At 42.8% G+C, this 143885-nt stretch overlaps 6 protein-coding genes, 1 long non-coding RNA gene and 1 pseudogene across 17 annotated transcripts in view; 5 read left to right on the top strand and 3 right to left on the bottom strand.

Moving 5' to 3' along the window:
* Positions 1 to 19920, top strand: part of LOC123997567 (sodium/potassium-transporting ATPase subunit alpha-3-like) — a 24403-nt gene extending 4483 nt beyond the window's left edge. The window contains exons 3-22 of one of the 2 annotated variants that reach the window (XM_046301945.1): positions 8223 to 8342; positions 8769 to 8828; positions 9304 to 9507; positions 9866 to 9979; positions 10194 to 10328; positions 10441 to 10558; positions 10968 to 11236; positions 11906 to 12104; positions 13605 to 13849; positions 14014 to 14206; positions 14491 to 14803; positions 15112 to 15262; positions 15707 to 15875; positions 16244 to 16398; positions 16619 to 16742; positions 17088 to 17233; positions 17488 to 17618; positions 17803 to 17904; positions 18216 to 18307; positions 18462 to 19920. In XM_046301945.1, coding sequence (XP_046157901.1) covers positions 8223 to 8342; positions 8769 to 8828; positions 9304 to 9507; positions 9866 to 9979; positions 10194 to 10328; positions 10441 to 10558; positions 10968 to 11236; positions 11906 to 12104; positions 13605 to 13849; positions 14014 to 14206; positions 14491 to 14803; positions 15112 to 15262; positions 15707 to 15875; positions 16244 to 16398; positions 16619 to 16742; positions 17088 to 17233; positions 17488 to 17618; positions 17803 to 17904; positions 18216 to 18307; positions 18462 to 18490 — 3069 coding nt within the window. In that variant the 3' untranslated portion in view covers positions 18491 to 19920. The remainder of the gene's footprint in view (positions 1 to 8222; positions 8343 to 8768; positions 8829 to 9303; positions 9508 to 9865; positions 9980 to 10193; positions 10329 to 10440; positions 10559 to 10967; positions 11237 to 11905; positions 12105 to 13604; positions 13850 to 14013; positions 14207 to 14490; positions 14804 to 15111; positions 15263 to 15706; positions 15876 to 16243; positions 16399 to 16618; positions 16743 to 17087; positions 17234 to 17487; positions 17619 to 17802; positions 17905 to 18215; positions 18308 to 18461) is intronic. The other variant, XM_046301946.1, reaches the window with a different exon arrangement.
* Positions 19921 to 21839: 1919 nt separating this feature from the next.
* rabac1 (Rab acceptor 1 (prenylated)) lies at positions 21840 to 31959 on the bottom strand. 4 transcript variants are annotated; one of them, XM_046299859.1, is made up of 7 exons: positions 31831 to 31959; positions 31171 to 31321; positions 30857 to 30880; positions 30489 to 30701; positions 30158 to 30255; positions 24368 to 24469; positions 21840 to 22967 (listed from the first exon to the last, which is right to left on the bottom strand). In XM_046299859.1, exons 2-7 carry the CDS (start codon positions 31284 to 31286, stop codon positions 22876 to 22878), a joined length of 645 nt encoding a protein of 214 aa, XP_046155815.1. In that variant the 5' UTR covers positions 31287 to 31321; positions 31831 to 31959; the 3' UTR covers positions 21840 to 22875. The 4 variants fall into 4 exon arrangements, with proteins under 4 accessions (XP_046155815.1, XP_046155818.1, XP_046155817.1 ...); XM_046299862.1 differs by having other exon boundaries at positions 31171 to 31265; positions 31831 to 31880; XM_046299861.1 differs by lacking the exon at positions 30857 to 30880.
* Positions 31960 to 39011: 7052 nt separating this feature from the next.
* On the bottom strand, positions 39012 to 41072 carry LOC123997165. Its single transcript, XR_006832096.1, has 2 exons — positions 40843 to 41072; positions 39012 to 40395 (listed from the first exon to the last, which is right to left on the bottom strand). It is a non-coding gene; the product is annotated as an uncharacterized LOC123997165 (long non-coding RNA).
* Positions 41073 to 47157: 6085 nt separating this feature from the next.
* On the bottom strand, positions 47158 to 51987 carry LOC123997565 (triosephosphate isomerase B-like). The gene is made up of 7 exons (XM_046301943.1): positions 51788 to 51987; positions 49646 to 49769; positions 49393 to 49477; positions 48963 to 49095; positions 48396 to 48481; positions 48048 to 48135; positions 47158 to 47834 (listed from the first exon to the last, which is right to left on the bottom strand). Exons 1-7 carry the CDS (start codon positions 51894 to 51896, stop codon positions 47716 to 47718), a joined length of 744 nt encoding a protein of 247 aa, XP_046157899.1. The 5' UTR covers positions 51897 to 51987; the 3' UTR covers positions 47158 to 47715.
* A 636-nt stretch (positions 51988 to 52623) lies between these two features.
* On the top strand, positions 52624 to 52679 carry LOC123998386 (annotated as a pseudogene).
* A 2643-nt stretch (positions 52680 to 55322) lies between these two features.
* On the top strand, positions 55323 to 71994 carry LOC123997564 (lysophospholipid acyltransferase 5-like). Of its 2 annotated transcripts, none has more exons than XM_046301942.1 (13): positions 55323 to 55480; positions 58672 to 58779; positions 65721 to 65827; positions 66155 to 66248; positions 66596 to 66633; positions 67626 to 67804; positions 67902 to 68010; positions 68145 to 68231; positions 68485 to 68651; positions 68992 to 69139; positions 69773 to 69928; positions 70193 to 70321; positions 71593 to 71994. In XM_046301942.1, exons 1-12 carry the CDS (start codon positions 55396 to 55398, stop codon positions 70310 to 70312), a joined length of 1398 nt encoding a protein of 465 aa, XP_046157898.1. In that variant the 5' UTR covers positions 55323 to 55395; the 3' UTR covers positions 70313 to 70321; positions 71593 to 71994. The 2 variants fall into 2 exon arrangements, with proteins under 2 accessions (XP_046157898.1, XP_046157897.1); XM_046301941.1 differs by having other exon boundaries at positions 65718 to 65827.
* A 2066-nt stretch (positions 71995 to 74060) lies between these two features.
* On the top strand, positions 74061 to 113164 carry LOC123998216 (calsyntenin-3-like). Its single transcript, XM_046303247.1, is given in 20 exon segments — positions 74061 to 74474; positions 75521 to 75587; positions 78662 to 78784; positions 79679 to 79889; positions 80127 to 80335; positions 81636 to 81785; positions 84409 to 84594; positions 89058 to 89357; positions 94221 to 94333; positions 95235 to 95394; positions 100157 to 100216; positions 100486 to 100634; positions 101061 to 101209; positions 107387 to 107522; positions 107524 to 107614; positions 109216 to 109377; positions 109932 to 110077; positions 110306 to 110441; positions 110765 to 110949; positions 111092 to 113164. Coding segments are annotated over 19 exon segments (2883 nt in total). The 5' UTR covers positions 74061 to 74474; the 3' UTR covers positions 111242 to 113164.
* Positions 113165 to 114027: 863 nt separating this feature from the next.
* On the top strand, positions 114028 to 136118 carry LOC123997563 (peroxisomal targeting signal 1 receptor-like). 6 transcript variants are annotated; one of them, XM_046301937.1, is made up of 18 exons: positions 114236 to 114431; positions 115410 to 115527; positions 116694 to 116850; positions 117900 to 117938; positions 118099 to 118219; positions 118489 to 118638; positions 118775 to 118859; positions 119359 to 119449; positions 119876 to 119998; positions 120747 to 120860; positions 121371 to 121454; positions 124672 to 124791; positions 125815 to 125958; positions 126125 to 126195; positions 129586 to 129798; positions 131222 to 131387; positions 133945 to 134102; positions 134377 to 136118. In XM_046301937.1, the coding sequence occupies exons 3-18, from the start codon at positions 116737 to 116739 to the stop codon at positions 134615 to 134617; spliced, it is 2034 nt and encodes a 677-aa protein (XP_046157893.1). In that variant the 5' UTR covers positions 114236 to 114431; positions 115410 to 115527; positions 116694 to 116736; the 3' UTR covers positions 134618 to 136118. The 6 variants fall into 6 exon arrangements, with proteins under 6 accessions (XP_046157892.1, XP_046157893.1, XP_046157891.1 ...); XM_046301934.1 differs by having other exon boundaries at positions 114270 to 114307; XM_046301936.1 differs by lacking the exon at positions 115410 to 115527 and having other exon boundaries at positions 114028 to 114307.
* Positions 136119 to 143885: the final 7767 nt, after the last annotated feature.

The following is a 143885-nucleotide window of genomic DNA, read 5'->3' as shown; positions in this document are numbered from 1 at the left end:
CTGCATTCACACAGAATGTCCTCAGGGAACCCCTCATAGGAGAAAGACAGAGATAATTTACCATACCAATCTAGACAACACCATTCTCACTGAGGAGCACACACACACACACACACACACACACACACACACACACACACACACACACACACACACACACACACACACACACACACACACACACACACACACACACACACACACACACACACACACACACACACACACACACACACACACACACACACACACACACACACACACACACACACACACACACACACACACACATATACCAGGGTTTCCGTTAGCCGGTAATAGCCAACTTTTGGCCGATAATGCTTTTTAGCCTATTCATCAATACCCGTCATGCTTATTGGTCTATAGGTTCATTTGCATATTTTAGTGGAATTAAATTGGTGTATTTTCGTTAGTCGTTTATCTGTCAGACAGTGCGAGAGCTGCTGCTACAGATTCTCAAACAGCTCATTCGTTGCTGCTGGAGTGAAATGTGCTTTTATGAGCCCAATCATTGCATAACAATTCTAAATGCAATTGCGTGTTAAAAACAGTTTTGATGGCCACGATTAAAAATAACTACTATTTTTACTTCTAAACTGGTAATTGAAGCGCTCTTCCCATTCGTCATTCAAGTGCATATAGGCAACAGTCTATGTCCTGCGTCACATTTTCCTAAAGAAAACTCTGACATACACCCACAATGGGCGAGACAAGAGACAAGGACACATGCAGACTCTAAACTGGAGCACAGCTGCCTGTCAGGATGAACAGATCAGGGGCTGGACAGATGGCCATGGGGGAAGGATGAAGGAATGAGGGTAGGGGAGGACAGGAGGGGTAATGCCATAAGATGGGATTTTGTTTTGGTTTTGTTTGTTTTTTTGGAAGGGAACACAAATGATTTGTCCACGAGAGCTAAATTAGGATACAGAATGTTTGGTGTGTGTGTGTGTTCACATGCAAATAGATACACAGTGTATCATTTCTGCTATAAGAGGTCATGACCTCAGGGTCTGGCTGGAATTCCATACCTCTGAACATCAAAAAAATTTAATAGAATTTAATATAACTTTATTTATTTACAGTGGTGTAAAGTACTTAAGAAAAAATACTTTAAAGTACTACTTAAGTCGTTTTTTGGGGGTATCTGTACTTTACTATACCGAACAAAAATATAAACGCAACATGCAACAATTTCAACGATTTCAACGATTTTAATGAGTTACAGTTCATATAAGGAAATCAGTCAAGTTAAATAAATAAATTATTGGGTGGGCCAGGCCCAGCCAATCAGAAGGAGTTTTTACTTACAAAAGGGCTTTATTATAGACAGATACTCTTCAGTTTCATCAGCTGTCCGGGCGGTAGGTCTCAGATGATCCCGCAGGTGAAGAAGCCGGATGTAAAGGTCCTAGGCTGGCGTGGTTACACATTGTCTGCGGTCGTGAGGCCGGTTGGAGGTACTGCCAAATGTTCTAAAACAACATTTGAGACGGTTTATGATAGAGAAATAAACATTACATTCTCTAGCAACAGGTGGACATTCCTGCAGTCAGCATGCCAATTGCACACTCCCTCAAAACTTGAGACATCTGTGGCATTGTGTTGTGTGACAAAACTGCACATTTTAGAGTGCTCACAAGGTGCACCTGTGTAATGATCATGCCATTTAATCAGCTTCTTGATATGTCACAGCTGTCAGGTGGATGGAATATCTTGGCAAAGGAGAAATGCTCACTAACAGGGATGTAAACAAATTTGTGCACAAAAGTTGACAGAAATAAGCTTTTTGTGTGTATGGAACATTTCTGGGATCTTTTATTTCAGCTCATGAAACATGGGACCAACACTTTACATGTTGCATTTATATATTTTTTCAGTATATTTATATTTTTGACAACTTTACATTTACTTCACTACATTCCAATTGGGTTGTAATTCCACCACTGTTTATATATTTATTAAATTAAGAAAATCGCCATTTGAGAAGAAGTTGAGAATCCAGAAATGAATGTAATTGTCATTGTGACAAAAAGCAACACCAAATATTTTACAACCAAGACGTGTCTTTATATGAAACTATTGTTAGATCTGCACCTTAGAGGCTGCTGCCCTATATGTATAGACTTGGAATCACTGGCCACTTTAATCATGGAACACTAGGCACTTAGGCACTAATCATGTTTAAATCATGTTTACATACTGCTTTACTCATCTCATATGTATATACTGTATTCTATTCTACTGTATTCTAGTCAATTTCACTCCAACATTGCTCCATCTAATATTTATATATTTCTTTCACTTTTAGATGTGTGTGTACTGTTGTGAATTGTTAGATACTGCTGCACTGTTGGAGCTAGGAACTAAACCATTTCTCTACACCCGCAATAACATATGCTGAATACGTGTATGTGGCTAATAACATTTGATTTGATTTTCCTGAAGGTCTTTTGCAGTGATTCCCCATTTCATTATCACTCTTTAATATGGAGAATAAACTCTCTACTGGAAGTTAGCTAGGTAGAGTTACTGTATTTGGTGTACAATATAGTAGGCTAATCAAGACAAGAGCAATCAGTCTAGCTAATCCTATTAGCATGAGCCTCCAGGCCCAGCCACCTACCCAGTCCAGCCCCCCTACCCCTAGGCCATGCCCACTGTGGCTACCTAGCCCTATACCCAAGGGCTGTTGGAACCAAATGTCCCTATCCAATCAAATCAAATCCAATTGTATTTGTCACGTGAGCCGAATACAACAGGTGTAGACCTTACAGTGAAATGCTTACTTTACAAGCCCTTAACCAACAATGCAGTTTATCCCCACCAATGTTGTGCACACATAATAGTATGCAGTTCACACTAAGGCCTAGAGCAGTCATATTCAAACTCTTTCAGCAGGGATCACATTTATGACCCCACCCCATCCCAACTCTAATAACACAACCTTAAAATCTGTCAATTTCGATTTTTACATCAACAAATCCCATTTAATACAGTGCATTTTCATCTCTTATCAAAACCAATACATTTAACATAGATACACTCAATTCAATCGTATTTCTCAAGAACATTTGTATATAGTCCCATGTAATAAACTGTACTCTTAATTGTTTGTTCCAATTGTTTAAAAAAAAAAATAATAATAATAATTTTGCCGATCCCACTACAGTTTCCCCACGACAGCACTAAGGGTCGCGACCCCAACATTGAAGAAAACTGGCATAGACCAAGATGCAAATAAGCACAGGCACGCACACAAACAGGCAAGCACACACGTACGCGCATGCGAACAACACACGCACAGACACACTGGTGGTAGGAGCTATAGGAGGACAGACTTATTGTAATGGATTGAATGGAACGGTGTCAAACAAATCAAACGTAATGAAAAACACGTTTGACTCCGTTCCATTCATTCCAATCCAGCCATTACAATGAGCCCGTCCTCCTGAAGCTCCCCCCACCAGCCTCCTCTGACGCACCCCCAACCCCCACATGCAAGCTTGCCACAGGGCACAGCAGGACGGAATCGACATTTAACTGTCATCATCACTATCCTCCGCCCCCAAACCTTCCCCAATGGCTAGGATCCCTTCACAGCAGCCTATCAACAAGTAGTGTCACAGGCTGGCCTGATAGGCTTACAAGAGATAATCAAACTATATAGGGAATAGGGTGTCATTTGGGAACCAGTCAAGGTAATGATGTTTATGTCACTTCTTTCAGGATGTGTGTAGTATGGAGCCATCTAACTAACATCTTCGTCAATGCAAACCTTTCACACAGTCAAACTGTTTTCCTGCAATAGTTACTATTTCCTCTTTTTTGATTCCCTAAAATGGAAACCCAAACGCTGCAACTTCTTCCTGCCTCTTGTGAAACCCCTCACCTCTCGTGCGTACCAGTAGGAGAGGCTGGGTTGCCACACCTTATGCCCACGCAGGTCCATCACCATTAGGAGGCATGCCCAAGCCTGTGTGCCCTAGACAGACACACTGACATGCTCCTGAGGGATGGTATTGGCTACTGGAGTTCACTGAAAGGGTGGAAGTGTTCAACATATGAAACATGCCCCGTGTTCACTTCAGAACGAATGAGTCTGATTAATAACGGAGAAACCATTACATATAGGCCATTGTCTGTTCTAATATCTCTACTAGTCTCTCACCCTCTTCTCATACCCTTTCCCTTCTCTGTTCCTGTTATTTTCTGCTCCCCCCCCCCCCGCCGCCCCCCTCACTCGCCCTCTCTGTCTGCCGCAGTGCGTGTTCTCGCTGCGCAGACAGTCTGTAGCCACCTCGACAATGACTCACCTCTGCCTAGCTGTTGGCAGGCTTATAGCTTGCGCATATAAGGAAGTATCTCTTTCTTTCTTATAAAGATACACACACACATACAGTACTTGTTGGCTATTTCCGACAATGTCCAGTTACCTAGACATCAATTATTACTGAGCGATCCGATCAGGGGATCCTACAGAACTAGAACTAGGCCACCGCCCACCACTAAGCCTCGGTCACCATGCCAACCTCCCTGGTAATGTGACCAGAACAGAACATTAGAACCAGACAAACCACAGCAGCATGACATCAGTAGAACCCGATGAACTCTGGCTCGTTTTTTTCTTTTTCTTCTTCCAAACACAGTGTACACACACCCAAGGATGTTCGACTTTCCTCTGCTAGATTAGCACGCTAGTAGCCTTAGCTTTCGGCTCCAAAGTGAATGTGTCTGTCTTCCTTGTTCCAGACAGTCTGTCTTCTACTTGAAAAGATGACAATGTGCGGAGGAGATGCGGAACTCTATACTGTGGTGTCTATCTGTTTGTAAGTCACCGACACCAGTTCCTCCAGTCTGTGTCAGTCAGTAGGTCCGTCTGTCTTTCCTTTGTCTGACTGTGTGAGAGCTAGTGGTTGTAATTTCAGCCTGCGGTCTCTGCTTTACATTTCACCTCCACAACAAATGCTTAGAAACAGACAGGCAAGCAGACCGACCGATAGATAGAGGGACAGATAGATGACATATACCATGTTGCATTGAACAATGAGGAACAAAACCACGCTCTCGAAATGTTTTGCCTTGTAACCTCGGCGATAGTCATGACCTCGTCACCACAACGAAGACATCGTGTGGGTAAAAGGAGCTGCTTGGGTTGTCCCATGCGTGTCAGGAAAGATTGAGTGGCATTAGCCCACACACACGTGCCTGCATGCACGTTAACACCCCTACCACACATACACACGCACGGTAAGGGGCCAACACCCACTCTCTGGGTCCGCAGGTCGTACGGTCGCGACCCTGCCGGTGGGGTTGTTTGTTTTACAGTGTTATAGAACAATCTGTTCGAGTGGGATCCCAGTCACGCTGTCACTCACTGATATACACAGCCTGAGTCGACAGACAAAGAATAGTGGTCAATATCTAATTAGTGGTGTGAGAGAAGAGCTCTTTCTCTCTCTCTCTCTCTCTCTCTCTCTCTCTCTCTCTCTCTCTCTCTCTCTCTCTCTCTCTCTCTCTCTCTCTCTCCCTCTCTCACTCTCCTCCCCCCCTCTCTCTCTCCCCCTCTCTCTCACCTCCCACTGCTGTCTCTCTTTCCATCTGCCCCCATCAAGGCCTTTCTCTTTTTTCATGAATCTCTCTCTGTCCATCCCTCTCCTGTAATGCCTGTTTCACCCATCTGCGCTCTTCCAGTGTTTGTATTAGCACTAAATTGTGTAAGTGTGTGTGTGATGAGCAGGTGTGCTGTCGGACCTAACAATGTACTTTAAATGCATTTCTATGGCCCACTCAGTGTTAGCCAGCGAAAAAGCCCGCCTAGCTAGAAACTCCACACCTGTGTGTGCCTAACGCAGACCTGTTAGCTTATCTATAACATCTACCCCTACACTGTTTCTCAGAAGATGCTTATATCGATGCCAACCAGAGTATTTAATTTGCATGTTGTATTGAAGTACACACGCACACACACTCACACACACACACACACGGTCAGGCCAATCTCAAAGGGTATGAGTAGCAGTAGTTTTCTATTGGTCTCTCCTTTGTTCTGCATTCGGCTCGCTAGGCCTGTCTGGTCTTGTTGCAGCAAGAGTTCACTCACATTCTCGGATAATGACATCCACATGCGCACGTGGGAAGGCTGATTTTGTACATTTTGTAGTCACGTTGTGTGTTTTTGTGTTTGGTCGAATGTTTGAACCAATCTTTTCAGGGTTAGTTTGTGTTCAAGGGAGACTCTAGTGTCTTCCAGTATTACTTCTGTAAATCAGGGGCAGAGTGGAGAGCTGCAGTGCTCACTATAAATCCTCCTCAAACCTTTCGGACCACAATGAACCGCTTAAGACTGGTCTCTTTTACAAGTGGAAGAAGATTCAAGACCGAAATTTCTCAACTCAACTCGCATTAAGCACTGGGACTTTCAGTGGCAAGTTTCCTCACCCATTCATGGCGTTGTACTTAGTCAGTCAAGTGTGTTTATCAGGGTGTGGGAGCCGAGGTAATGTGTGTTTAGCTTGGAATATAGGCCATTTATTTGGTTTGTGATGGACCGGGGCAAAATAACTAGACTTGAATGTGTATTTACCCTTTATTATTCCGAATAAATTAACAGGGTGGGGGCCATCATATCCAAAGGGGGCCAGTGTAGGTGCAGGCTTTTGTTCCAACCAAGCAGTAACACAGTTGAAACCCAGTCAAACCATAGCAGAGTGTGGCGAGTGGCAAGTGTCGCAGTGGTCTAAGGCACTTGACACTGCGGTCCCTGGTTTGAATCCGGGCTGTGTCACATCCGGCTGGGATTGGGAGTCCCATAGGGTAGTGCACAATTGGCCCAGTGTCGTCCATAGGCTGTCATTGTAAATAAGAATTTGTTCTGAGTTTCCTAGTTTCCTGGAAACTGAGTTTCCTAGTTAAAGAACAAATGAGCTGTAGACTGAGCATGTTATCTTGACATTAGCCACCAGGGGGCTTCCCTGTGTCTCTTTGTACAGTCACTTGATGATGATGCTAAAACCAACAAAAGTCACCATATCATCAGAATTGATAATGAAGTGTGAGTTACATGTTCTTGGTGTGGTAAGATACAGACCGGTAACCGTTTGGACTCTGTGGTCCTTTAACCCTTCTGGTCCTTTATTACATCACTGATTGTATTGATCCTGCAGCAAGGTCAGTTTCCTTGATGAGTTGGCTGTGTCAATGAGCGGCTTTTCCACTAGGACCCATAGAACCCTCCTGGAAGCCATTTTGTCTCTCTCTCATTCTGTCAACCGAGGCACTCTGGTCAGGGGCTTCTGTATAGATTTGATTTGAGCATCAGTTAGTGTAAATCGGAAATTGAGCTAATGCAACACTTTGAGCTCCCTAGAAGAGAGATGTGTGTGTGTGTCTGCAAAACTGTTTCATATTCAACACATCACAGTCACATTGATGTATCCAATCTAACTGAATTGATATGAATCTAATCTAGGGGCTCCCGAGTGACGCAGCGGTCTAAGGCACTGCATTTCAGTGCTAGAGGCGTCACCACAGACACTCTGGTTCGATTCCAGGCTGTATCACAACCGGCTGTGATTGGGAGTCCCATAGAGCGGCGTACAATTGGCCCAGCGTCACCCGGGTTTGGCCGGTGTAGACCGTCATTGTAAATAATAATTTGCCTAGTTAAATCAAATAAATAATTAGAGGGGTTTTGAGGAATGAGATAATGCACTGTGTCTGCACTCTGTTTCTCTTTCAGGGCCTCTGTGCCCCACCAGCTAGTGTGTGCTTGCGTGTGTGTGTGTGTGTGTGTGTGTGTGTGTGTGTGTGTGTGTGTGTGTGTGTGTGTGTGTGTGTGTGTGTGTGTGTGTGTGTGTGTGTGTGTGTGTGTGTGTGTGTGTGTGTGTGTGTGTGTGTGTGGAGAACATACAGTAGTCTGGTGACAGTTCACATAAATGACAAATGAAGCAGGTGGCCAGTGGATACAAACTGTGAGAGCGGGTTCCGAGAGGAGACAGACACTGCAGTAAAGCCAGACGGTTGTTTGATCCTTCTGTCTGTGATCTCTGTGAAGATCAAATGGGTATCAGAGAAAAAATAATGAAGTCCCTCTCCCCGTCTGTTGTGTCTGGTGCTTTAACCATGTTTCTATTTAAATAATAATGAAAGTATCCCCCCTAATCCCTTCCCCCCTCTCTTACTGTCCCCCCCCCGCCCAGTATGGGCGGTCGGACAGTTACCGCGTTGCTACCACGCAGGATAAAGATGGCAAATCTTCTCCCAGCAAGAAGAACAAGAAGGGGAAGGACATGGATGAACTCAAGAAAGAAGTACCGATTGTAAGTGACTGGCACACAGTGGAGCACACTCTGCCCTGCTCAAGGGGTGTGCTGGGCACCCCCATAACTATTATTGAAATACTAACATATGCCTCTCCATAAGTTAGAGTATGAATATCTAACCATTTCAGGGTACCCCCCAAGAGTCAATGTGTAACTGGAAGGCACAAACTCTAAATAGTTTGGAGAAAAACTTTAAACCAAATTCTCCTAGTTTGTTTTAAATTCATTGTTGTGATATTTGTGGCATATTCTCAATTTTTCTCTGTGTCTCTCTCCCACACAAATACACCTACACACACACTCTCTCTCGCTCTCTCTCTCTTCTCCCCTCTCTCTCTCTCTCTCTCTTCCTCCCTATGCTCTCTCTCTCTCCCTCTTTATCTGTCTCTCTCTCTCTTTCCCCCCTCCCTCTCTACCTTTCAGACGGAACACAAGATGTCCATAGAGGAGTGCTGCAGGAAGTTCAACACCGACATTGTCCAGGTGAGTCCTCCTCCTGCACTGTACCATAGAGGTCTATCTATGTGTACCACAGAGATACTAGAGTCATCACTGAGTCCTGCTGCATCACTAACAGAGCTGCTACTAGGCCACTAGATGGTGGTATTTTACATTCGCTCATGCCACACGGTCGGTGTATTTGAGGGGATCAGTTTGAGCAACGTTTTAATGCACTGAGACATCTCAAGCCCCCTTATAAAGTCTCAATTCTAATCTTATAATGTCCCTTACTAAGTTACAGCCTTTTTTGAGTCAGTTGAAAACGTTCTACGTAAAATACACAACACGTTTTAAGCCTCATTATAATATTGTAAAGACGTGCTTATACGTAGTCACAAAACATTCAACCTGCAGGCTTATAATGACATATTAGATTTAATAGGATTTTTATGGCATCACCCCTAATTTCAACACATTGAGTTCTAGGTTTAACCCACCCCACTCTCTCCCCACCCAGGGTCTGACCAACGCCAAGGCGGCAGAGTTTCTGATCAGGGACGGTCCCAATTGCCTCACCCCTCCCCCGACCACCCCCGAGTGGATCAAGTTCTGTCGCCAGCTATTCGGTGGCTTCTCCATCCTGCTGTGGACCGGCGCCATCCTTTGTTTCCTGGCCTACGCCATCCAGGCCGCCACCGAGGACGAGCCGGCAGGAGACAATGTGAGTCACACACAAGCACACCTATGCACACACGCATGCACCCAAACACTAAACGTAAACACAGCCACAGAATAAGGTACAGTTTGAGCCACACACAGCTGAATCACACATACCTAAGTTGACCAAACCTCACACACACTGCCAGCAGCGCCAGTCCCTAGCCTTAATTCTAACATACACCTAAATGGCTAATGTACTTTGTCATTGCACTTTTTTCTATTTTTGCATGATCATCTAGTCTGGTAACTATTACCGCGGTGGTCTGTGTTCAGTTTGAAGCTAAATACTCCTGTTATGCGTTGACCTGCAGTGTACACAGTGTGACAATGGGATTTCCTGTCTCTCTCTCTCTCCTCAGTTGTACCTGGGTATCGTGCTCTCTGTTGTCGTCGTGGTCACCGGATGCTTCTCCTACTTCCAGGAGGCCAAGAGCTCCAAAATCATGGAGTCCTTCAAGAACATGGTGCCCCAGGTAAACACGTGTGTGTGTGTGTGTGTGTGTGTGTGTGTGTGTGTGTGTGTGTGTGTGTGTGTGTGTGTGTGTGTGTGTGTGTGTGTGTGTGTGTGTGTGTGTGTGTGTGTGTGTGTGTGTGTGTGTGTGTGTGTGTGTGTGTGTGTGTGTGTGTGTGTGAATAAATGAATGCGTGTATGGACTATCTAACCCTCCTTCTGTGTTCTCCCTGTAGCAAGCGCTGGTGATCCGTGAGGGCGAGAAGATGACGATCAACGCTGAGGAGGTGGTGGCAGGAGACCTGGTGGAGGTGAAGGGAGGAGACAGGATCCCTGCCGACCTCAGAGTCGTCTCTGCTCATGGCTGCAAGGTACCATACACTCACACACACACACATACATAGTTCATATATTACACACTCACACAGCTACATATTTTACATAACATGTTTTGTCCTTCTGTGTTTTGTCCTTCTCCTATAGGTGGATAACTCCTCCTTGACTGGCGAATCAGAACCCCAGAGCAGGTCACCTGACTGTACCCATGACAACCCCCTGGAGACCCGCAATGTCGCTTTCTTCTCTACCAACTGCGTTGAAGGTAACCATAGAAATGGCTAACTCACAGACAAACAGACAGACACATCAGCTGTTCTGTCCCTGACAATTCTCCTATCCTCTTCTCTCTATTCCTGCGTGTCAGACTCGGGTCCTACTGCAGTATTGGATGCTGCACCCCAGCAGCACTAAGGCTTACTAAGCTTTTGACTGGTTCAGCTAAGCTGATTCAAACGTAATATTATACCATAGAGCTGCTGTTGACACAGAAGTTACCCACATAAGCATATAAAAGTTCCCGCCTTAGTTCTCTTCTCTCATTTCAACCTCTATTTTCCTGAATTAATATTCTCTATCTCTCTCGCTCTCGCTCTCGCTCTCGCTCTCTCCTCTCTCCCTCTCCCTCTCCCTCTCTCTCTCCCTCTCCCTCTCCCTCTCCCTCTCCCTCTCAGGTACGGCGCGTGGCATCGTGGTGTGTACCGGCGACCGTACCGTCATGGGCCGTATTGCCACTCTCACCTCCGGTCTGGAGTCGGGCAAGACCCCCATCGCCAAGGAGATCGAGCACTTCATCCACCTGATCACAGGCGTGGCTGTGTTCCTGGGCATCACCTTCTTCATCCTGGCCGTCTGCCTGGGATACACCTGGCTGGAGGCTGTCATCTTCCTCATCGGCATCATTGTGGCCAATGTCCCAGAGGGCTTACTGGCTACTGTCACTGTGAGTGACCATGGTCCCCTCTCCATCTGACCCTTCCCCTCTATGGCTGTTTCTCTCTGAAACTCGACTGAACCTCATACCTGACCTCTAGACTTCAGATTCTAGTGGTCCTCCTCAGTTTAGTTGGTAGAGCACGGCGCTTGCAACACAAAGATAGTGGGTTTGACTCCCGGGTACAGACGTACGTACAGACGTACGTAACAAGTCGCTTTGGATAAAAGCATCTGCTATATATCATGTATTATACAGGGTGCATTCAGAAAGTATTCAGACCCCTTTACCTTTTCCCCTCATCAATCTACACACAATACCCCACAATGACAAAGCAAAAACAGGTTTTTCGAATTTTTTGCAAATAAATAAAAAATAAAGGACTGAAATGTCACATTTGCATACTGTAAATGAGATTCATTCTAGATCAACTAGACTGTAGATTTAGACCAACTAGACAGCTAACTACACAATATAATAAGACATTGATTGAGACTAGATCCAGACCAATGATAGCTCTACAGAAATACATTATAGATCTCTAGACCAACTAGACAGCTGAAGCAAGCACACTCATTTTCTCCAGAATAGGTACCCTTTCTAGTTTGTTCGTACCGGCATGCTCCTTCATTCTGGCTCCTGGATAACCCCTGTCTTTCCCCTGTCTCTGTGCTCTAGGTGTGTCTGACTCTGACTGCCAAGCGTATGGCTAAGAAGAACTGCCTGGTCAAGAATCTGGAAGCTGTGGAGACCCTAGGCTCCACCTCCACCATCTGCTCCGACAAGACTGGCACACTGACCCAGAACAGGATGACTGTGGCCCACATGTGGTTCGACAACCAGATCCACGAGGCTGACACCACAGAGGACCAGTCTGGTAAGAGGAGATCAGGAGGGTTAGGGTTGGAGTTAGTGTTAGATATAATGTTAGGGCTCAGACACACCAAGAGTGTTTTCTGGCCAAGAGTACTTAGCACCTCTGAATGTAATTTGCTAAATGATTTTAAAAGTAGAACCGAGGGTGAAAAATGTTGGCGCACTGAAAGATTGGCTGGCGAATGCTAGATCCACATTCAGTGTGATGTGCGCTTGCATTTAGAGTTTGGGTTGGAGTTAGTGATAGAGTTAATGTAAGAATTAGTTTTAGAGTTAATGTTAGTTAGTGTTAGAGTTAATGTTAGAGTTAATGTTAGAGTTAGTGTTAGAGTTAATGTTAGAGTTAATGTTAGAGTTAATGTTAGAGTTAATGTTAGAGTTAGTGTTAGAGTTAGTGTTAGAGTTAATGTTAGAGTTAATGTTAGAGTTAATGTTAGAGTTAATGTTAGAGTTAATGTTAGAGTTAATGTTAGAGTTAATGTTAGAGTTAATGTTAGAGTTAATGTTAGTGTTAATGTTTGAGTTAGAGTTAGATTTAGTGTTAGAGTCAATGTTAGAGTTAATATTAGAGTTAGTGTTAGAGTTAGTGTTAGAGTTAATGTTAGAGTTCATGTTAGAATTCATGTTAGAGTTAATGTTAGAGTTAGAGTGAATGTTAATATATATAGTTAATATTGGTTGGAGTTAGTTTTAAAGTTAATGTTAGAGTTAGTGTCAGAGTTAATGTCAGAGTTAGTGTTAGAGTTCATGTTAGAGTTCATGTTAGAGTTAGTGTTAGAGTGAATGTTAATATATATAGTTAATATTGGTTGGAGTTAGTTTTAAAGTTAATGTTAGAGTTAGTATTAGAGTTAGCATTAGAGTTTGCTTTTTGGCTGGAGTTAGTTTTAAAGTTAATGTTAGAGTTAGTGTTTATTTATTTTATTTTACCTTTATTTAACCAGGCAAGTCAGTTAAGAACACATTCTTATTTTCAAAGATGGCCTGGGAACAGTGGGTTAACTGCCTGTTCAGGGGCAGAACGACAGATTTGTACCTTGTCAGCTCGGGGGTTTGAACTCACAACCTTCCGGTTACTAGTCCAACGCTCTAACCACTAGGCTACGCTGCCGTGTTAGAGTTAATGTTAGAGTTAATGTTAGAGTTAATGTTAGAGTTAATGTTAGAGTTAATGTTAGAGTTAATGTTAGAGTTAATGTTAGAGTTAATGTTAGAGTTAATGTTAGAGTTAATGTTAGAGTTAATGTTAGAGTTAGTGTTAGAGTTTGTGTTTTGGTTGGAGTTATTGTTATAGCTGAAGTTTGGGCTGGATGTTGGTGTTAGGGTTAAAGTTTGGGTCGCAGTCACATTTAGAGACCATTTTAAGTATAGGAATCCCTCTTGATTTTAAGTAGTTCATTAATATGTATTCACATGGTAGTTACACAGACAAGTACAGTTTAATTACAGGTTAGAAATTGATATTGTTTTATCATCTCTAATCGGCCACCTCTCTCTCCAGGTGCCTCCTTTGACAAGACCTCAGCCTCATGGGCTGCCTTGGCTCGCGTCGCAGCTCTCTGCAACCGCGCCGTGTTCAAAGCCGGCCAGGACCAACTGCCCATCCTGAAGAGGGACACCGCTGGTGATGCCTCCGAGTCTGCCCTGCTCAAGTGTATCGAGCTGTCCTGTGGCTCTGTCAAACAAATAAGGGAGAAGAACAAGAAGGTGGCCGAGATCCCGTTCAACTCCACCAACAAGTACCAGGTACGTAACACACACGTGTACATGTGCATATGCACACGCACAAACACAACACAACACTCAAATGGATTGGTGTCTAACACCGTGACCGTGTCCGATCTCACCTCTCCCCCTTCTTCCCACCTATTTCTCTCTCTCTCCCCTACCATGTTCAACCAACCCCACAGCTCTCAGTTCACGAGACAGAGGATCCCAATGACAACCGCTACCTGCTGGTGATGAAGGGAGCCCCAGAGAGGATCCTGGACCGCTGCACCACCATCATCATCCAGGGCAAGGAGCAGCCCATGGACGAGGAGATGAAGGAATCCTTCCAGAACGCCTACATGGAGCTTGGAGGACTGGGAGAGAGAGTACTCGGTGAGACAGGGAGAGTGAGAGAGAGGTGGTGTGGGGGGATGTGAAGAAGGAAGAGAAAGAAATGGGCCTTCCAAAATGCATAAGAGGAGTGGGGAGGGTTGTTAGAGGGAGGGGGAGAGCGAGAGGAAGAGGGAAGGGGGGAAGGTCAGGATGTTGGTTCATGGAGAATTGGTCAAATGTACCGTATCCAATGATGAATAGAAGTGAGAGCTGAAGGATTGACTGATTTAGTAGAGAATGAGTAGAACAGGTAAATAAAGCTAGCACCTCCTGTCATTCCCCAGGTTTCTGCCACCTGCTAATGCCAGAGGACCAGTACCCCAAGGGCTTTGCCTTCGACTGTGATGACGTTAACTTCACCACAGAGGGCCTGTGCTTCGTGGGCCTCATGTCCATGATTGACCCTCCCCGTGCCGCTGTGCCCGACGCTGTGGGCAAATGCCGTTCGGCTGGCATCAAAGTCATCATGGTGACAGGTGATCATCCAATCACTGCCAAGGCCATCGCTAAGGGCGTGGGCATCATCTCCGAGGGAAACGAGACAGTGGAGGACATCGCCTCTCGCCTCAATATCCCTGTCAGCCAGGTCAACCCAAGGTGAGAAACATGAGACACACACACACACACACCCACACACCCACACACACACACACACACACACACACACACACACACACACACACACACACACACACACACACACACACACACACACACACACACACACACACACACACACACACACACACACACACACACACAGTACATCATTTCACAATGACGGTGAGGCCACACAGGATCCTGTTCTGCTAATTCAATGCCCTTCGTTCATTTTCAACCTCATGTCACTTTCGCCCTGCCTCTGTGGATCCAAGCTAGCTATTCTAATGTGTGTGTGTCTCCAGGGATGCCAAGGCTTGTGTGATCCATGGTACAGACCTGAAGGAATTGTCTCAGGATCAGATGGACGACATCCTTAGAAACCACACTGAGATTGTGTTTGCCAGGACCTCCCCCCAGCAGAAACTCATCATCGTAGAGGGCTGCCAGCGACTGGTGAGACGCACGGCACACACGGCACGCACGCACACGCACGCACGCGCACGCACACGCACACACACACACACACACACACACACACACACACACACACACACACACACACACACACAAACAGAAAGACATACACCACCTGAATCCATCACCTGATCAATAAAAGTGAACGTGCTTTCCACAACTACACTAATACTACACTAATATAAGTCTGGAAACAGGGTTGGGGTTCATTCCATTTTCAGTTCAGGGAGATTGTTGACATTCTTATTCATGCATTTGAAAATGAATTGATTGAATTGAACAGGGAATTGACCCCATCACTTCCCCCAAGTTTTGGTACAATAGTGACTTTCTATGGGCCATGGTCAAAAGCACTACTAAAGTGCACTATAAAGGGAATAGGGTGCTATTTGGGACACAAGCTAACTCTTCTGTCCCTCCCAGGGTGCCATTGTGGCTGTGACAGGTGACGGTGTAAATGACTCTCCTGCCCTGAAGAAGGCTGACATCGGCGTTGCCATGGGAATCTCCGGCTCTGACGTATCCAAGCAGGCCGCTGACATGATCCTGCTGGACGACAACTTTGCCTCCATCGTCACCGGAGTGGAAGAGGGTGAGAAATAGGGAGAGAGAGGCGAACTTATGGAAAGAGTAGAAGAGCATGTGAGAGGGAGAAGTGGACAAAAGGTCAAAGAGGCCAGAAAAGGAGAAGAGAGGAGGGACGGGTAACATGAGCCTGTATTTTTAAAGCATCTCAGAGTAGGTGCTGATCGCAAATCAGTTTGGACTTTTTAGATTAGAGTGAATAAGATCACATGGACAAGAGGGGCCTGATCCTCAATCAGCCCTCCTACTCTGAGACACTTTATGAATAAGGGCAGAACCTGATCCAACCTTGAGTGACCTTCGCTCAATTCTACATAGGTTAGAGGTCAGAGTTCAGTGTGTGACCTCTGTGTGTGTCCTCCTATCTCCCTGCAGGTCGTCTGATCTTTGATAACCTGAAGAAGTCCATTGCCTACACCCTGACCAGTAACATCCCTGAGATCACACCCTTCCTCCTCTTCATCATCGTCAACATCCCCCTACCACTGGGAACCATCACCATCCTCTGTATCGACCTGGGAACTGACATGGTACGGCACACACACACACACATAACACACACATGCGGCACCCACACACACACATGGCACACAGACACACGGCAGAAAGCTCCGAAAATTTTAAAATGTGCATCGTTGACAAAAATATCACACGTAAACTTGATATGCCCTATCTCACAGTGGAACAATCAATCAAAATATTTGTTTCTCATACAAACTCACGTGTGACCTGTGACCCCCCCTCCCCCAGGTGCCCGCCATCTCCCTGGCCTATGAGGCAGCCGAGAGTGACATCATGAAGCGTCAGCCCAGGAACCCCACTAGAGACAAGCTGGTGAACGAGAGGCTCATCAGCATCGCCTACGGACAAATCGGTGGGTCCCCATTAGCTCCTCTACCTGGTTGGGGCCATAAAGACAGTGCATATGTAGCTGGACATGTTATCATAACCCACAGCCAGATCGATGGTCAATACTTCCCCATGAAGTCCTTGAGTAAATACTCTATGGACAGTATGATTGATTAGTCTTCGACAACCCTGTGGTAGAATCTGACAGACTGATGAGTGCTTCGATGCTTATAGATCCTAAATCTATGGCCAGTGGATTATAGTTCACGAGTCTATATGACAAGTCAATGGCTTCTCCTTGTGGGATCCGGTAACATCATTTCCAGAGTGATCATGTGTTAAGGCTTTGTGTCTACGTCTGTGTGTAAAGGTATGATCCAGGCTCTGGGAGGTTTCTTCTCCTACTTTGTGATCTTGGCTGAGAATGGCTTCCTACCCTCAATTCTTGTGGGTATCAGGCTCAACTGGGACGACCGCGCTTGCAACGACCTGGAAGACAGCTATGGCCAGCAATGGGTAGGTACACGCTACAATTCCGGGGCAAAATAAGTATTCAAAACATAGCAATACAGTATATTACAAGTATATCTGCAAATTCATTGTTTACACTATTTCACCATATTTGATCAGATTCTATAAATAAATATTCCCTGACCAAGATGGCTGTCCTTTTAGTCACATCGCCGGGAAGCCAATGTCCATTCTATTGTTCTATTTCATTCTGTGATTCAAATACGGTGTCTCACTCCCTTTCTCCTCTCTGTGTGTAGACATATGAACAGAGGAAGATCGTGGAGTTCACGTGTCACACGGCCTTCTTCGTCAGTATCGTGGTGGTACAGTGGGCTGATGTCATTGTCTGCAAGACCAGGCGTAACTCTGTCTTCCAGCAGGGCATGAAGTAAGCCTGTCTGCCTGTCTGCCTGTCTGTTTCTGTCTCTCTTTCCCTGTCTGTCTGTCTGTCTTGTTTCTGTGTCTGTCCGTTTGTTAATATACAGTATGCTTGGTCTCTATGTCTATTAGTCTCTCTCACCCTCTTATATTTATTCTCATTCTCATGTCTCTCTGCACTACTCTCCTCTTAGGAACAAGATCCTGATCTTTGGCCTGTTTGAGGAGACAGCTCTGGCTGCCTTCCTATCCTACACCCCAGGCATGGACGTGGCACTCAGGATGTTCCCCCTAAAGTGAGTAGAGTAAACTCTAGAAATATACAGAAATACATCTACACATACAAATAGACATACTGTAGACATACATCTACACAAACAGATAGGCATACATCTACACAAACAGGTAGACATACATCTACACAAACAGGTAGACATAGACGTATACCTACCTCAAACCAAACAGATACATATACACACATACTGTACACACACCTCCACTGACAACTTGTGGGGTCCTTTTATTGATCTCCTATCTGCCATGTTGTGTGTTTCTTAACCTCTGCTCTCTCTCTCTCTCTCTCTCTCTCCTCCCTTCCTTCCTCCAGGCCCAGCTGGTGGTTCTGTGCGGTCCCCTACAGTGTCCTCATTTTTGTGTATGATGAGATCCGAAAACTGCTCATCCGTAGGAACCCAGGAGGTAAATGGCTGTCTCTTTCTCTACGTATAACATTTAGGCCCAAATCCTAACATGAGATTTGCATTTGTAACTTCACGCCAATCTTTAATTGACACAAAAACAGGAAAATAATCTGACGCCTGTCTTTCTTTTCCCCTCCCCTCTCCTCCTACAGGTTGGGTGGAAAGGGAGACATACTATTGAGCGATGGAAACCGTCTTTACTCATACCCCTACATTTTCCATTTGTTTCTCCCCCCCTTCATTCCATCTCTGGCAAGACACGTCTTCAGATGCCCCACCCCGTAAAAGACAACGACCGCTTCAAAGCAATTTTCATCACAACTGCCCCAAAGATTAAAAACAGCAAAGCACCTTTACGACTTTCTACATCAACCCCCCCCCCCTCCTCCTCCTCTCCATCTCCTATGATACTCTTTGCATGTGTTCTCTCACTGCTGTGTACATAAACCAATATATCTACCAAACGGCAGCTGCATATTGTGTATGTAGATTTGAATGAGCTATGATCGTAAAGGGAGTGTCGACGCTCGGCAAAAAAAGGGCCATACCACTCCCCCCCCCCCCTAAACCTCTGTTCCTCCCTCTCTTCCTCCTCCTGCGACCCTTTGCTTTGTCCTCCGGTCACACACAGACATACAGATCACGAGCGAGATCCCACAGCTGACACCAATCGAGCCGTCCCCTCTCCTTTCTCCAGGAGGAAGAGCGGATGTCTTTCTCACTCCGACGATTTCCTTTTTCTTCAACAGTGTTGTTGTTGTTTTTTTATAATATGGGGTGGGGGTTCAATGGTTTTACTTGTTTTTTTATTTATATAAAGGGAGGGGAGTGTGTGAGAGCTGCTTTCCCTCATTTAGGCATAACAAAGCACACCCCGCCATGGCGTCCCCGGTCCCCCTTTCTGTCTCTCACACCCTCCTCTCCCCTCTACTCCCTGTTTGTCTACGTTTGTGTGCACTGTGTGAACCATTGTCCTTGTTAAATACTACAGTACACAACCCAGTTGGAAAATACAACTCAATCTTTCTGTGTGTTCTAGGAAAACTATATAATTCTATACCGATTTAAAGAAATAAAAAATGATATGTTGAAAATAAAACACCTCAAGATATACATTCAATGAAAAAGAACATCGGCGACATTGTAGAGCGTGTTATATGGGAAAAGGAGGAAAGATCACTCTGTTTCCTGTCTTTGTTTGGTTTCCAATCTTTTTTCCCGCCGGGTTTTCAGAAAGCCGATGCAAAAATGTAACAGCGACAAGGTTGTGTTTTATTATGAAAACGTGCGAGACAGATACTATGGCGTCCATATTCCTGCCACCACTTCTGACGTGCCGGTGCAATGTGGCGTGATTATTTGGTGTGAGATGATGAGCCCATGTTCCTGGAGTCCGGTCCAGTCGAGGTGACACAGTCCAGGTATTGAGTTCCGTGTGAAGGTCTGCATTGGAGACCAGCAGAGGAACAGCCATTTCAGGCTGGGTCTTACTCAGAGGGCTGTAGGGGGTTGAGACCACAGAGGAAGTTAAAAAAAACAGTCGTAGAACATGTGTGTGAAAGGAAACGAAACCAACACCAATAAAACATCTAGAACATTTAATACAACCAAGCACTGTCTGTGTGTCTTTATCTCTCCCTGCCTTCGACTCGCTACACTGACTTTCAGCTTCCTTTCCCCCTCTTTTCTCATTGTCAGTCTGATACCTCATGGCTTAAATGCTAGATGTAGGCCTGAATCGATGACATGTTGTAGGACGATCACTAATTGATCTTTTTGTCTTCACCTGGACAACATCTGGGGTTGTGTATACACAATGAAATAGCTGTAAGAGAATAAGTGATTGCTGCTGTACCTAGTGTTTTACTGTGTTCCCGTGTTGTATCTATAGTGTTGAGGTACATATTGGCAGAGCGCTAGGATGCCATCTAATCATGAGAATCTCATCGGGTTACACTACAACGTGTACAGCTGATAGAAGACTGTGAGTTGGTAAGAGCCCAGGGTAATGCACCAAACGACCAAATGAAGTAAATATTTTGGCGTTGATGTTTAAAACCCCCCAAAAGAACTACAAACAGAAGAAAGGCAGTAGTCCTTCCCAGACAACTGATATTCCGCATTAGTAAAACAGATTTATACAATTGTCTGCGAGTAAAGAATATCAAGTCATCTTCATTTTACATTTCTGAAGCTTTGTTAGTCTTGCCTTGTGTTTGGTACCTACTGGTAACAGGAGTACAGATACAATATGGGCCAGTTTCCCAGACTGAGATTAAGCCTAATCCTGGACTAAAAAAGCACTTTCGTTCTCCCCAAAACATGTTTAATCCTGGAGTAAAATTAATCTGGGCTAAATAGATGTGTTCAGTGGCTACAATCTGCTATAGTTATTACTGTAGGTCAAATAAACCTGTCATGGGGGTATGACAGTGCCTGTACCTGCACCTATGGTTTTAAACACACTCCCTCTGTTCCTCACACATATAGTGTTTGTCCGTAATGGCACCCTATTCCCTATATAGTGCACTACAGGGAATACAGTAGTTGCCATTTGTGATGCAGATTTCCACAACAGGGATTGTAGTAGGGTAGGAGAAATGTGAGTAAACGCTTGGCATTGATTGAGATGACGAGGTAAGCGTAATGGGTGGGTAAATGCTATTCACAAAAGGTGTATAATAAACTGCGTTGACACTACATCACTGACACTCGCTCTCTCTCACACAGCCCTCCTCCTAAATTCCCACATGTCCATGCAGTGAGCTCACTGCAGTGTGGCTCCTCCATCTCCCCCTCCACATAATGGAATATCGATCGCCCGGCTTTGCCGCAGTGTGCAGTATGCCAGTGAGGGAAGTGTGTGGATGGGTGAACCTCCAAGGTCATCTCCATGGCAACCTGTTCATGGTGTTGTCTTGATGAGCAGTGGACAGGGGTCATGTATAAAGGGGGGAAAAGGGGAGGTGGTGAGCACTGCGGTCTCTGAAGTGTCACACAAAGGGAGGGAAGGACAGGGAGGACATGGAGAGAAAGGGAAAAGTAGGGAAAACTACATCCTATTGTGGGGCGGCACATCCAGGACACAAAAGGGCCTACAAAGTCTTGCAATTTTGGCACATACAGTGGGGCAAAAAAAGTATTTACTCAGCCACCAATTGTGTTAAATACTTATTTTCCACCATAATTTGCAAATAAATTCATTAAAAATCCTACAATGTGATATTCTAGATTTTCTTTCTCTCATTTTGTCTGTCATAGTTGAAGTGTACCTATGCTGAAAATTACAGGCCTCTCTCTCATCTTTTTAAGTGGGAGAACTTGCACAATTGGTGGCTGACTAAATACTTCCCCCCCACCCACTTTTTACTGTATATACAGAATATACACACAACCTATAATACCCTTTAATGTAATGTTTTAAATCACCACAAATAAATATGTGGAAAAGGGACCCAAATATTTTAGAATTCATGCTTGGACTTGAGTCCTCACACAAACACACTCACAATCGGACCCAACACAATATCTTACAGGTAGGATAGTTTATTGCACTTCCCAATTGTCATTAAAAAAATGTTTTAAAAAATAGCATGACAAGTATGAAATATGTTAAAAAATAATAATATTGACATTTAAATTCTCAAAGTAATAAAGCAGAGCTAATCAATTATGAAAAATGACCCAACAACACTGCACCACATGCCTGCATACAACTAACAGTAGGATTTAAACATGATGCTTTATCACCATTAGGTATCTGGGATATCCACTAAGCATTGCTTTAAAATAAATGCAATTTGTCTAAAAGAACCATTTCTCCTAGTTGGATAAATACATTGTAAAGCTGCAAATGGCACTTCTTCCCCAGTCAGAGAAGCGTTGGCGATTTGATGCCATTTGCCTCATCCAGTTGCTCATGTGCTCACTGTGGACTAATTCAACATCAGCTAAATAGGATTTTTTTTTTTGAATGCGATGTTAAAGCTCTTTTTAACATTTCAGGTCTTGAGTTGACATGATTTATTATTAGATATCCACAAGGTAACATTAAACAGAAGGTACAGAGGCATTAAACAAAGGGCTGACTGATACTTCACGGGAAGAAATGTGTATTAAACACAAATCGAGAGGTATCAGTCACATTTGGAAAAGACTTACAGAATGAAGTATGAGCTGAGGTATATGAACATCTGAGTCACTCTGTGTGTATGACAGTCAATCCATATATATGTCTAAATTGAGTATTATATTGAGTATTATTGTGGTTTTAAAAGAGTTGTAGAGGGTCAGTAACAGCAAATCACTTCAGAGGCAAGAGAAGGAGCATTCTGTGTTATATTATGAAAGGTCAAAGGTGAGTGTTGAGGGTTCACACAGAGAAAGATAGTGGCCAAAAGGCTGCTTTAGCATGGGCAGCACCATTGAGGGCTTCCACCATGCTTCTGCCATTTTAAAGTAGTCACCCGTGTGGGGATTCCCTATGGGTTGTAGCCTCAATGGCACTGCCAATGCTCCCAGATGCTATAATGGCACAGATATAAAGATTCCTCTATCGCTATGCCTTCACACAGGCTCCATGAAGAGCTCCTCCATTTCCGATCCTCCCTCCAGCTCTCGGAAGGCAGCGTGAGAGCCAATCACAAACATCGTCGCTCCTGAGTGAGATGAGAGACAGTCAATCAAATGGAAGAGATAGGAGAGGCTGAGGGAAAAGGAGAGTAAAAGCCTAGGTCATACATTTAGGGCTCCATTTTGAGAAACCAAACACAACGGTTAATCTTAGCACTATATCGCTATCATTTTACAATTTTCCATGGCGGGAATTTAAGGACGCAAATTCGTAAAAAGTAATATCCATGCCTCAATTGTCGCAAGGCTCAAAAATCCTTCTTTAACCCATCTACACTGATAACAAATTAGATCAATAAGGGATCATAGCCTTCACCTGGATTCCCCTGATCAGTCTAATTCATGGAAAGAGCAGCTGTTCTTAATGTTTTGTATACTCAGTGTATACGCAAAACTTTGGATATCACCCCCATCTCAAAGTCGACTGGTTTTGACCGTTTGGAAGGCATTCATTCTTCTTTTCTCCGCAGTGTGCCTCGCAAAAGTGATTCCTCGTTATGAAATGATCAACTTCACCCTATACATGTAAAAAAAATATGACCATATACACTGACTGTTTAAAGCAAAACTACCAAAACTATTGCTGATGGTGAACGTGAACAATCAAAGTCAAATCTATGGTAAAGCTCCGTTCAGCAGGTAAAGACAGACGAGAGTTGTGTCTCCGGTAGCTTACTTTTATTCCGGTAAAAAAACACAATATCAAAAGCGCAAAGATAACAATCTAGCAAATTACAGAGGCTGTCACTCAACTGATATAAAGCCTAATATCACGAAAGCCATTGTAGTATTTGAATACTGAAGATGCCCGCAGATGAGCAAGATCAGGTACCTCCCGTTGGTCAGCAAACAAAGCTGGGCACAGTGCGCAGTTTGACTAGGCTACTGAGAATTCTTGGTGTTGTTTGCATACAAAATTACTTGTAAATCAATGACTGTCAACCACAGGAGGTTGGTGGCACCTTAATTGGGGAGGACGGGTTCGTGGTAATGGCTGGAGCGGAATGGTATCAAATACACCAAACACATGGTTTCAATGAATTTGAAGCCATTCCACTTGCTCCGTTCCAGACATTATATGAGCCGTCCTCCCCTCAGCAGCCTCCACTGCTGTCAAAACATTTACATGCTTAGTCCGACAATGAAGGAGAGGATGTGTCATTTGTCACAAAATATGAGGTACCTTCGGAAGGTAGAAAGTATGTAATATGAGCAAAACATGTTAGTGACTCTTTTTGACTGATGTAAGCTACATTAGGATCGGTTTGGCTGCCATGCAAATCCGTGAATGTTACATCCCTAATAATTTTTTTTCTCCTTCAAAGATTCATTTGAAATACATTCCATAATGCATATCTAGAACTATGCCTACATTTATCCCAGGTCTGATGTGCAAAGTAAAGAGCGAGATGGGGTTGTAACTTACCCAGGACCCAAAACACTGCAGCTCCTGCACCAGCCAACCAGAACACAGGTAAAGAGACCGCCCCAGCCAGACCCAATTGGTGAGGTCCGGTCACCTCTTTTCCTGTGGGCAAAATAAAACCACTCAGATTTCAAATACAAGTCACCCTACACCCAATTGATGGATTGATTTCAGTGCCAACAGAAATTACATTTAAATTCCATAAATGTTGAATTTGTATTAGGATACTGAATTTGAATTTTTGATTTTTCAATTTATAATTTGTTTAAAATAAACTGAATTGAATAAACATTGCATTCGGTTTTAAAATTACATTTCAAATTAATTGAATATTGAAATTCAATATTTAAATATTAAGTTTCAATATGGTAGATATTGCATTATATCTCTGTGGTAAACCGAAGCCATTGTGACATGTTGAATTTATTTCCTTCCTATGAATTTGGCACTAGCATTTGAACCATTTTGGCTATAAGCTATTATAAAAGGTTTAACAGCAGGTTGAAACTGAGTGTAAAAGATGGTCATTGTGGATGATGTTTCAAAGACTAACACAACAAAATGGACAGCACTTCTAAAGCAATGATTAATTCAAAACACCCATATGCATATTAGAGCTTATGCATAGGAAGTTTACATACACTTAGGTTGGATTCATTAAAACTCGTTTTACAGCCACTGAACAAATGTATTTTTAACAAACTATAGTTTTGGCAAGTCAGTGAGCACATCTACTTTATGCATGACACAAGTAATTTTTCCAACAATTGTTTACAAACAGATTATTTCACTTGTAACTCACTGTATCACAATTCCAGTGGGTCAGAAGTTTACATACACTAAGTTGACTGTGACTTTAAACAGCTTGGAAAATTCCAGAAAACGATGTCATGGCTTTAGAAACTTCTGATAGGCTAATAGACATTTGAGTCAATTGGAGGTGTACCTGTGGATGTATTTCAAGGCTTGCCTTCAAACTCAGTGCCTCTTTGCTTGACATCATGGGAAAATAAAAAGAAATCAGCCAAGACCTCAGGAAAAAAAAACTCCAAAAGTCTGGTTCATCCTTGGGAGCAATTTCCAAATGCCTACAGGTACCACGCTCATCTGTACAAACAATAGTATGCAAGTATAAACACCATGGGACCACGCAGCCGTCATACCACTCAGGAAGGAGACGCGTTCTGTCTCCTATAGATGAATGTACTTTGGTGCGAAAAGTGCAAATCAATCCCAGAACAACAGCGAAGGACCTTGTGAAGATGCTGGAGGAATCGGGTTTAAAAAAAAGTTTTTGGAATGTAAGTATCTATATCCACAGTAAAACGAGACCTATATCGACATAACCTGAAAGGCCGCTCAGCAAGGAAGAAGCCACTGCTCCAAAACCACCATAAAAAAGCCAGACTACGGTTTACAACTGCATATGGGGACAAAGATCATACATTTTGGAGAAATGTACTCTGGTCTGATGAAACAAAAATAGAACTGTTTGGCCATAATGACCATTGTTATGTTTGGAGGAAAAAGGGGGATGCTTGCAAGCCGAAGAACACCATCCCAACCGTGAAGCACAAGGGTGGCATGTTGTGGGGGTGCTTTGCTGCAGGAGGGACTGGTGCACTTCACAAAATAGATGGCATCATGAGGTAGTAAAATTATGTGGACATAATGAAGCAACATCTCAAGACATCAGTCAAGAAGTTAAAGCTTGGTCGCAAATGGGTCTTCCAAATAGACAATGACCCCAAGCATACTTCCAAAGTTGTGGCAAAATAGCTTAAGGACAACAAAGTAAAGGTATTGGAGTGACCATCATAAAACCCTAACCTCAACCCTATAGAAAGTTTGTGGGCAGAACTGAAAAAGCATGTGTGGGCAAGGAGGCCAACAAACCTGACTCAGTTACACCAGCTCTGTCAGGAGGAATAGGCCAAAATTCAGCCAACTTATTGTGGGAAGCATGTGGAAGGCAACCCGAAATGTTTGACCCAAGTTAAAAACAATTGAAAAGGCAATGTTACCAAATACTAATTGAGTGCATGTAAACGTCTGACCCACTGGGAATGTGATGAAAGAAATAAAAGCTGAAATGAATATCTCTACTATTATTCTGATATTTCACATTCTTAAAATAAAGTGGTGATACTAACTGACTTAAAACAGGGCTTTTTTACTAGGATTAAATGTCAGGAATTGTGAGATACTGAGTTTAAATGTATTTGGCTAAGGTGTATGTAAACTTCTGACTTCAACTGTAATTGTTCAAGCCTTTGAGTGCTACGCTCCAAAATGTCTATCCATGAGTCTGGGAGAGAATGTATAGCCCTAGGAGATTATGTTGGTTCATTGACTGTACAGGAGGCATACAGGTAGACTGCAATTATAGTGAATTTGTATTGGATTTTGAATAGCCTAGTAATAGGGATGTATTTGATATTTTCATAAATAATTGGGTCGGGACATTACCTTAAACCACCATGCGTTTCCATCTACTCTCTCCTTTATTTCGAGGGTGCAGAGGGGCTGTCAACAGTTTAGTGAAATACATGTTCCATTGCGAAAACATGTTATTATCGATGTTCCCAAACAGATTCCACTTGGGTTTCCCAAATTAAGCACTGGGTAGCTGCAGTAACAAGGTTGGAGAGCCCATGACATACAGAGTTCGGGAGGAATAGCATCTGTCGCGCAACGAGAGCATGCTTCTCAAACAGTGGTTGATGCGTAAAAGGTGTTCCTCTATGTATTTATCAGCAGTTCATATTAAGCACAGCTCCGCTATAAAACCGAAGTAGCCTGCCAGGCATCACTGAAAAACGGACCGGCGGGAAAGCGCGCAGCATCCATTCGCTATTCGAGTGCATACAGATTACATGGTTTTCTCCCCCTGCCCCTGCCCATTTGATAACGTGCCATTCTAAATATACATTTTAAATATTAGTAAACACAAGATTAAATTGCGAATAGTCTGATGGGTGAAAATATGATTACTTGATGAGAGAACAGCTGTGGCAGCCTGAGGCAAGGAACAGAGCACAGGCTTTCTTTGCGACTTTCTCGAAACATCAATAGCCTATAGTCGCATCATGGAGCCAATATGTGTTTTGATTTCTAAGACATTCCAAGGTTTGTATCGGTCACAACTAAAGTTGCCAAATAACTCTAAACATAGACCTAAACCCTTTTTCAAAGGTTCACTTTTATGCTAAACATAGTCACTTCTCACGCGCACTCGCTCTGGAATGGGAAACATACCCTGTCTATTTTATTCAGCTGAGTTCAACTATATTCTCATTATATTCCTCTTACTATGGCATGAGGCATGGCCAGATGACATAGTAGGCCAACTCACATTATGTTCTTCTTCAGAAGAAACGTGTTGTAATGTTTCTTAAGACCTGACTGAAATAAATAATGGATTTATTGTGATGGTGTATATTAAAATGTATTTATTTGACTTTAAAAATGTAGATGTTCCAAAGGCGCACCTCAGCGGCTTGTATGCATGGAGGCCTGGAGATGCTCAGCGTGTTTCTGTTCATTAACGGTCAGTTACCTTGAGACCGGAAGTCATTTGCATGACAACAGGCTGACAATACATGTCATTTATTTTTTACTGAAAGGGAATTATCATATATTTGACCTAATAGTGGCACTCTAAAATGCGCAAATTTAACGTTATGATGGATATGGCTCTGTATAACCAAAACATGCAACAGCTCAACAAACTAATGTGCGGGTCCTGTGTGACTGAAATGAACGAAAACAAGTCGAGAGTTGTCTGAGAGTTGCATAGTCTGGCACACAAGGAGACCTGGGTTGGAACCCCATCAGTCAAACAAGCACGTCTTCGGGTCTCAGACAAGGTTGCGCATCACATGCATGGATCTCCAAACAAACTCTGTTGCACTCTCATTAAATAGGCTGCACAGATCCATCTGCTTCTGTTTGCTACTGAAAGTGTTGTTGTTGTGCAGTAGGCCTGATTTCAAACCCAGTTACAATGCATTCAGAAAATATTCAGACCCCTTGACTTTATCCACATTTTGTTATGTTATAGCCTTATTCTGAAATAATTGTTTATGTTCCTGATCAATCTACACACAATACCCCGAAATGACAAAGCAAAAACAATTTCCATTAAAAATAAAAACTGAAATAAGTATTCAGACCCTTTACTCAGTACTTTGTTGAAGCACCTTTGGCAATGATTACAGTCTCGAGTCTTCTTGCTACAAGCTTGGAGTTTCTCCCATTCTTATCTACAGATGTCTGATCGGGTTCAAGTCCAGGCTCTGGCTGGGTCACTCAAGGACATTCAGGGACTTGTCCCGAAGCCATTCCTGCGTTGTTTTGGCTGTGCTTAGGGTCATTGAACTCTGGAGCTCTGTCAGCGTGACAATCGGGTTCTTGGTCACCTCCCTGGTCAAGGCCCATCTCTCCCGATAGCTCCGTTTGGCTGGGCAGCCAGCTCTAGGAAGAGTATTGGTGGTTCCAAACTTCTTCCATTTAAGAATTGATAAAGGCCACTGTGTTTTTGGGGACCTTCAATGCTGTAGATGTAATATGGTACCCTTCCCCAGATCTGTGCCTTCGACCTCATGGCTTGTTTTTCTCCTCTGACATGCACTGTCAACTGTGGGACTTTATATAGACAGGTGTGTGCCTTTCCAAATCATGTCCAATTGATCAATTGAATTCACCACAGGTGGACTCCCATTTATAATCCTTCATGTTTTTAAAATGGATTGAAACAGGGTGCACCTGTAAAGATGTAATGTAACAAAATGTGGAAAAGGTCAAGGGGTCTGAATACTTTCCGAATGCACTGTTTATTGGTGCTGTGATCTCAGTATGAGGTCAAAGTGGTGTTAAATGTAACCTGGGTGGTTCGATGAACCAGGCTCTTTTGAGTAACCTTGCTGGAGACTTGAAAACATGATAGCTTCCTAAACACACCCCTATGGGCTTTAGCTAAGTGGGCTAACAGTCTTGTTACATGCAGGAGGCCTGGTTCGAACCCAGTCAGTCACAACAGCAAGATTAAATAGGGAGTGGAAAAGCTTTCCTTGGAAGGGCTTTAACCAGGCTATTCAACAGGGCTATTCAACTATATTCTTATGGGGGTCAGATTTTTGTGACATTCCCTTCTAACGTGTCCTGCGTGCGGCATCATAGATGGGAACAGAAGGCACGTCCATGTTTCAGAGAGCCTAACCTATCAGGAATGGGGTCATAATAGGTTACAGCTAAAACGTTTCAGATGCTAGAGCCAAATTCAGAGGAAGAAAATAAATTCAACATGCCACATTTGCTTCAGAAACCGGCAGAAGTTTCTGTTTACCACAGAGAGCATTTGATTCTTTCCTCTACTTTTCCTGGCTGGCAAAGTACCAGGATGTTAGTCTCTGTTTTTGAATCTGAATTTACTGAACTGAATCTGAATGCATCTGAGAAGTTGAATATATGAAACTTTGATCAACTTGATAGTTTGAACTAGATGCATAGACAATGAATGCAAAATCTGCCATATTGAAACTGAATATATAAATATTGAATTTGAAGGTTGAATTAAATAAAACAACGCAACATTCATTCAATTCAGTGTCAAATCATGAAATACAAGAATACAATTATTACATTTGTGCATTACATATTCCAAAATATATTACATTCAAACTCAATATTCTAATACAAATTCAAAATTATGGAATTCAACTACAATCTCTGTTGGCACTGAAATTGCTCCATATCAATCATCTCACAGATCATGACTGCTTTACTCACCAAAGACGACCAGTTTAGACTCCAGGGACTTGAGGTGGATGATGTAGAAGGCACCAACAAACACTGCCAAAGCAATCAACAGCATGGGAGAGCTGATACTGAGGTAGAGAGGGGGAGATTGGAAGAGGGAAAGAGTTATTCTTTGATAATCCCAGATTCTAAATCAACTCAATCCAGCATAGATCTCAGCCCATTCGAACCACTGAGATTTTGAATTTGAAAATAAAACAGGCTGCTGACAGCAGTCTGTCTAGATGCAATATGTAAGTACCGTGTTTTAATATTCACTGAATACCACAGTGTCTTTAAACTCCTGTCCCGCAGCTCTTACATGCAGTAGAGGATGAGGCCGAGGAAGATGAAGGTGTAGTTGCTGTTGTAGGTGTCAAAATTGCGCACCACCCTCTGGCACAGTTCACCAAAGTTGCGGGGCTTGGTGAACTTCCTATGATCCACGAAACCAGCCCAGGGACGGATTGACTCACGGCGACGATCAAACCACTCCTTGGCCACACTGGCCGAGAGGCCTTTGGGCAGCCACAGCCTGTGAGGCAAGGCAGAAAGCCAGGGTGGTAAAACTAAACAGGAGGTATGGGGAGATGGAATCATTTTATAGCATCAATTCAAGAGACTGATGGTGGACAGAATGAACAACAACACATCATAGCCAGGCATAATACAAGGAAAGGACAAACTGACCCATCTAGTTCCTTTAGTGGTAGGCTAGATTAAGAAAGAATATGAGACAAAATCAGATCAAAATTGTCCTACAGACACAATAATAGCCACAGAAGAATGACAGTAAATCAAATGAATTTGGACCGGAACCCGTCACCAACCATGATCCCAGAGGGATCCATAGTGCTTACAACTCATCAAGTTGATTCAGGATGTGGTAGTGCTGGGCTGGAACAAAAGCCTGCACACCCTGTAGCTCTCCAGGAAGAGGATTGGCAAGCCATGTACTAGACAGATGAACTAACAGATAGAGCTAGAAAAACAGCAGCACACACTTTCCCACGACACCTCCGGATCCAGCAGCGTCGGCTGGCTCAGCACTGAAGAGATCCCCTGCCTTGGAGTCCATGTCTACAAGGCAGTTCTCACCCTTTGGGACACCAGATGTCATTAGAGTAACTGATGCCGATGTAGGAAAGACGTAGGCTAAAATACAACACTGCAGTGACAGAAAATAGACAGAAAGGGTTAATGGCACTGTTTCACAAGTGATAACAAATCCTCTCACACAATGCAAAACAACACTTTCAATTGTTGTAACCAATGAATAATGCACAGTGATAAACCTAGAGACTGTAGGGAAAGTCTGGGGTTACGGAATGGAAAATGTTTGTCATCGTTGATGGGCTTGCCCACAGTCAATTCAATTGCCACATCGTTTAGTTAGCTAACGTTAGAATATAAATAACTGAAACACAGAAAGTAGCTAACACACGTTGTTCACTGTCATTACTCGAAACCTTGAATATCTCGCTTTTTTACATTTTTTAAATAGTAAATAACGATTCCTGCCGAAGCAGCCTTAACAACAGCCACATCACCATTCCTTCATATCAATTATTGCTACGTTTAGCCACTATTCTATCATTGCATATGAAAACGAATAGCTACAAACAAAATAGTTACATAAATCACATTTTTGAAGGCATACTCACAGTTGATTAAAATGTTTACTGCTGTGCTCAGAAATACAAAAAAAGACTAAAAATGTACTTCTGCTGTGCTGTTGCTCAGCGGATGTGCGGTGGAACGAAATTGGATGCTGGGTCTAACTTCCGGTAAAGAAATAAATAATGGATTTCAAATTAAAAGTCAAAAACAGGATAGAATACTTTTTCATGTGAACTTGATCAAGACCATGTCTTTTTAATCATTTATTACTGGAAAAATATGATCCATTTAACTGGAGTAGCTATTTATGAAGAGTTATCAATGAACATTATGTAACAGGAATGTCCAGGTGAACAAAAAGGAGAGCAGTCGTTGTTGAAGTCCAATCCAAATCAATCCGGTTTAATACGGTACTACAGGAAACACCTACAGAACAGAAGCATATGCCATGTCTAACGGTCCTTATATATTAATGACACGGCACTGAATGTTCTGTAAACACCAGCCAGTGGCTTGTAGGAAGTCACATCAGCTGCTACATAATCACACAGTGTCACAGATACATTATCAATGTGTCCTCAAATCCAAATCCAGTCTTGCGTCAAACTTTAACCATAACAATCAACACTGGCAGACAATTGATACTGGCAGTTAAACAGGTTTAAAAAAGATATAATCAATAGTTAGTTACAATAGATCAATTTATACTAACAGACACAAAGCGACTTAATTAAATATAGATAGGTTACCCAAGGAAATGCATCCGTCTGTGTCTCCCCACACAATTATGTTTATTACATATCAACAGTAAATCAAATACAGGGAAAGAATTACCCAAATAATTTCCCATTACTGCATAGCTGTTATTTATTCTGTGCCACTTTCTGGATGTCTGGAAAATGTATGAAGTAAAAATGATCATACATTTTCATATTTTATCATATTTAAGCTTCTGGTTGAAATAAGAAGCACACATTTCAAATGGTAGCCCATGCACATTTAATAGTTCACCTGGAACATAGTATGCTAATTATTTATACCTGTCAATACATATACATTGAAATAGACAAGTATTTATTTTCTTTGCGAGCAAATTGACATCAAACTCAGAGGTATGACAATAGTTTTGGTATGAAAGGCATGAAGTAACAAATACTTTGAAAAGTAAGACAACATCACAACAGTGTTAAAAACAGACATTATGTATTACTGGAGAAGGCATTTTACAGATACAGGACAGCAGCTCAAATGTGTGTCCCGTGTCATACTAATGAGCAGGGACACAGCAATCTGATGAGCAATATTCATGTGGACTTCTAACAATGTTCTGTAAGTTCAAGCTAGTTCAGTCATATGTTGTTGATCCAAGAGCCGGGATCTTGTGTGTATGTACTATACCTCTTCTCCTTGTCACGAATCCCGCTTCCTGAGTCTGTGTTTGCCTGTGTTTCTGTCCTGGTGTGTGTTTTCGGTGTCCTGGAACGCACCCTGTCTGGTTGCCGGGCGAATTAGCTTGTTGGGAGATCGATGTTCACCCGCACCTGTATCCCATCAGTAATCTGCACACCTGTCCTGATCATCACCTCTCCCCTTCAAAAGCTCTGACCTGACATCCATTCCCTGCCGGATCGTTAGCCATGAACAGTATGTTGTGCCATAGTATCAGCCTCAAGTTGGATAGAATTTGTTTTGTTGTTTTTTACGTATTGCTTTCCTTGAACTTATCTCCGTTTGTCCTGTCTTCAGTTACTCACCCGGATCATTTACCCCATTCCCGCCTGGTCGTCGGAGGATTCCGCTACCCCATTGGATCCACCTATTTACTCCCATCAACTCACCACCGCTGCCCGCTACGCCACCTGGATATATCTACCCATTCACATTCACTTGTAAATAAATACTCACCTTCTTCCTACTCTCCTTGTCCTGGTCTGCTTCTGGGTTCGATTTTGAAAGAACGTGACACTCCTCTTACTGGTGGAAGTGAGAATATGCCTCTCATTCCACTGTCTGATGCCCTTTCCCCGAAGGCCCTGCCATGTTTTCTCCCTGTTGTGAATGTGCCTTCCTAGTGAGTCTATTTGAAGCACTTGCAGCAGGGATTGCATGTAGGCCTAAAATTTTTCCTCAATGTGACTTGGAAGCCTAGTTAATGCACTTGTGATAAAGCATTTTCTTTTGGACACTTGTATAGTCTCTCACAACTGTGTGAAAACTCATAAGCATCTTCAGATGAGCCAGATCACAATTCTCTCCAGTGTAAACAAACTGTTGAAATATTGTTGTGCATGCTGAATTCTGATATTTTGTGCATTCTCATTATGCCTTGCCAAATTTCCACTGTGCAAAGGCTTTGCCACAGTCACGAAAGAGATGTATTTCTCTCCTGTTTGGATTCTCAAGTTTGGTAGGGGTCAGTGCTGAGATTTCTCACAAACACAGCAATTAGCCTATATTTATTTCCCTGTTGTCTTCATGTGCATTTTAAGATTTCCATTCTGAGCAAATCCTTTGCCACAATCTCAACAATATGATTTCTCCCATGTATGAATCCTCCTGTGCGCTCTCAGATTAACAGCATTGCTGAAACATTTGCTACAATCATGGCAGCTGTGCGATTTCTCCCCTGTGTGAATTCTCATGTGTCCTGTATAATTTGATCTGGTGCTGAAACTTTTGCCACAAACAGAACAAATATGGCTTCTCCCCAGTATGTCTCCTCCTGTGCAAAACCAGATGTCCACTTAGAGTGAATCCTTTGCCACATTCCTAGCAGCAATATGGTTTCTCGCCGGTGTGAGTCCTTTTGTGTCCGATCAAATTGGCGGCATCACTGAAACACCTGCCACAATCATCCCAGCGATATTTCTCTCCTGTGTGAACCCTCGTGTGCTTTTTCAGCCTGAACTTCGTGGAGAACATTTTACCACAAACATGACAAAACTCAGGCTCAGCTATGACGTGCTTTCCACACACACCACAGAGATGTTCTTTATCCTCTATGTGCATGACTTCGCACATGATTAAAAAAGGGACGCTTGTACCAAAAAGACCTCCCACAAACCTTACAAGAACATGGAGTACATTTCATGCCATTTGCACTGCTATACACTCTCAACATCTGTATTTTAGACATTTTTACAGAATGCTAGTGCTAGCTAGCTAACAATCAGTGACAACGCTCTTCGTTGACAACTCCGTTCATCAATGATATATATGTATCTGCTGTGCCAAAAGCCTGCGTAGTGGTGTGCAGCACGGCTTAACGCATTGTGCAATGTCGCTACCTACAGGAGTGGAGTGGACGCCCTGGCTAGTCTGGCTACTCTTCTTCTATGGATTAACCCAATGTAAACATCTAGTGTACAGAAAGTGAATAGATTAATCAATTCATAGTGACTTTAGGTTATTTCCCAAGCAGTCTCCTAGTCTATAGGTTTTATCTGAGCCTCAATGTCAAAGAAACTAAACAATGATATCGCACGTGCATCGGAGTCATGTCTTTCCAGGGTATTTTACAGCTTGTTTCTAGCGTCACTTTAAATAATCTGATCTGTTTTATTTTCTTATCTTAAACTAACAATGGGTAGGCCTGCACTTTTTGGCATTTTCTTTAATAAAATGTACTTTGTAAAACTTTTCCCTGTAAAATTACAGCATTAGACTGGCACCACAGCGGCCAGTTTAATACTGTAATTTGCTTAAAAGCAGTGGTGCTGTAATATAGTTTACAGTATGATTTTCCTTAATACAGCATCCTTGCTGTACATTTACAGCAAGTTTCCTACAACAATCAGTCTTCCAGATAGATGATACAGACACAGGAACCTTGGTATAAAACTATTTAGTAATAAAATGCAATTGCAGACAAGAGATTCACATACAGAATACCTCAGTAGTCTATAGTAAAGATCTGTGTGGCGAAACATGAGACAACACTATTTATACTTAGTTGGTGTGAACAACCTACCGTCAATCATACCTTAACATTGTTGCATTTGATTAGATACAAAGTATCTAAGATGAGAAAAACATGTCGAGACACTGGTTTCTCACTCTAATATCTCAGCCTTGAGGCTGTGTGACTATCAGCATGTGCAGGCAGTTCTCAGCCTGGGAACTAAAGCAGTACTTTTCTATCATTGCACATTGCAAGCATACAAAGGTTACCACATATTTACAGTAATCATGGCATTTGCGTTTATTGCTTTCACATTCCCAGTGGGTCAGAAGTTTACATACACTCAATTAGTATTTGGTAACATTGCCTATAAATTGTTTAACTTGGGTCAAACGTTTTGGGTAGCCTTCCACAAGCTTCCCACAATAAGTTGGGTGAATTTCGTCCCATTCCTCCTGACAGAGCTGGTGTAACTGAGGTTTGTAGGCCTCCTTGCTCGCACACGCTTTTTCAGTTCTGCCCACAAACCTTCTATAGGATTGAGGTCAGGGCTTTGTGATGGCCACTCCAATACCTTGACTTTGTTGTCCTTAAGCAATTATGCCATAACTTTGGAAGTATGCTTGGGGTCATTGTCCATTTGGAAGACCCATTTGCAACCAAGTTTTAACTTCCTGACTGATGTCTTGAGATGCTGCTTCAATATATCCATAATTTTACTACCTCATGATGACAAGTATTTTGTGAAGTGCACCAGTCCCTCCTGCAGCAAAGCACCCCCAAAACATGATGCTGTCACCCTGTGCTTCACAGTTGGGATAGTGTTCTTCATCTTGCAAGCCTCCCCCAAACCTAACGATGGGGATTATGGCCAAACAGTTCTATTTTTGTTTCATCAGACCAGAGGACATTTCTCCATAAAGTATGATCTTTGTCCCCATGTGCAGTTGCAAACCGTAGTCTGGCTTTTTTATGACAGTTTTGGAGCAGTGGCTTCTTCCTTGCTGAGCGGCTTTTCAGGTTATGTTGATATATAGGACTTGTTTTAGCGTGGATATAGATACTTTTGTACCTGTTTCCTCCAGCATCTTCACAGGGTTCTTTGCTGTTGTTCTGGAATTGATTTGCACTTTTCGCACCAAAGTATGTTCATCTCTAGGAGACAGAAGTGCCTCCTTCCTGAACGGTATGATGGCTGCATGGTCCCATGGTGTTTATACTTGCGTACTATTGTTTGTACAGATTAACTTGGTACCTTCAGGCATTTGGAAATTGCTCCCAAGGATGAACCAGATTTGTGGAAGTCTACAATTTTTTTCCTGAGGCTTTGGTTGATTTCTTTAGATTTTCCCATGATGTCAAGCAAAGAGGCACTGAGTTTGAAGGTAGGCCTTGAAATACATCCACAGGTACACCTCCAATTGACTCAGATTATGTCAATTAGCCTATCAGAAGCTTCTAAAGCCATGACATCATTTTCTGGAATTTTCCAAGCTGTTTAAAGGCACAGTCAACTTAGTGTATGTAAACTTCTGATCCACTGGAATTGTGATACAGTGAATTATAAGTGAAATAATCTGTCTGTAAACAATTGTTGGAAAAATTACTTGTGTCATGTATGAAGTAGATGTCCTAACCGACTTGCAAAAATATATAGTTTGTTAACAAGAAACTTGTGGAGGGGTTGAAAAACGAGTTTTAATGACTCCAACCTATGTGTACAGTGAGGAGAACAAGTATTTGATACACTGCCGATTTAACATGTTTTCCTACTTACAAATCATGTAAAGGTCTGTAATTTTTTATCATAGGTACACTTCAACTGTGAGAGACGGAATCTAAAACAAAACTCCAGAAAATCACATTGTATGATTTTTAAGTAATCAATTTGCATTGTACTACATGACATAAGTATTTGATGCATTAGAAAAGCAGAACTTAATATTTGGTACAGAAACCTTTGTTTGCAATTACAGAGATCATACGTTTCCTGTAGTTCTTGACCAGGTTTGCACACACTGCAGCAGGGATTTTGTCCCACTCCTCCATATAGACCTTCTCCAGATCCTTCAGGTTTCGGGGTGTTGCTGGGCAATACGGACTTTCAGTCCCTCCAAAGATTTGGAGGGAGCCACTCCTTAGTTGCCCTGGCTGTGTGTTTTGGGTCGTTGTCATGCTGGAAGACCCAGCCACGACCCATCTTCAATGCTCTTACTGAGGGAAGGAGGTTGTTGGCCAAGATCTCGCGATACATGGCCCCATCCATCCTCCCCTCAATACGGTGCAGTCGTCCTGTCCCCTTTGCAGAAAAGCATCCCCAAAGAATGATGTTTCCACCTCCATGCTTCACGGTTGGGATGGTCTTCTTGGGGCTGTACTCATCCTTCTTCTTCCTCTAAACACGGCGAGTGGAGTTTAGACCAAAAAGCTCTATTTTTGTCTCATCAGACCACATTACCTTCTCCAATTCCTCCTCTGGATCATCCAGATGGTCATTAGCAAACTTCAGATGGGCCTGGACATGCGCTGGCTTGAGCAGGGGGACCTTGCCCAAATTGCAGGATGAGGTGCATGAGTAATGAATGGGAAACAGAAATTAGTGTAACAAGCTACCAGCCAGTGATGCTTTGGTGCAAGCAGGCACTCAAGAAAAAAATACACTACCTAAATAAAATATCAGTCCGTGCCTGAAGATATCACTAAAACTGCCTAATTAGTTTAATGCTAGCAAACTAACCACACAATCTGAAGAAAATGAAAATAAAACATAACATTATTAATATACTGCAGGGAAAAAGATCAGCCTGTGCCTGCTGTTGATGAATTAATTTAATGGACTAATAAGGATAACAAAAGCTGGGGGGATATCCACTACACTTTTGATAAATCACACACACCCCCAGACTGAATAGAGCTAACGTTAACCAGATATATTTAGAGAAAGGTGTCCAATGTAGTTCGGCAAAAATCGTAATTAATTCGTCAGAATATGTTCCAACTTCACCCCATACGTATTTGTAGATCCATGTTGATTGACAGTTTTCTGGTCCAACCAGAGGGTCAAGTATGCGTATCACTAGCCAATCTGTTTTTTGGAAGTGCGATACTGTCTCTGGGTGCGTGGAGAGTAGCCTAATCCATGGAGACAGTGCCACAAAATGAGTAGGCAGTGACAAAACGTTACAAAACCTGGCCAGATCATTTCAAATCATCAGTCTCAAATCTCCTTAGTTCTCGGACTGAATTATTTACATGCTTTAATTATTGAACATGTTTTTTCAATGGCATCAAATAGCTAAGTAGGGATAAGACTATGGCAACAGATTTGGTGTGTTGATTATTTATTTTTTGCCATCAGGTGTGCACATTAGAAAGATCACTGAGGTATAAAAAAGGACAGTAATGTAGGCATATGGAAAATGTTTTGGATCTTGTGAGCACTGGAGGAAATGGTCAAAACAGATGTGACATGACATTACACCATATGAACATGACAAAAACAATCTTTATGCACAGACAGGTGTAAGATACGCCTCTAAATCTTGACCTTATTTGATTTTTATGACAAAGACAACGCACATTGATCAAGACATATTTCCATCTGCAGTCCCTGGGAAAGTGTAAATGTAATGTAAATGGAAAGTGGTTACAAACATGTAAAAGACAACACACACAAAATAGCCATAGATATCCTATTTATTTTACCTTTATTTAACTAGGCAAGTCAGTTAAGAACAAATTCTTATTTTCAATGACGGCCTAGGAACAGTGGGTTAACTGCCTGTTCAGGGGCAGAATGACAGATTTGTACCTTGTCAGCTCGGGGATTTGAACTTGCAAAATTCCGGTTACTAGTCCAATGCTCTAACCACTAGGCTACCCTGCCGCCCCTATAATTAACCATAACATAGTGTTCTATTTTGTTATAGTGTAATTATATGGCAATAGCATATGGCATATTATAATATTATATGGAAATAGAATAAAACGCATCAGGATGTAACTTTTTCATAACAACTGTTGCCCTTTCCCCACACAAGGTGCTGTCATATATTCTCCCTCTCATGGGTAATCCTTATGTGCCTTCCAAGGGAGTTCATCCATTTGAAGGATTTGCCACAATAATTACACCTAAACGGCTTTCCATCAGTGTGAATTGTCTGATGCCTATTCAATGCGCTTGTTGTCATAAAGCATTTTCTACATATAGGACACTTATATGGTCTCTCCCCTGTGTGACTCCTCACGTGCGCTTTCAGATGATGAATATTGCTGAAACATTTGTCACAAACACGGCATTGCCATGGCTTCTCTCGGTTTTCCTGACTTTGTATTTGGTAAAGATATGAGGACTGAGCTGCCGGGTTCTCTCCGTCTTCCTCGCTTTCTATTTGGTGAAGGTATGAGGACTGACTTGGGTTCTCACTGTTTGTCTCACTTTGTATTTGGTCAAGATGTGATGAATGAGTTGGGTTCTGAATCGGATCATAGTTACTTTTCAAACAGGCAGGACTGAATGTGAAGTCTTTGGTACCAGACTCTAGCCATTGGAGTTGCTCTTCCCTCCGACTGGTCCGGAGTTCCTCCTGCTCCTTTTTAATCTGTGTGGCCTCCGGACCATCCGGTTCCAGACTAGGGCTCCACTGCTGCTCACAGTGCTGCTGCTCAGGGGGAAGATCCTCGTCAGAGACAGTCAGCGGCTGGGGGTCTGGGGGAGAATGGATGAAAAAATATCAAATGACATGATGAAAGCATATAAGCAGTAATAAGTAGAAAACGAAGACACGCCAAATCTGGATTCAAACCACAGCCGGGATTCGAACACCTGCCACTCATGGCTTATGCGTCCTCCCACCCCATGCACAAGATTGTCTTTTGATTCTTACTTTTGTAAAAACCTACAGCATAGTGAGCATGCAGAGTTGAAGCAGGCCGGGCAAACCTGCATCTTTTGGGGGTCTGACAAAACATGTAGAATGCAGGTAGCTATCTGAATTAGTTCTTGAGAATCCAAGGGGCAATGCTGGCAATGCAATTTGAGTCAGAAGGGCAGATATGAGCTTCACATCAATCTGTAGTAGCTAGATGCAGTAATATCAAAGCTGTTTAAAACTAAGTTGCTGGTGCCCATAAGCGTTGTAAAAAGGTCACAAACCTGTTTTGTGTAACCTTAGCATCCCCCGTAGACGGCTGTTCTCCTCTTTCGTGCGGGAAACTTCTTCCTGGTACTCTATAATTGTCTTTTCAATTGTTCCAAATATCTCATCAGCAGCAGCTGTCAATCTTTCGTTGAGAAACAATCTCAGAAACTCTATTTTTGACATCTTGAGGAATGCTAGTCGAGTAGCTACCCCAAGTAACATAAACAAAACAGTGAGGTTCTTACTTCCGGTCACGTGTTTCTCTCTCACGAGTTTCTAAATCAAAGTCCCGTCGTGCACTCTGAAATGGGATAAACTGAAATAAGATATGAAAATTGTATTATTAAATTGAAATTGGATTGAGTAATAATTCATGCTCCCAGAAAAAAATTAAGAGAAAGACAAAACTATTTAATAACTATATAACTATACATGTTTATAACTATATAGACTATGCTATTTAACATATTTTCAGAAAATCTATAATCTATTGATTGATTGGCGCAGCGGTCTAAGGCACAGCATCCCAGTGGTAGAGTCGTCACGACAGACCCTGGTTTGATTACAGGCTGTATCACAACTGGTCGTGATTGGGAGTCCCATAGGATAATTTGTTCTTAACTGACCTGCCGAGTTAAATAAAAAAGAATACATTACAGAAGATTAATGTAAGAGTGTAGATTGGTTAAATTTGTTTGGTGGGCTACTAATGATCATCAGCAGCATCAGAACTTTGAGAATCCTAATTATCATGACTAAATGGTCACATGGAATTTGACTGCCTTCATGACTCGTGACCGCCAATGTGGCGGTAATATGATCACCGCAACAGCCCTAGCCATACAGCATATTTTAGTGGTTCACAATAACGGCCATATGGATGTGGAATGCGAGTTGAGGAAGACAGCCGTGCCCAACCAGGTGCAGTCAGTGGAAGATCTGTAACCCGGTTGAAGACAACAACCCTCTGTCGCGAGAGCTCACCGGAGGATCTTCAGTGGCCAAGGAACCGTCTCCGGGGCAGGTTCAGTGGGACTACATGTCTCCTGGAACCTGAGCCAGAACAACAGCTTCCCTCCCTGTCACCCTGTCTGTACCGGTGATTGTTAAAAAACAAGGGCACCTGGGGCATGCAGGCACCCTTGCTGGCATGGCGCTGTCAGCGTGTCACGTTCTGACCTTAGTTCTTTTGTTATGTCTTTGTTTTAGTATGGTCAGGGCGTGAGTTGGGTGGGTTGTCTATGTTAGTTTTTCTATCATTTGCTATTTCTGTGTTTGGCCTGGTATGGTTCTCAATCAGAGGCAGCTGTCAATCGTTGTCCCTGATTGAGAACCATATTTAGGTAGCCTGTTTTCTATTGTGTTTCGTGGGTGATTATTTTCTGTTTTCTGTTGTGTGTCTGCACCAACCAGAACTGTTTTCGGTTGTCGGTTTATTGTTTTTTGTTCTGTGTTCAAGTTCTTGATTAAAAGATATGGACAAATACCACGCTGCACCTTGGTCCTCTTCTTCTTCCACCAATGACAGCCGTTACACAGCGGAGCAGTAGGAGGCTATACGGCAGGCAACAGTTGGACAGCGCACCAACCCCAACTGGCACACTATGAGGAGAGGGAGGTTGACGGCCAGCAATTATGGAGCAGTGGTTAGAGCCAAGCGCTTAACTCCGTTGCTGCTAAAAAAAGTCCTCAGATCAGTCGTTGGATGGGCTGTTGTCTGTAAGGTGGGCCACAGATAATGAAGAGGAGGGCATCAAGGCATTCAAATGACTACAGGGATGGATATGCAGGAGTCAGGGCTTTAGGTCACAGGGTCTGGGATCCTGGGATCCTGGGTGCCACACCGGGGGGTCACAGTAGTGGTGGAGGTCAAGTGTCCCTATGGTGCAAGGGACCTTACCATTGAAGAGGCCGTGAAGTCAAAGGATTTCTATATCAGGGAGGGAGGGTCTTGCGCAATCACTGTTCATGACCCAAACTATTCACACCCCTCTTGTTGGTGGAGAGACCATTTAGCAGGTTTAAAGTTTATTTGCTGCAATTCTACACAACCGGCTGGTCCTTGTTCTTCAGCTGCAACACCGCCGCTCCGGCTACGTCCACCGTCTACACCGGGCTCCTGCTGCCTATACGCGACCCAGTGTTGGCGGCTATCCAGTCCCTCCTTGGCACCTTGGGCTCTGTTGATGCACGGCTCGTTATGAGGGGTGATCCATATTATCTAACTGCCTGCAGACCAAGATCCTTCAAGGGAAAGACGTCAGCATCTTGCTGCCCTCCCACGAGTGTGACTGGAGGGTCATGGCTTGTGAAGATATATAAAAAAACGTCTTTAAAACCTGTTCCCAGGAAACAGCATATCTTTTCCATCGCAAAGTTTGTGGTAACATTTATCGTTTTCCGGAATTTTCATGTTCCCCGCTCCATGTTTCCCCTCTGGAGAAGAGCGCTTCATAATTACAGCTCTAAGATTTGCGCCATCCCACATTGATTATAATCAGTAACGATTTTAGCATGTACAGTTGAAGTCGGAAGTTTACATTCACTTAGGTTGGAGTCATTAAAACTCGTTTTTCAACCACTCCACAAATGTCTTGTTAACAAACTAACTTGTAGACCTGCACACGTCTGATTCATCGTTGGGAGCAATTTCCAAATGCCTGAATTTCCAAATACCACGTTCATCTGTACAAACAATAGAACGCAAATATAAACACCAATGGACCATGCAGCCATCACACCACTCAGGAGGAGATGCGTTCTTTGGTGCGAAAAGTGCAAATCAATCCCAGTACAACATCAAAGGACCTTGTGAAGATGCTGGAGGAAACAGGTACAAAAGTATCTATATCCACAGTAAAACGAGTCCTATATCGACATCACCTGAAAGACCGCTCAGCAAGGAAGAAGCCACTGCTCCAAAACCGCCATAAAAAAGCCAGACTACGGTTTGCAACTGCACATGAGGACAAAGATCATACTTTTTGGAGAAATGTCCTCTGGTCTGATGAAACCAAAATAGAACTGTTTGGCCATAATGACCATCGCTATGTTTGGAGTAAAAAGGGGACATTTGTGGGCAGAACTGAAAAAGTGTGTGCGAGCAAGGAGGCCGACAAACCTGACTCTGTTACACCAGCTCTGTCAGGAGGAATGGGCCAAAATTCACCCAAATTATTGTGGGAAGCTTGTGGAAAGCTACCCGAAAAGTTTGACCCAGGTTAAACATTTTAAAGGCAATGCTACCAAATACTAATTGAGTGTGGGTAAACTTCTGACCCACTGGGAATGTGATGAAAGAAATACACGCTGAAATAAATAATTCTCTCTACTATTATTCTGACATTTCACATTCTTAAAATAAAGTGGTGATCCTAACTGACCCAAGACAGGGACTTTTAACTAGGATTAAATGTCAGGAATTGTGAAAAACTGAGTTTAAATGTATTTGGCTAAGGTGTATGTAAACTTCCGACTTCAACTGGAAATCTTGATGGAGCAAACTCAAAAAAATTGTTTAGATTCATGCCAGCAAAGCCACTACACAACACTAAACAATACATTAATTGGACTATAACGGTGACAAACGGTGCCCACAAACTGTTAGGGCCTACATAAAGTGATCCCAATACCTTCCACTGCGAAACAGTTCATTCAGCCTCATTTACCGCCTTTAAGAAAACATAGCTGATATGGCTGACTTGCTTAAACAAATGTGGTTTCTACTGACAATTGAGATGTAACTATGGCATAAGGGGACGACAGTGGATAAGAGGCAATGCGTAATTTAGATTAAGACATTCATGAGCGAGCTAGGACTGACACAATCAATATAACTATTTGTTCAGCACTTTTGAAATGTACAGCGACAGAATTCAGAACATGGGTCATTCTTACAGTATTCTCCCTGTACACCAAGTCAGAACCGTATGATAAATAAAGGGGGCATATAAACAGACAATGAAAGCTCTTACAATATTCAATGATGACATTTCTCTAAAACAGGCTATAGGCTACATGTGCACCACCAAGTCAGAACAGTATGCTAAATTATGGGGGTAAAAGGGACCAAATTATTACGGTGAGGCACATGGGCTACTAACAGCTTACTACACAACATACACTTATGTATACTGTAGCTATGAAAGTAATACTATCTCCCTGGCATATTGCATCATTTATGCAGCAGCATACAGGACATTTATGGACTCTCCTTATTGTGTTGTGCTCACTTGAACAGGAAGGTGGCGTGGCTGTGTCCTAAATGGGATTTTGTCATCAAAGTCTGGCATTCTCTGGATTTATGGTGCTTTCAAGACAACGGGGAACTCTGAAAAAAACAAAGCTGCATCACGATGTTAGTGATCTTCAGGTCGGAGCTCTAGAAAGAGGCCTGAGTTCCCGACACGGAATTACGAGTTGAATCACCGTTCAAAATGTATTTTCCCAATCGGATCTCGCTTTTTTCCGAATTCCCAGTTCTCTTGAACTTCCAAACCACTCATTGTTGAATTTGTGATTTACAACTTGTTGTGTAATGTCTATGTCCAATGGCCAATGAGCACCGATATGTTTTATCTATCATTTGTCTTCATATGAAAAGGATTTGCCATTAGATAGTTGACTTGATTCATGATGATAACTGCTAGTTTGCTAGCAAAAATGTTGAATGTATGAAGTTGACATGATCAGTCCAATCAAAGCTACTGTAGATATAACGTGATTTGACGTCATTTTATCTGTGGCCAATGACCTAATGTAACTCTATGGCATCACCCAATGGACTTGAATTTTTTAGCTCTCCTGTAGATTTTGCAGTGATGTAGTGTCCCCATGAGTGACAGAACACTGAGCCAATTACGGTTCAACTAGAGAACATTACCAACTCCTACATTTCCCACCGCAGAAAGCTCTGCTCCTCATCATTTTTTCCTCACTGGACAGATGTGCTGCTCAGACTGAATTAATAAAATGTGAGTTCTGTGTTGGTATAATACCATAATATTTGATTAAAAAACATTTTTTAGATACAGAGATGCTTTTAAGGGTTGGTTTTGGATTTTGATTTCCTCCTGTGTGTGCATGTTGTTTTAAACTTTTGTTAAAAAAAAATACTATAATTTGGACCAACCCTTTTCCAAATTCTGTTTCACTTCTCTTTTCTCAAGTAATATGAACTAGAGCTGCAACCACAGCAGCCACACTAGGAATAATTCCACACTCACACTGCAGCAACTAAATCGTTGGTCATGCTTTGCCTACACCTCATATGTTATGTGGCAATCAATTGGCCATCATCTCAGCAAAATGGTCCTTTTACCATAGCTATCAATAGCTACATTAGTTGGTGAGTTTCCAATTACACGCATTGCATATAGTGGCAAAATATCCATTATATATTTTTATGTGTAACAATGCGAGGCACTCATCAGGCAGGCATTGAATCAGATACGTGTCCATCACTTTGTATTACCGCATGCATGGCTGGGTTCAACGCCCGAGCAAACGTCTCATTTTATCATACAAATTGCATTACAGCATGCGTCAATCCAGGCAACATTTACGGTAATACAGCCTCTGCAGAAGTCAGGACATTCATACTTCATGGAGCAGCGCAGAACTGTTGAGCATATCTGTTGTGAAGGACAGGAGGTTGGTGGCACCTTAATTTGGGAGAAGGGGCTCTTGGTAATGACTGGGGTGGAATGGTATCAAATACATCAAACGTGGTTTGTAAGTGTTTGACGCCATTCCAGTTGCTCTATTGCAGCCATTATTATGAGCCTCCCCTCAGCAGCCTCCTATGCTGTTCTGTCTGCGAACCTTACTTCCCACTAATCAAATCAATATTTATTAAGTAGATTCATTCATGCCTCTGTTGCCAGATTTGTACGTGGTGGGATTGTCATAAGGAGTTCAGCATTGTGTAGGGAATGCCGAAGACGGCTGTGTTCCTATTCTTTGCTTTTTTCCCCTTACCCTGTGACTTTACTTCAGTTCAAGGTAAGGAGAGAAGAAGCCACATAGGAAAAGAGGATAGCGCTTGACCTTTTGAAACATCTCCACTGTCAAAGAATGCTGCAGAAGAGAAATAATCCATTTAGTTTGAGGATGTTGGTGATTGGGCATGGCCTAGTGGACATGATATGAATTGCACCATTATCTACATGAATTCTCAGGAATTTGCCATCACATTACCAAAGTACCACCCCCAGAGACTGTAGTCTGACTGGCTTTACACAAAGGTAGGAAAGAAGCCTGCTAGTATTCAAGATCATGCTGTGAAAGATTATGTGCCATGTGTCAATAACACAAAAACAGGACACAACTAGTCTCTAAACCTTTTATTACAACAGTCAGCCCCCCCTAACAAAACATGGTGGACATGTAACGGACGCCTCCCTCTTGACAGAGTAGCCAATGAGAGAGCGGATCATGTGTTCTATGGGAAGGGATAATACCCAAAACATAAATTACACAAAGAGTCATCTATAGTACAAAGACAAGTGAATCTGATTGCTAGTTTTGACACTGTATACATAAAAGTTTGTAAACTTTCAAAGGCATGGGTTGTTGTTCCATCCAGGATGGTGTGGTCAAGCACAGTCCCTTTAAAAAAAAACAGTTGTGGAGGCTAGTACAAACAAAAAAACTCAGTGGAACTAACACCTTTCACTGCTGTATTGTATGCGTGTCAAACGGTTCCTTTTCTTTGAAACATTAAACCAAAAAAAAAGAAAGAGGTAAAGACATCACAAATATATAGAATTTTTAAAAAAGGCTAAGGGGGGTTCTAATTGCCGAGTTTTGAGGATAATGGCTCAGGTTTCGTCTGAATGGAGTTGTCCTCAAATATGGACAAATATGGTCTGACCACTTCAGGGTTTTTATTGCTTGGCGTTGATGATGTCAACGAACTCTGGCTTGAGTGCAGCGCCGCCAACCAGGAAGCCATCCACATCCTTCATGCCTCCCAGCTCCTTGCAGGTGCCACCTGTCACGGAACCTTGAGGAGAGAGAACAGACAGATATGAGTGAGGAATGGAGTGATGAGGGACAGAGTGGGGGTGAAGAGACCACTGTATGCTCCTACCACTGCATGCCCCTGATTTGAATTAGATTAGCTATGCAATGACAAAACCTATTAATCCCAGTTTGTGGTTGTGGCATTAAACAGCGTAAGTGTGTTTAAATGTGAAGCATAGGAGTTTGGTCTCACCTCCATAGATTATCCTGACAGAGTTGGCTACTGCCTCAGACACATGGGCCTTGACCCACTGCCTCAGTTTGTCATGAACGTCCTGGGCCTGAGAGACAAAGATAAAAGATAAGGGGAAAAAAAGAGATTGAAATAAAACCATGAATATGGGTTCCAAACACAGTAAGCTCTGACTTTAGCCTTCGATTTAGTGATGAATCTCAAAATGGACAACACATTCTGCTCTAGTCCAGACTGAATATATGCAGTATAAAGAGATTCAGGCTTGTAGTCACGTCCCCATCCGTCCCAGGTTCTTCCCATTGCGGTCATACAATAGTAATGGATGACAATAGAAGAAACGCTTACCTGGGCGGGGGATGCGGTCTTGCCGGTGCCGATGGCCCACACGGGCTCATAGGCCAGAACAACCTTGGACCAGTCCTTAATGTTGTCTGCAAACAGAATTGACATAATGAATACAGTACTGCATTCACATGAATCAAAAAGGAGAACTCAAAATGGACACGGTGGCATCATGGACACGCTGGATGTAACAAAGTTGTTAACGAAAAAGAAAACTAATTAATCACACTGAAAGTACCAATACAATAGGATGTATTCACGCAGCAGTAGTATTACTACATTCAACAATGTTAGAATCGCTACAAAGTAATACAGGGTATATACAGTACTTGGAATTTATTGCCTACTATAAAGAGGCCTTTGCAGGTTATACGACTGTTATATATTATTGTCATGGTTCTTGACATGTTTAACTCTGTGCATCGTAAAGTTCAGGGCCCATTTTCAAATATGTAAAATGCAGAACTGATGCTAGATCAGCACTCTAACACGCGGATTACAGGCTCTGATTATATATCTGTGGTTTTGTGTAACACACTCATTATGAAGCAGTGATTTCAGTGACAATACCTGCGAAGTGCTTAGTCTGTGCGTTGATGACCTTCTCTGTGATGCCAGCTTCCCTCTCGTCCAGCTTCTCACCGATGCAGGCAATGACACCCAGGCCATTCTCCAGGGCGTGGGCGCACTTCTGACCAATAAGCTGTCAGGACACAAACATTTCTCCGATCAGACAGGTTGTTCATTTATTGTCATATTTTTCACATTTCCTCTACTTGAAGAACACCTTGAGTGTAAAATGGAGATTAAAATGATGACGCATAGATTTGTCACTGCTCCTCAAATTCTGTCATTTTCAAGGTCAATTCACTGTTGAAAGAGACTTAATCCAATACTGTGTCACGGCCCTGTTCTTGTGATAGTCTACTGCCTCCTCCAGAGACTCCTCCCGAGACTACACATTCATAAACACCAGCACTCGACCAAATAAGCTATTTACCTCATCAGTCTCTCCAAAGACCCAGCGCCTCTCAGAGTGGCCCAGGATCACCCAGTGCACGCCAACGTCCTTGATCATCGCAGGGCTGAGAAGGAGAGAGAGGGGCCATAAAGGAAGTGAGAGAACGGAAAAAGAAAGAGCGTGTGAGTAAAGAGATTAGCACACAAAGTACAGTCCGCCTGCAGGGTTGGTTCAGTAAAGCAATAGTGTCCTGAAGACACTAGCATCCGCAGTTACAGGGCATGTCCATTACCTGATCTCCCCAGTGAAGGCACCCCCCTTGACCTTGTAGCAGTTCTGAGCGGCCACTCCGATCTTAGGGTCCAGCTTGGCCCTGGCGAAATCAAGGTAGATTGACGGGGCGCCGCAGACCACCTCTGCAAGCAGAGAGAGAGAGAACCAACACAAGTCATGCACTGACCACTATTTTCTCTGGGTTGGAATAACAGACCGATCAGTTAATATTCTTAGAGGTGAAATCCTAAATCCTAAATTCCACTTCAGTTTAATTTTTTCACTTAGTCATGCAATGATGTCAATGTGTGAGACTAAGTGAAAATTCTAAGCGGAAGTTAAGATTTGTTCCTTGATGCTCACATCGACGCCCATGAAACAGTAATATTTTTTAGAAACTGAAATAGGAAGTGCACACAGCGATTGTCAGTGACATCTAGTATCCGTTCCTTCGAGTGGTGACAACTCCATGTTGTGGCTCACTCTACTATTCACTTAAGTGAACAAAACAAGGCCTATCGATCAGAATGATTAGGCCTATTTGAGCCCGTGTTGGTTATACAGTCCAATACCAGAGTCTGCCGCATTAGTACACACTGTACAAGTGGGATATCCCCAGTGTTGTGGGGTACAGTAGGCCAGACACTGACATTAGCACTGTAACTATATCTTGGGGTTAAGTGTGTCTATATTAAACCCACACAGTCACTATTCCCTCTGCAAAGGTCATTTATCCCTGCCAAGAGTCAGTCCCCCACTGCAAAAAGGTCCTAGTTCAACCTCCAAAAGGTCACTAGAACTCAGCTCACAAAGGTCGCTCATGTGGTAAAATTCTGCTGGGGTCGAACTGGACCTTAAATTTAAAGGTCAACCACAGGATACTTTTTTTTTAATACTCTGCAGGTTCATAAAAATAGCCTAGGGAAGAAGTGACTTACCATTGACTTTACATTTCTAGAAAGAGAGGTGGGAAAAGCAGTACGCGAGCTTCAGTCGTCTGCTGGCCCATGCAGCGTCCGGTTTCACGCGTCAGTAAATTTGTACCGTGTAGATTAGCTAGAGTTATGTGGGGTGGCTCTTTCTGTGGGGTAAAGTCCGAGGCTGTAGACAGATGTAGGTTACTACACGGATATAACTTGTCCTTCGCGCGCACTCCGAGGCGCAGGAGATAACGCCCATGTATCCTACAAAAACGACACAAAACCTGACTAAGTACTTGTAGCTTGTTCTTGAACCTATGTGTTCAAATGCAAACATGGGATCAGGGCATACGCCTCTGTGGCAGTTTGGAAATGCGCGATGTTGGTGTTTTCCGCCATTCTCTCTGGCGGAGTGGGGAACTCTCCCTTATTGGTTAACACAATTAGTATGTTGCGCATAAATGAATTCGGGTCTAACGGTAGAATATGCATTTCTAAATTACAGTATTGTGATGGTGCAATGATATCCACCCTTGGTCCTCCTGGTAGTTATATTAAAACAGGGCTCGCGATCGGATGGATCATTATAATGCATCAAAGAACAAAACAGACATTCCGCCCCTCGCTTGCGCCAGACAGACTGTTGTGGCTACGTGCTGTTCGTTCCGTACGCCCACTGTCAACGAAAATCCATTTAGCAAGTCATGTTCTTCTATCCTAGTTCAGTTTAAAATACTGGTTAAAAATCCCTTGACACAATGGAGTTCTCCGGTTACAAATGATTATAGGGGGCTTCAGTACCAAAATAGGCATATGCCATTGTATTCTGCATTGTATTCTGTATTCTCCACAAATTGTCACCATCGCATAGATCGCATCATAATTATGTAAACATTAGTGTCAGGGTATCCTATAATTTAAAACCATTGTAAAAATGGCAATGAAATGGGACCTACCGGAGTATAGCTTGGCTTGCCACCCATTGATTCGTGCACTGATACAAAAAAATGACCTTCTCTAACCTTTGTTTCACGCTTTTTCCCCCCCTTCTCTTGATGGAGAGCTAAAACACCTTACAAAAGTCTAATTTCACAATGCAAGTGTGCGGTGCGACTGGCATTGCAACTGGATAGGCTACACCAGGAACCCAATGCGACAAGTTACACCGTTTCAAAGATCAACTCTAAGCCTACTACACGAGTCAGACATTAAAAGCACAGAAGCCACACAGAACCACGCACCGGTGTTGGGGTCGAGCTTGGCAGAGTTCAGGGTTTTGATGAGTTCGCCAAGGCTTGCCTTGTCGCCATTCATCTTCCAGTTACCACCAACGAAGAATTTTCTGGACATAATTGCAGTATAAGGTTGTTTCTCGGCCTTAGAACTGAGCTGGATTCTTATCAGGTGGACCTACTTCGGGGAGAAGAGCAACAACCCCGGCGCAAATCACTGTATTTATCGTCATGGGCCACGTAACCCAACCTCTCAGTTTGTTCTATTGGTTTACAGAGACACGCCCAGAATAGCGTCTCCTTATGTACAATGTTAGCCTTTTATTTCAGTAGAATAAAGAGTACAGGCAACATTTTCAAAAAAAATGGATGTTCTTCAAATTAGGCTATCTTTATTTTAAGCGTGAAAATAATATTCATGTTTCAGTACATGGGGATGAAATACATTGAAAACATGTCGAACATTCCCACAGAGCACCCACTGAAAAAATGTCCGGCTATCTCAAATAAAATGGCCATTCCGATCAGACGGCGAGCGGGGCCTACTAAATTGAACGAATCCATTCTCATGCAAGAAAGCTGAGAGAATTCAGCGCTTTGATTGGCTAGCATTCTTTTACTTTGCATACCCAAAATGCATTTCGCCTTATATTTCCCGCAATCTGACTTAAAATAACTTTTTTTTAAACAACAAAGCAAGCCATCTTGAGTAACATTACAACATATTTGTCACATGATATGTTAATAACTGAAACATATTTTTTTGTACGCCTGATAGGAGCTAACTCTGACACAAACAATCACTGTAAATTTACAAGAGAGCTTGTGACCTTCAAGACATTATGGAAAATTTGCTCTTTTAGTATTTGTCAAGTAGGCGTCTTCAATTGAAGAAGCCCCTGAACTCTGTCGAAAGTAAAATGAAACATTTGTCTCTTCTGTTACAGATTGAAGGAGAGTGTAGATTTACGCAATAAGACCAGAGGGGTTGTGGGAAAGTGGCCATATACAACAAACCTCAGAGGTGCCTTATTGCTATTAGAAACTGGCTACCAACGTAATTAGAGTAGTACAGCTAAATGTTGTCATACCCCTGGTATTAGTCTGATATACCGTGCCAAGGCTGTCAGCCAATCAGCATTCAGGGCTCGATCCACCAGGTTTATCATTTGGAATCAATCATTCACTGTATGTTATGAAATCCTGGGTGGTGCAGCTGTCTAAGACACTTAATCGCCATGCTAGATGCGTCACTACAGACCCGGTTTCGATCCAGGGTTGTAATCACAACTGGCAGTGATCAGAAGTCCCATAGGGCGGGCACAATTTCTCCGGCGTCGTTAGGGGTGGGGTTTGGATGGTTAGGCCATTGTAAATAATAATTTGTTCTTATTAACTGGCTTGCCTAGTTAAATGAAGTTTAAATACAATTTTTAAAATCATGGGGTAGTAATCCTGATGTAGGTTTGAACACTCAGTGATGTCAATCCAATACTTTAGCTATTAGTTAGGCCAAGAGATCAGAACCCCTTGACGAGATTGCTATTATTGGGTTAAATTCGCTCCGTTTCTTCAGAGTGCGCGTCCTTGCTCATTGCTCCTGTAAATTGATCACACCGGCATCCTTGGGATTTGCTCTCGATGACCACAACTGGGGGGCATCCCACTTCTGACACCAGTGTAGCAAAGTAAGATTGTAGTCCAGACCGGGGTTTAAACCAACTGTCAACCCAACACCTGCCCTCTTGAGGAAGTGGCTAGGTATCGGGTTAAGGTCGTCACTGTATGATAGATACAACAATTACAATAGGCCTACTTTCATTTTGTAAATTTACTGATGCTGAAAAATTGAGTGTAGGTACAATAATAGTCTGAATCGGCTTCTCTACCGGTCTTCCCCGCTCATCTTCTGCACTGAGGATCTGAAATGACAGGACAGGTGAAAGCAACATGGTAGGTGCATATTGTCTACAGTGGGATTTATTCACATGTACAAAAAAGGAAAGGGATGATAAAGATGATCTACTTGTTTAGTCAGCAGCAGTTTTCAGTTTTCCATGTCAATGTTTATTTAACTGCGTCACTCTTTACATTACCGATCTTGATCAGTTTACCTTCCCCAAATTCTAGGCCCATTTTGTAACATTTACAGCCTTTTCTGATCATTTAATTAATAATGTTGTAGTGTTTCTGAGGGCAGAGCTAGGTTCCGAGTCGAAGCACGAACAGGCTTCCAAAGGTTACGGTTTACATTTACATTTACATTTAAGTCATTTAGCAGACGCTCTTATCCAGAGCGACTTACAAATTGGTGCATTCACCTTATGACATCCAGTGGAACAACCACTTTACAATAGTGCATCTAAATATTTTAAGGGGGGGGTGAGAAGGATTACTTTATCCTATCCTAGGTATTCCTTAAAGAGGTGGGGTTTCAGGTGTCTCCGGAAGGTGGTGATTGACTCCGCTGTCCTGGCGTCGTGAGGGAGTTTGTTCCACCATTGGGGAGCCAGAGCAGCGAACAGTTTTGACTGGGCTGAGCGGGAACTGTACTTCCTCAGTGGTAGGGAGGCGAGCAGGCCAGAGGTGGATGAACGCAGTGCCCTTATTTGGGTGTAGGGCCTGATCAGAGCCTGGAGGTACTGAGCGTTTGGGGAGCGTTAATCGTTTTTTTAGAAAGGTCAGATTGGTTACCTACCTCAACTGAACGGGAAGCAAGTCCTTGTGCTTCGCCATCTTTCAGGGCCCAAGCACGCCCGTCCGTGCTTTCGATGGCCCTTACAGGTCATCCCTACCCCACTTATGACACAGCTGTGGTGTTAATCTGTAATTATAATGGCTACTAATTCTTGAAGAATATCAATTATAAATGTCTCAAACTACAGCTTCAAATTCAAGTTAAAACTGCCATGTTGTTGACCTCATGTCATGGGGCTGTCAGTACCATACATTGCTCAATCTATGAATTTATGTGTCCAGCCTTATCCCTCAGTTTAGGCCTATATATAAAATCATGTGGCGGGATAACGTTTTGTTGTTTTTCGAATTAAAGAGTGGGCCTTTAACCATTGGGGAAAACAAACCTAAAGAGTAGGCCTTTAACCATTGGGGAAAACAAACCTGGTGGTGCATGCACTTACCTCGGCAAACACGTAGTTCCCAACTAATGCCACACGGGGGTGATTTTACACCACTGTTGATCAGCACTGACAACAGAATGTAATATGATATTAGGCAGTGGATGGAGGAAAACCTTGTCTACTGTATTGATGGAGGTGTGTAGATACAACCTAATGCATTTTTGCCCACTAAAAAAAGTTGTTTTATTTTCGTAACAATTTGAGATCAACATGCACTATATTACAACACCAGTAGGCTGTATATTATTTTACTTAAGTGAGAGAGGTTGCAGTAGATTGAACAGATGTTGCGAAATTTGGGGGCAAAAGAGATTGAAAGTCGATGTGGTGAGAAAGGCGAAGAATGAACATTAAAGAAAGAGGAGGGGAAAGGGGTGGAGAGTGCTAAATCGACAAGGGCATATAAAGGAGAGAGTGGAACGCTCGCCAAGGTACACATCTACGGAATTACCAGAGCCACTTCCGCCCACACGAAAGATGGCGGCTCCCTTGATGGAGAAATTGTCGGAATCTTTAGGTTCTCCAGAACCTGCGGTTCGCCTGATTCTGTCCGTTTTAGTCGGTGAGTTCAATTCAGTCATCTCTTGACATCTTTCAGTAGATTCTCTGACATAACCATGTGCCAATGTAATATTGATTTACACCTTTAAAACAGTGCAGCAACACACACATTGCTAAACCAGGTAACGTTGATGTCTCTTGCTCAGCTGCAGTGACTAGCCAGACTAACGTTAGCTCGCCAGCGAGTAGACCCGCTGGCAAGCCGAACGATAATACAATAGCTAAATGCACTTAGCTAGCCTTGTTTTGACAAGCTGACCAGACGGGCTGCAAGGTTGAGCGGGCACAAGACTAAGCAGAGCGCATTCTCTGCTCTGCTGATTCCCAGAAAACACATTATTTCATATTTTAGCTAACGTTAGCTAGCGATTATGGTAGAAGAGGTCACTACAAGCGGTTGTAACATACAGTACGGACAGGTTTACTTTACATGGTCGGTGTAGACCAGGTTGCTGGGTGTCTTTGTCATCTCTGAACATTATTTTCTTCTGAAGTCACATTTGCAGGGATTGACTAACAAAAGTGCAGTGTTTCACTATCATTGTCTTAAATGAATTGCTGTTGCTTTTCAGCTTCTGATACCCTGATATTGTTTATTCTTGCTGTAGCCTATAATTGTAGATATCTTGCCTTTGGCTCATGTTGTATCACAGTAGGCCCCATGTTTACAATCTTGTAAATGTTTAGAATTTATATAAACTACTATACCTACCTTTACCAGTCATTGTGATTGTGACACACTGAAGGTATCAGATTGCAAGACCTCCCCACCTCTATACTTTATGGAAGTAAATTAAATGTGATTACCAGCAGTTAATTCTACTGCCAATGTCTACCGTTGTCAGTTACTCACACATAAACACACACACCAGAAAACTGTGTGTGCAGAGTGGTTCAATTGGGAGTGTTTTTTCTCCTATTTTTTTCTATAATGCACTAACCTAAACAATATGCACCAAAAGCACATATGACTGCAAAACTACAGGCTCTTAGTTAGCAAACTGCTGTCATTGGCAGTTGTTAACCCCATTTCTTCACAGCCAAATAGCATGTGATTTCTGTGTAATGCTCAGATAATGACATTCCAGTGGCATGACTTGTCATATTCAAACATGAAAAGTCACTCTGCTTTAGGCATACAAATTGAGCTGAAGCTCTCAATTAATTTGAAGTGTCCAGAGGGATCCAAAACAACAATGATTGGTCAGTGTTTCCAGATTGCCACCACAGCTTAAAAAAGAAATAACAAAGGTAACAGATTGCAAACATTTTTCTAAAAATGATCTTGTTGACTTTTTAGCATCATATTGATAAAATGATGAATGTCCATCTAAAATAAATGCACTCCAGCCCAAAACATATTGGTCCATATCATGATCGTAAATTTCTAAAAATAATGTTATGTTTAGCAGTATTCCATTACAGTACATTTTACAGAAATGTATTGTTAAACCTGTTTATTTAGAATTTAACTTGAATGTCCCAAAATTTACAGTTACAAATTCAAAATAATGTTATGTTTAGCAGTATTCCATTACATACATTTTAGGTTTGAGTCATTAAAACCCGTTTTTCAAACACTCCACAAATATCTTGTTTTTCAAACACTCCACAAATATCTTGTTAACAAACTATAGTTTTGGCAAGTCAGTTAGGAGATTTCTTTGTGCATGACAAGTCATTTTTCCAACAATTGTTTTCAGACAGATTATTTCACTTAATCACAATTCCAATGGGTCAGAAGTCTACATACACTAAGTTGACTATGCCTTTAAAACGGCTTGGAAAATTCCAGAATATGATGTCATGGCTTTAGAAGCTTCCGATAAGCTAATTGGCATAATTTGCGTCAATTGTATGTGTACCTGTGGATGTATTTCAAGGCCTACCTTCAAACTCAGTGCCTGGTTCATCCTTGGGAGCAATTTCCAAATGCCTAAAAAGGTACCACGTTCATCTGTACAAACAATAGTACGCAAGTATAAACACCATGGGACCACGCAGCCGTCATACCACTCAGGAAGGAGACGAGTTCTGTCTCCTAGAGATGAACGTAATTTGGTGCGAAAAGTGCAAATCAATCCCAGAACAACAGCGAAGGACCTTGTGAAGATGCTGGAGGAAACGGGTACAAAGGTATCTCTATCCACAGTAAAACGAGTCCTATATCCACATAACCTGAAAGGCCGCTCAGCAAGGATGAAGCCACTGATCCAAAAGTCGCCATTAAAAAAAAGCCAGACTACGGTTTGCAACTGCACATGGGGACATTGTACTTTTTGGAGAAATGTCCTCTGGTCTGAAGAAACAAAAATAGAACTGTTTGGCCATAATGACCATCGTTATGTTTGGAGGAAAAAGGGGGAAGCTTGCAAGCCAAAGAACACCGTCCCAACCGTGAAGCACGGGGATGGCAGCATGTTGTGGGGGTGCTTTGCTGCAGGAGAGACTGGTGCACTTCACAAAATAAATGGCATCAATGAGGGAGGAAAATTGTGGCAGCATCTTTAGACATCAGTCAGGAAGCAAATGGATCTTCCAAATGGACAATGACCCCAAGCATACTTTCAAAGTTGTGGCAAAATGGCTTAAGGACAACAAAGTAAAGGTATTGGAGTGGCCATCGCAAAGCCATGACCTCAATCCTATAGAAAATTTGTGGGCAGAACTTAAAAAGCGTGCCATATTCAACTATGGGGTTGTCTGATTTTGGTGTTCGGCTACTCGTGGTGTTGGCTGAGAAAGTACATGTGGACAGCAGCATCTTCAGAGTGCGCCTCGGCAGAGGCATTTTTCCGCGTTAAACATTTTTTGGGGTTGTGTGGGCAACAATTTTCTATAGTTGCGCAGCCTGTGCGAGCAGTCAAAAGTGCGTGCAGAGTCTCGTATGCATTGACTACGTTGGGTGGGAGACACGGTACAAAACCATTTATAAAAAATAAAATAAAAAGTTCATTAGACCTTGTGGTATGAATTGTGTATAGGGTACAGAACCTCTGCCCCGGCGGGCCCCAGACCAATTGCATCCCTGGGTGTGCCCTGATAAACGTCTCCGTTTTATCTTGAGTTTGTAGCACTGAACTACAAGGTCATCATTTTGCTGTCAGCACTAAGGGCTCTTGTCTAGAATGATTCACTCGTGTTGATTCACATGTTAACTGTCTCCTTTCTCTCTTTCTGTCGTTCCTTCAGGGTACCCCTGTGCCCTGCTGTACCGGCAATTCTTCTTCAACCAGCCACCTACTGTCATTCACTTATACCACGCCATCTCCGGACTGTCTCTGGCAGCTTTCAACTTTGGTGAGACGCAAAGGGACAGAGGGAGGGGACTGTGGGAGGCAAATAGAGGGAGGCAAAGAAAGGAGGTGGGGAAGTGTTTTGGGGGATGGAGAGAGGAAATGAATGAAGGTGGAAGTTGGTAGGTATTTCAGCTCATGCTTATACATTTGTAATACGTTAAAATGATTAAGAGGTTTGCTATGACCAGGAGCTTATTTTTGAGCAGTGCTACATGAAATAGCTAAATAGTGTCATCAATAACTTTTAACAATATTGGAACATCAGAACTTCAGGTGACTGGGAGGTGGGAGAGCAGGTGGGTTGTTGAGAAAACAATCAAATTGTATTTGTCATATGCGCCGAATACAACAGGCCTTACAGTGACATGCTTCCTTACAAGCCCTTAACCAACAATGGAGTTTAAGACAATCCCTAAAAAATTAAGAGATAAGATTAACAAATAATTAAAGAGCAGCAGTAAATAACAATAGCAGGGATATATACAGGGGGTACCGGCACAGTGTGTGTGTGTGTGGGGGGGAGGGGGCACCGGTATCGAGGTAATTATGTACATGTAGGTAGAGTTATTAAAGTGGCAATGCATAGATAATAGAGTAGCAGCAGTGTGGGGAGCCATTTGATTAGCTGTTCAGGAGTCTTATGTAAGTTCAGCCAGGTGGCTGGTGAATGAGTAGTGGGGTGTGGGGAATGGGTAATGATTTCCTTATGGTGGTGATGTTGGCAGGGAAACTGTTGTGGAGTTGGGATGTGGACCTATTTTCTTGGTGTTAACTCCAGAGTGGGGGAGGATATTGACAGGGTAAAGTGGCTCATTTCTGAAAACAGTTTGCCTCACCATTACTTTGCAGCAGTGGGAGTAGGATTGGAAAAAATCTGGAAACTTTCAATAAATTCCCTGCACTTCCAGAAATCCGGGTTCCTTCCTGATTCTGGCTACTCTCTAACTGGGATTTCTGGGGAAAACCAGGGAATTTATTGAAATATTTCTGCGACCCTATGTAGAAGCATCCCCCCCCCCACCCCAAAGAAATGTGGTCTCTATTTGTTTCAAATTAAATATGTTGGTGTTTTGTAGCTCTGATTATTGCTTCAGGGCCTTCCATGCCATACTAAGAAAAACCCCTAGTGTGTAACGCTCTTATCCAGGGAACAGGGCCTGATTCAGTCTTCACTGAGGTCCGGCGGGCTGCACACACAGTTTGTTATATTTCCTCACTGTCAAAATGACCAAAATACAGTCCTATATCCATAGTTTTTAGAGTATTCCATGCTCCTTGACTTTCTAGCTTTCGTTTCACTGATTGTTAGAAAGCTGGATAAAGTGAAGAGACTATAAATGTAAGTCCTTTATCATTTCTACAGTTTTGATTTGGTTGAGCTTTGGGTTGCATATTTTGGGGAATATTCAGAGGTGGACTTTCCATGGGAATGAACAGAAATGTATGCAAATGAATATTAATACGATTTTAAATGTAGATGTTTTTTGCATTGGATATATTTACAATGTATGGAGACAAACAACTTTTTACCTTATCATAAGTATACATAATTGTAAATGATTAAATCCATCCTATAGAAATGTTTTAAAAAACAATTTAGTTACGAATTTAACTTTTAAATGTGTTGGCTCTTCACGTGGGATAATTTCACTTAACAACACAAGGGAATATTGAATGATCCCCAATGATCCATCGCAGCTCCCAAAAACATTTTCAACATACATCTGTAAAGTGATAGTTAGAAACTAAAGCTTTGGTTGTCTTCCTCTCAGGCTTCCATGTCTTCTCCCCGGACCTCCTCAATGTCCACCTCTTGAACATCAGTCTTTGAGGCCTCATCTTCACTGTTACTTTCCAACCTTGTTGAGGATGGCTCATTGTCAGGCTAAAAAAGCCTTACATTTGCCCGGATGGCCAACAATTTGTCAACCCTTGTATTGGTAAGCCTGTTGTGTGCTTTGTGTGTGTTCACAAACAAGGACCGGTTGCGCTCTGAGGTGGCTGATGTTGGTGGGATTTGGAGGATGGAGGCAACAGGGGAAAGCGCCTCAGATCCACAAAGTCCCCTCCACCAGGTGGCTGATGAGAGATGTTGGCACAGCTGCCATATTGCATCTCCATCCCAAAGCCCTTGCTTGGAAGTGTACAGTCATGGCCAAAAGTTGAGAATGACATATTAATTTCCACAAAGTTTGCTGCTTCAGTGTCTAGATATTTTTGTCATATGTTACTATGGAATACTGAATTATAATTACAAGCGTCAAAGGCTTTTATTGACAATTACATGAAGTTGATGCAAAGAGTCAATATTTGCAGTGCTAACCCTTCTTTTTCAAGACCTCTGCAATCTGCCCTGGCATGCTGTCAATTAACTTCTGGGCCACATCCTGACTGATGGCAGCCCATTCTTGCATGATCAATGCTTGGAGTTTGTCAGAATTTGTGGGTTTTGTTTGTCCACCCGTCTCTTGAGGATTGACCACAAGTTCTCAATGGGATTAATGTCTGGGAGTTTCCTGGCCATGGACACGACATCGATGTTTTGTTCCCAGAGCCACTTAGTTATCACTTTTGCCTTATGGCAAGGAGCTCCATCATGCTGGAAAAGGCATTGTTCGCCACCAAACTGTTCTTGGATGGTTGGGAGAAGTTGCTCTCGGCGGATGTGTTGGTATCATTCTTTATTCATGGCTGTGTTTTTAGGCAAAATTGTGAGTGAGCCCACTCCCTTGGCTGAGAAGCAACCTCACACATGAATGGTCTCAGGATGCTTTACTGTTGGAATGACACAGGACTGATGGTAGAGCTCACCTCGTCTTCTCCGGACAAGCTTTTTTCCGGATGCCCCAAACAATCGGAAAAGAGATTCATCAGAGAAAATGACTTTACCCCCAGTCCTCAGCAGTCCAATCCCTGTACCGTTTGCAGAATATCAGTCTGTCCCTGATGTTTTTCCTGGAGAGAAGTGGCTTCTTTGCTGTCCTGCTTCACACCAGGCCATCCTCCGAAAGTCTTCGCCTCACTGTGCGTGCAGATGCACTCACACCTGCCTGCTGCCATTCCTGAGCAAGCCCTGTATTGGTGTTGTCCCGATCCTGCAGCTGAATCAACTTTAGGAGATGGTCCTGTGGCCCTGAAGCCTTCACAAAAGTTGAACCGCTTTCCTTGAAGTTCCTGATGATCCAATAAATGGTTGATTTAGGTGCAATCTTACTGGCAGCAATATCCTTGCCTGTGAGCAATGATGACGGCACGTGTTTCCTTGCAGGTAAGCATGGTTGACAGAGGAAGAACAATGATTCCAAGCACCACCCTCCTTTTGAAGCTTCCAGTCTGTTATTTGAATCCAATCAGCATGACTGAGTGATCTCCAGCCTTGTCCTTGTCAACACTCACACCCGTGTTAACGAGAGAATCACTGACATGTCAGCTGTTCCTTTTGTGGCAGGGTTGAAATGCAGTGGAAATATTTTTGGGGAATTCAGTTCATTTGCATGGCAAAGAGGGACTTTGCAATTCATCTGATCACTCTTCATAACATTCTGGAGTATATGCAAATTGCCGTCATACAAACTGAGGCGGCAGACTTAGTGAAAATTAATATTTGTCATTCTCAACTTTTGGCCACGGCTGTACATCGCCAGACTGCCAAGAACCTTGCCCTCATCCAGGCCAAGATGGCGAGACACGGTAGTGATGAAACCATAGGCCTTGTTGAACTCTGCACCAGACAGGATGCTCTTGCCAGCATACTTGGGGTCCTAGATGTACACTGCGGTGTGTATGGGCTTCAGGTAGAAGTCTTCACGCTTTTTTTTATGTATTTCAGAACTGCGTTTCCCTCTGCTTGGAGCAACAGTGAAGTGGACAGGGCAGTACGGATTTCTTCTCTTAAATCTGCAAGCAGAGTCTGAACATCAGACAGGATGGCATTGTCTCCCTCAATCTATGCAATGGCTACTACAATAGGTTTCAGGCTGCTTATCACTCTCTCCCAAAATACATAATCCAGGAGGATCCTCTTGATGGGGCTGTCCATATCAGCATACTGTGATAGGGCCATTTTTTGGAGAGACTTATTCCCCTCCAGGAGACTGCCAAACATGATGACAACACCACCCCAATGGGTGTTGCTGGGCAGCTTTAATGTGGTGTTCTTATTCTTCTCACTGCTTGGTGAGGTAGATTGTGGCTATAACTTAATGACTGCCTTCAGCGCTTCTGCAATGTAGAGACCGGTGTGTCTGTGCTCTTGTAGAATACTGGTTGAGGGGTGGTGGTGATGTAGTTAATTATTCCTTGCCCATGAACATTCAACCACCCATCAGAGATGATTGCAATAGTCTGCTTTCTCTGATTTGCTTGACCTTCACTTGAACTCTGCATCCAGTCAATGAGTAGATAAAGCACGTCTGGTTGGGGGGGGGGGGTTTATGCTGGGCGAAGAACATTCAGAAATCTCTTCCAATACCTGTGAGCATCAGAGGTGAAACAGGTGCATACACAGCTGGAGCAAGATATTCATCAGCATTTCTTTGACTGTTCCTCCACTGAGTAAAAAAAACACTTTTGATTCCAGGAAGACCATGAGCTGTTGCTATCGATAAGTTGTCTGGCTCATAATTTTCACCTCGAATAGAAGTAGAGGGACTTTTGTCAGGGGTTGCTGAACTTTATGCACTTGGCCAGATTCTGGATTTTTTTTCTTTCTTTCATCACATTCCCAGTGGGTCAGAAGTTTACATGCTATCAAATACTAATTGAGTGTATTGCCTTTTTAAATGATTTAACTTGGGTCAAATGTTTTGGGTAGTCTTCCGCAAGCTTTCCACAATAAGTTGGGTGCATTTTGTCCCATTCCTCCTGGCAGAGCTGGTGTAACTGAGTTAGGTTTTAGGCCTCCTTGCTCACACACGCTTTTTCAGTTCTGCCCACAAATTTTCTATAGGCTTGAGGTCAGGGCTTTGTGATGGCCACTCCAATACCTTGACTTTGTTGTCCTTAAGCCATTTTGCCACAACTTTGGAAGTATACTTGGGGTTATTGTCCATTTGGAAGACCCATTTGCAACCAAGCTTTAACTTCCTGATTGATGTTTTGATGTTGCTTCAATATGTCCACATAATTTTCCTCATGATGCCATCTATTTTGTGAAGTGCACCAGTCCCTCCTGCAGCAAAGCCCCCCCACAACATGATGCTGCCACCCCCGTGCTTCACCGTTGGGATGGTGTTCATTGGCTTGCAAGCCTCCCTCTTTTTCCTCCAAACATAACGATGGTCATTACGGCCAAGCAGTTCTATTTTTGTTTCATTAGACCAGAGGACATTTCTCTAAAGTATGATCTTTGTCCCCATGTGCAGTTGCAAACCGTAGTCTGGATTTTTATGGAGATTTTTGGAGCAGTGGCCTTTTCTTTGCTGAGCGGCCTCAGGTTGTCGATTTTATAGGACTCGTTTTACTGTGGATATAGATACCTTTGTACCCGTTTCCTCCAGCATCTTCACAAGGTCCTTTGCTGTTGTTCTGGGATTGATTTGCATGTTTCGCACCAAATTATGTTAATCTCTAAGGGAACTCGTCTTATTCCTGAGTGGTATGCCGGCTGCGTGGTCCCATGGTATTTATACTTGCGTACTATTGTTTGTACAGATGAACGTGGTACCTTTTTTAGCCGTTTGGAAATTGCTCCTAAGGATGAACCAGACTTGTGGAGGTCTCTATTTTTTATTTTCTCATGATGTCAAGCAAAGAGGCACTGAGTTTGAAGGTAGGCCTTGAAATACATCCACAGGTACACTTCCAATTGACTGAAATGATGTCAATTAGCCTATCACAAGCTTCTAAAGCCATGACATCATATTCTGGAATTTTCCAAGCAGTTTTAAAGCCATAGTCAACTTAGTGTATGTAGACTTCTGACCTATTGGAATTGTGATTAAGTGAAATCTGTCTGTAAACAATTGTTACAAAAATGAAGTAGATGTCTTAACCGACTTGCCAAAACTATAGTTTGTTAACAAGAAATTTGTGGAGTGGTTGAAACACTTCGGTTGGAGTCATTAAAACTAGTTTATGTAAACTTCGGACTTAAACTGTATGTCAAAATATATTCACCCCTCCCGGTATTGTAATCAAAACTTACCAGAAAGCATGTAGTAGTGTAGACAGTATAGTAGTGTGGGCTCAATAGCATGTCATTAGTTTGAGAGATCTTGAGAATCAGCTGTACATGTGATGGAAGAATGCACTGTGCATGCAGAGGGTTGCAATTCCATTGAATTGAGTATAGTTTAACCAAAATATGTCTAGAATTGTGTGTCCCACAAAAAAGCTTCACTGTTAATAAGCTAACTTTTTTTTGATGAGTTTAAGCAAAATGCACAGATTTCCCGGGCTTAACTTCCCATGTAAAATGTCTGGAAAAGTTTCTGACCCTTTGCAACCTTGAGCTAATTCCCCCAGAAATATGTGTATTTTGCTCAACTCCCCAGGGGCCGTATGTTTGACACGCCTGGATTAGCTCAAGGTCTATTGTTCAATTTGTACGCTATAGCTAACCTAACCAGTTTCTACCAAGTCATGAGTAATTGTGAAGAAGTAAAGAGTTTGACTGACTGAGGGAGTCTAGAGAGGGATGGGTGGCTTGAAGTTTACATAATGGTAGGGGATTAATAACACAACCTTTTTCCCCCTTGTTCTCTGCTGCACTTTCCCTGGATTTTACAGCAGGTCTGTTGCACTTTCCCTGTCTTCGTGGAATCTATCATTTAAATAAATTAATAAAAAATCCTCTTCACATAACCTGTGACTAGCTCATCTTCAACTTGCAAGAATGCACTATTTCTTCCTCTTTTACTCTCTCTCTGTGCTAAAATCCATGTCTCTGCCCCTTTCCCTTCCTCTCTCTGTCCCATCATTCTACCTTTCTGTCTCTTTCAGGCACACAGCTCTATCACTCTGCATTGTGCGTCCTTGTCCAGTTCCTGATGATGAGGCTTATGGGAAGGACGATAACAACTGTCCTGTCCAGCTTTATTTTTCAAATGGTGAGATTTCTCTCAATCGTTCTCTTTATTTGTTCTCCTTTTCTCTCAATCTCTTCCTGTGTTCTGTTGTGATGCAGGGTCAGGTGGTAGAGGCAGCTTCTCTCGCTCTCTCTTTCTTGTTGCTACAGTAGTTGAAGAGCTGCACTGTCTGTGTGTAACTTCTGCTGTTCATGTTAGGATATCCTCTTCCTCTGTCCGTTTTGCTTTCACTGGAGTACTGAAGCACGGTCGAGCACTGCCACTTTATGACGTAATGCTCTCTCCCTCCCTCCCTCCTTTTTAAGTGTGAGACTTGAAACAAAACAATTGTCCCTTCTCTCTCTGTAGGCATACCTGCTGTCAGGCTACTACTACACAGCTACAGAAGAATACGATATCAAATGGACCATGCCCCAATGTGTCCTTGCACTCAAACTTATCGGTATGGTCACCTCACCACGAACACCCTCTCTCCGTTGCTCTGTACAACCTCTCTTTTTGTTTCCCACTTATTTTGTGTAACACTCGTTGCTGATTTGATTATTCGTCCCATATCCTCTTTCTTTTCTTCTTGACAACTTGCGTTGTAGTAGTTGTTCATTAGCCTCAGAGATAACATGGCTCATATTTTGCGTTGTGTACTAACAATCCTACTAAACTCTGTCATGGCTTTACGTCTCTGCAGCTGAGGAACATCTACAGTCAAAGTATTAACTCCAATGATCGTGGCAATCCTAGCAGCTTTCGTAACATAGTGACTGATGCCAATTGCATTCTCTTTGATTTCAGGTTTGTCATTTGATTACTATGACGGTGGCCAGGAACCAGTGAGTTGATTGATCTCTCTATTGCCATTTGATTACTTGTCAAATCTGTTTTTTTTTCTTCTCTTCTATTTGTTATTTTGCTCTCTGTGTACTTGTCTGTTTGTGCTTCAACCTTTTTCAAGTTCTCGTGTGTGTGACTTCGTCCACACATCCAGTCAGAGATGAGTTAAGGTAGCGTGTGTTTGCATTGAGGAAGTTGTCTATTTACAAACAGGCAAATGTCTAGTGGTCATCATTCATTACTCTGTTACACTACTCTGTTAGTTGCTGCTCACCTGTTCTGTTTGTTTATGTAGGGGGCCTCCTAAATGGCACAACTTCCGACCACCGCCTATAGGGCTCTGGAAGACAGTAGAGCACTATGTAGGGAATAGCGTGCGATTTGGGGACGCCCCCGTAGTCTGGTTACTGTACTGTGTGTCTTGTTTTGCCTCGCCCAAAAGCCCCACAAAAGACAGGCATGAGGTCCTGTTGTATGTCTACAAATATCATCACCCTCGTCTCTGTCATTTGTTGAACAATGTTTCTGTATATTTAGTCCAAATACCTTGGGTGGTTGTTGTTGCTGACTGTTGACTGTTGGACTATTGTCTTTTGTAGTGTTTTGGAAACATGCCACGGGTTTGCACTTGGAAACCCAGCAGTTTTATGCCCCCTAGTTAAATGCCTGTTAAGTAGTCCTATTTGGTTAAATTAAGTTTGCGGTCCAACCGTTAGCAGCTTTCAATAAGAACCCTGGGTAACTGGATATGCAGGGAGCTTGTTCTTTCTCAGCCAGTGACTTTGTGTTAAAATGCTTCTCTATTTCCTGATCTTTCTTTCACATTCCTTCTACCCTTTTCCCCTCTTTGCTTTCCCTTTCTCTGTTCTCCCTTGTCTTTTACCCAACCTTTCCCCTTTTACTCTAAATCCTCCTAAACCTCCCCTTTCTCCCTCTCCCTGGCTCCCAACCATTATTTTCACTCTCCTCCCTCTCGCTCCACCCCCACCAGTCCAAGTTGAATGAGGAGCAGAAGAGGTCAGCCTTGGCCAATGTTCCCTCCCTGCTGGAGGTTATCGGCTTCTCCTACTTCTACGGAGGCTTTCTGGTGGGACCCCAGTTCACACTGCGCAGCTACCAGAGGCTAGTCAAAGGGGAGCTCACCGACTGCCCCGGACAGCCACCTAACAGGTAGAGGAATGGATGGAGGGAAGGGCGGGGGGCGTGCGCAGAGAGAGGAAGGGGATGGATACATGGGTTTATTTAACAATCTTTTTATTTCTCTCAGTGTTATACCTGCTATGAAGCGGTTCTCCCTCGGCCTCCTCTGCCTGGTGATCTACGCAATATTTAGTCCGCACTACCCAGATAGCTATTACCTAACAGATGAGTACGACGTAAGAAAGCCTTGCTTTTGCACCAGCATTCCTGACGCTTTTACCATCACTGATTTGAAGCCAAAGCCACATTTCCATCCGTTGTTCTGTTTGACAAATGTCACCATCCTTAGTCAAAATGCGTGTCTCTCCAGGCGCAGCCGTTCTGGTACCGCTGTGTCTTCATCCTCCTTTGGGCCAAAGTCATCCTGTACAAATATGTGAGCTGCTGGGTCATAGCGGTGAGTAGCAGCACTTGGTATGTAAAACGTCTCATTTGGAAGCGGGTGCAGCCTGGAAATGAAACCTTTACAGACACGCCTGTCATTGTCACTCAGAATAGTTCCACTGGGGCACACCTACGTCAGATCAGGTGAGAAGAAACTGGTCTGGGAGCCCAGTATATCAGTGGTACCCTATATTTAGGTTTTTCAGGAAGAAGTTAAGTGTTTGTAAAAGGCTTTTTTTAATTAATTTTTTTTTTTTTTGACTCAGGAGGGTGTCTGTATACTCTCTGGGCTCGGCTATAATGGGCTGGGTCAGAATGGCGAGCACCAATGGGACGCCTGTGCAAATATGAAGGTGTGGACGTTTGAGACCACACCCCTTTTCACAGGCACCATCGCCTCCTTCAACATAAACACCAACGCCTGGGTGGCCAGGTTAGTGCCTGACTAAAACTCAAACTATTTATGGCCAGGTTAGTTCTTTCTGGGATCCGTACTGTAACCATTTTAAATTCCACCTTAATTGGGTAAGAATGTCCCAGGGATCTTGAATAGCAAGGACCTTAGTGCCTGATTAAAACTATGCATGGCTAGGTTAGTACCTGACTAAAATCATGCATGGCCAGGTTAGTGCCTGACTGAAACTAAAGTTGCTAAAGGTCCCTTTCAAAATAGATTGTATCTTACTGAGACTAAGCTGTATAAATAAAGGTTTGATAAAAAAAATTGTACTGGTATATCTAATAATATTTGGTGGTTTGTAACATTCCTCCAGGCACGTGTTTAAACGGTTGAAGTTCCTGGGCAATAAGCTCCTGTCTCAGGTGACCGCGCTCGCGTTCCTGGCCATCTGGCATGGCACGCACTCTGGATACCTCCTCTGCTTCTCCATGGAGTTCATCATCGTAAATGTGGAGAGACAGGTATGAGTAAATATTGGAATGATTAGAATTCAGCACTACTTGAAAACTGAACTTCCTGCTTTACTCCTATGGGTACACTCAATATGTCCACCTATCACAGAACAGTGACTTGATTAGGAATGGCTGTTCTAGTAATTATATTTCTATGGAAACGAGCACCAGAGATTGAGAGAGAATCCTGAGGAGCCAGGAAAATGCCGCCTCACTTATTTTGGATGCTTTCAAAGTTGTGCACGGCAATGTCTTGACCACGGTGGGAATGTACCGTATTTATTTAACCTTTTTTACATTTAAGCAGGTAAGGTTAAGAAACCTATTTTGCGAGGGCGACCTGACCCTCAGTAGTCAACATAGTTGCGTCAAACATTGGGAGCATGTAAACCGTGTGTTTGGCATTTAATCTTTCTCTTTGTGATGTTTTCCAAACTCTGGACCTGTGAATTTTAAGCCTCAAGAGGAGAACCTGTCGGTGCTAATCTATTTTCAAGCGGGTCTACAAAGGGTCAAGATCTCCATTTAAGCTATTGGAGGATTCTCAAACTCTCTGCCCTGTATGCGTTACTGGATTACTGTGTGTGCGTCCGTGTCCATAACTATATCTTTATGCTGTATGCGGATCCCTATTTGTCTCAGGCCCAAGCGCTGGTGAGGGACAGTCCCCTGCTGACCCGCCTGGCCAACAGTCCTCTCTACCCCCTCATCTACCTGGTCCAGCAGTTCATCCACTGGCTCTTCATGGGCTATCCTTTGGTGCCCTTCTGCCTCTTCACCTACGACAAGTGGCTCAGGGTAATAAAAAGCTTAGAACGCGTAATAAGCCTTCGGAATGTTGTCATAAGCACATCGCAACACATTATAAATGTTCCGACTCTTTATTTACTTTAAAGTGGCTAAAGGTAGCTGGCAGTTTGTAATGCCACAAACATGTTAGAACTCAGATTATTGTGTGCTAAATGCAGTTGTCTGGCATATGTTTAAACTCTTGACTTGTGTTGGGGAAATGGATGTCTTGATGAGGATTTAATGTGCTCGGTTTGTCTTTCTGTTTTGCAGGTGTATTCATCCATTTATTTCTGTGGCCACATATTCTTCTTCACATTGTATCTAGTCATCCCATATCTCCGCAAGGTTCTGGTACCTAGAAAAGAACGGAGCGAGAAAAAGGAGGACTAGAACTGTTAGGTAATGCAAGCTTCTGTATACTTCTCCCAGACTTTTCTGTGTTTACAGGAAGGCTGTGGCGATTTTATGGAATTTTGGATAATGATTAAAGGGATGGTACAACATTACATTGGTTTCCTTACCCTGTAAGCTGTCTATGGACAAGGTATGACATAAATCCATGCTTTGGTTTTGTTTACCTGGCCTCTTATTTCAAATGATAATGTTTTATAATTTGTGGCACACATTCAATGGTAGCTGTATTAGCGTTTTTTGCACTTAATGTCCAAATCAACATAACATATTAAAAAAATAAATGTAAGTTACTTCTAGATGAAAAGCATTTGAAACCGTGGCCAGGTAAACAAAACGAAAGCATTGGTTGCTTTCATACCTTGTCCAAAGACTGCTTACAGGATAAGGAAACCAATATGCCATTTTGTAACTTGGGTGAATTAGCCCTAAAACTGACAATTATATTTTTTTTATCTGAGAGAAAAAAAACTGAGCTTGTAATGTTTCATAATGCGACATATCTAATGTAGGTGTCACCAAAGCTGTGTGGTATACATCTCAGAAATGTATGATTTTTGACTACTTGGAACTTTAGGAAATGAAGCGTCCCCTCCCAACAGTGCTGTACTGCCCGTACAATGATTTCTGCCTTCGTTGAGACATTACCAACTTTACCCTCTTCATGTAAAAATGAAAAAATGCTATTGGGTAAACGATCTACTTAAAATGAAGTTGAAAGTCCTAAAAGAAATGTATTTAAACTATTATTCATAATTCTCGATTTTATACGATTTTCGTCCCAGCCCTAGTTTACTTACATCCTTGTCAAAACATTCCCTAAGTTCCGGTTATTCATTACGGTCTCCATATTGGCAAAAGGTAGTTTCCAGATAATTAATTCAACTTAAAGGCATAGTTCACCCCAAAATTGACTTGACAGATGTTTTCATAATTCATAAATGGTATGAATTCAAAATATGCAGATCTAAAATGAATGGGAAAGATTCTGATCCAAAGCAAATGCTGCCAATTTGTTAGAGGTTTAGGCTTACAAAGTTCTCCTAATGCATATAGAGGGATCTTCACAACATATTTATGAATAGACAGAAACAGAGGTAGAAATGTCATTGTAGCTTATGTTACTTGTGGATATAGGATAATATTTAGGATGACTGATTGGATTTCTATTAGTCTTTTCCACCACATGCTCAAAGTGCTTTTTGTAAGGTGGGAAAGTCACCTTAATTAATCTCTCACCTCTCTTCTCTCTCTCTCAGGTCTCTGGCTGAATCTCCACCCAGGATGTGACTGAAGGGAACTGTGACTTTTAACTAGGAGCAGATCAGAAAATATTTTAAAGCCTTTAATATTATTTGTGTGTACACTTTTTTTTCTATTTATTTTTGTGATTTGGAAAGGATGCACGTTTTTTGAGACCAGGGAGATGAGGGTACAGGAAAACCTTTGTGCCACAATTGTGAGCCAATCGCGGGGTGTATTCTTGATTTTAGAGAACTTGAGAGACTGACGTCTTGTATACTCAGAATATTGCACTCGCCACTCACGGGCTCTGGGTCCGTAGACTGCTCTGTTTTTATGATCTCTCTTCCTGTTTCAACCCTCCCCTCAAGTCCATATAGACGGAGTATACAAAACATCCTAATATTGAGTTGCGCGCCCCCCCCCCCCCCCCCCCAGCCTCAATTCGCGTCGGGCATGGACTCTACAAGGTGTTGAAAGCGTTCCACAGGGATGCTGGCCCATGTTGACTCCAGTGCTTCCCACAGTTGTGTCAAGTTGACTGGATGTCCTTTGGGTGGTGGACCATTCTTGATACACACGCGAAACTGTTGCGTGTGGAAAAACCCAGCAGCGTTGCAGTTCTTCACAAGCCGGTGCGCCTAGCACCTACTACCATAATCCCGTTCAAAGGCACTTGAATATTTTGTCTTGTCCATTCAATGTCTGAATGGCACACATACACAATCCATGTCTCAATTGTCTCAAGGCTTAAAAATCATTCTTTGTTCTGTCTCCTCTCCTTTATCTACACTGATTTTGAAGTGAATTTAACAAGTGACATAAATAAGGGATCTGAGCTTTGCCTGATCCACCTTGTCAGTCTGTCATGGAAAGAGCAGGTATTCTCTACTTGGTGTAGAGAACCTGCACAGATATGGCTATGGTTCAGGCACAACCGAAATGTATTTGGCACTTTCAGATTTTATTTTAACATGCATTTTGTTGAGAGAACAAAAAAACCAAGGATTGCTGCTCTGACTGGAATTATATATTTTTGAGGAGTGTTTTCATTGATCTGTTGGCCAACACTCACAGGAAGCACTGTAAAACACTGTACACACTAACATGTGACTCAAGAATGGCCTTGTATTATCAACGAATGTTTTTACGTTTTATTCTGGTTTCAATTCAGATTTTGTTTCTGTTATTTCGTGATGAGACTGGATTTTATAGCTATTTTAGGAGGGTTTTATGATAGACCATTTTGTAGCTTTGGATAAGATTCCATGAAGGGATTCAATGCTTTCCTCCTCCCCCATCCCCCTCTCCTCGTGGCTTTGTCTGCCATTCACCATCCTCCTATCACTCCATTTCCACCACACACTCTTCCTGGCTGTCTCTGAACAAACTGGGAAACAAACTCGCAACTAAAACAACAGGTAACCAAAACCACCACTTTTACATTGAGTGACATTACCATACCAATGTCAACAGCATCACCCGTGGTCTCCAGTGAGATCTAGCACCGTCCTCTATCTTTCTTAAGACTTGGTCAAAACAATCTCCCTAACCACTGGCGCAAGGTCAGATCTAGAATGTTTGACCTGTCAGATACTCTGTTCCTACATCTGTGTTAAGAGGCAACTTCTACCACAATCCTTTTCCAATGCAGAGACATATTGGGAGAGCAGTGACTCACTGTAGCAACAACCCAGATTTTAATAATATTTATACTTGTGGTAATAATTAATTGATGTGAATTAATTGTTATTCCAGAGACTACTTTTTTGCCTTATTGCTACCAAATGTACAAAGGAAAAGAGAAATGGAAAAAAAATAATTTTAAATAAACTTTTTGTAATGTTCATTAAAATGCTGGATTTTAAAAACCAAAGAGGTCTGTGTGTGTCAGTGGTGTGTAGTACTTTAAAGTATTTTTACTTAAGTTTTTGGGGGTGTATGTACTTTACTATTTATATTTGACTACTTTTACTTCACTACATTCCTAAAGAAAATAATGTACTTTTTACTCCATACATTTTCCCTGACACCCAAAAGTACTCATTACATGTTGAGTGCTTAGTAGCACAGGAAAACGGTCCAATTTACACACTTATCAAGAGAACACACATGGGAATCCCTATTGCCTCTGATTTGAGGAGTGTTAGTGTACCCCTGGCTGTCTACATGCTTTATATTAGGGAATTTTAAATTATTTGTACTTTTGATACTTAAGTATATTTTAGCAGTGCATTTACTTTTGTTACTTATATTTAGAACCAAATACTTTTCGACTTACTCCAGTATTTTACTGGGTGACTAACTTGAGTGACTTTCTATTAAGGTATCTACTTTTACTCTATAACAATTGGGTACTTTTTCCACCACTTGTGTACACGCTGTCTGGTAGACGGGGTGCTATGACGTCATTTTGCAGTCAGGGCGGGGAAAGGTAGTGACTGTTAAGAAAGCGTGCCCCCAGCTTTGTCAGACAAAATAATAATTATGTTGCGCCAAAATGAGTAATATCACGCGTTGTCCCAGACACACTCATAGAGAATTCAATAAACTGAGAACAACGCGATTTGGCAGGGAGAATTGGAGCTGAGAGAGAGAACGCAGTGTGGGCGGGTTAAGAAACACGGAGAGGGAGGGGACGTCAGCGTTACATTCCCATCGTTTTTGCCCCTTCATGCGACGTCTGCCGAAAACAAGGACATCGGTATTGAGATACTATCCGTTCGTATCAGTCTTGCATTAAACTGAAGCGTGCACATTTGAGCATATTCAATAGATCTGTATATGAAATTCCGTTACCTGCGCTTTAGATATTTTTGAGTCGGAGGATAGCTGAGCTGCAGAGGCGCGGATGCTACGAGGGTAGCGTTGGGTACCACAACACCTCACACTCAGCACGGTAATGTGAAATTGACAGCGGCTTTCTTCTGTTTTTGATTGTAACCAGCATCTATGTCTAAAACAATATTTTTAAGGGTCCAAATATAGATCTGCTGGTGTATGTTGCCAATTGATGCACCTATCCATCAATATGGGCAATACAATCGATTAGTTATTGTCGCATGTCTGCATCACCTCTGTGTAGCCTTGGAACAACCTGTGCTACCTATTAATTTTGAGCAGAATATATATTGTACGGACCTCTACACAGTCTCATTCAAGTTTTTTGTTTTGATTGAATATATAGGCATAGGCCTAGATAGGCGTCGATTTTACGCATGGCAGTGAATGGTAGACTGTGTGGTATCGTGATGCCAATAACGGCTCAAATACCCCATGGAATCATTTTGAATACTGTTGTCAATTAACTGGCACGGACACCAAACCCTTAACCCACCCACACAGGCAAGTGAGTAGGTGTGTGTGCATAGGCAGCATATTGGCCTGTATAACCTATAACATCACTGTGTAATTTACCATCTCAAAATGAATGCAGCATAACTGGACACTACTAGGCTATTTATTACAGTTCACTTCAACTCTACCATGACCTGGGCCCATGTCGTTTTACTGTGCTTTTGCTATTATGCATTATTCCTCTGTATTCTGTATGACGTGAAAGTATAGCGCCGGAAGATTCCGTTGGCTTAATGTATTAGGATATTTACCGATGTGTGTTTGTCTGTCCCGTCCTGTCCTGTCTATGTTCTCTACACCTCAGTCCATCTTCCAGTGCTGATCGGTTGAATGTGTCAAGCTCATTCTGAGGCTGGCCGAGTGTCTGCAGGTTTTCACTCCTCCCTTGTACTTAGTTGATTAATTAAGGTCACCGATTAGTTAGGAACTCGCATCACCTGGTGGTCTAGGTCTTAATTGGACACAAATTGAAAGGAGAAACCAAAAACCAGCACACTCGGCCCTCCATGGAATGAGTTTGACACCCCTGGTTTAATGCATGTACTGTATTCCTCTTCCCTCCCTTCTACCTTTCCTTTCCTCCCTCAGATGGACAGAATGAGTTTTCTCTCCTTTCTCCTCCTTTGCTTGACTTCGGTTGCCAATGGCAACAAAGGTCAGTTTCCTTTCCTTTTGACTGTTTAATTGTACCGCTGAAATATTTTTTCTTTCTTTCTATTGCCATGGGAGCACACATACCTGTAGTCACGCTCAAGGCCAGGGCCCTTTTGTCACTGTCCCCTGAACTCTAGAGGGAATTCAATCATATACCCACTCACTGTGCTCCAAGTCATAATATATTAAATGATGTCTGTAATTTATGATTGCATACACATCACCATTATAGAGTGTTGTCCTTCATGGAGCCTGCATTTTGATCAATGTGGTGATGATGCTATATGTGTATGTGATTCCTTGTGTAATTGATAGCATGACTTTCAAAGGAGGATCAATCTTCATCTCTCAGATAAATCACCGCCGATAGCCATGGCTCTTGATTTACCAACGTTGTTCCAATGATTATCATGCTGGAGACTTGAAGTGAAACTGGAATGGTCCGAGTGGGGCGAGGAACGTCAGAGAGGGCGAGGGAGGAGAGGAGGAAGGGTGTGACGTTGAAAGACAGGAAGACACAAGTGGAGAGAAGGGAGTGACGCTGAAAGACAGGAGGACACAAGTGGAGAGGAGGGAGTGACGCTGAAAGACAGGAAGCCACAAGTGGAGAGGAGAGAAGGGGAGCAAAAAGGAGTCGCTCCAAGGGAAGGGACACAGAGACACCGCATGTGTGAGAGAGGAACCGACAGATAGTTAGGAAGGGTGGGTGGGGTGAGGAAGAGAGAGAAATGGCATGTGGAATCAAGTGACGGCGTGAAATAAAGAGTGAGAGCGGTAGAAGTGTGTGAGAGAAGGGCAGAGAACGAGGGGATGTTGTGTGGAGAGAGAGAGAAAGTGGCAGAGAGAGGAAGAGTGCCAGAGATGGAAAGAGATGTCTCTCAATCTGTAATCCTGGGTGTAATCCATGGCCCTGATGTTCAGATTTAATGCTGTATTGCAGAGAGAGAGAAATAGGGAAGGAGGGGATGGGAAAGAGAGACAGGCAGGGAGAGAGGGTTAGAGATAAATGACAAAAAGAGGGACAGAGCAAAAGCTTGAGGACAGGTGGTGTTCGTATCAGATTAACCATTGAGGATGGTGAATACTAGCCTGGGCATCACTCACTAGCCTGGGCATGACTCACCAGTCTGGTCACACGACCAAAGGGGTATACTACAATGCAAGATGAAGGTGTTAACTTGGCTGAATATTCAGAAAAAACTTTTTCATTTTTAGAAAGATAAGCTTGAAATGGGCATGGTCTAATTGACTCAACAAACAAACATACATCCCACTGGGAAAAAAAACTGGATGAATCAACGTTGTTTCCATGTCATTTCAACAACAAAAAAGGTGGCAAAACTGATTGGATTAGGGAAAAAGTAATCAACGTAAGGGAATTTCCCATTTTTTTAATCAAATTTTTAACCTAAATCCAATGATATGGTGAAATATTTGGTTTATTTCACATTGAATTAATGTTAGTTGACAACTTAACCAAATGTACATAAAAACTAGACTGTGAGCTGATGTCTTTGCCAAGTAGGATATCTACAGTTCATTCGGAAATTAATCAGACCCCTTGACTTTTTCCACATTTTGATACGTTACGGCCTTATTCAAAAATGTATTTAATATTTTTTTCTCATCAATCTACTCACGATACCTCATAATGACAAAGCGAAAACAGGTTTTTAGACATTTTTGCTAATTTATTAAAAACAAAAAACAGAAATACCTGTTTCAGACCCTTTGCTATGAGACTCGAAATTGAGCTCAGGTGCATTCTGTTTCCATTGATCATCCTTGAGATGTTTTTACAACTTGAGTGGAGTCAACTTGTGGTTAATTCAATTGATTAGACATGATTTGGAAAGACACACACCTGTCTATACAAGGTCACACAGTTGACTCTGCATGTCAGAGCAAAAACCAAGCCATGAGGTTGAAGGAATTGTCCGTAGAGCTCAGAGACAGGATTGTGTCAAGCATTGAAGGTCCCCAAGAACACAGTGGCCTCCATCATTCTTAAATAGAAGAAGTTTGGAAACACCAAGACTCTTCCTAGAGCTGGCTGCCCGGCCAAACTGAGCAATCGGGGGAGAAGGGCCTTGGTCAGGGAGGTGATCAAGAACCCGGTGGTCACTCTGGCAGAGCTCCAGAGTTGCTCTGTGGAGATGGGAGAACCTTCCAGAACGACAACCGTCCCTGCAGCCCTCCACCAATCAGGCCTTAACGGTAGAGTGGCCAGACAGAAGCCACTCCTCTGTAGAACTCTTATCTCACGTTGATTCTGACCAGACTGCCATTTTAATTGTTATAATTTGCCAGAGTGTTTTTAATGTTGAAACGGCAGAGCAGTTGCTACACAACATGTCCCGTGGCTCTGTCATTGCTGTCTGAGTCTAACATCATAATTTCAGGGTCTAGTGAGGGAGACATGTCTAAAATAAAAGCCCCCAGGCTTTTGTTTTGGTCTTTGATTATTTGAGTGTAAAATCGTCACCGTTCCAGCTTGTTAGCTCAGCCTTTGATTGATATGAGTGAACATTCTGGAGAGAAATGAAATATTAATTGGCAATTAGAGGGTGGATTCACAGCAAACTTTCCCTCTTTAATTTGGATGTCCATGTTTGCCAGTGAGTGAAGTGTGCCTGTGGGCAGGCTGCTTGGGCTTCTGATTGATATGTGCAATATACTTCTCCCTGTGTGATAAGGTGAAATCGGCCTAGGTGTAATTATGTTGCCAACTGACGCAAGGTGTGGAGTGACACTTGACGGGTCTGTTAGGGGGCAGGGGTGGGGTTTGAGTGTGCATTTCTATGTGTCCGTGTCTTTATTTGTCTGTATGTGTATCTGCGGACACACACACACACACACACACACACACACACACACACACACACACACACACACACACACACACACACACACACACGCACACACACACACACACACACACACACGCACACACGCACACACACACACACACACGTCCTCCCATGTAAAGGGGTGTTACAAATACCCATGTTTTTCCCCCCTTCTGATTGCTCCATTTAACCCAAGCCTCCTTTTGTCTCCTGTGTTGCCGTTCAGCCAATAAGCACAAGCCATGGATCGAGACGGAGTACCAGGGTATCGTCATGGAGAATGACAACACCGTTCTTCTCAACCCACCACTGTTCGCCCTGGATAAAGATGCTCCACTGCACTATGCGGGTACAGTACAGGCATGGTTAGAATGATCGGGGGCACTTGGCAGTCCTCTAACAAATCAGGACTCCCCCATATAACAATAAGCATTATAAAATATTAGCATTGAAAGTATGGTAGCAATGTATTTTACGGGACACATATTACCGGGGTGTTTACTAATTAACACCGAGTTTGGAACATATTTGCTATTGATTACAATGGCCACGGTTAGTTCACTATCTCACTGGGCTATTGAAAACCGAGTCCCACAATACCCCTACAGTGAGTAAGCATTTTGCAGAGGGGAAATTGTTAGAGATGTTTCTTATGGTATGCCGCCCTACAATTAGAATGGACAGAGTCAAATGGTAATTACACAATAATAACCAATGAAGCGCCATTATTTGTGCCAGAAAGTTCAGTAAATTCCAGGTAAATAAAGCGCTACCCAAAGGATTTTGCTGGGCACTCCCATAAGCATGACAAATATTAACATGGAAAATAATCATGTCTGTCCAGTCCTCTATTTTTAGGGCCGCCCCAATAGTCTGTGTAAATCTATTCCTGGGTGCTACACTGGTCCTCCACAGCCAAGTGAAATTCAATTATTTGTATTCATTGGGAACATTATATGCCCTGTGCTCACAGAAATCATTATGGTACACATTTCCCAACTGGGACAATAAAGTGATTGATTGGATCATGTAACATCACATGGGGTTCATTGAAATAGATCACTGAATTTCATTTGTTATTTTCTTAGCCATTGAAGACTCTCTTTGAGTAAATCCGTCAATGTAAATCATCAAAATGTAAGCCTACTCGGTCCTTGAGATGCACAGAGAGTCACTAGAAGTTAAATTGTCACTAAAAGGAGTTGTCCCTTTTTATCTCCTTCCCCCTCTCTCTCTCCTCCAGGTGAGATCTGTGGCTTCCGGGTGCACAATGGGCCCACGGGATCCAGTTCAGTACAGTTTGAGGCGGTGGTTCTGGACCGCTCGACAGGGGAGGGCCTGGTCCGCTCTAAAGAGCCCCTGGACTGTGAGAGCCAGCGGGAGCACAGCTTCACCATCCAGGCCTATGACTGTGGAGAGGGCCCCGATGGAGCCAACAGCAAGAAGTCCCACAAGTGAGATACACTACATTACCCTGAAGGACAAATAGGTTTAATGGACAGGGTTGTTGTCAGAGGTATGCATGCTGGTTTTGGTAGTTTGGAGAATGATTAACCCTTGGGTATTTGTCAATGCTGTGCTTGATCAATACATTACTATATTACAATGCAGTTATGTATGTATTGACCTCTCTTCCTTCATCTTTATCATGCTCTTTACTTTTCTCATATTTCTCTTTCTCTCTCTTTCAGGGCTACGGTGCATGTACGTGTGAATGACGTAAACGAGTTCTCCCCAGTGTTCGTGGAGCGTCGCTATGAGGCCTCCGTCCCAGAAGGCCGTCTGTTCGACCGCATCGTGCGCGTCGAGGCCCTCGACGCAGACTGCTCCCCGCAGTACAGCCAGATCTGCTTCTACGACATCATCACCCCCAGTGTTCCCTTTGTCATCGATAACGATGGTGAGAACTACAGCTATGACAATTGAGCTGGGCTTTACATTAGTTTTCCACAAATAAATGAGGGTCTGCCTCGTCTTTACCAGAGCCATTTAGAAAATGTTTATCTAAATATATGGCTCTGATCTTTAAAATGTCTTTATTTGATTCGTATACTATAAAAGTGAATATAATGTGTGAGTTGACATCTTGTCCCCAATGAAAACAGCAGTTAGCATGGTGATGACTACCAATCTGTAAAAATACGAGTTCATTTCCATGTTCTGTTTCGGCTGTCTCCAGCTGGTCTTGTTGCTATGTACATTGCTAGAGAATGATCTAAGCCATGTCCAAGTATCTTGCTCACCCACATTGCAGTTTATATGCTATAGTATTCCTTTTGTACTGCAATGAATAGATTTGCAGCGTGTTTTTGCTGTAAGAAACCCCGGTTGACTCCCGCCTTCACAGGTAGATAGTCCTAGCTTTCAGAAGAACATTCATGTGCGTAGGTAGTAGTTGTGTAAGCAAAGCTACCGCATCAACACTGCTAGGGTAGGTTTCTTTGAACAGAGCCCAGAGGACAATCGGTTCCGGGGGTTAGGCCTTAGTCTAGTGTTTCTGTTGATCTTGTAGGCATGCTTCCTCTGAGGAGAAGGCTTTGATTTCAGTCTGCAAGACTCCCATTGACGGGCTACTGGTGGGAGATCGATAGCGGGCATTTTGTAATATGACAACGGCATAGGGGGAGGCAGATTTTTCTCAGGAGTCAGGTTTTTACCGTGACTTTGCACAATTGGCAGTGACTGGGGAGGAGGTTCCAGGGGATGAGAAGTTCCTTTAATATATGGGTCAGGCTGCTGGGCCCAGATGAAGCACAGAGACTTTTTGTTTCAGCCCTGGCGGTTTATATGCCCTAGTATTGTCACGGTCTCTCTCACTCTCTCCCCCCTTCTCTCTCGCTCTCTCTTTCTCTTTCATCCCTCCCTTTTGCCCCGTCTTTCTTTCTCCCCTGTCTCTCATTGTCTGGCGCCTGTCGTGCAGGTTCTGCCAACCATATCTTTGTGACATTCTCTCTTCGACTCTAGATATACTGTGAGAAGAAAGTGTCTTTATTCATTCATATCGTTTTCTCTTCTCTCTCCCTCCCCTGTCGTTGCCTTTTTCCATTTGAATATACTCCACTGAACAGTTTTGGTGTGTCTGAGAGTGTGTGTACGAGAGTGCGTATTTTTCATGCTGTGCTTTTGAGTAAGTGAGTGAATGACTGTTTGTATTGTACTGTACATAACTCTCTCCCCTTCCCTCTCCTCCCATCTCCTAGGTAACATTAAGAACACCGAGCCATTGGATTCGAAGCGCCAGCGTGTCCACACCTTCTGGGTGACAGCGTTTGACTGTGGCAAGAACCGTGCTCAGGCCGACGCCCAGGTCGTCGTCACGGTCAAACCGTCCTGCAAACCCGGCTGGATCGGTAATCAATACACTAAACCCATCACTCCCCTCATTATTCATGACTTCTTCATCTACCTCCTCAGTGGTAGTGTGGAATGGAGATATTCCCTATATAGTGCACTACTTTTGGACAGAACCGTTTGGCCCGTGGTCAAAAGTAATGCACTACAGTATATAGAGAATAGGGTGTAATTTGGGACTACATTAGTGTCTGAAATGATACTGTAGCATATAGAATGGACGTTGATGGTTTGTATTTTGCAGACTTCAATTGAGAAAATGGTGATTACGAAAGATGATAATGCTACGTGATATCTCAATTGGTGTGAATGGTCGAGGGACACAACTTACCTTTGCCTTTAGAGCATAATTATCATAACATGAATGACTTAACACATCATTTTTGTACAGTGCTTTCGGAAAGAATTCAGACCCCTTAACTTTTCCCACATTGTTACGTTACACCCTTATTCTAAAATGGATTAAATTGTTTTTTTTCCCCTCACCAATCTACACACAATACCCCATAATGACATAGCAAAAATAGTTTTACAAAAAAATGCTAAACTGAAATATCACAGTTACGTTTAAGTATTCAGACTCTTTACTCAGTACTTTATTGAAGCACCTTTGGAAGCAATTACAGCCTGGAGTCTTCTTAGCAGTGGCGATTTTAGCATGTAAATCTTGGTGTGGCAAACTCCCCCAAAATTGTTTAAATGAATGGGGCATACACTACCGTTCAAAAGTTTGGTGTCACTTAGAAATGTTTTTGAAAGAAAAGCACATTTCTGTCCATTAAAATAACATCAAATTGATCAGAAATACAGTGTAGACATTGTTAATGTTGTAAATGACTATTGTAGCTGGAAACTGATGATTTTTAATGGAATATCTACATAGGCGTACAGAGGCCCATTATCAGCAACCATCACTCATGTGTTCCAAAGGCACGTTGTGTTAGCTAATCCAAGTTTATCATTTTATAAAGCTAATTTATCATTAGAAAACCCTTTTGCAATTATGTTAGCACAGCTGAAAACTGTTATTCTGATTAAAGAAGCAATAAAACTGGCCTTTAGACTAGTTGAGTATCTGGAGCATCAGCATTTGCGAGTTCGATTACAGGCTCAAAATGGCCAGAAACAAAGACCTTTCTTCTGAAACCTGTCAGTCTATTCTTGTTCTGAGAAATGAAGTCTATTCCATGCGAGAAATTGCCAAGAAACTGAAGATCTCGTACAACACTGTGTACTACTCCCTTCACAGAACAGCGCAAACTGGCTCTAACCAGAATAGAAAGAGGACTCCGGTGCACAAATGAGCAAGAGGACAAGTACATTAGAGTGTCTAGTTTGAGAAACAGATGACTCACAAGTCCTCAACTGGCAGCTTCAATAAATAGTACCCGCAAAACCCCAGTCTCAACATCAATATTGAAAAGGTAACTCCAGGATGCTGGCCTTCTGTGCTCACTTGAACAGGAAGGTGGGGCAGCAGTCCTTCTGGTTGGCAAATTCTGTCATCAAACTTTATCATCAAAGTCTTGCATTCTCTGGTGCTTTCTACACCTGCATTGCTTGCTGTTTGGGGTTTTAGGCTGGGTTTCTGTACAGCACTTTGAGATATCAGCTGATGTACGAAGGGCTATATAAATACATTTGATTTGATTTCAAGACAACTGGAAACTCTGGGAGAAAAAGAAGGTCGAATCATGACGTCAGTGATTTTTAGGTCCGAGCTCTAGAAAAAGGCCCGAATTCCCGACTTGCAAATTCTGAATTGATTGACCGTTCAAAATGTATTTTCCCAGTCAGAGCTATTTTTTTCAAGAGATCCCAGTTGTCTTGAACTCACTGAAGATGTTTTGATTGACAGCATGGCCAATGTATTCAACCTTTTCTGTCTCATGGTGTTGCATGTGAATGTTCATCCTTTTAAGCTTGGAAAAGAGACCATTAAACCCAGACTTGGACCACACACCCACTCCACTGAATAGCAGGCTAGTGATTGCTTTGTAATGCTTGCAGTTAACCACTGATTCCTTCCAAACCACTCATTGTTGAATTTGCAATTTCCAAGTTATGTTTACTTCCAATGACAGATGAGCACCGATACGTTTTACCTATAATTTCTCTTCATATGACAAGGATTGAAAAGAATTTGCCTGTAGATTGTCGACTTGATTCAGGAAGATGACTGCTTGTCTAACTTGCTAGCTAAGATTATTGAAAGTATGATGTTAACATGATCAGTCCAATCAAAGCTACGGTAGATATAACATGATTTGACATCTGTGGCCAATGACCTTGTGCCTTCTTGGATGGACACTTCTAATGTAAATCTATTAGCAGCACCCAGAGGGCTTGAATGGTCAAGCTCTGCCATAGATTTTGTGGTAACGTAGTGTCCCCATGAGTGACAGAACACTGAGCCAATCACGGCGCAACTAGAAAACATTACCAACCCCTACGCTCTGTACTTTTCCGCTAGCTGCACCACCACCAGAGAAAGCACTGAGCTCGTCTGAAACACCTGCATTTTGGAGCTGCCTTACTCAAAATGTGGAAAAGCTCAAGGGGCCTGAATACTTTCTGAATGCACTGTATTTTGGTGGGTTTATTTTCTTTGTTGGTTTTCAGGTTGGTCGAAGCGGGTGGAGTATACCCCCGGGTCAGGCAGCATTCCCCTGTTCCCCAGTTTGCACCTGGAGACCTGTGAAGAGACTGTGTGGAACATCCAGGCCACCGTAGAGCTGCAGACTGGCCATATTGGGAAGGGCTGTGACAGGGACAGCTACTCAGACCGATCAGTGCGCAGACTCTGTGGTGAGTGCTGCTTGAGTCTGGGCTATTCATGATGGATTCAATCTTTGGGAGAATAATTTGTGACTATCCGAAGATTGAAATGGAGCATGCTCAAGCCACATAGGTTTTAGCCCTATTTGCCACATAAGCATAAAAATACCTTGCATTTATGGTGTGTGCATAAATTAAATGAAGTAATGCAGTCATGCATTTCGGGAGAGTACAGGCCCTGATATTCATTGAGCTCACAATATCCGCTTTTTATTTTATATATTTTTTTATTTTACCTTCATTTATACAGGTTTTTCCCATTGAGAACATCTTAGAGAAACTTAGTCCAATAGCAGCAGGGGGAACAACGTTTCAGACAAAACAACTTACATACACTAACACAATATTAAACAAAACTATAAACACACATACAGTACAACATTTACATTTTACGTTAAAAACTCGGAAGTCTTAACTAAAAACAGCTGTCCTAAAGACAATTACACTCTTCTATGATATATACATCGATCAAGTGTTTAAACTCCACCAACGAACCTAGATCATCAAATGTTTTAATGTTTAGGAGGGAATTCCAGGACCACGGAGCTGAGTAACGAAAACTATTTCTACCATGACCTGTTCTAATTTTTGGTTCTGTTAGAAGCAAATGAGAATGAGACCGGATTGATATTTATTTACCGACCTGCTAAAAAAAACAGAGATAAAATGGCATTTTACCCAATATGGCCTTAGAAATCAGTGTATACCAGTGTTTAAGCTTACGCAAGGTAAATGACTACCAGCCAACAGCTCTAGAGATCGCAATGATGTATTAGATGTTTTTGATTTGTAATGAACCTGAGGGCTCTATGATACACTGAATCAAGTTCTCTCAGGGTTGTGGTTGAGGCCTGCATATATACAGTCTAAGTCGGAAGTTTACATACACCTTAGCCAAATACATTTAAACTCAGTTTTTCACAATTCCTGGCATTTAAGCCTAGTAAAAATGCCCTGTCTTAGGTCAGTTAGGATCACCACTTTATTTTAAGAATGTGAAATGTTAGAATAGTAGAGAGAATGATTTATTTAAGCTTTTATTTATTTCATCACATTCCCAGTGGGTCAGAAGTTTACATAAACTCAATTAGTATTTGGTAGCATTGCCTTTAAATTGTTTAACCTGGGTCAAATGTTTTGGGTAGTCTTCCACAAGCTTCCCACAATAAATTGGGTGAATTTTCAACTCCTGACAGAGCTGGGCCTCCTTGCTCGCACACGCTTTTTCAGCTCTGCCCACAAATTTTCTATAGGCTTGAGGTCAGGGCTTTGTGATGGCCACTCCAATACCTTGACTTTGTTGTCCTTAAGCCATTTTGCCACAACTTTGGAAGTATGCATGGGGTCATTGTCCATTTGGAAGACCCACTTGTGACCAAGCTTTAACTTCCTGACTGATGTTTTGAGATGTTGCTTCAATATATCCACATAATTTTCCTTCCTCGTGATGCCATCCATTTTGTGAAGTGCACGGTCCCTCCTGCAGCAAAGCACCTCCACAACATGATGCTGCCACCCCCGTGCTTCACGGGATGGTATGGTTTGGCTTGCAAGCCTCCCCCTTTTTCCTCCAAACATAACGATGGTCATTACGGCCAAACAGTTCTATTTTTGCTTCCTTGCTGAGCGGCCTTTCAGGTTATGTCGATATAGGACTTGTTTTTTACTGTGGATATAGATACTTTTGCACCTGTTTCCTCCAGCATCTTCACAAGGTCCTTTGCGGTTGTTCTGGGATTGATTTACACTTTTTTCACCAAAGTAAAAAGGAGACAGGTGTTTGCAAATTTCTCCCAAGGATGAACCAGACTTGTGGAGGTCTACAATTATTTTATGAGGTCTTGGCTGATTTCTTTAGATTTTCCCATGATGTCAAGCAAAGAGGTTCTGAGTTTGAAAGTAGGCCTTGAAATACATCCACAGGTACACCTCCAATTGACTCAAATTATGTCAATTAGCCTATCAGAAGCTTCTAAAGCCATGACATCATTTTCTGGAATTTTCCAAGCTGTTTAAAGGCACTCTAAACTTCTGAACCACTGGAATTGTTGTTAAGTGAATTATAAGTGAAATAATCTGTCTGTAAACAATTGTTGGAAAAATTACTTGTCACAAAATAGACATACTGACAAACTTGCCAAAACTATCGTTTGTTAACATGAAATTTGTTCAGTGGTTCTAAAACAAGTTTTAATGACTCCAACCTAATTGTATGTAAACTTCTGACTTCAACTGTATATCATCACTAAAATCTAAAACCGCCAGTAATGTACATCGTACCAGCTCCATCCTGCCCTCCAAAGAAAAACAAGCCTTATGTCGGTAATAAAAACCTTCTCAAGTTCTTTACATGCACTGTGAAGCTCAGCTTATCATCAACCCACACACCCAAATGTCTGTACACTTTAACTTGCTCTATAGTATGTCCAGCCAATGTAGAAATGACATGATTAGTAACATGCCTGGCATTTAAAAATAGCATGCATTTTGTTTTACCCGAATTTAGAACCAGCTTTAAATCATATAGATTCTATTGTATGATGTTAAATCATCTTTGGGCATTTTCAAAAGCTAAAAATTAACTACTACCTTTTGAATAAAGAATATTATCATCTGCATAAAAATTAACATCCACTGTTTCCTATAAGATCCCCAATGTTGTTGATATACAAAATGAACAACAGTGGGCCCAAAATAGAACCTTGTGGAACACCTGAGCACACCTCTATGGACTCAGATTTACAACTATCCACCATTACACATTGTGTACGATTTGATAGGTAATTTATAAACCAATCTAGAACATTTTAACCTTTGCACTAACACAGCATGGTCCACAGTTTCAAAAGCCTTCGACAAATCAATAAAGACAGACACACAATGTTACTTCTTATCAAGAGCACAGTGGATGTCATTTAAAACCTTCAAAGTTGCCGAAACAGTGCTGTGGCCAGACCTAAAACCTGATTGCATTCCATGTATGATGTTGTTTTCTTGGAAGTAGGCCTTTAGCTGCCTACTAAGGACTCCAGTACCTTTGATGGTACAGACAATTTTGATATGGGTCAATAGTTGTCAAGTAGCGAAGGATCTCCACCTTTCAGGAGAGGCAGTACAAAAGCAGATTTCCATAACTTGGGGATTTCCTTAACATCAAGCGTGATGTTAAAAATACAAGTTAAGGGGGAACAATGATGTCTGTAGCTCGGTGAAGGAAGGGGGGGGGTCTAGTTCATCAGGGCCAGGGGATTTTTTTCCATCAATTTCTTTCAGGGCTTTACACACCTCTTAAAAGAGAAGGATGAAAAGGAGAACCCAGTGAAGGAGTACACAGGGGTGTCAGGTACATTTTTAGGGGGCTCAATTATACCTTTGACCTTTTCAAATAAACTGCCTGCATCTGAAGAAAAAAAATGCTGATTCAAGGCTTTCAGAATGGAGGTTCTCGTTACAATCTACCAACAATTGTTTGGGAAGCTGTGTATCTTTTTTGCACTCCAAAGCTTACTTGCCAAAATTTGGATGGATCATTTAAAATATGTGAAGTAGATTTCAGGTAGTGGTCTGCTTTCAATTTACGGATCATAGCCACACCCATATCTCTAAGACGTTTAAAAGCCATCCAATCATCTGCCAAACCAGTCCCTCTTGCTTTAGCCCACATAGCATTTCATTCTCTTATGATTTAGTAAATTCCTTAGCAAACCAAGGGTTCTCTCTGCCCTTAGTCCTGATTTTGTTAAAGGGGCCTATTGCATACATCCTGGAATGCATTGTGGAAGTAAGAAAAGGCTAGTTCAACATCAGGGATTAATTCCATTCTATTCCATTCAATGCTACATCATGTAAAAAACCTTGAATATCAAACCGCTTCCAGTTTCTTTTCATGATGACACGCAGAGATTTCTTAGGGATTTTACCATCTCTCACACAGGCAATAGCACAGTGATTACTTATGTCATTTGCAAATATACCAGAAGCATTAAAACGATGAGGAGTATTGGTTACGGTCAAATTTCAGAGGATATTTTATATTCAACCTAGTTACACTGTTGAAAATCTGAGTGAGATTATAAATATTGCATATAATTTTGAGTTGATCAGAGCTAGATGTTAACCAGTCCTGATTCAGATCACCCATCAGGACAAACTCAGAATTGACATTCTGTGATAACAATTCAAAAATACAATCCAGAGAGCCAAGCTTACATTTAATGAGTCCAAAAGTCAGCTCTTTAAGGCATTAACGTGTTTAGAGTAAGTAAGCAGAGTAATGCAGCAACATTGGAGTGATTCAAAAGCGGTTTTGAACTCCCAACCTGAAACAAGCACATTAACCACAGACAGTCCCAAAAGAGTGAATGCTTCTAAGGCCGTTACCAAGTCTAGGGTTGTACAGTATGTCATTCGTGATTTCACTCCTGTCTCACCAGGTGCTGTGAGAGGTGAAGTGGATTTACTCCCGCCCCCATCCCCAGCAGCCAATTGGACCTCAGCCTTGCCCACCCTCCCTTCTTCTGATTCGTCCCTGGTGTTCTCCTTCAATGGCTCCACCCATGTTGCTGTGGTACCCGACTCCGTTGCCGCGGCCGTATCCGGAGACCATTTCACCCTCCAGCTGTGGATGCGAAGGGGTGGGATCAACACCCAGCCTCCGACTAATCAGGCCAGAGGAAACCGCAGGGAGGAGGAGACTATCGTCTGCAGTACCGTCAAGAATGGTCAGTCAAATGGTCAGTCACAACTGTCAGTTAAAGTAAAAATACTTGAAAGCACTACTTAAGTAGTTTTTTGCTTTTTGTTTTCATTTATATTTTTTACTACTTGTACTTTTACTTCACTTACATTCCTAAAGAAAATAATGTATTTTTACTCCATACATTTTTCCTGACACCCAAAAGTATTCATTACATTTTTAATGCTTAGCAGGGCAGGAAAATGGCCCAATTCACACACTTATCAAGAGAACATCTCTACTCATTCCTACTGCCGCTGATCTGGCGGACTGACTAAACACATGCTTCGTTTGCAAATTATGTCTGAGTGTTGGCATGCGCCCCTGGCTATCCGTAAAAAAAACAAAAACACAAAAAATTGTGCCGTTTGGTTAATATAAGCAATTTGAAATTATTTGTACTTTTACTTTTGATACTTAAGTATATATTTGCAATTATATTTCCTTTTGATACTTAAGTATATTTAAAAGCAAATACTTTAAGACATTTACTCAAGTAGTAGTTTACTGGGTGACTCACTTTTACTTTAGTCATTTTCTATGAAGGTATCTTTACTTTTACTCAAGTATGACTATTGGGTACTTTTTCCAACGCTATGTACCAGTCAGAAGTTTGGACACACCTACTCATTCAAGGGGTTTTCTTTATTTTTTTACTATTTTCTACATTGTAGAATAGTAGTGAAGACATCAAAACTATGAAATAACACATATGGAATCATGTAGTAGCCCCCCAAAATTGTTAAACAAATCAACATATATTTGAGATTCTTCAAAGTAGCCACCCTTTGCCTTGAGGACAGCTTTGCACACTCTTGGCATTCTCTCAACCAGCTTCATGAGGAATGCTTTTCCAACCGCCTTGAAGTAGTCCCCACCAATGCTGAGCACTTGTTGGCTGCTTTTTTTATATGTATATTTTTTTCACTTTTATTTAACCAGGTAGCCTAGTTGAGAACAAGTTCTCATTTGCAACTGCGACCTGGCCAAGATAAAGCGTAGCAATTCGAGACATACAACAACACAGAGTTACACATGGAATAAACAAAATATACAGTCAATAATACAGTAGAACAAAAGAAAACAAAAAGTATATATACAGTGAGTGCAAATGATGTATGTTAAGGAAATAAATAGGCCATGGTGGTGAAGTAATGGGCGCTGCCATGGTGACCAGTGAGCCGATACAAGGCGGGGCTTTACCTAACAGAGACTTGTAGATAACCTGTAGCCAGTGGGCTTGGCGACGAGTATGAAGCGAGGGCCAACCAACGAGAGCGCACAGGTCGCAATGGTGGGTAGTGCATGGGGCCCCGGTGACAAAACGGATGGCACTGTGATAGACCGCATCCAGTCTGTTGAGCAGAGTGCTGGAGGACATTTTACAGATGACATCACCAAAGTCGAGGATCGGTAGGATGGTCAGTCCCACGAGGGCATGCTTGGCAGCATGGGTGAAGGACACCCCGTTGCGATATAGGAAGTCGACTCCAGATTCAATTTTGGATTGGAGATGCTTAATGTGAGTCTGGAAGGAGAGCCCACAGTCCAACCAGACACAGTCCAACCAGACACTACATTCGTAGTTGTCCACGTATTCTAAGTCAGAGCCGTCCAGAGTAGCGATGCTAGACGGGCGAGCAGGTGCGGGCAGTGATCGATTGAATAGCATGCATCCTGTTTCACCTGCGTTCAAGAGCAGTTGGAGGCCACGGAAGGAGATCTGCATGGCATCGAACCTCGTCCGGAGGTTAGTTAACACAGTGTCCAAGGAGGGGCCAGAAGCATACAGAATGGCGTCGTCTGCGCAGAGGTGGACCAGAGAATCACCAGCAGCAAGAGCAACACCACTGATGCACACAGAAAAGAGAGTCGGCCTGAGAATTGAACCCTGTGGCACACCCACAGAGACTGCCAGAGGTCCGGACAATAGGCCCCCCGATCTGACACACCGAACCCCACCAGAGAAGTGGCCTGTAAACCAGGCGAGGCAATCATTTGAGAAACCAAGGCTGTCGAGTCTGCCAATAAGAATGTTGTGATTGACATAGTCGAAAGCCTTGGCCAGGTCGATGAATACGGCTGCACAGTAATGTCTCCCACCGATGGTGGCCACGATGCCGTTCAGAACCTTGAGCGTGGCTGAAGTGCACCCACGACCAGCTCCGAAACCAGACCGCACAGCGGAGAAGGCATGGTGGGACCCGAAATGGTCAACAATCTGCTCGTTAACTTGGCCCTCGAAGACCCTAGAAAGACAGGGTAGGACAGACACAGGTCTGCAGCAGCTTGGGTCCAGATTGTTCTGGGTTCAGAAGAGGGGGATGACCGCGGCAGCTTTCCAATCTTTGGGAATCTCAGACGACACGAAAGAGAGGCCGAACAGGCCAGTAATAGGGGTTGCAACGATTTCGGCAGATCATTTTAGAAAGAGAGGGTCCAGATTGCCTAGCCCGGCTGATTTGTAGGGATCCAGATTCTGTAGCTCTTTCAGAACATCAGCTATCTGGATTTGGGTAAAGGAGAAATGGTGGGTGCTTTGGCGGGTTGCTGTGGAGGGTGCCGGGCAGTTGACCGGGGTAGGGGCAGCCATGTGGAAAGCATGGCCAGCCGTAGAGAAATGCCCATTGAAATTCTCAATTAACACTGTTATCGGTGGTGACAGTGTTTCCTAGCCTCAGAGCAGTGGGCAGCTGGGAGGAGGTGCTCTTATTCTCCATGGACTTTACAGTGTCCCAGAACTTTTTTGAGTTCGTACTACAGGATGAAAATTTCTGTTTGAAAAAGCTTGCCTTTCGCTTTTCTAACTGCCTCTGTATATTTGTTCCTAATTTCCCTGAAAAGTTGTATTTCACGGGGGCTATTCAATGCCAATGCAGAACGCCACAGGATGTTTTTGTGCTGGTCAAGGGCAGACTGGTCTGGAGTGAACCAAGGACTATATCTATTCCTAGTTCTACATTTTTGAGAGGGGCATGCTTATTTAAGATGGCGAGGAAGGCACTTTTAAAGAATAGCCAGGCATCATCTACTGACGGGATGAGGTCAATATCATTCCAGGATACCCCGGCCAGGTCGATAAGAAAGGCCTGCTCGCAGAAGTGTTTCAGTGATGAGGGGCGGTCGTTTGGTCGCAGACCCATTACGGATGCAGGCAATGAGGCAGTGATCGCCGAGATCTTGATTGAAAAAAGCAGAGGTGCATTTGGAGGGCGAATTAGTTAGGATGACATCTATGAGGGTTGTACCTGGTAGGCTCATCAACAATCCGTGTGGGATTGAGGGCATCAAGCCCAGTCTGCAGGATGGCCGGGGTGTTAAGCATGTCCCAGTCTAGGCCACCCAGCAGCACGAGCTCAGAAGATAGATGGGGGGCAATCAACCCACACATGGTATCGAGGGCACAGCTGGGGGCAGAGGGACGTCCACAACAAGCGGCAACAGTGAGAGACCTGAAAGGTGAATTTCCAGAAGTTCCTTCAATTTCCTTCACTCTGCGGTCCAACTCATCCCAAACCATCTCAATTGGGTTACGGTCAGGTGATTGTGGAGGCCAGGTCATCTGATGCAGCACTCCATCACTCTCCTTGGTCAATTAGCCCTTTCACAGCCTGAAAGTGTGTTTTGGATCATTGTCCTGTTGAAAAACGAATGATAATCCCACTAAGCCCATACCAGATGGGATGGGTTATCGCTGCATTATGCTGTGGTAGTCATGCTGGTTAAGCATGCCTTGAATTCTAAATACATCACAGACAGTATCACCAGCATAGCACCATCACACCTCCTCCTCCATGCTTCACGGTGGGAACCACACATGCAGAGATCATTCGTTCACCTACTCTGCCTCTCACAAAGACACGGCAGTTGGAACCAAAAATCTAAAATTTGGACTCATCAGAACAAAGGACAGATTTACACCAGTCTAATGTCCATTGCTCGTGTTTCTTGGCCCAAGCAGATTTCCACCGGTCTAATTCATATTCCTCTTCTTCTTATTGGTGTCCTTTAATAGTGGTTTCTTTGCAGCAATGCAACCATTAAAGCCTGATTCACGCAGTCTCCTATGAGATGTGTCTGTTGCTTGAACTCTGAAGTATTTATTTGGGCTGCAGTTTCTGAGGCTGGTAACTGTAATGAACTTATCCTCTGCAGCAGAGGTAACTCTGGATCTTCCTTTCCTGTGGCGGTCCTCACGAGAGCCAGTTTCATCATAGCGCTTGATGGTTTTTTGCGACTGCACTTGAAGAAACTTGAAATCTGACACCTTCATGTCTTAAAGTAATAATGGCCTGTCGTTTCTCTTTCCTTATTTGAGCTGTTCTTGCCATAATATGGACTAGGTCTTTTACCAAATAGGGCGATCTTCTGTATACCACCCCTACCTTGTCACAACACAACTGATTGGCTCAAACGCATTAAGAAGGAAATGAACTTTTAACAAGCCACTCCTGTTAATTGAAATGCATTCCAGGTATCTACTTCATGAAGCTGGTTGAGAGAATGCAAAGCTGTCATCAAGGCAAAGGGTGGCATCTTTGAATAATCACTTTTTTGGTTACTACATGATTCCATATGTGTTATTTCATAGTTTTGATGTCTTCACTATTATTCTACAATGTAGAAAAGAGTAAAAATAAAGAAAACCCCTGGAATGAGTAGGTGTGTCCTACTTCCCACGGCTATGTATACTGTATCTATATGGCTCTGCTTCAGTCTAATTCTATGAAGTCTATGGCGAGGAACTATGAAAATCCTTTTGTTGTGAGATGCACTGCTTGTGTCTCCTATTCCTTCTGCAAGTTTGGTCTCAAATGCTGTTTTCTGTCTACTGACTGCCAGTCTCCTCTCTGTTCCTCAGACGACTCCTTCTCCCACTACTCTCTCTCCGTTCACGGCTGCCGTCTCTCTCTTTTCTACTGGCCCGACGTCTCCGCTGCGCGGCCCGTGAAATTCCTCTGGAAACTGGAGCAGGTACTATGGGAATGCTGCTGGATGAGGGTGGACCAGTTGCTAGTTGGAGCACTATGAGTGAAAGAGCCATTCAAAAAGGCCAATGCTCACTTACTGCCAGTTGCAATTGTATTGATTTATTTTTAAGACGACTGCATTAAGTAGGGTTACAGCCTGATCCCAAGGCAGACTCGCTAGCTACAAGGGAAAGGGAAGACCTAGTCAGTTGCGCAACTGAATGCATTCAACCAAAAATGTGTCTTCCGCGTTTAACCCTACACCTCTGAATCAGAGCGGTGCGGGGCGCTACCTTCATCGACATCGACACCCGGGGAGCAGTTGTTGTGGGGGTTAACCACTTTGCTCAAGGGCAGAACGGCATATTTTTCCACCTTGCCGGCTTGGGGATTCAAACAAGCAACCTTTTGGTTACTGTCGCAATGCTCTAACCGCTAGGCTAGGATATGTTCCTTGGGGGAGTTTGTAGATATGGACAAGAAGCAGGGGGATTGGGAAGAATAGGATTTGGATGAGAGGCAGGGGCAGAGGGGATAAGGGGATGCTGTGATTGTGCGGTTTTGGGAGGAGGTTGGAGGGGGGACTAAGTGTTTTTTGCTCGGGTTACTGGTCGCAGACCACTTAAAATGGGTAGGATTTTAGGGGCCAAGCTGATACAGATAACATTTGGCAAATCCCTCTGTCTCTCTTTAATTCTTTATCTGTCTCTCTTCTGCGACAAGAACTGTTACAGTGCTCAGTCTGGTGTCATGGGTAGTGTTCAGTAGAAACAAAAGGGATAAAACATTTAGAAACATTCTGATATTATATGGGATAAGTTCATGTTCTCCTGTTGTATCTGCTGTGTTCAGCTGTTTCTTGACCTCTGACCCATCGTGTCTCCATGTCCTTCTTTCCTCTCTAGGTGTGTGACAGCGAGTGGCATCACCTGTCCCTCAGTGTCCAGTTCCCCTCTGTGACACTGTATGTGGATGGAGTCACCTTCGACCCCGCCCTCATCCACGACAACGGAGTCATACCCAACCCTGCCCCACGACAGCGACTGGTCATTGGCGCCTGCTGGGGTAACGATTGGTTAAACCAAAGACAGGCTAAAACTGCTTCTCCAATAGAAATCCCCAATCACACTTATAGGCGATGTCATGGCGACATTGGCTAGCTAAGCTCATGCGGAGAAACACGATATGGTGTCTAACAGTCGTCTGGCGCCGAACTGCGCAAATGAAAGGCACTCCTTCGATATGAAATTGTTTTTCACAAAAATTCTAAAGTTTCAGTTTGTCACTTTAACAAGGTTGGAGTAATAAGATGTTCAGCTACTTAAGATATTGGCTTGAATCTAGGTTGTGCCTTTAGATTCCGAGAAAATAAACAACTAAGGAATCAGTTTTGACTTCCCCAACCCCGGCCTGGTCTGTTTCGCAAGAGTTACCAGAAGTGTCGCGGTGTTAAGCCTCTGGGTTTAGAAACTCTGTGATTAAACTTTACACCACATAGAGCGGATCAACTTTACTGCATAGAACCCCTGTCAGCAAATGAAGGATGCCTAAGTGGGTCACACTTTACATTGCAGAGGTCCTATACTAGTGTAACTACCAGTTGAATAACTAATAACATATTTCTCTATAACAAACTAGTTAACAAGAATGAATTAGAAATGTGACTTTTAATTACATACACATATAGATACCCTGGAATGATGGCTATGTAAAGTGTTGCTTATGAGTGGTAGTTGATGAGAACATGGCAAGGAAAATATGACAATAATATACATTTATCTGGCAATACATTTCTAGAATAGGTTACATGATTACAAAAGAGCAATGCCTGCCCCAAAAATATATTTTTGAGAGTTGTCACAGTTCACATTCTTCTGCTCATGAAACAGTTCATAGAACCAAATGTTCCAGCACACCAATGAAAGCAACACACACACACACACACACACACACACACACACACACACACACACACACACACACACACACACACACACACACACACACACACACACACACACACACACACACACACACACACACACACACACACACACACACACACACACACACATACACATACAGCGCCTTGCAGAAAAGTATTCAGACCCCTTGGATTTCTTCAAATTGTATTGTGCTACAAAGTGGAATTCAAATGTTTGTAATTATCATGTCAACAGTCTACACAACATATTGTAATGTTAAAGAGGAAGAAAAATTCTAAAATATTTTAAATATATAGTTGTTGCATAAGTATTCAGCTCCCTGAGTTCCTAATGTTTGGTATAATCAGTGTATAAACCATAGCATAATTATTAACTTGACCATGCTTAAAGAGATATTCAATGTTTGATACCAATCACTGCCATTCTTTGAGGCTTTTGAAAGCTCCCTGGTCTTTGTAGTTGAATCTGTGTTTGAAAGTCAATACTTGGCTGAGGGACCATACAGATGTACAGTTGAAGTCGGACGTTTACATACACTTAGGTTGGAGTCATTAAAACTCATTTTTCAACAACTCCACAAATTTCTTGTTAACAAACCATAGTTTTGGCAAGTCGGTTAGGACATCTACTTTGTGCATGACACAAGTCATTTTTCCACAATTATTTACAGACAGATTATTTCACTTATAATTCACTGTATCACAATTCCAGTTGGTCAGAAGTTTACATACACAAAGTTGACTGTGCCTTTAAACAGCTTGGACAATTCCAGAAAATGTCGTCATAGCTTTAGAATATTCTGATAGGCTAATTGACATCATTTGAGTCAATTGGAGGTGTACCTGTGGATGTATTTCAAGGCCTACCTTCAAACTCAGTGCCTCTTTGCTTGACATCATGGGAAAATCAAAAGAAATCAACCTAGACCTCTGGCTCATCCTTGGGAGCAATTTCAAAACACCTGTCTCCTAGAGATGAACGTAGTTTGGTGCAAAAAGTGCAAATCAATCCCAGAACAACAGCAAAGGACCTTGTGAAGATGCTAGAGGAAATGGTTACAAAAGTATCTATATCTACAGTAAAACGAGTCCTATATCGACAGAACCTGAAAGACCGCTCAGCAAGAAAGAAGCCACTGCTCCAAAACCGCCATAAAAAAGCCAGACTACGGTTTGGAACTGCACATGGGGACAAAGATTGTGCTTTTGGAGTAATGTCCTCTGGACATTCACCCAACTATTGTGGGAAGCTTGTGGAAGGCTACCCAAAACGTTTGACCCAAGTTAAACAATTTAAAGGCAATGCTACCAAATACTAATTGAGTGTATGTAAACTTCTGACCCACAGGGAATGAGATGTGAGAATTAAAAGATGAAATAAATAATTATCTCTACTATTATTCTGACATTTCACATTCTTAAAATGAAGTGGTGATCCTAACTGACCTAAAACAGGGAATTTGTACCTGGATTAAATGTCAGGAATTGTGAAAAAACTGAGTTTAAATGTATTTGGCTGAGGTGGATGTAAACTTCCAACTTCAACTGTATGTATGTATGTATGTATGTATGTATGTAGGTAGGTAGGTAGGTAGGTAGGTAGGTAGGTAGGTAGGTAGGTAGGTAGGTAGGTAGGACAGAGGAAGGGTTAGTCATTCAGAAATCATGTCAAACCCTATTATTTCACAGTCCATGTAGCGCATTATGTGATTTGTTAAGCCACGTTTTCCTCCTTTAACTAATTCAGCTAAGGGTCTGAATACTTATGCAACAACTCTATTTTAGTTCAATAAAAAAAATGCATATCTAAAAAAATATAAATACATTTATTCCTCTTTCACATATTATTATTATTTATTATTTTGTGTAGATTGTAGATGAAAAATTACAATTCATTTTAAATCTCACTTTGTAGCACAATTAAATGTGACAAAATCCAAGGGGTCTGAATACTTCTGCAAGGCATTGTACATACACATACGTCATCTGACACAGAAAAGCATGGCGTTTCCCTCCTCATTCACGTAATTATATTTGTGTGAGATGCTCTGACTGCCTCTCCATACTCTATTAATATCACTGACTTATCAATTATTTAGGCTAACAGAACAACAAGCAGGCCAGACGGTTAGCCTGCCAGTTACACCAGCGCTAATCGCTAAAATGGGACACACTGTCTGCCAATTAGCACTGGAAATACAGTCACACACACTGGGAGATAATGAAGGGTTTGACACACCTTTGTCAGATTTGCACGTTTATTTTCTATCTTATTCTGTATCTTTTCACTCTTCTCTCTCATTTTCTTTTTCCATTCCTCTCTTGCTTTTACTATCCTTTTATTTATCCTCTTACACCTCTGTCTTTCTCACTTCTTTCTGTCATCCTCTACCCCTTCTCTGCCAGTGCAGTCAAAATTCTGTTTTCCTGTGCTTTATTTAAGTGATAATACCCTGGAAGACGGTGTTTGGAGGATATATTGGCACGGGTGTTATATATCCTCCAAACACCGGCTTCGGGGGCATTATCACTTTTATACAACGGGTGTACCAACATATTCAAATAATTATTGACATATTTTTATTAAATATTCATACTATTTCATCCTTCCACAATATATAGTCCCGACACAAATCTAGGATTGCTACCTAAGCCAGCTGGTCGTTCGTTCTATCGGTTCGGTTGCTAGGAACGCGACCCAGTCATTGTCTTTTTGTTCTGTATCGATGGACGTTTGTTCTAAATGTTCTATTGCCATACTGGCTGGCAACGTTCTTATCCCTTGCTTGCTAGCTTGCTAGCTAGCCAACTACGGCTAACTTAGTCACGTCAAAAAGTGCAGCCAGAATAAAAGCAAAGTAGCTGCATTTGCATTTGTTTAAGCTTTTTTCTAGTGGCATTTATTTACATACATCCATAGAAATTAGCTAATGAGGCGCTCTTTCACCTGGTATAGAAAATGTGCTCACTCGTCAGGACACTTGTTCAGAGGAGCTAGCCAACAACACAGCGAACACGATCACTTCAAACTGAAGCTGGAAAGACGGCAAACCAGCTGCACTTCACTTCGTACTTTTTTTCAATTGACATTTCTTTGTATATATCCATAAAAATGGTGCCAGCTGATTCATGATTTCGACTGGCTAAGAAAAGCTGCCTGCCTGTATGTCTCATCCAGACTCCCGACACGTTCATTACTAGGGGACGGCTTGAGAACGAATTTGAATGTTGAAACAATGTTGCAAATGTCGGAGAGACAGGTAGCAAGGTTTATACAAATCTCCTCTGTTGAAAACTAAATGTTATCTTAAAATAAATGTTAGATCATGTCTAGATGCTTTTTATAGTGGAGATCAAGTTTATAAATTGCATGGCTGGGCTGATGAGACAGTGGATTGCGTAGTCAGATGGAACAGAGTAAATAGGCATTTTAACATCGTAGATTTAGCTGGTGGTAAGTTTTGGAATAGACACCGGCTGGAATGCGGTTTTAACCAATCAGCATTCAGGATTGGACCCACCTGTTGTATAAATAATATTTTACAACAGCTGATGAAACTAACACTGTAAACATGTTTTTTTTTTATCAGTGTTTATTTCCTGATAGTTGCTGGTTGAAAATACAATCTACACAGGACCTTATAATCAGAAGGTTTGCATGGGGTAAATTGGTTAATAGACCAATAATAAAGAGTTCCAAACCTATCTGCCAACAGCTGGTTTTCAGTTTTCCCCTCCCCACTCAGACCACTCCCAGACAGTCCTACCAAAATTCTTGAGAAAAACATTTTTTCCTCATTTGAATGGAAATCTATATCTAAATGTTACCCATAAATGATTTTATATAAAAACAACTGCCTTTAACCTTTCTTCTCCCCACAGAGACAGAAGATAAACAGAAGGACATTCTTAACAACACCATCCCTGAAGGGAAAGACACAGGTGACTTCATTTGTTTTTACAAGTGTGTGTGTGTGTGTGTGTGTGTGTGTGTGTGTGTGTGTGTGTGTGTGTGTGTGTGTGTGTGTGTGTGTGTGTGTGTGTGTGTGTGTGTGTGTGTGTGTGTGTGTGTGTGTGTGTGTGTGTGTGTGCGCGTGTGCGTGTGCGTGTGCGTGCGTGTTGTGCGTGTATCCGTGCATGCGCATATATGTGTGTGAGTGTTCATCTTTTTTGTCTGTGTTGACTGTGTTCATTTTGTTTCTGGTTCTTAGGGAAGTATGTGGGTGGTTACCGTGGCCTGTTGTCAGGGGTGACGGTGCGTCCAGGGAGTGTGGAGCCCCACAGTGTGGTGGAGTGTCTGTATGCCTGCAGAGAGGGGCTGGACTTTGGGGACCTGGAGACCTTGGGCTCAGGCATGAAGGTAACCTCGCCCTACTGTAGAGGAGTCCTATTGATCACTGCGTCACTTGGCTAAGGCTTAGAGTGGGCTTTGACGACTATAATAATTTTTTTCTTCATCTACAGGGTTTGATAGGTCATGGCACCCAACGTTTTTTTTAACCTCTGCTATATGTCCTACTCAGATTGTTGTGTTCAAAAGGGTTCATTTCCCCCTGATGGATATGGAGTCTACTGCATAATATGTTTCTGTGCACATGCAACATACAGTCAATCAAAACTGAAGTCCCAAAAAGGTGGTACTGATGAATTTATTTTATTTTATATATATATATATATATATATATATATATATATAAAGAGAATACATAGCCAGAATTAACTATGTGTGTGACTATGAGGGGTGTGCGACCTTGGGGCATGAACTCTTGACCTTTGACCTTTTTAGGTGCATGTGAACCCAAGTCAGTCTGTGCTGGTTCTGGAGGGTGATGACATTGAGAGCTTCAACAGGGCCGTGCAACAGGTCACCTACAGGAACTCTCTCCGCTTCGCCACCCCTGGAGTCAGGCCACTCAAACTGACCACCTCTCTCAGGTACACGCTTGCATGTACGCACACACACACACACACACCAACACACACACAGAGAGGACTAAGTGATCTCGCTCTCCGAGGCCGAAGTGAGTAAGGTCTTTAATCAGGTCAACACTCGTAAGGCGGCGGGGCTGGACAGTTCCACAGCGTGTTCTCAGACCAGGCACAGAACAAATGGCAGGCATATTCACTGTCATTTTTAACCTCTCCTTGTCCCAGTCTGTAATCCCCACATGTTTTAAGATGATCACCATCATCCCTGTTCCCAAGAAACTCTGAGGCTTTAAGCCACAATGTCTACCACCCTGTAGCACTCACATCTGTAATCGTGAAGGGCTTTGAAAGGCTGGTTATGGCACACATGAACATCATCCCAGACACTCCAATTTGCATACCGCCCCAACAGATCCGAAGACGACGCAATCTAATTTTCAATCCACACTGCTCTGACCCACCGAAGAGGAATGCCTACGTGAGAATGCTGCTCATTGACTACAGCTCAGCATTCAACACCATTTTCTCCTCCAAGCTCGAAACCAAGCTTTGGACCCTGGGACTGAACGCCTCCTTCTGCAACTGGATCCTGGACTTCCTGACGGGCCGACCCCAGGTGGTGAGGGTAGGCAACATCACCTCCGCCACACTGACCCTCAACACAGGGGCCCCTCAGGGGTGCATGCTTAGTCCCCTCCTGTACTCCCTCTTCACCCACGACTGCATGGCCATGCGCAACTCAAACACCATTATCAAGTTTGCTAACAACATAACGGTGGTAGGCCTGATCATCGACTACGATGAGAAAGCCTACAGGGAGGAGGTCAGTGGCCTAACATTGTGTGCCGGGACAACAACCTCTCCCTCAACGTCAGTAAGACCAAGGAGCTGATTGTGGACCCTTCCACATCGACAGGGCTGCAGTGGAGCGGGTCGAGAGCTTCAAATCCTTGTGTGTCCAAGTCACTAAGGTCTTAAAATGATTCGCACACATTCGTGAAGAACGCGACAGCGCCTCTTCCCCCTCAGGACGTTGAAAAGGTTTGGCATGGGCCCTCAAACCCCAGTGTATCACTGGAGCCGAGCACCTTGCCATCCAGGATCTCTATATCAGGCCATGTGAAAGGAAGGCAGAGAATATTGTTGAAGACTCATGCCACCCAAGCCTTAGACTGTTCTCTCTGCTTCCGCACGTCAACAGTACCGGTGCATCAAGTCTGACACCAACAGGCTCCTGAACAGCTTCTATCCCCAATAGCTAACAAAATGGCAACACGGACTATCTGAGTTGAGCCTTTTTTTGCACTGTCTCTCTGTACACTCACAAGACTCTACACACGCTCACTGACACTCCAACACACACTGTGACGGCCCTGAATTTTTCTGAACCGTCTCAGTGCAGCTCCTTCCAATAGGGCGCTTTCCCTTTAATTCCCAATTAAATAGCCAGTATCAGCTGCGCAAAAGTGGGGGTTTTGTGATGGAGACGTGACTGAGGATGTGTTCAACCCTCAGTTCCCGAAGCTTCTCTATTCCGTGTGTTTTGTAGCCTAAGAGAGTTTACCCAGGATCGGATCCACTCTTTGCGTCCCTGGACTACACCTCTCCGTTCTTCGTGGCCTTTCTCCGCTGGAGATCTATTGGCGGATTGGATTGTCTGACTGACCGACTGACTACCACCTTTTTGTATACGGTATTTCATTTGTTTGGATGTGATGTATACTGTGATTTGTGTAGTTAGTTGTAGTTGAGGACTTATTAAGAGTGATACGCTTTAAAGTTCTGTGGTAAACTTATTGTTCTATTGATGGTATGATTAATACTGGGTTTATGCTACACGGAATGAACGGACAAACATTGCGTGACAGAAGTCACTTGAGTTCCCTGAACTCTACCGGGCAGGACTCTTTTTAGGCCCGATGTACAGGACATTTCTGGAGGAACCAGAACTCATTGTGTTATATTATTATATGTGTGTGTAATCATTGATGTTGTTAATACAACCCACGCAAAAGAGTATAGTTGTTTTTGAAGTTCTTTCCAATGTTTTAAGGGTTTATGAAAAGTTTATTTCCATCCTGACTTTTACATAAGTCCTTTGTATTGGTGTAGACTTGACGGACCAGATGGGACTCATTCCCACCCAAACTAAAAGGAGAAACCAATGTTTTCTCTGGTAGGCACAACCTACCTGGCACCCCTATAAATAATAACCTCAAGTCAAAACCGTTACACACACACACACACACACACACACACACACACACACACACACACACACACACACACACACACACACACACACACACACACACACACACACACACACACACACACACACACATAGACTAACTTCATTTGCTCACACACATAACATACACACACATTTATACTGACTACACACTCACATATCGTCATCATATACGCTGCTTCTACTCTGTTTATCATATGTCCTGATGCCTAGTCACCTTACATACATATCTACCTCTATCATTACAGTATCCCTGAACATTGTAAATATGGTACTGGACCGGACCATGTATATAGTTTACTTACTTTCTTCTCATTTCTATTTCTCGTGTGTTTTTGTTCTACCTTATGTTATTTTTAGTACGACATTGGTATTGATTACTGCATTGTTGGGTTGAGAGCTGTGATGTAGCCTGGGTACCTGTTTGTTTTGGATATTTTTCATTGTCTATCCATTGTTTAACAACATAACATCATTGAAGGTTGTCAGGTACCCAGGCTAATGATGGATGAAATCATGTGTTCATTAATTTATTCAAAGATTCTTATAGAACTTGGGGGTAGAACATGTAGACATCTTTTTATTGACCTTTTACCCCTCATAGTCTCCATGCACGAGCACACACACACACTGTCACTCCATCATTTGCTCACTAGCACATAATATGCACATACATTTTTGCTAACTCTACACACACACTCACATGCAAGCTGCTGCTAATCTGTTTATCTTATATCCTGCTGCCTAGTCCCCTTACCCCTATACATACAGTTGAAGTCGAAAGTTTACATACACTTAGGTTGGAGTCATTAACTCGATTTTCAACCACTCAACAAATGTATTATTAACAAACTATAGTTTTGGCAAGTCGGTTAGGACATCTACTTTGTGCATGACACAAGTCATTTTTACAACAATTGTTTACAGACAGATTATTTCAATTATATTTCACTGTATCACAATTCCAGTGGGCCAGAAGTTTACATGCACTAAGTTGACTGTGCCTTTAAACAGCTTGGAAAATTCCAGAAAATTATGTCATTGCTTTAGAAACTTCTGATAGGCTAATTGACATAATTTGAGTCAATTGGAGATGTACCTGTGGATGTATTTCAAGGCTTACCTTCAAATTCAGTGCCTCTTTGCTTGACATCATGGGAAAATCTAAAGAAATCAACCAAGGCCTCAGGAAAAATAAGTGTAGACCTCCACAAGTCTAGTTCATCATTGGGAGCAATTTCCAAACACCTGAAGGTACCACGTTCATCTGTACAAACAATATTAGGCAAGTATAAACACCATGGGACCACGCAGCCGTCATACCACTCAGGAAGGAGATGCGTTCTGTTTCCTAGAGATGAACGTACTTTGGTGCAAAAAGTGCCAATCAATCCCAGAACAACAGCAAAGGACCTTGTGAAGATGCTGGAGGAAACGGGTACAAAAGTATCTATCTACAGTAAAATGAGTCCTACATCAACATAACTTGAAAGGCCGCTCAGCAAGGAAGAAGTCACTGCTCCAAAACCGCCATAAAAAAGCCAGACTACGGTTTGCAACTGCACATGGGGGCAAATATCATACTTTTTGGAGAAATGTCCTTTTCTTAAACTTTATTTTACTAGGCAAGTCAGTTAAGAACAAATTCTTATTTTCAATGACTGCCTAGGAACAGTGGGTTAACTGCCTGTTCAGGGGCAGAACGACGACAGATGTGTACCTTGTCAGCTCGGGGATTCGAACTTGCAACCTTTCGGTTACTAGTCCAATGCTCTAACCACTAGGCTACCCTGCCGCCTCTGGTCTGATGAAACAAAAATAGAACTGTTTGGCCATAATGACCATCGTTATGTTTGGAGGAAAAAGGGGGAGGCTTGCAAGCCAAAGAACTCCATCCCAACCGTGAAGCACGGGGGTGGCAGCATCATGTTGTGGGGGTGCTTTGCTGCAGGAGGGACTGGTGCACTTCACAAAATAGATGGCATCATGAGATAGGAAAATTATGTGGATATATTGAAGCAACATCTCAAGACATCAGTCAGGAAGTTTAAGCTTGGTTGCAAATGGGTCTTCCAAATGGACAATGACCCCAAGCATACTTCCAACGTTGTGGCAAAATGGCTTAAGGACAACAAAGTAAAGGTATTGTAGTGGCCATCAAAAAGCCCTGACATCAATCCTATAGAACATTTGTGGGCAGAACTGAAAAAGTGTCTGCGAGCAAGGAGGCCTACAAACCTGACTCAGTTACACCAGCTCTGTCAGGAGGAATACCAAAATTCACCCAACTTATTGTGGCAAGCTTGTGGAAGACTACTCGAAACGTTTGACCCAAGTTAAGCAATTTAAAGGCAATGCTGCCAAATACTAATTGAGTGTATGGTAACTTCTGACCCACTGGGAATGTGATGAAAGAAATAAAAGCTGAAATAAATCATTCTCTCTTCAATGATTCTTGCATTTCACATTCTTAAAATAAAGTGGTGATCCTAACTGACCTAAGTAATGGAATTTAATGTCAGGAATTGTGAAAAACTGAGTTTAAATGTATTTGGCTGAGGTGTATGTAAACTTCCGACTACAGCTGTATATACCTCCATCACTGCAGTTTCCCTAAACATATAGATATGGTATTGGATCTTACTTTTTAAATATTTCCTGTATATAGTATACTTACTTACTCACAGTACTTACTTTATTGTGTGTTTCATGTTTCCAATTCTTATTTCTTGTGTTTTTTTCTAGTAAGACATTGTTATTGATTATTGCATTTTGGGGTTTTGAGTTAGCAAGAAAGGCATTTTACTGTACTTGTGCATGTGGAACTTTTACTCTGCAAAAGTATCAGAGCACAAGGATATTCTGTTATGTTGAATGATAGCATCCCTGTGCAAGGAGTGGAGCTTGATTTGCAGCCGATATAGGAATCCCGGCTTTTGCTCAACTAGGTAATCTAGCCTTGGGTAAGAGGAAGCACGGTTGAAGCATATACTTTTTTTTATGCCACAGTGTATCGCACATTATATTAAGTTCATGGATGACCAGAAAAATGTTTTATTTTTGGGTTAATGCACCGCATAGGCCTACACGGGTCCTTTTTTTATCCACTTTGTTGATTTAAATATTTATGTACTTTGAAGTGCACGTTGGTCTTACCTATCTATGTACTTTAGCATCTGACCCATTGCAGGAAGTGATGCAACAACAGGAAGTCCTCATTATCTAACCCTGTAGAGTTTTTTTTTGAAGTGGCTGCGCTTATCGTAGTGTTTTTAGATGACCTGGATTTAAGGGACAACAGTGATGTTATGTTTTTACGCTCGTTTTGAGATCTGTTTCTTTGTTTGTGTTTTTAAGATTATTCTGATTCCAGGTCAGGAGGTTATTTGCGTTTCTAGTGTGTTCTTCAGTCCGATTTATCAGTTAGTAGTTGGAGGGCATGTTTTTTAATAGTGTTTAAAGATAAGACTAATTTGAGGTCAGCAGTTCTTCCAGGTGGCTGAACAGCAGGCCCTTGTGGAGAGTCAGATATAGCAGCTGCTCCCTGAAAGAGAGCGAGAGAGACAGTATTACGAGAGCTAGATAGTTCCAACACTCACACGCTAAACAACTCAAAGTGCCACTTGAATCATAAATCAAGTACTGAATCGCAAATAATAACACAATTTCAAAGTGCTTCTGAAAAGTGGCACAATTAGTATCAGCTACTAATTAGTATCACACAATACATACAATACCATTATAGTCAAGGGTTTTTCAATCCTGAAAATCCACAGGGTGTGCAGGCTTTTGTCCTAGACCAACATTAACACACCTGATTTGCCTAATCATCAAGTCCTAAAACTGTTTACTTATAGAGAAATAACTGGTGCCCTATTTGACACCCCCCCCCCCCCCCCATTCTCTCTCTCTCTATCCTCTCTTCCCTCTAGGTGTTTCAATGAGGAGAGTTGTCTTACGCTCAGGCAGTTGGAGGGCTACCTGGTGGTCCTTCAGCCTGACGCCCCTCAGATCTCCCTGTCTGGGGTCGGCCCCCACCTGGCCCGCCCCGCGCCTGAATTCGAGGGCCCCCCGTGGTGTACCCCTCTTCCCAGAGCTGAGGATCGTGTGCTCCCTGTCTCATGCTGTTAACACAGCCGCTCAGGGCATGGAAGGAGGAGGTGAGCCAGTAAACAGCCCTTCCATGAGTACTACAATGCGGGGGTAGAGACTAGTGCATTCCAATCACATCAATCTAATCATTTTGAGTGCATTTTGCCAGCATTTTATGTAGGAAGGAAACCTACTGTACACGGATTGATGCTTCTAAAAATAACCATGTGAGCATGACTGATTACATATGGACCATTGTCTGGTCTTTGTGTGATCAGTGTGTCGGAACACATTAAATCATCAATCAAACTGTGCATATTTTACTTAGATTCTACCCCTGATCTCAGCCTGTTTTTAATTGTCATACAGGGCTGAGGCCTGGATCTCAAACTTATAAGTCACATATATTCCATACACCTGCCTCCATTTCCATTTACTAGCAGTGCTACTTAATTATATGTCGGCGGACAAAGAACGTGAAGTAAGATCTGTCTTTCTTCTAAATCAGATTTTGAATTGGGGTGCATGTTTCCTTCTCCTGAGAAAGTATGTTCCCAGTCCTATAGTTGGGTTGTTTGTTTGGCAACAAAACCGACGCACGCGCAGACTGGGTTGACTTAGATTGTTGACAACATGTAAATTATATATTCCGTCTCCAGTGTTTATTGAATACATAATTGAATACAAGTGCCCAATGAGCACTTGTTGTCTTTCAAATATGTTGTTACAGTTGTTGGTTAGCTAGCTAGCAGATTTTTGCCGTATTAGCATAGACATGAAATCACTCAAAACAAGACATCAAGAACAAGAGTCACACAAGGCAGTTTCTTGTCATTGTTGGTAGATAACTGGCCGTCCAGAATCACAACCACTCACGGACTTCAGCCCCATTGAATCGTGTACATCCTCAGCTAGTCCATCTATACATATATTCGTCACTGACCCAACCCCCGTCCACCCATCAACTTTTCCCAATGATTGTGTGCTTGAAGACTAATTAGGACCACACAAACCCAGTACTATTATTAGATGTGCCTTGTGCATCTCCAAGTGAGAATCCTATGTATGTGTGCAATGGCTGTATAATTGGAGAGGAAGCACACCACATCTGTGTTTTTCATCCGTTATGAGGATGATGATGGTTATGTCTGTCATCCGTTATGAGTGTATCTGTTATGATGATGGTTATGGACAAGAGCCTCTTCCTGCATGGGGTCTGTTCAGGTCAGGACATAGTTGATAAAGCTGTGTAGCAACAGAGAATACTTTCCTGAAAAATTGAGGTGTATGTAAACTTATAATATATAATAATAATAATAATAATAATAATATATGCCATTTAGCAGACGCTTTTATCCAAAGCGACTTACAGTCATGTGTGCATACATTCTACGTATGGGTGGTCCCGGGGATTGAACCCACTACCCTGGCATTACAAGCGCCATGCTCTACCAACTGAGCTACAGAAGGACCACGGACTAAACTTCTGACTTCAACTGTACTCCATTCTGTCTCCACAAAATTGTTCCTTTCAACTGTCTGCTTTCTGTCGCTCTCCCATCCTTTTTACTCTGCTTTGCACTCTGCCTTTCCCCTCTTTCCATCTTTTGCTCTCCCTCTCTCGCCTCATTCTCTCCTCCATTCATCTCTCTTACCCCTGGACCCCCAGCTCTGATGTCAGACGCCGTGGCCCACACTCTGGACGGCTGTGAGGTCCAGCCCCTGGGGGAGGAGCTACACCCAGAGAGGGAGGAGCTCCTGGTGGACATGGATGCCCTGAGAGAGAGGGGTCTGGAGATAATCAACACCACTGCTTACATCGCCATCACAGGTACCGCTCATTTCCCCTATTTGGTTTTATTTTAAAGACCCACTTCAGCTGTGTATAAACTGTTCCCGTCGAAAAACGATATCTCAGGTATAAATACTTAAGGGTAAAAAAAAAAAAAAAATCAAGGAGCTGGTCTGATGGGTGCAATAGAGGACTAAAAAGGAAAGCCCCCCCCACACACACACACACACACACTTGTGACATGTAATGAGGAACCCTGCACCAGCTACATAAATGCACCTTTTGATAAATTCCATGCTAGTGAGGCTGGAGTGGTTTTTAATTCCAACAAAAAACTAAGAAAATCTCTCAAAAACAGAAGTTTGGGAAAACTGCACCAGAGGGATAGTCTGTGTGCTGAAGCGCTTCATTTACTGCCCACAGTGACATTCAGCATGGTGCGATTAGTTGGGCCATGTTGCATATTGCATCGCACCTCTGTTTCACGCTCACAAACTGTAGCATTATCTTATTGTCTTACTGCTTCCTCAGTGTTGAACTGCCCCTAAACTTCCTACTCTCCACCTCTTTCTTTCTCTCTCTCTCTGTGTTAGGAGCGGAGTCCATCTCCGTGTATGAGGATGTCCTTCGGTCCGTCCGTTACCGGCTGGCTAAAGGCTCGGCCCGCTTTGAGAGGCGGTTCCGTCTGTCCTGCTCCGAGATGAATGGCAGATACACCAGTAACGAGCTCACACTGGAGGTAACTAATCTAACTGACCATATAGGCTGTAATTAACCCAAAATGGGGGTGTACAATACCAGGGCACGAGCTAAGTGTTTTTAAACTAGCATTTAGCGGGTAGAGAGAGAGCACCACATTAGTTCAGTTAGTAAGAGGTCCTGTGATGAGGCTTCTTTTTCTTTTTTTACCTCTCTTTTACTCCATCTCGGCCTGTCCATCCAAATATTCATCCATCCTTGCTCTCAGGTGAACTTCCTGCACTCCCTGGACAGTCTGTACCACCCGTCTCACCTCCTGGCCTCCCAGCAGCAGTTCCTTCACCCGTCTCATCACTCTGGGGAGCTGAGCGGACACACCCTGCCTAACCCCCACCGCAACTCAGGTTTATACACACTTCATTTACTTCAGTATTAATGGCGACCTTTTTCGCTTGATTTACTTTTTACAGGAGAACTATGCTCTATATTCCTGAGTATGTGCGTTTTGCTCATTGATAAATCAAGACACATAAAAACAGATAGATGAGATGAAGGTATCTCTATACCATGCCCTTTTGTTTCTATTGGGAAATCCCCTATCCACTCTCAAAATAGAGATTCAAAATACAAAAAATCGCAGGTTCATTTACACCACAAGATGTCAGTGTCACTGACATTAATGACAGGATGGTGGCTGAAAGGTTCATATAAAACTTTCCTCTGACAGTGGTGCCAGGAGCGGCCACAGTCATCATCATGGTGTGCGTGGGCTTCCTGGTTGTCATGGTGATCCTGGGAGTGTTTCGAATCCGCTCCATCCACCGCCGTGGCGAGGGCACCAGGGGAGGGTCTAAAGAGGACAGCGGCCAATGGGATGACTCTGCTCTCACCATCATCGTCAACCCCATGGAGGTAAAGATCTAACTCTGTTTTTGCGGAATATAATAGATTTTTATTTATTCATTTCAGTGTGGAAGTTTTGAGTTTGGTTTAAGAGTAAAGACGATTTGAATGATTATTTGATCACTTCTTTCTCTCCCTCTGTCTCTCTCAGTCCTATGAGTCTCGTATGGGCATCTCAGCTGACACTGAAGGTGAGGGGGAGGAGGACGAGGAAGTGGTGGAGTCGCCTGACAACGCCAACGACGACCAGCGAATCATCATCAAGAAAGAGGGCAGAGACGGCAACCCCCGTCGCTACTAAGCCAACCGTCTCTCTCTCTCTGGACGCACCCATTTCTATGGAAACCACAAAACGGCTCGCCACTCACACACTCTTCTCAACGCGTTTAAATATTGAAGACTGCTGACACCTCTAGTCTATGGAATGTAAACGTACAACAACAAAACACTGTATTACCGCAACATCACGACACCATTAATGATCTATAGCCAATAACAGTGCATTGAATGTTTCACCACGTAAATGTTCTACGGCACAATATATACAGTATACTCTAACCGCCTGACCAAAACAACCAACAAAAATTGTTTGTGGTGCACTAATTCCTAACTCACAGGGAATTGACATTGTCCTGGAAGTCTGTGTGACACAGGCCGGACCGAGGCTACATAACTTAGGTGTAAAGTTAAGACTGTATATGTTTTACTGTCTCTATATCACACTCCAGACACCTTTGCCCACCACACAAAATGAATATTGAAGCAATCGATTCACACAAAGCCTCGTGTCGGCCCCTCACACATAGACACAAGCCCTGATCCTGACGCTAACCCACACACCTCTTGATTTAATCTAGTCGTCTTTTTGCTGCACAATCTCTCTCTCTCTCTCTCTCTCTCTCTCTCTCTCTCTCTCTCTCTTTCTCTCTCTCTCTCTTTCTCTCTCTCTCTCTCTTTCTCTCTCTCTCTCTTTCTCTCTCTCTCTCTCTCTATACATTCCTCAACATCCAAAAACATGAACCCTCTCCCTCCAGATCTGACTCCAGATCAGATCCACATTTATAGTAACGCTAATATACAAAAACATACAATTATAGGGTTCCAACAGACTTTTACATACTATGTACGATGTGCTTCACATACTGTACGTGATGTGCTAAATTAGATCAAATAAATTGTCCATGCAAAAGTGTACATTTTCAGAACTTTCCTTTTGTCAGGGTAGACTTTTAATTGTTAAATCGTATTGGTTGGTAGAACCCTTTCATTGTATGTCTTTGCAAGTCAACCAAACAGGCTGGCGATACGGGCATAGAGTAACCTCTGACCCTTACCACAACCCCAGTGACTCGACTGAGCGACCCCCAGCCCATTGCACTTTCACCACCCAACGCTCTCGTGACAACCTCACTACAACAACGACACACACACCACAACACCCGCTGTATCCAGAATGTCAGCTCAGCTCGGGCAGTTTTGATTGTATTACATTTTCTGTACATAAAATTATTGTTATTATTATTGCAGTCAACGCTTGCTCTGTCTGTACTCTTAAAGACGGAGCTGCATATACATATGATTTATTACCAATTACATTGTTTTATCATTTGACCAGCTGTTGTATATTTTTTAAAGGTTACACCATCAGAATACAGAGTAATAATAGTAGTAGTAATAAGGATGATGATTCCTGGCTTGAGGAGTGTATTCATTCGTGTGTTGAATTGTTGTAATTTAAAATCTTGTTCATATCTGAATTACAGTAAATGGAGGGGACATTGTGACACATAGCTACTCTGTCTCCCCTCTCGCTCTCACTCCTTCCCTCTTTCACACCTCCTTTAGAATATTCTCAAATCGTTCTCTCTTCCTTATCTCCTCTCTCTCCCCCCTCGTCGTTTTCTTTTCATGCCAGTCCCCATCATCGCTTTGGTCTATTGAATGTAACCTCCTCCCTCACATCCCCCCTTTGTGTTTATTGCTGTCTGTCTGTGTTTCAATGTGCAGTGATAAACCTGTCGGTAAATAAATCCTGTTGTTTTTCAGTGTAATATTAAAAATGGAATACAAATTTCATTAATTACTTATATTATTACTATGGTTGCTATTGGGACATTAACTGTAATTATTGATACAATGATAACATGGATTATGAAGATTATTGTTATTGATAACTGTCTGAAAACATTTCAAAGTTCATAATAAAACACTGATGACGTCTAAATGCTGCCTGTTTTTTTTTAAGTAAATCATCCATTTGAAAATATTTCACTATCACCATCTTCTGAGCACTTTTTGGATGGTGTTAAGGGATTTTTAAAAAATCAATAATGACTATGTATACATTTCAATCAGGACTGACTAATCAGAATACTATTATGTTACTGTATAGATGTATGAATTTTATTTTAATCCCAGTACTGAATATAATGTGTGTAATTATAATCAAGAATTAGAACAAAGACTGTTCCTTGGTAGAAACGAATGAACTTATCGTCAGACTGGCTAGAATGCTTATCTACACAGGGAGACCTTGGCCTGGTCGTAAAGTATCTAAACCGGTGAGGAATTATCTAGGAAGGCTTGTGAACTATACTGCCATTGTATTAGAGTGGAGGAGGGACGGGACAGTTTAAAACCTATGACGTCATTTTCAGTTTATAACCTGTTGTCAATTGTATCGTGTTCAGTACTCACGAGAATAAACGCTATTGCTTGATTATGAGACTGGTCTCCACCCATTTTATGCAAATACGTATTTTACAAATCCTTAGAAATGGGCTGAGTGTATTAATTGGATTGGGCAATAAACATATAGGAATTTAATTCCTCTAACAGATGGTTTGAGAGAATACATAAATTCCTTGGTAAAAGCCTACATATATCAGGAATAAACCAGATAATATTTTCGTTCCTCTCCTGAGATAATGAGAATTCGTTTTTTTTAATAGTTTGAGACAGAAAATGATGTTGCCACAAAGCAGAACACATTTGTTGGACTTTGCAATTCATTCATACCTTGCGCAATGAAATAGGCAAACCTTGCTGTCCCTTTGCGTTCTTCACCCACTGTCAATCAAGGTCATTGTTACATTGTTTCACCAAATGGAGCCAGAGATTGCAATTTCATTGAACATTTTTAGAATGTTACAATATTCGTAGGCATAAATGGCAACATCGATTTGCAGCGTTTACACACGCGTAAACTCGTTCTGCGCACATTCCGTATTGTCTGTCATTCAACGTCTACGTCGATGCTGTTTGAGAATACGACTTGCAGGATTAACTGTGCGTCTGTGTGGGTTTTTTGTGGGTCATGGGGGAAAGAGCAGGACGTAAATAAAGAGACACGCGTTAATAAACACGGGTAAAGATTTACTTTCGCACTCAGTAGCTTCGCTGGATTCTTGAATTGCCAGCTATTTATTATCTTGTAAGCAGACAATTAAGAGGATAGTAGGAAGGTCTACAGTCAGTAGTAGTAGGTGGTGGTGAGTAGAACATTATGCTATCAATCGAATAATGGTCTGTCACATTTTATGTAGCTAACTTGCTAGCATTTGGTCATCAACATGCATTGTGGCAAACAGGTAGCTAGCTAACCACGTATCTAGTTAGCTTTCAATCTTTTACTGAATGTATTTTGCAAGCTCAACGCTCTCTAACTAACCATAATTAGCAAGCTACAGCCACTACACATTAGATACGTTAGCTAGCTAGCTAGTTAGCATACAGTACATATATTGTGTAAAGTCAATGTTTAAGTGCTAATTGGGAGGACATTAATTTATGTAATGTGACCATATAAATCTAAAATTGTCTAGGACATGACTCATCCTTAACTTCTGTGCATGAACTATTGACATGGTTTAGGATGTGTGCAGTATAGTAGCTAGTTAGTATAGTATATAGTACCTACTGCCTATATGATGGCAATGGTTAGTTTTACGGTGCTCTTTGCATTCTCAACTGGTGGTTTTCAGGTAAAAGCATTGCAATACTAACCTTGTGTTTTCAACTTGAGAAAGCATCATACCTAAATAACATTTTCATGCTGTCAGTCTCAACTTGAGAAGCCAACCTATATTTTTCTGTAGAGCCAATATAGCTACAGCATGCTGTCATACAGTGCAAAGTATGACACCTCACTAGGAATACCTACTAACTGAATTAAACGCAGACACATTCACTCGTTTTGGGACCATGCGTATTCATTAAGACTCTCTTCTATCCACAGTGTGTGTGTGTGTGTGTGTGTGTGTGTGTGTGTGTGTGTGTGTGTGTGTGTGTGTGTGTGTGTGTGTGTGTGTGTGTGTGTGTGACAGACAGACAGACAGACAGACAGACAGACAGACAGACACAGACAGACAGACAGACAGACAGACAGACAGACAGACAGACAGACAGACAGACAGACAGACAGACAGTGTTTATTAATATCTGATATCTGTCTATAATCCTCTTAACAGGGCCCTAATCGTACAGCATCTGTTTGGGTCAGCGGAAAAAAAATCCTTAAATCTAAACCCTAGTATAGCTACTGGACCACCTGTGGACTGGGTACATTATTGTCTCCCCTTATTTTAGGTAAGATTACTTGCAGTTGTGTGTGGTGCTGTTACTTTTTGTATTGTAGTAAGATGGTGGAAATGGGCATGTCTTAACTTCTCAGCTCCAGGGCTGACTGCATTATAGAAATGGTCATTACTGGGTTTGTCTGAGAGGTTTAGTGAAGTTGAGTAGGCCACTATCTATGTACATCTGTTGTTGGCCTAGATAGTAGGTCTGCTATGTGAACAGCAGGTTCGTCTCGCTTTCCGACATTTGATTGCATTGACACACTGTTGTGAGGGAGAGGACTGTGGATCGGGGAATATTACTACAGCTTTGCAGTAGAGGGAGTTTCTTTGACTGTTGGTTGTCACCCTTGAATGTTTTCGTTCACTTAAAGGGCCAGGTGTGTATTTAAAGAGTGAGTTAAAGACTGAAAGCCAGTCGGAAGAGGGAAAGTGAAGCTCTAGCCTATTCTCACTCGTGTGTGTGTGTGTGTGTGTGTGTGTGTGTGTGTGTGTGTGTGTGTGTGTGTGTGTGTGTGTGTGTGTGTGTGTGTGTGTGTGTGTGTGTGTGTGTGTGTGTGTGTGTGTGTGTGTGTGTGTGTGTGTGTGTTAAAAGCCAACCGATAGAGCATGTTAGATTAGGAGAGGACTATGAGACATTGGGTACTCGGGATGAGATTTCAATTTGGCCTGGCTAGCCCTCTCATCCTCAAATAGATCTCCATATCTCTCAAACAGCTCTCCCGTGTTGCTTTGATTGATGTAGAAGGTTGAAAAGAGAGTGATGACGCCCACCCAAACACAACACAACACAGCAGAGGAGCTGGAGAAAATTATAGCCTAGCTGTAGTAGGAAGGTAAATGACTTCACAAACAGTGAGCGGACATCCACATTTTTTTTCTTATGTTTTTCTTGATACTGGTACACCGTCTTTGTATTCAAATGGTTTATCCTGAGCTGTCTTGCATGGGACCATGAAATGTGTTGGTGCCGGTCTATCTCTGCTTAATAGCTCACATTTGTTGTCTTGTTAGGCCCTCAATGAATGCAGAAAGAGTCTGGCACCCAGGCAGGATTCTGAATGTGATATTATCAAACTGAGTTCATTAGATTTTAAATGTTTGAAATGTACAAATAATTCCATCCATCATCTAATCGATAAGTCAATGTTTTTATTCACTTCTTCCTCTCTTCAGCTCTAAGGTGGTCTGATTGGATACACCGCTGCCCGGTGTTGCCATGGCGATGCAGGAGCTGGTGGAGGGGGAGTGCGGGGGAGCCAATCCCCTCATGAAGTTGACGGGTCACATGACCCAGGAGGGAGGTGCTTGGAGGCACAGGTCAACGCCAACTGTGAGTAGTCACCGGTAGAAATTAGAATAAAGAATATGAATATGCACAGTAATCCATGTTCTGTTTTTTATATTCTTAGTTTGTTATTGGCCATGTTGCATTGATAGTTATTTTTCCTGGTCAACAGTGGGACCCATCCAGTTTTTAAATTGGTGCTCCCTATTTTGAAAAAAAAGTTGACATGAAATTTATGAGCACCATGAAAAAATTATTGAGAAAAGTCCATATGAATTCTGTCTACTTTAAGTACATGTTGTGCCCTATAAAGTAATATGTAACAAAGTAAAATACATTGTTTATTATAAAAGTTCAAATGAAATTACCAAGTCATTTGTGGAATATTAGGCTTCTACATTGTGAAAAAGCACAATTTACATGTTGAGATGCTTTACATTTAAAATTGTACACTTTCTCTTTAAAAACGTCAGGTTTGTGATTTCTATGATCATTGATCTCCTGAAGAAGCCATACTTTTTCCTTTCTTTCTGTGCCCCCAAATATTTGGATATATTGGTGAAGTTACCGGTTTGTTAGCTAGCTAACCAATGAGGTAACATGAATGAAAAAAGTGTAAACAAATGGTTAACGACACGTGAGTAGTTTTCGAACGGCTCACAACATGGTTTATGAATGTAAAATGTGGTCCCGGCGATTCGCTACAGGAAGATAAAAATGTTGTGCCTGTAATATAGGTCAGATCTTTTGACTTGGTTGGGCTATGAACAAGCTGTCGTAACGGAGCAACCGTGACATGATTGAATCTGCACTCGCTTTTTGTCCCTCTTAGCCACTCTGAAACAACAGTACAGCGATGCCTTATTGCCACAACTATTATCTTAGAGATTTCTTTCCTAGTCGCGTAGAGCTCCCAAAATAAAACTCCTGGTCTCGCGCACAAACTTTGTCGCACGTTAGAGCCCTGGAACCATCTATACCCATACTTGAACAAATTCATTCATCATAGTTTGTTTGGACCATACAACTTAGTTGTACTATAGCTTTCGCAAATATATCTCATGGTATCACTTTCATCCCTCTTTTTCTCCTAGATTCCCCCTACACCCATTGAAATTGCAACAGAAGAAGAGGTCAGTTTCATATTACCTTCCCATTCCTATTGATTCAAACTGTTGTGCCTTGTCTGCATATTCTAAAAAAGGAATATGAAAACGTGTTTAGTTCACGGGAGGTTTGTTAATCGTCATTGAAATAGGCTTGCGTTTGATGTTCTGCATGTGTGTCCTCCAGTTGGTGAATGAGTTCATGCAGCAGGCGCCTCCACGGCCCCCTCACAGCTTTGACATGGGCCAGTTACTGGAGGAAATGCAGCAGATCGATCAGCAGAGCTACAGACAGGCTCCACAGAGAGGTACACACACAGCAGTAATAGAATACCATATTATACTCTCAAACGCAGCAGAAACAACACCATTATAGATTTGCGGTGTGCCTGCCCAGCTTCCCCGCAGCACTTTAATATTGTTAACCCGCAGGCTTTAGAACATGTGTTGACACTCCAAGACACCTTTTTATTACGTTTTCCTGTACCTTCCATCCAAGTACTTTCACTGAAAAACACACTTTCTTTTACAAACGTGTGAAGAAAACAACACCCTTTCCCTCCTGTCCTGTCCGTAGCTCCGGGTGTGGCCGCGTTGGCCCTGTCTGGTGATTGGACGTCTGAGTTTCTGTCGGGAGTGGATGCCGCCACCGCCTCTTCAGGGCAGGCGGGACTTGGAGACCCGGCTGACGCTGATTGGACCAGAGAGTTCATCACCGATGGCACAGGTACATCTTTTTGAGTGTCAATGGTAGGCACAATTGCCAACCATTTGTTTGAATGTACTTTGTGGCCACGACTTCTAGCAGGTAGAGAAATAATCGGTATCTTACTCTCTTTCCCTTTCTCCCCTCTTTCTCTCAGATCCCGGGCGTTGGGCAGAGGAGTATCTGGAGCAGTCAGAGGAGAAGCTATGGCTCGGAGACCTGGGGGAGAGGGAGCAAGAATGGTAATAATGGAGAGACCGAGGAAAAACAGGAGAGCAAGGGACACGTAGATTGATACAGTGAACTTTTGAGAACGTTCCAGAGAAGATTGTGATGTTGAGCCGTTAAGTTTAAAATCTTTGATGTCGTCCTCTCAGAACTCTGTTATTGCGTTCACTTTATGAAGACTTTGGCCATAACATAGCTGTAAGTCAAGAAAAAAAAAAGAAAACCAGTTAATCCCGCAAGCAGTCTTTTAGTTTGTGTATGTAATGCGTTGACCCAATAAGTAGCAGTCATTTAATTAGGTATTCAAAAGCGTCTTTTGATTCCATCCTTGTTGGAAATTATTTTTTGAAAAGAGACAATGCATTTCAATTACAATATATTTACAAGGATACAGAGTGATTATGTAAAATGTACATTGTCTCTTTAACCCACTTGTTCTTTAAAAGGATCACTGTTAGACTCAGTTAGCTGTTTAAATTAACCCTTTGATGTTAATGTTTGTCAATCCAATAGGACGAAAGAGTACCTACCAGGAGACGAACTGAAGCAAACAGCCAATGAGCTGGTCGCAAAGGTCAATGACCCCAAGTTACAGAACACTGAGGTGTGTGTGTGTGTGTTTGTGTTTCCATGTCGCGTGTGTTTCATACTGTTTTTTTCTACATATCTATCCCCATACCCTTTCCCCATTCTTTGTTCATCAAAGTAATGTAGCTTTGTAATAACAGGATCATTGTAGTTGTAGCCATTTCTTTTGAAGTGTTCAGTGAGACACACTTCTTTATAGTCAATTAGGCATCAAAATGTTTCAGGGGAAACAATTTTGCAATGATGGACCGTAGTAGCATAGTGACTCTTTACAACCTGGTCTTCAGAACTGTTTGTGTGGTATCCAACTCCCCTGTCATTATTTGGGATTTGGCTAAAGCACAAACTGATTTAATGACCAGTCTAGGTCCATACGCCATTAGCCATAGCCATAATGGATATTGTGTCATTGTTATGTTGTTGTTGTTGTGTTGCACTGTAGTTCCTGCGGTTCATTAGGCAGATTGGCGAGGGCAGTGTCACAGTGGAGGACAGAGCAGGCAAACAGCACACAGATAGAGCTCAGGCCAAGGAGGCTCAGAACTGGGCCTCCAACCTCAACCAGGTAGGAGCCAACTTCCATTGAAGACACAAGGGGAAGGGTGAAACTGTCAACCTACAGGGAGCCATCTTGGCTCAAACTTCGTAATTTTGTGCCTCATGACCCCCCCACGTCCCAGTATTTGGTGCAGACCCCTGCAACTGTTACTAACTACATAACCATGTTATGGCCATGAACTTTTCTGTATGTGAGCCTTGCACTAGGCTGTACAATGTATAATTTGGAAAAGGTATATGTAGAAATAAATTATTGTGGAAAAGAGAGCATTGTCCTTTCTATACATGCAATTTCTATATGCCGACTTCTGCCAATGAAAATCCTCTTAGCTGTTCCAGTCTTGAATCAGACTTCCAGTTCCCCTTGTGAAGTGAAGTCATATGTTAACAGGGTTGGGGCAAATCATTTCTCAATTAAGGTAGGGGATTGAAAAATATTAATAGGCATTTTTGTATTGTTTTCATCAGAAATTGAATTCCAAGTCACTTCCTGAATAAGACCCCAGCCCTGGTGTTTACCCTTGAGTATGTAGTCATAGGAGTTCTCATTAACTGTGACCTCTACTTTTCCCCCTTTGACCCTGCTGTGAACTCTTGGCTTTCCCCTCCTTCGATTAACAACCCCCACTTCATTTGTACCAAATGAAAACTCCTCCATCCTCACCCCTCCCAAAACAAAAATCCACCCCCAATGCCTCACACCTGCGACAAAACAATCATGCCTCCCCCCGTTCTCCGCTCCCTGGTTGCCATAGTTCCTGGAGGAGACTGGGGGAGGGACTTTACCCTTGACAACCCAAGAGTGGGATCAGAAGCTTGCCAAAGCTAAGGCTAAACAGGCACATCAATGGGCTTCTGTGGTCAGGCAGGTAGGACCCTTGACGCCATGGTAACACTGCCCAGTGGCTCCGCAACCGGCTTTCTGTCAAGAAAGTTGCGTTGAGCTGATGATCTTTTTCATCAGCCTTTTTTTACGGTAGTTTGATGGCTGTTTTTAGTGACAGAATGTTGTGCCCCATGTAGGTTTTCCCGTAGTTTCTTAGCACTTTGTATAAACCCAAGGACGATGCATTGTTTTTGCTGATTTAAACTTGCATTTAGATTATAGCAATTACTTATAGAAAAGTAGTAAAGACGACCTGCACTAGTGGTGTATAGATTGTAGGGGAGAAAGGGAGTGGGAGAATGGGTGTGGTTTTCTGATTTGTTTTGCTTCTTCCCATTCCTTTATCTTGTCTTCCTCTTTCAGCCCTCTTCCCCATCTTGTTCTGCTTCTCCTTTACTGTCACAACGTCAACATCCCACTTTAAATGTTGTTAAAGAGTTATGGACAACTTGGTGTCCACATCTACCATTGCTACCTCTTCCTTCCTGTTCAGGTCTCAGTGGAGTCAGCGGAATCATGGGTAGATGAGTTCGCCACAGCAGGTCCAGATTTCCAGGAAGCTAAAGCTGCTGTGGAGGTAAGAGAGATACGATACAATAGGAAAGATAACAGAATAATGACCATAAGTATTTTTAAACATCTTCCAAATTGTATCTATCAATAATAATTCCAGCCCATGGCCTAATATTCACATAACTGGGCAAGGGTGCAGCTATGGGTGGGCCTGGGAGGGCATAGGCCCACCCTCTTAGGAGCCAGACCCAGCCAATAAAAACAAGTTTTTCCCCACAAAAGGGCTTCTGTTACAAACAGAAATACTCCAAAGCACCCCCTCAGACGATCCTGCAGGTGAAGAAGCCGAATGTGGAGGTCCCTAGTCTGGCGTGGGTACACATGGTCTACGGTTGTGAGGCCGGTTGGACGCACTGCCAAATTCTCTAAAATTACGTTAGAGAAGGCTTATGGTCGAGAAATGAACATTCAATTATCTGGCAACAGCTCTGGTGGACATTCCTACAGTCAGCATGCCAATTGCCCGCTCCCTCAAAACTTGAGACATCTGTTGTATTGTGTGACACAACTGCACATTTTAGAGTGGCCTTTTATTGTCCCCAGCACAAGGTACACCTGTGTAATGATCGTGCTGTTTAATCAGCTTCTTGATAAGTCACACCTATCATGTGGATGGATTTTCTTGGCAAAGGAGGGAGACATGCCTACTAACAGGGATGTAAACACATTTTTGCACAACGTTTGAAAGAAATAAGCTTTTTATGGAACGTTTCTGGGATCTTTTATTGCAGCTCATGAAACATGGAACCAACACTACATGTTGCGTTTATATTTTTGTTCAGTATATATTAAGCTCTTTCCATTTACTATATTGCACTAATAATGCCATTGCACAATTTCACTTCACACATCAGGTAATTCTTTAAAAGTAATTTCGTCACCATCTTAGATAAGCATGCCCCGTTCTGATATAGCCCTTAGTTCACTCCAAACCTGACTGCCCTTGACCAGCACAAAAACATCCTGTGGCGGACTGCAATAGCATCAAATAGTCCCCAAGATATGCAACTGTTCAGGGAAGTCAGGAACCAATACACGCAGTCAGTCAGGAAAGCAAAGGCTAGCTTTTTCAAGCAGAAATTCACATCCTGTAGCTCTAACTCCAAAAAGTGGTGGGACACTGTAAAGTCCATGGAGAACAAGAGCACCTCCTCCCAGCTGCCCACTGCACTGAGGCTAGGTAACACGGTCACCACTGATAAATCCATGATTATCGATTTCTGGCTACTCCAACCCCGGCCAGCAGCATCGCCTCCCCCGCAGCTACTCGCCCAAGCCTCCCCAGCTTCTCCTTCACCCAAATCCAGACAGCAGATGTTCTGAAAGAGCTGCAAAACCTGGACCCGTACAAATCAGCTGGGCTAGACAATCTGGACTCTCTCTTTCTGAAACTGTCCACCACCATTGTTGCAACCCCTATTACCAGCCTGTTCAACCTCTCTTTCGTATCTTCCTAGATCCCTAAAGATTGGAAAGCTGCCGCGGTCATCCCCCTCTTCAAAGGGGGTGACATCCTAGACCCAAACTGTTTCAGACCTATATCCACCCTGCCCTGCCTATCTAATTATTCGAAATCCAAGTTAATAAACATATCACTGACCATTTCAAATCCCACCGTACCTTCTCCGCTGTGCAATCCGGCTTCCGAGCCGGTCACGGGTGCACCTCAGCCACGCTCAAGGTACTGAACGATATCATAACCGCCTTCGATAAAAGACAGTACTGTGCAGCCGTCTTCATCGACCTGGCCAAGGCTTTCGACTCTCAGTCACCATATTCTTATCGGCAGACTCAATAGCCTTGGTTTTTCCAATGACTGCATTCCCTGATCCACCTCTACGCAGACGACACCATTCTGTATACTTCTTGCCCTTCCTTGGACACTATGCTAATTAACCTCCAAACGGGCTTCAATGCCATACAACACTCCTTCCGTGGCCTCCAACTGCTCTTAAACGCTAGTAAAACCAAATGCATGCTTTTCAACTATTTGCTGCCCACACCCGCCCGCCTGACTAGCATCACCACCCTGGACGGTTCCGACCTAGAATATGTGGACAACTATAAATACCTAGGTGTCTGGCTAGACTGTAAACACTCCTTCCAGACTCATATTAAACATCTCCAATCCAAAATAAAATTTAGAATCTGCTTTCTATTTCACAACAAAGCCTCCTTCACTCACGCCGCCAAACGTACCCTAGTAAAACTGACTATCCTACCGATCCTCGACTTCGGCGATGTCATCTACAAAATAGCTTCCATCACTCTAGTCAGCAAACTGGATGCAGTCTATCACAGTGCCATCCGTTTTGTTACCAAATCACCTTATACCACCCACCACTGCAACCTGTATGCTCGAGCCGGTTGGCCCTCGCTACATATTCGTCACCAGACCCACTGGCTCCAGGTCATCTATAAGTCTATGCTAGGTAAAGCTCCGCCTTATCTCAGTTCACTGGTCACGATAACAACACCCACCCATAGCACACGTTCCAGCAGGTATATCTCACTGATCATCCCCAAAGCCAACACCTCATTTGGCCGCCTTTCCTTCCAGTTCTCTGCTGCCAGTGCCTAGAACGAATTGCAAAAATCGCTGAAGTTGAATACTTTTATTTCCCTCACCAACTTTAAACATCAACTATCTGAGCAGCTAACCGATCGCTGCAGCTGTACATAGTCCATCTGTAAATAGCCCACCCAATCTACCTACCTCATCCCCATACTGTTTTTATTTTATTTACTTACTATTTAATTGTATTTATTCGCTCCTATGGTCTCCTCATGCCCTTTGCACACACTGTATATAGACTTTCTTTTTTCTGTGTCATTGACTTGTTTTTTGTGTTGTTGGCTAGTTTATTGTTTACTCCATGTGTAACTCTGTGTTGTTGTCTGTGTCACACTGCTTTGCTTTATCTTGGCCAGGTCACAGTTGCAAATGATAACTTGTTCTCAACTAGCCTACCTGGTTAAATAAAGGTGAAATAAATAATTAAATTATAAATAAAATTACTGTATCATTGGCTTAAAGTACACTGTTTTTAGAACCTTTATCAAAGTTCACATTGGTCCTTGGGCATCCCCTAAAAATAGTGGTTTGGGACCAATGTTAATGTTAGGGGGATTCCCACAGCAACTAGTATGATGATGATGATGCCCAGCACCCCCATCATTTGACCCCTGACTTTGACATTGTGATTGTTCCTCTGTATCAGAGCGACGTGGACTTCTGGGAGAAGCTGCAGCAGGAGTGGGAGGAGATGGCCAAGAGAGACGCAGAAAGTCACCCCTGGCTCTCCGATTCTGACCAGATGCTCAGTAGCTCCTATGACAAGGTGCTTGACATAGCTTCCTATCCACCTGTGGAAGTGGTGTTGGAGGGCCAGTAGGAGGCACTCTTTACTCTGGTCTAAAATAAAATATCCCAATGCCCCAGGTCAGTGATTGGGGACATTGCCCAGTGTATGATGCGGTCTTTTGGATGGGACGTTAAACAGGTACCCTGACTCTCTATGGTCACTAAAGATACCATGGCACTTATCATAAGAGTAGGGATGTTGGCCTCCAGAGTGGCACATTGGTCTAAGGCACTGTATCGCAGTGATAGCTGTGCGAATAGAGATTCTGGGTTTGAGTCCAGGCTCTGTCGCAGCCGGCCGCGACCGGGAGACCCATGGGGCTGCGCACAATTGGCCTAGTGTCGTATGGGTTGGGGGAGGGTTTGGCCAGCAGGGATGTCCTTGTCCCATCGCGCACTAGCAACTCCTGTTGTTGGCTGGGCGCAGTGCACGCTGACACGGTCGCCAGGTGTACGGTATTTCCTCTGACACATTGGTGCGGCTGGCTTCTGGGTGAAGTGGGCATTGTGTCAAGAAGCAGTTCGGCATGGTTGGGTTGTGTTTTTGAGGACGCACGGCTCTCGACCTTCGCTTCTCCAGAGTCCGTATGGGAGTTGCAGCGATGAGACAAGACTGTAACTACCAATTGGATACCACGAAAAAGGTGTAAAAAATATATTTTTTAATAAAGAGTAGTTATGTTAACCCCGGTGTCCATGGCCACCTAATCAACCCCAGCTTCCAACTGGCTCATTCATCCCCCTCCTCTCCCCTCTAACTCTTCCCCAGGTTGTTGCTGTAAATGAGAATGTGTTCTCCGCCAACTTACCTGGTTAAAATAAGGGTTTGTTTTTAGTTAAGGATAAGTTTAGCCTTCTAGATCACAATGAATATGTTCAGCATGCCTACCTGTCCAGGCTAAATAAAAAACTGCCTTATCTTGTTTGCTAAGTTGCTGTTCATGATTTAACTCTCTCTATTTCTTCCTCCTTCCCTCCCTCTCTCTCTCATCCCCTCCAGGGGTACCAGTTTGAGGAGGACAACCCGTACCTGTCCCACCAGGACCCCCTTGCTGAAGGGGTGAAGAGGATGGAGGCAGGGGACATCCCTGGGGCCGTGCGTCTGTTTGAGAGTGCCGTACAGAGAGAACCAGACAACCAGCTGGTAAGACACTCAGTAATTGTTCATTCTGATTTAATAATATCTCAAGGTGAAATTATTTCTGGCTAACAAGCGCTGGCGACTAAAGGGGTTCTTTCCTACCCTGTTAGCATTAGGTGGGTAAAGAGAACTAAGCACTCTCACAGTTTTTCCTGCTTCTTTTTTTTAGGCATGGCAATATCTGGGAACCTGTCAGGCAGAGAATGAACAAGAGTTTGCAGCCATCAGTGCCCTCCGCAGGTAAAGAGTTGGAATAGCAGCCCCACTGACTGGAGAGAAGTCCCTAGTGTGTCCCAAGTGGCACCCTATTCCCTATATAGGGCACCCATAGGGCTCTGGCCAGAAGTAGTGCACTATATAGAGCAGGGGTGTCAAACTCATGTCGAACCTGGGGGCGCATTCTGTCTTCAACAAGGTCCGGAGGGCCACACTGAAAATGTGTTATTTCCTTGCTGTCAAAATATGCAAAAACATTTCCTCTTCATCGTTTTGAGTTTTTTTATGCTCCCTGATTCTAGCTTTTGTTTCAGTGATTGTTAGCAAGCTGGACAGAGTGAGGAAACTGTATGAATGTAGGGCCATTATATACTGAACAAATATATAAACGCAACATGCAACAATTTCAACAGTTTTACTGAGTTACAGTTCATTTAAGGAAATCAGTCAGAGATGCCACAGGTGAAGAAGCTGGATGTGGAGGTCCTGGGCTGGGATTGGTTACACGTGATCTGCGGTTGTGAGGCAGATTGTACATACTGCCAAATTCTCTAAAACAACATTGGAGTCAGCTCATGGTTGAGAAATTAACATTAAATTCTCTGGCAAAAGCTCTGGTGGACATTCCTGCAGTCAGTATGCCAATTGCATGCTCCCTCAACTTGAGACATCTGTGGTGTTGTGTGACAAAACTGCATGTTTTAGAGTGGCCTTTTATTGTCCCCAGCACATGCACCTGTGTAATGATCAGTAGTGGAAAAAGTACCCAATTGTCATACTTGAGTAAAAGTAAAGATACCTTAATAGAAAAGTAAAAGTGAGTCCCCCAGTAAAGTTCTACTTGAGTAAAAGTATTCGGTTTTAAATATACTCAAGTATCAATGTAATTGCTAATATGTACTTCAGTATCAAAAGTTAAAGTATAAAATGACACTTTACATGTTGCATTTTTATTTTTGTTCTGTATAATTTCTACACCATTTTGATTTGGTTTGAGTCATTTTAAAGTATATGTGCAGTTGAAGTCGGAAGTTTACATACACCGTAGACCAATTTATTTAAACTCAGTTTTTCACAATTGCGGACATTTAATCTTAGTAAAAATTCCCCGTCTTAGGTCAGTTAGGATCACCACTTTTATTTTAAGTGTGAAATGTCAGAATAATAGTAGACAGAGTGATTTATTTCAGCTTTTATTTCTTTCATCACATTCCCAGTAGGTCAGAAGTTTACATACACTCAATTAGTATTTTGTAGCATTGCCTTTAAATTGTTTTTAACTTGGGTCAAATGTTTCAGGTAGCCTTCCACAAGCTTCCCACAATAAGTTGGGTGAATTTTGGCCCATTCCTCCTGACGTAATTGAGTCAGGTTTGTAGGCCTCCTTGCTCGCACACGCTTTTTCAGTTCTGCCCACAAATGTTCTATTCGACTGAGGGCAGGGCATTGTGATGGCCACTCTAATACCTTTACTTTGTTGTCCTTAAGCAATTTTGCCACAACTTTGGAAGTATGCTTGGGGTCATTGTCCACTTGGAAGACCCATTTGCGACCAAGCTTAAACTTCCTGACTGATGTCTTGAGATGCTGCTTCAATATATCCACATAATTTTCTTTCTTCATGATGCCATATATTTTGTGAAGTGCACCAGTCCCTCCTGCAGCAAAGCACCCCCACAACATGATGCTGCCACCCCGTGCTTCACGGTTGGGATGGATTTCTTTGGCTTGCAAGCCTCTCCCTTTTTCCTCCAAACATGGTCATTATGGCCAAACAGTTCTATTTTTGATTCATCAGACCAGAGGACATTTCTCCAAAAAGTACGATCTTTGTCCCCATGTGCAGTTGCAAACCGTAATCTGGCTTTTTTATGGTGGTTTTGGAGCAGTGGCTTCTTCCTTGCTGAGCGGCCTTTCAGGTTATGTCGATAAAGGACTCTTTTTAATGTGGATATAGATGCTTTTGTACCTGTTTCCTCCAGCATCTTCACAGGGTCCTTTGCTGTTGTTCTGGGATTGATTTGCACTTTTCGCACCAAAGTACGTTCATCTCTAGGAGACAGAACGCGTCTCCTTCCTGAGCGGTATGACGGCTGCGTGGTCCCAGTGTGTTTATACTTGAGTACTATTGTTTGTACAAATGAACGTGGTACCTTCAGGTGTTTGGAAATTGCTCCCAATGATGAACCAGACTTGTGGAGGTCTAAAAGTTCTGAGATCTTGGCTGATTTCTTTTGATTTTCCCATTATGTCAAGCAAAGAGGCACTGAGTTTGAAGGTAGGCCTTGAAACACATCCACAGGTACATCTCCAATTGACTCAAATTATGTCAATTAGCCTATCGGAAGCTTCTAAAGTGATGACATAATTTTCTGGAATTTTCCAAGCTGTTTGAAGGCACAGTCAACTTAGTGTATGTAAACTTCTTACCCATTGGAAGTGTGATACAGTGACTTATAAGATAATTAATCTGTCTTTAAAAAATTGTTGGGAAAAAAGTATTGTGTCATGCACAAAGTAAATGCCAAAACTATAGTTTGTTAACAAGAAATTTGTGGAGTGGTTGAAAATTGAGTTTTAATGACTCCAACCTAAGTGTATGTATACTTACGACCTCAACTGTGTGTGTGTGTGTGTGTGTGTGTGTGTGTGTGTGTGTGTGTGTGTGTGTGTGTGTGTGTGTGTGTGTGTGTGTGTGTGTGTGTGTGTGTGTGTGTGTGTGTGTGTGTGTGTGTGTGTGTGTGTGTGTGTGTGTGTGTGTGTGTGTGTGTGTGTGTGTGTGCAAAGCTGTCATCAAGGCAAAGGGTGGCTACTTTGAAGAAGTTCAAATGGAATATATATTTTGATTTGTTTAATACTTTTTGGGTAACTAAATGATTCCATATCTTATTTCATAGTTTTGATGTCTTTACTATTATTCTACAATGCAGAAAATAGTAAAAAAAATACTTCAATGAGTAGGTGTGTCCAAATTTTTGACTGGTACTGTGCATATATATATATATATATATATATATATATATATATATATATATATATATATATATATATATATATATATATATATATATATTTCTTTAAAAAAATTAAATAATGTAACCACCCTTGAGCCGCATTGAATTGGCTTGTATGTTTGACACCCCTGATATAGAGAATTTGGGTGCCTTTTGGGACGTAGCTCCTTTGTGACAATAAGAGTATGTCATGAAGTATGTACTTATTTGATTTATGAATACATGTTTTATGTGTGGCTTGAATACAAAGATGCTGTGATAAGCAGGAACTTGGGTGCGAAATAGGAAGTCCTCGAAGTTACATGATGCCTGTGACGCAACATTTTCTCGGGTTCACTCACCTTTCTCTCTCCCTCTTTTTTTCTCTGTCTCTTGTTCCCTCTTTTTCTCTCGCCGTTAGATGCATAGAGTTGAAGAAGGACAACCTGACCGCTCTGATGGCTCTGGCTGTCAGTTTCACCAACGAATCGCTGCACAGGCAGGCCTGTGAGACCCTTCGCGATTGGCTGAGGCACAACCCCGCATACCGGCCAGTCCTGGAGCAGAGTGAACGGGAGCGAGAGAAGGACAGAGGGACCAGAGAGGGGGAGAGATTTGGTTCACTGCTGCCCGAGTGAGTGGACCTATTTCATTGTGTACAAATGTGGTGTGTGTGTATATTCAGCATATACTTATAACTGCTAATCAATATAACACAATATGAATTACAGGATGTTCTTCTGTATTTTATCATGTTTTACAGTGGGACAAAAAGTATTTAGTATTTAGTCAGCCACCAATTGTGCAAGTTCTCCCACTTAAAAATATGAGAGAGGCATGTACTTTTCATCATAGGTACACTTCAACTATGACAGACAAAATTAGGGGGGAAAATCCTGAAAATCACATTGTATGATTTTTAATAATTTTTTATATTTTTTTGCAAATTATGGTGGAAAATTAGTATTTGGTCACCTACAAACAAGCAAGGACCAAAGTAACAAAGCCTACCATCAGTAAGTAACACACTACGCCGCCAGGGACTCAAATCCTGCAGTGCCAGACGTGTCCCCCTGCTTAAGCCAGTACATGTCCAGGCCGGTCTGAAGTTTGCTAGAGAGCATTTGGATGATCCAGAAGAAGATTGGGAGAATGTCATATGGTCAGATGAAACCAAAATATAACTTTTTGGTAAAAACTCAACTCATCGTGTTTGGAGGACAAAGAATGCTGAGTTGCATCCAAAGAACACCATACCTACTGTGAAGCATGGGGGTGGAAACATCATGCTTTGGGGCTGTTTTTCTGCAAAGGGACCAGGACAACTGATCCGTGTAAAGGAAAGAATGAATGGGGCCATGTATTGTGAGATTTTGAGTGAAAACCTCCTTCCATCAGCAAGGGCATTGAAGATGAAACGTGGCTGGGTCTTTCAGCATGACAATGATCCCAAACACACCGCCCGGGCAACGAAGGAGTGGCTTCGTAAGAAGCATTTCAAGGTCCTGGAGTGGCCTAGCCAGTCTCCAGATCTCAACCCCATAGAAAATCTTTGGAGGGAGTTGAAAGTCCGTGTTGCCCAGCAACAGCCCCAAAACATCACTGCTCTAGAGGAGATCTGCATGGAGGAATGGGCCAAAATACCAGCAACAGTGTGTGAAAACCTTGTGAAGACTTACAGAAAACGTTTGACCTCTGTCATTGCCAACAAAGGGTATATAACAAAGTATTGAGATAAACCTTTGTTATTGACCAAATACTTATTTTCCACCATAATTTGCAAATAAATTCATAAAAAATCCTACAATGTGATTTTCTGGATTTTTTTTCTCATTTTGCCTGTCATAGTTGAAGTGTACCTATGATGAAAATTACAGGCCTCTCTCATATTTTTAAGTGGGAGAACTTGCACAATTGGTGGCTGACTAAATACTTTTTAGCTCCACTGTATGTCACGAAAACATGGATTCTATCTGTTGGCTTAAAATATCACAATTGTTAAATCATCTCCCTCTTCCTTTTTTCCCCATCTCTGTGCATTCCTCCCCCACTCTCAGATCTTTGTTTACCGAGGTGCAGTCCCTGTTCCTCAGTGCGGCGAACTCTGAACCCGCCTGCGTCGACCCCCAGCTGCAGTGTGGCCTGGGAGTCCTCTTCAATCTGAGCGGGGAGTATGACAAGGCCGTGGACTGTTTCACCGCAGCCCTCTCCGTCACACCACAGGTACGCTATCGGGTTCTCCTCTTCACCGCGGCCCTCTCCATCACACCACAGGTACGCTATCGGGTTCTCCTCTCCACCGCGGCCCTCTCCGTCACACCACAGGTACGCTATCGGGTTCTCCTCTTCACCGCGGCCCTCTCCGTCACACCACAGGTACGCTATCGGGTTCTCCTCTTCACCGCGGCCCTCTCCGTCACACCACAGGTACGCTATCGGGTTCTCCTCTTTCCATGCGGCCCTCTCCGTCACACCACAGGTACGCTATCGGGTTCTCCTCTTCACCGCAGCCCTCTCCGTCACACCACAGGTACGCTATCGGGTTCTCCTCTTCACCGCGGCCCTCTCCGTCACACCACAGGTACGCTATCGGGTTCTCCTCTTCACCGCGGCCCTCTCCGTCACACCACAGGTACGCTATCGGGTTCTCCTCTTCACCGCGGCCCTCTCCGTCACACCACAGGTACGCTATCGGGTTCTCCTCTTCACCGCGGCCCTCTCCGTCACACCACAGGTACGCTATCGGGTTCTCCTCTTCACCGCGGCCCTCTCCGTCACACCACAGGTACGCTATCGGGTTCTCCTCTTCACCGCGGCCCTCTCCGTCACACCACAGGTACGCTATCGGGGTCTCCTCTTCACCGCGGCCCTCTCCGTCACACCACAGGTACGCTATCGGGTTCTCCTCTTCACCGCGGCCCTCTCCGTCACACCACAGGTACGCTATCGGGTTCTCTTCACCGCGGCCCTCTCTGTCACACCACAGGTACACTGGTAGGTTATCCACAATCTGTGGTTCATGTGTGTTTGGAGAATAAACACACTTGATTATAATTTGCTTAATTTGATTTAAACAGCATAAAGTTGATAAATTCAAATGTGTTCGAATACATGCATCCTTCCTTGCTTGCTTCCTTGAAGTCATTTCTGATCTGTATGCTAAATGGTTACTTGAAAGCAATTGGGTCCATCTCATTGTAAAAAATATTGTGATCAACCTTTTTTTATTTATTTTGAGACGGTGGGTCACAGGTACAAAAATGATGACAGAAATGCATACATAGATAACCCAACCCAGTCCCACATCCTCCCTCCCCACCCAGAAACCATGTTTCTAACCCCTTCCCATCCAGCAACCGAAGTTGCCTATCAGTCCCCCTCCCACCTATCCATCCCGTGTCACCCCTTACATTCCTGATAAATCCCCGCCAGCCCTCCCTAAGATTGCAAGAGACCCCTCCGTACCACCCTTTCCCTGTGGGCCTGAAAGCAAAGAAAGTAACAAAAGTTCAAATATATATAAAGTATATTATTCTGTATCATATTCTGTTCCAGTTAAAGGGTTGTTCAGACTCAATTAGATCTGTAGACCATACCTCATTGTTTTAATCATAGACTGTCATATACTTAAAGGAAGGAGACCGGGGAATGCATTTTTAGGTATTCCAAAAGGGTCTATTACTTTCCTCCTCTTCAAACGGTATGTCTAACCCCCCCCCTCCCCTTTTTAACTTTCTTTCCCTATTCAAACTTTTTTTCTCTCTGAAACTACCCATCCCTAGTCACATGTAGCTAGCAGTTACCTCCTTGTGCTTCTGTGTTGCTGTGCCAGCTTTATCTCCAGCTTGGTCCATTTCTCCCTCGGATCAATGCAGGAGCAGTGTGGGACCTGGGTTTTCTCAGGTCTAGGGGATGGGACACTCCTCTTGGGGCTGCTCGTCTATGGGGTGGGGACGTGGTCCAAGGATGAGCTTCTTATGCTGTGCTCTCTCTTTGATCTTGTAGAAGTCCTGCTGAAAACAGTTTGAGGCTGCCCTGCAACAATAGTGCACCAATACTGTTCCAGATCTGTACAGGTTGACATAGCCTTTGTCAGTGTCAGGGTTTTCATTGTCCATTATTCTTAGTTTCCACCCTTTGCTCGTACCCTCTTTCTTAACAGAAGGGCAACTGTGCCATGCAAAGTATGTGACGAAAAAGAGGTGTATGATCCCCGGTTTGTAAGTCAGCAAATAGTGTCTCTGGATTGTCCTTAAGGAGCTTCGGTTTGTACTGTTTCTGTTTCATGTTTAATTTCTGGGGGGGGGTACTGTTTTATGATGGCATCTGCACAGGGGTGGGGGGGAGCTGTGATGTTCTGCTGTCATTGTTGGCTTTCACACCTTTCATTTCACACCACAGTGTGCAAATGCCGTTGCAGCCGGGACGTCTGTCCTGAGTCTGTATAGTAAGATATCTAGAGATTACTATAATGTATTTTACTTCTTGGCTTTAGAAGTAGCTTCAGACTGAACATCTACTCACTCAGTTGCAGGTTGGGTGGTGTTTTCAGGTTTCTCCGGAGCTTCTTATGCTGATTGTTGGTTTGCTAGAAAGTTTGCTGGATAATTCTTGGCAGTAAGTCACTTTGTCCAAAATCAAGGTTGTAAGTTATAATTTTTCAATTTGGTGTTTAGGTAATGCAGAGGGTAGTTTTCTGTATAAGTCTATGTGGCAAAACTTCAAATGTACCCAACACTAATTCAGGAGCTCATGACCTCTCTGTCTCCCTCTCTCTCAGGACTATCTGCTGTGGAATAAACTGGGCGCTACACTGGCCAATGGAAGCCGCTCAGAGGAGGCTGTTGCCGCCTATAGGAGGGCGCTTGAACTGCAGCCAGGCTTCATCCGCAGTCGGTACAACCTGGGAATCAGCTGTGTCAACCTAGGAGCCCACAGGTGAGATGGAGAGCCTTTTGTGGCCAGAGATGCACCGTTTTGTTTTTTAAAAATCACACTTTCTTTTAAAAATATTTTATCAAAACCACTTAAAACACTGTACTTTCTTATGTTCGTCAAAGTTAAGTTGTAAATTCAGGTCATACCAGGAGTAGAAATTGACTTTATTTAATGTATTGACTTTTTTCACAATTATTTTTGCCTTATTAAAAATCTATTGAATGCACCAGAATGACAATTTCAATTTGACCCCTATTCTCTTCCTGGTTTACAGAGAGGCCGTGGAGCACTTCCTGGAAGCCCTGTCCCTGCAGCGCCAGGCGTCGGGGGAGGGCGAGAAGGTCAGTGCCAGCCGGGGCCTGGGGAGCACCGCAGCCACCATGATGTCCGACAACATCTGGTCCACCCTGCGCATGGCCTTAAGCATGATGGGAGAGAGCTCGCTAGATGTGGCGGCCGACCGGCGAGACCTCGACACGCTGCTCTCCTACTTCTGTCAGGCGGGGGGGGAATGAAGGTGTGGGAGGGAGAGGGGCAGGAGGAGAGTTGATAGTGTGTGTGTGCGCACACTTAGGGGAGGAAGGTGTCTGGGAGAGGTAGAGAGAGAAAAGGAAGAGAGAGGTCCTGTCCACAAACAACCCATTAACCCTATAGGCACTTCATATAAACCTGAAATGATTGGATAAGTATAAACAACATGGAAGTAGCTCCTTTCGTAGCATTTCTGCCATCTTATAACTACCAGGGTTGGGGTCAGTTTACTTCCTGAATTGAAATGGAACGGACTCCAACCCTGATACCTATCCAATCCTTTCAGGAAGAGAGGGATGATGAACTGTGACAAGGGGAGAGTAGGACGAAAGGGAGGAGAGGTGAGAAGGACATTTGATGTGTCTTTCAGTAACCAAGGGAATGCACAGGGTACACCAGGTGTATTGAATACATACTATTTCCTCCCCTGATCACTCTGACATCACCTGGTTGCCAGTTGGTTCCTACTTTTTTCATTATCATGTTTGGCACAAAGCAGAAACAGATTGGCACCCAGACTAGTTAACAGATGTCTGGTTTGTTCCCCTCTGTCCTCAGCAACTGGCGCAGGGATGTTCTTGTTGTGTCCCTCATAATCAGAGGCATCGTCATGCCTGTTGAAACTGAGGAGCCACTTGACTCCCTTAGTTTCATTCAGCCCTATGATCCAATGGATACTAGTGAAAAGTTTGCACCTTATGTTTTCCAGAGGGAATAAAACGGACAGGGTAGAGCAAAATATCAAGTTGAGATGAATGTTCCTGTAATGTATAGAGAAGATAGGATCATGTTTATTTGGAGGACCTTTGTTTTTCGTGTTTTATTCCCCCTTGAAAATAAGAAGTTCAAACATTGTAAAGCTGTCTTACTGGTTCCGAAATCAATTGCTGAAGGTTAAAAAAGAGATCATTACAGTAATATAGATATCTGGCTTTGGAGCAGGGGTGCTGAACGCCAGTCCTTGAGGGCCACAGTGTCTTTAGTTCCCCCCCCTACCCCCATATTTTATAGAGATCGGAGAATGAATTATACTCCTACTCAGTCCAATCAATGACATATCAATCAATGAAGTACTTGAGAGAAATGAAAGACTGCTGACATGAGTTGTACACACCAGAGTCGTATTCACTAGTAGGAACCCAATGGAAGCGAACGGGGAGGGACCTACCTGAATTTGTCCGACAAGAAGCGCTTGTTTTCATTTTCTGTTGCTACAGTGTGCAATAATGAATGACTCAGCTTTGGACAGAGGATGACATCGGTGTAAAGGGGATGGTATACTGAAAGAGGTGTCTTTGGACTTCTTTCCTCCCTCAACCCTTATTTCTTCAGACAAATGCCCTTGTAAAATAATTAGCTTAATTGTAAAATAATGCTTTTTTGCCATATTGTCTGTACTATAATTATTGTACTGTTTTCAAAATAGTTAACCATACTGTAATGATTATTCATGTGATATTCAGCAATAAAGCTCTGACTCATTGATTAGGTCTACTTTTCATGTTTGAAAGGGCAGTAATTTCCCATATTTGTATTTTCCTTGGCCAGTTGCAGACCAAAATGACCCAGGATTAGGCTGCTTTTACAGCATGAAAAAGCAAATGGTCAATGTAGTTTGTTAATTCAGCCAAGAGTATCTCCTACAGGGACTACTTTGTTTTGCACGTATCCAGCTCTTTCTATGAATAGTAAGTAGCATACAACAAGTGGACAAGTACTTGTAAGCACAAGGGGGTTTGGGCGGTGCATGTACATTCACATATGTATTCACAAGGTAAGTATTTGGCTTTCAAATACACTGTATATACGAAAGTAAAAGTTTCAAATGACTGGATTTGGCTATTTAAGCCACACTCGTTGCTGACGGGTGAAAAACTTGCGCACACAGCCATGCAATCTCCATATACAAATATTGGTAGTAGAATAGCCTTACTGAAGAGCTCAGTGACATTCAATTTGGCACTGTCATAGGATGCCACCTTTCCAACAAGTCAGTTTGTCAAGTTTCTGTCCTGCTAGACCTGCCCCAATCAACTGTAAGTGCTGTTATTGTGAAGTAGAAATGTCTAGGAGCAACAATGTCTCAGCCAGGAGGTGGTAGGCCACACAAGCTCAGAACGGGACCGCTGAAGCGCACCTATTGTGTAAAAATCTTCTCTCCTTGGTTGCAACACTCACTACCGTGTTCCAAACTGCCTCTGGAAGCAACGTCAGCAAAATAACTTTGTCGGGAGCTTCATGGAATTGGTTTCCATGGCTGAGCAGCCACACACAAGCCTAAGATCACTATGTGCAAGGCCAAGCGTCGGCTGGAGTGGCGTAAAACTCCCCGCCATTGGACTCTGGAGCAATGGAAACGCGTTCTCTGGAATGATGAATCATGCTTCACCATCTGGCAGTCAGTTGGACGAATCTGGGTTTGATGGATGCCAAGGAAAAAGCTACTTGCCTCAATGCAAAGTGCCCAATGTAAAGTTTGGTGTCGGAGGAACAATGGTCTGAGGCTGTTTTTCATGGTTTTGGGCTAGGCCGCTTAGTGAAAGGAAATCTTTAACGCTACAGCATACAATGTGCTTCCAACTTTGTGGCAACAGTTTGGGGAAGGCCCTTTCCTGTTTCAGCATGACAATGCCCTTGTGGAAAAAGTGAGGTCCATACAGTAATGGTTTGTTGAGATCAGTGTGGAATAACTTAGCTGGCCTGCACAGAGCCCTGACCTCAACCCCATCGAACACCTTTGGGATTAATTGGAATGCCGACTGCCAGCCAGGCTTAATCGCCTAACATCAGTGCCCAACTTCACTAATGCTCTTGTGGCTGAATGGAGTCCCTGCAGCAATGTTCCAACATCTAGTGGAAAGCCTTCCTAGAAGAGTGGAGGCTGTTATAGCAGCAAAGGGGGGCCAACTCCATATTAATGCCCATGATTTTGGAATGACATGTTCAACAAGCAGGTGTCCACATACTTTTGGTCATGTGGTGTATGTTGCATTGCCCAACATTGGCAATTATCAAACAAAAGTTCAAATGTATGCCTACGATTTCTATCTGCCAATGAAAATCATCATAGCTGTTCTCTTGAATCAGACTTCCAGTTCCCCTTGTCAAGTGAAGTCATACAGTATGTTTTTAACAGTTGGGGCAAATCATTTTTCAATTTAGGTAGGGGAGGAAATATAATCTGGGGTTTTTGTGTTTTGTTTTTATTATCATGAGTTGAATTCCAAGTCACTTCTTGAATTAGACCTCAGACCTGGTGTTTACCCTTGAGTATGTAGTCATAGGAGTTTTCATGGTTGCCCTTTAACTGTGATATCTACATTTCCCCCTTTGACCCTAATGTGAACACTTGCCTTTCACCTTCCATTAACAACCGCAATTCATTTGTACCAAATTAAAACTCTCACCCCTCCCTTGTAGTTTTTATGTTGTTTCTTTGTACAAACCCCAGGAAGATACAGTATGCATAAGCAAATAGCTTTCGCTGATTCAACTTGCATTTAGATTAAAGCAAATCCTTTTAGAAAAGTAGGAAAGACGACCTGCGCCAGAGTTATGTAGTTTGTAGGGGAGAAAGGGAGTGGGAGAATGGGTGTAGTTCTGTGTTTTGCTTCTTCCCATGCATTTCTTGTCTTCCTCTTTCATCCCTCTTCCCCACCTTTTTCTGCTCCTCCTTTACAGTCACAACCTCAACATCTGTTAGTCCCACTTTGTGTTATGGACAACTTGGTGTCCACGTCTGTCATTGCTACATCTTCCTTCCTTCCTGGTCAGATCTCAGTGAGGTTTGCGGAATTGTGGGTAGGTTCAGATTTCCAGCAAGCTAATGCTGCTGTGGAGGTAAGAGAGATACACCAGGGATATAGGAGATAAAACAGGACAATAAAATATGGACATTTTACACATCGTATCGATCAGGAATAAATCCAGAATATGCCCAAACATACTATTTAAGGTCTTTACATGTACTACACTGAGTGTACTGAACATTAGAAACACCTGCTCATTCCATGACATAGACTGACCAGGTGATTCCAGACGAATGCTCTGATCTCTTATTGATGTCACTTGTTAAATCCACTTCCAATCAGTGTAGATGAAGTGGAAGAGACAGGTTAAAGAAGGATTTTGACACATGGAATTTGTATGTGTGCCATTCAGTAGGTGAATGGGCAAGACAAAAGATTTAAGTACCTTTGAACTGGGTATGGTATATAATGGGGAGCCAGGCGCACCGGTTTGTGTCAAGAACTGCAAAACTGCTGTGTTTTTCATGCTCAACAGTTTCCTGTGTGTATGAAGTATTGTCCACCCCCCAAAGGACATCCAGCCAACTTCACACAACTGTGGGAAGTATTGGAGTCAACATGGGCCAGCATTCCTGTGGAACGCTTTCGCCACCTTGTATAGTCCATGCCCCAAGGAATTGAGGCTGTTCTGAGAGAAAAGGGGGGAAGGGGTGTTCTTAATGTTTGGTATATTATGCCATTGTACATTTTCACTTGACACATTGGGTATTTCTAGTGTGTCATTGGCCTAAAGTATAGTACACTATAGAACCTTTATCAGAGTTCACATTAGCCCTTGAGCATCCCCAGTGACGATTTTAGCATGTAAATCTTGGTGGGCCCTCCAAAAAAACAAGTAGAACTAGGGTTGCAAAGGGTCATGAACTTTCCTGGAAATGTTCAGGAAATTTTCTATGGGGGACGTTAAGCCCAGGAATTTTGCTTAAATTCATCAAAAAAGTTAGCTTATAACTGAACCTTTTTTTGTGGGATACACATAAGGCAATTCTAGGTCTTGTGGCATATTTTGGTTAAACTATCCCCAATTCAATGGAATTGCAACCCTCTGCATGCACAGTGCATTCTTCCATCACATGTACAGCTGATTCTCAAGATCTCACACACTAATGAGATGCTATTGAGCCCACACTTCTACACTGTCTGAGCCAAGGACTACATGCTTTCTGGTAAGTTTTGATTACAATACTGGGGGGGTGAATACATTGTTAACTAGTAAATAGTAGCATTCAGCAAAGTGTGTTTATATCATTTCTAACTTGTTAACAATTTCTGCTAGTTAGTTTTGGCTACCATGTGGGTTTGAGCTTGCTTGAGCTAATTCACCTGTTTCCATACATTTTTCATTTTTAAACAACTCCTTTGTTAGATAAATGTTTTAACTAACTGCTTAACTATTTATCTGTACATGGAATTGTATTTGGGTTGTTTTTCATTCATTTTTCTAATCTTTACAGGAAAATGCCACGTGTGGAGATATTTCACTGCAGCTGATGTAGAAGGAAAAGCTGTGCACATTTGCAAATACCGTGCCAAATCATATGTGAAGAACGCAACAATGATGCAGAATCATCTGGCCAAGTGCATAAAGTTCCCTCAGAAACCTCTGACATACCCCAAGCAACCTCTGACAAAATCCCTCTACTTCTATTCAAGGTGAAAAGGATGAATTGGACACCTTATCGATAGCAACAGCTCATAGTCCTCCTGGAATTAGAGTTTTTTTTTACTGTGGAGGAACGCAGTCAGTGAAATGCTGATGAATATCTTGCTCAAGCTGTGTATGCAACTGGTTCACCTCTGATGCTCACAGGCAATGTGTATTGGAAGAGATTTCTGTATGTTATTTGCCCAGCATACACCCCTCCAACTAGACATGCTTTATCTACTCATTTGCTGGATGGATGCAAAGTTCAACAGAGTTCAAGTGAAGGTCAAGCAAATCATAGAGAAAGCAGACTGTATTGCAATCATCTCTGATGGGTGATTGAATGTCCGTAGGCAAGGAATAATTAACTTCATCATCTCTACCCTTCAACCAGTATTCTACAAAAGCACAGACACAAGGGACAAGAGACACACCGGTCTCTACATTGCAGATGAGCTGAAGGCAGTCATCAATGACCTCGGACCACAGAAGGTATTTGCACTGGTGACAGACAATGCTGCGAACATGAAGGCTGCTTGGTCTAAATCAAATCAAATCAAATCAAATTTATTTATATAGCCCTTCGTACATCAGCTGATATCTCAAAGTGCTGTACAGAAACCCAGCCTAAAACCCCAAACAGCAAACAATGCAGGTGTAAAAGCACGGTGGCTAGGAAAAACTCCCTAGAAAGGCCAAAACCTAGGAAGAAACCTAGAGAGGAACCGGGCTATGTGGGGTGGCCAGTCCTCTTCTGGCTGTGCCGGGTAGAGATTATAACAGAACATGACCAAGATGTTCAAATGTTCATAAATGACCAGCATGGTCAAATAATAATAAGGCAGAACAGTTGAAACTGGAGCAGCAGCACAGTCAGGTGGACTGGGGACAGCAAGGAGCCATCATGTCAGGTAGTCCTGGGGCACGGTCCTAGGGCTCAGGTCCTCCGAGAGAGAGAAAGAAAGAGAGAATTAGAGAGAGCATATGTGGGGTGGCCAGTCCTCTTCTGGCTGTGCCGGGTGGAGATTATAACAGAACGTGGCCAAGATGTTCAAATGTTCATAAATGACCAGCATGGTTGAATAATAGTAAGGCAGAACAGTTGAAACTGGAGCAGGAGCATGGCCAGGTGGACTGGGGACAGCAAGGAGTCCTCATGTCAGGTAGTCCTGGGACATGGTCCTAGGGCCCAGGCCAGTTGAAACTGGAGCAGCAGCATGGCCAGGTGGACTGGGGACAGCAAGGAGTCATCATGTCAGGTAGTCCTGGGGCATGGTCCTAGGGCTCAGGTCCTCCGAGAGAGAGAAAGAAAGAGAGAAGGAGAGAATTAGAGAACGCACACTTAGATTCACACAGGACACCTGAATAGGACAGGAGAAGTACTCCAGATAAACAAACTGACCCTAGCCCCCCGACACATAAACTACTGCAGCATAAATACTGGAGGCTGAGACAGGAGGGGTCAGGAGACACTGTGGCCCCATCCGAGGACACCCCGGACAGGGCCAAACAGAAAGGATATAACCCCACCCACTTTGCCAAAGCACAGCCCCCACACCACTAGAGGGAAATCTTCAACCACCAACTTACCATCCTGAGACAAGGCCGAGTATAGCCCACAAAGATCTCCGACACGGTACAACCCAAGGGGGGGGGGACCCAGACAGGCCGACCACAACAGTGAATCAACCCACCCAGGTGACGCACCCCCCAGGGACGGCATGAGAGAGCCCCAGCAAGCCAGTGACTCAGCCCCGTAACAGGGTTAGAGGCAAAGAATCCCAGTGAAAAGAGGGGAACCGGCCAGGCAGAGACAGCAAGGGCGGTTCGTTGCTCCAGAGCCTTTCCGTTCACCTTCCCACTCCTGGGCCAGACTACACTCAATCATATGACCCACTGAAGAGATGAGTCTTCAGTAAAGACTTAAAGGTTGAGACCGAGTTTGCATCTCTGACATGGGTAGGCAGACCGTTCCATAAAAATGGAGCTCTATAGGAGAAAGCCCTGCCTCCAGCTGTTTGCTTAGAAATTCTAGGGACAATTAGGAGACCTGCGTCTTGTGACCGTAGCGTACGTGTAGGTATGTACGGCAGGACCAAATCAAAGAGGTAGGTAGGAGCAAGCCCATGTAATGCTTTGTAGGTTAGCAGTAAAACCTTGAAATCAGCCCTTACTTTGACAGGAAGCCAGTGTAGAGAGGCTAGCACTGGAGTAATATGATAAAAAAATTTGGTTCTAGTCAGGATTCTAGCAGCCGTATTTAGCACTAACTGAAGTTTATTTAGTGCTTTATCCGGGTAGCCGGAAAATAGAGCATTGCAGTAGTCTAACCTAGAAGTGACAAAAGCATGGATTAATTTTTCTGCATCATTTTTGGACAGAAAGTTTCTGATTTTTGCAATGTTACGTAGATGGAAAAAAGCTGTCCTCGAAATGGTCTTGATATGTTCTTCAAAAGAGAGATCAGGGTCCAGAGTAACGCCGAGGTCCTTCACAGTTTTATTTGAGACGACTGTACAACCATTAAGATTAATTGTCAGATTCAACAGAAGATCTCTTTGTTTCTTGGGACCTAGAACAAGCATCTCTGTTTTGTCCGAGTTTAATAGTAGAAAGTTTGCAGCCATCCACTTCCTTATGTCTGAAACACATGCTTCTAGCGAGGGCAATTTTGGGGCTTCACCATGTTTCATTGAAATGTACAGCTGTGTGTCATCCGCATAGCAGTGAAAGTTTACATTATGTTTTCGAATAACATCCCCAAGAGGTAAAATATATAGTGAAAACAATAGTGGTCCTAAAACAGAACCTTGAGGAACACCAAAATGTACAGTTGATTTGTCAGAGGACAAACCATTCACAGAGACAAACTGATATCTTTCCGACAGATAAGACCTAAACCAGGCCAGAACATGTCCGTGTAGACCAATTTGGGTTTCCAATCTCTCCAAAAGAATGTGGTGATCGATGGTATCAAAAGCAGCACTAAGGTCTAGGAGCACGAGGACAGATGCAGAGCCTCGGTCCGATGCCATCAAAATGTCATTTACCACCTTCACAAGTGCCGTCTCAGTGCTATGATGGGGTCTAAAACCAGACTGAAGCATTTCGTATACATTGTTTGTCTTCAGGAAGGCAGTGAGTTGCTGCGCAACAGCCTTCTCTAAAATCTTTGAGAGGAATGGAAGATTCGATATAGGCCGATAGTTTTTTATATTTTCTGGATCAAGGTTTGGCTTTTTCAAGAGAGGCTTTATTACTGCCACTTTTAGTGAGTTTGGTACACATCCAGTGGATAGAGAGACGTTTATTATGTTCAACATAGGAGGGCCAAGCACAGGAAGCAGCTCTTTCAGTAGTTTAGTTGGAATAGGGTCCAGTATACAGCTTGAAGGTTTAGAGGCCATGATTATTTTCATCATTGTGTCAAGAGACTAAAACACTTGAGCGTCTCTCTTGATCCTAGGTCCTGGCAGAGTTGTGCAGACTCAGGACAACTGAGGTTTGGAGGAATACGCAGGTTTAAAGAGGAGTCCGTAATTTGCTTTCTAATAATCATAATCTTTTCCTCAAAGAAGTTCATGAATTTATCACTGCTAAAGTGCAAGTCATCCTCTCTTGGGGAATGCTGCTTTTTAGTTAGCTTTGCCACAGTATCAAAAAGGAATTTCGGATTGTTCTTATTTTCCTCAATTAAGTTAGAAAAATAGGACGATCGAGCAGCAGTAAGGGCTCTTCGGTACTGCACGGTACCGTCCTTCCAAGCTAGTCGGAAGACTTCCAGTTTGGTGTGGCGCC

Source organism: Oncorhynchus gorbuscha, linkage group LG15, assembly GCF_021184085.1.
Source record: "Oncorhynchus gorbuscha isolate QuinsamMale2020 ecotype Even-year linkage group LG15, OgorEven_v1.0, whole genome shotgun sequence".
Taxonomy (NCBI): domain Eukaryota; kingdom Metazoa; phylum Chordata; class Actinopteri; order Salmoniformes; family Salmonidae; genus Oncorhynchus; species Oncorhynchus gorbuscha.
This window is presented reverse-complemented; position numbering and strand designations above follow the sequence as displayed.

Excerpts from the sequence above, each read along its gene's own strand:
- rabac1 (XM_046299859.1), bottom strand. The coding sequence starts at position 31,286 with ATGACATCTGGTGTCCCAAAGGGTGAGAACTGCCTTGTAGACATGGAC. Across the intron at positions 30,256-30,488 it reads GGCCTCATCCTCTACTGCAT|TATCAGCTCTCCCATGCTGT; the intron begins GTAAGAGCTGCG and ends TCTCTACCTCAG. Across the intron at positions 22,968-24,367 it reads TGCAGTGTTTTGGGTCCTGG|GAGCGACGATGTTTGTGATT; the intron begins GTAAGTTACAAC and ends CATCTCACTCAG.
- LOC123997565 (XM_046301943.1), bottom strand. The coding sequence starts at position 51,896 with ATGTCCAGAAAATTCTTCGTTGGTGGTAACTGGAAGATGAATGGCGAC. Across the intron at positions 49,478-49,645 it reads GCCTTCACTGGGGAGATCAG|CCCTGCGATGATCAAGGACG; the intron begins GTAATGGACATG and ends TCTCCTTCTCAG. Across the intron at positions 47,835-48,047 it reads TGTCAGGATAATCTATGGAG|GTTCCGTGACAGGTGGCACC; the intron begins GTGAGACCAAAC and ends TCTCTCCTCAAG.
- LOC123997564 (XM_046301941.1), top strand. The coding sequence starts at position 55,396 with ATGGCGGCTCCCTTGATGGAGAAATTGTCGGAATCTTTAGGTTCTCCA. Across the intron at positions 55,481-58,671 it reads GATTCTGTCCGTTTTAGTCG|GGTACCCCTGTGCCCTGCTG; the intron begins GTGAGTTCAATT and ends TCGTTCCTTCAG. Across the intron at positions 66,634-67,625 it reads ATGACGGTGGCCAGGAACCA|TCCAAGTTGAATGAGGAGCA; the intron begins GTGAGTTGATTG and ends CACCCCCACCAG.
- LOC123997563 (XM_046301936.1), top strand. The coding sequence starts at position 116,737 with ATGGCGATGCAGGAGCTGGTGGAGGGGGAGTGCGGGGGAGCCAATCCC. Across the intron at positions 116,851-117,899 it reads GGCACAGGTCAACGCCAACT|ATTCCCCCTACACCCATTGA; the intron begins GTGAGTAGTCAC and ends TTTTTCTCCTAG. Across the intron at positions 131,388-133,944 it reads CCCTCTCCGTCACACCACAG|GACTATCTGCTGTGGAATAA; the intron begins GTACGCTATCGG and ends CCTCTCTCTCAG.